This window comes from Rattus norvegicus, chromosome 5, assembly GCF_036323735.1.
Source record: "Rattus norvegicus strain BN/NHsdMcwi chromosome 5, GRCr8, whole genome shotgun sequence".
NCBI lineage: Eukaryota > Metazoa > Chordata > Mammalia > Rodentia > Muridae > Rattus > Rattus norvegicus.
The window spans coordinates 139,872,561-140,016,739 of NC_086023.1; the positions used below are offsets into that span (position 1 = coordinate 139,872,561).

The 144,179-nt window shown below is 43.8% G+C and overlaps 4 protein-coding genes and 2 long non-coding RNA genes across 8 annotated transcripts in view; 2 read left to right on the forward strand and 4 right to left on the reverse strand.

Moving 5' to 3' along the window:
• The first annotated feature begins 20,237 nt into the window (after positions 1–20,237).
• On the forward strand, positions 20,238–37,571 carry Col9a2 (collagen type IX alpha 2 chain). 2 transcript variants are annotated; one of them, NM_001108675.1, is made up of 32 exons: positions 20,238–20,699; positions 21,877–21,951; positions 23,180–23,215; positions 23,301–23,363; positions 24,520–24,573; positions 24,736–24,771; positions 24,869–24,892; positions 25,163–25,216; positions 25,540–25,593; positions 25,696–25,743; positions 25,869–25,925; positions 26,011–26,064; positions 26,348–26,401; positions 26,988–27,041; positions 27,136–27,189; positions 27,298–27,351; positions 31,725–31,778; positions 32,161–32,214; positions 32,441–32,494; positions 33,261–33,305; positions 33,688–33,741; positions 33,988–34,041; positions 34,235–34,288; positions 34,367–34,438; positions 34,580–34,615; positions 34,741–34,785; positions 34,879–34,911; positions 35,040–35,186; positions 35,431–35,485; positions 35,758–35,946; positions 36,238–36,315; positions 36,599–37,295. In NM_001108675.1, exons 1-32 carry the CDS (start codon positions 20,628–20,630, stop codon positions 36,796–36,798), a joined length of 2,067 nt encoding a protein of 688 aa, NP_001102145.1. In that variant the 5' UTR covers positions 20,238–20,627; the 3' UTR covers positions 36,799–37,295. The 2 variants fall into 2 exon arrangements, with proteins under 2 accessions (NP_001102145.1, XP_038966234.1); XM_039110306.2 differs by lacking the exons at positions 20,238–20,699; positions 21,877–21,951; positions 23,180–23,215; ... (4 more) ...; positions 25,163–25,216; positions 25,540–25,593 and having other exon boundaries at positions 25,716–25,743; positions 26,348–26,384; positions 36,599–37,571.
• LOC108351024 (uncharacterized) lies at positions 30,928–35,043 on the reverse strand. The gene is made up of 3 exons (XR_001838054.3): positions 34,677–35,043; positions 33,969–34,115; positions 30,928–33,522 (listed from the first exon to the last, which is right to left on the reverse strand). It is a non-coding gene; the product is annotated as an uncharacterized LOC108351024 (long non-coding RNA).
• A 2,263-nt stretch (positions 37,572–39,834) lies between the features above and the next one.
• Positions 39,835–72,972, reverse strand: Zmpste24 (zinc metallopeptidase STE24). 2 transcript variants are annotated; one of them, NM_001107974.1, is made up of 10 exons: positions 72,529–72,972; positions 70,342–70,488; positions 63,748–63,834; positions 58,796–58,912; positions 58,310–58,462; positions 56,563–56,704; positions 51,497–51,681; positions 46,705–46,809; positions 44,815–44,958; positions 41,111–41,782 (listed from the first exon to the last, which is right to left on the reverse strand). In NM_001107974.1, exons 1-10 carry the CDS (start codon positions 72,649–72,651, stop codon positions 41,558–41,560), a joined length of 1,428 nt encoding a protein of 475 aa, NP_001101444.1. In that variant the 5' UTR covers positions 72,652–72,972; the 3' UTR covers positions 41,111–41,557. The 2 variants fall into 2 exon arrangements, with proteins under 2 accessions (XP_017448887.1, NP_001101444.1); XM_017593398.3 differs by lacking the exon at positions 70,342–70,488 and having other exon boundaries at positions 39,835–41,782; positions 72,529–72,942.
• A 4,329-nt stretch (positions 72,973–77,301) lies between these two features.
• On the reverse strand, positions 77,302–81,901 carry Tmco2 (transmembrane and coiled-coil domains 2). The gene is made up of 2 exons (NM_001399055.1): positions 81,284–81,901; positions 77,302–77,704 (listed from the first exon to the last, which is right to left on the reverse strand). The coding sequence occupies exons 1-2, from the start codon at positions 81,527–81,529 to the stop codon at positions 77,387–77,389; spliced, it is 564 nt and encodes a 187-aa protein (NP_001385984.1). The 5' UTR covers positions 81,530–81,901; the 3' UTR covers positions 77,302–77,386.
• Positions 81,902–100,818: 18,917 nt separating this feature from the next.
• Positions 100,819–115,541, forward strand: LOC134486986 (uncharacterized). Its single transcript, XR_010066626.1, has 3 exons — positions 100,819–103,863; positions 105,184–105,257; positions 106,108–115,541. It is a non-coding gene; the product is annotated as an uncharacterized LOC134486986 (long non-coding RNA).
• An 8,680-nt stretch (positions 115,542–124,221) lies between these two features.
• Positions 124,222–144,179, reverse strand: part of Rlf (RLF zinc finger) — a 55,638-nt gene continuing 35,680 nt past the window's right edge. The window contains exons 6-8 of the mRNA NM_001427447.1: positions 137,029–137,165; positions 133,212–133,353; positions 124,222–129,345 (exon numbers count right to left, since the gene is read on the reverse strand). Of these exons, the coding sequence (NP_001414376.1) occupies positions 124,675–129,345; positions 133,212–133,353; positions 137,029–137,165 (4,950 nt within the window). The 3' untranslated portion in view covers positions 124,222–124,674. The remainder of the gene's footprint in view (positions 129,346–133,211; positions 133,354–137,028; positions 137,166–144,179) is intronic.

Below are 144,179 nucleotides of genomic sequence, written 5' to 3' on the forward strand. Positions count from 1 at the left end.
CTTAGTCCTTCATAACTTGTGAGTTTGTCATATTAAATGGGGAAGCAAGTCAACAAGATGAGATCAAGTTAAAGATTATAGGACAGGAAGCGATGTCTGGTACCTGGATGGGCCCAGTGTTGTCAGAGGTTCTCCTTCCAAGTGGAAGAGAGAAGCGGAGGGAGGGTTGTACTACGCCTGAGCCAGTGAGATGATTCAGTGGGTAGCCAAGCCTGATGGCCTGAATTTTGTCCCATGAACCCACACAGTAGGAGGAGAGAAGCAATTCCTAAAAAAAACTGTCCTCTGACCTCAGCACATGGCCTCTTATGTATGCACGTGCATGCGCACACTCCCACACTCCAATAATTAAAAACAACTTTTATTTCACTGTATTTTACATGCATTGATGTGAGAGTGTCAGATCCCCTGAAACTGGAGTTACAGACATGAGCTGCCATACGGGCGCTGGGAATTGAACCCAGACTCTCTGGAAGAGCAGCCAGTGCTCTTAACCACTGAACCATCTCTCCCTAAGAACAATTTTTTAAAACAGATCTTACTAGAGAAGAGTTTCGGAGAGATGTACGATGAAGAAGGGCACCTTGAGTGAAACTTAGGAAGGATGGGAAGTGGATTTGTTGCTAAAATCCTGAGAAAGAACCATAAGCTGATGACAGAGAGATAAAATGGGCCCCGAGAGTCTGACTTAGGAGCAGTTGCGCTGGTGGTGTGGCTCAGTCAATCCAGTGGTATGGTGAAGCCCTGGGTTCTTGTGGTGACTCCGTAGGAACAGGAGGAAGCAGGAGGACCAGCTGACCAAAGGTCCTACACAGGGACCAAGCTGAGATTCTGTCCTGGGGGAGGGGAGCATGCAGTAATATAGGCTAAGGAGGATGAATAGTAGGGGTGGAGAGGAGAAAATGGCTTAGAAAATAGGTGCATGTATTTGCCCTAGCCAATAGGACAAAGGGTGGAGCCACCGGCTGTGTAGGTCACGCCGGAGGAAGAGTGGGTTTGTGGGCAAGAAGATAATTTCATTCTGCACATGGGGAGTTGGTGATACCTGTGGACCATTCCAAAGACAGTTGCATAAGTAGGTCTCGAGCTCTGGGGGGAAAACAACTGATAATTAAAGCCAATGGGGTGGATAAGATAGCCTAGGGAGAGGGACTGAGGGTGCGTCTCAGTTGATAGGGTGCTTGCCTAGCATGCTCAAATCCCTGGGTTCCATAGCTAGCACTCTATAAAACAGGCACATGGTGCATGTCTGTAACCCCAAAACCCAGGAGGCAAGAGCAGGAAGATCAGAAGCTCAAGATCACCCTTAACTACATAGTGAGTTTGAGACCAGCTTAAGATATAGGAGACCCTGTCACAAACAAAACAAACAGGCAAACAGCCAATATATAAGGCCACTGAGGTGGCTCACTGGAGTAAAAGGGCCTGTCTGGTGGACTGAGTTTCATGAGTTCCACATAAAAGTGGAAGGAAAGAACTGATTCTACACTCTATCACCATCACCACCACCACCACCACCACCACCACCATCGTCATCACCATCATCCCCATCACCACCACCACCACCACCATCATCACCCTCACCACCACCATCATCACCATCACCATCATCATCATCACCACCATCATCGCCACCACCACTCCACACCCAAATAATAATGATTGTTTTTTAACTTGGTTCTGGAAGAGCATGGCAAGTAAGAAGAGAAAGGCATGGCAGGCCTTTGAGAAAGAGCCAAGCCAGAGTGTACTAAGGAGAAACTGCTAAGAGGAACAACTAGAGAGCCTGAGGAACCCAGAGAACAGAGTAAGAACAACCACCCTGCAGGTGGTGGCGTTGGCTCAGGACTGGGAAAGAATTAGGCAGGGCAGACAGGGCCAGAGCTGGTGTGGCTGTTCAGAGAAGTCTGGAGAAGTCTGGAGAAACCGGATGAGGTGGTACATGCCTTTAAACTTAGCACCAGGAAGTCAGAGGCAGATGGAGGCTAGCCTGGTCTACACAGTGAAGTCCAAGGCATTCTGAGCTACATAGTGGGACCTTGAGAAAGGGTAGGTGGGAACTGGAAATTGGTGTTTGGGGTGTTTCCTGAGCACAAGAGCATAGCCACACTCTAGGGGAGCAAACCTGCTGAGGACTAGGCTTAGCTGAGAATGGCTTAGCTGCTCCCAGGAGGGTTCTGCTCCTTTTATGTCCTTTTATTTTTCTTTCTTAGAGGTAGGTGTGTCTGACATGTCTGAAATCTCAACGCTCAAGAGGCTGAAGTAGGAGGACTGTTAATTCTAGGCCAGCCTAGACAACAAAGCAAGCCCCTATTTCAATAAATAAATAAATAAATAAATAAATAAATAAATAAATAAATAAATAAAATAAAAGCAAACAGCTGGAGAGATGGCTCAGTAGTTAAGAGCACTTGCTGGTTTTGCAGAGGACCAGAATTTGGGACCCAGCATCTAGGTGGACATCTCACAACCTCATATAACTACAGGCAAGGGATCTGATGCTCTTTCTAGCCTCTGAGGGCACCTGCACTTATATGTACATCATACGCACGCGCACACACACACACACAGACACACACACACACACACACACACACACACACACACACACATGAATGGAGGTCAGAGAATAACCCGTGGGAATTGGTTCTCTCCTTCTGCCATGTGGGTCCCAGAGCTGGAACACAGGTCCTCGATCTTGGCATCAGACGCTTTGTGCTTTTTCTGCTGAGCTATCTCACCAGTCCTGCCCAAACTGTGTTCTCACAGTGTTTATCTCCTTTCCTTAGAGCTCCAGAGAACGGGCTTTTTTATTAGTCATCAGCAGGAGATGCTGTGAGTGATGACCACGAGGTGGTGCCCCAGCACCAGCCAGCTTGATTCGTTCTGGCAATGTCTAGGCTGTCTTACCGCCGATTAAAGATCAGGGAACTGAAACACTCCTGGAGTTTCCTGGGCCTCACATTAAACTTAAGAGTTCAAGGAGTCTTCTCTGAAAGTTTAGAACCAGCTGAATAAAAACTTGTAACGATCTAATGACACTTCTTTCCTCTGTCATTCATTTCTGTACATAGCCCATATTCTCACGCTGTGGTCTCAGTGGAAAAAGGGAGCAAGGCAGGTAGGTCACTGGGACCCATGCTGAGCAGGAAACAATGGTAATCACGCAGGCGTGTGGTCTCGGGAAAGTCCCTTCCGCTAGGCCTGTTTCATTTGATATTAAACAAACAGAAGTCAGGGCTGGAGAGAATGGTTACTCAGTAGATAGAGCACTAGCTGCTCTTGCAGAGAGGACCCTGATTAGGTTTCAAGAATCCATGTAACGGCTCACAACCATCCATAACTTCAGTTCCGCGGGACTGAACATCCCTTTCCGACCTCTGTGTGCACCAAGAACTGCATATGGTCCACATACACACCTGCAAGCAAATCCTCAGACATACAAGATAAAATAAATAAGTCTAGGTGATAATTCCAGCGCTCGGGGGACAGGCCAGCAGACTTCTGTGAGTTTGAGGCCAACCTGGTCTCCAGAGCGATTTCTAGGATAGATAAGGATACACAGAGAAACCCCGTCTTGAAAAACAACAACAACAATCAATTCAAAGAACAAATAAATCTAAAAAGAAAAAAAGCAGGCATAATCAGGAGACCTACCTCACTGAGGAGTAACAACATTCAGACTGAGCATTTAGGACGTGTGGGTCTAAAGGGGACAATCACCATAGCTAAGGCAGGGACTCTGTGCTTGGTTGACACTTGCCCCAGGCAGACCGAAGAGTAAGTCTCAGAGTTTTGTAATCTTCACAATATAAAAATCAATCCTAAAGAGGGGCTGGAGATCAACTGCTTGCCCAACATGAAGGAAGCCCAGGGTCTGATCTCCCCAGCACTGTTGAAACCATGTAATCCCACATTTGGGAAGTGGGGACCAGAGAAAAAGAATTCATAGTCATCCTCAACTAGAAAGAGAGAGAGAGAGAGAAAGAGAGAGAGAATGCAAAAAAGAAAGGAAGAAAGAAAAAGCAAGAAAGAAATAAAGCAAGAAAGCAAGCAAGAAAGGAAGGAAGGCAGGAAGGCAGGCATGTGCACATATAAAGGAAATAACTATAGAAAATGTTTAGAAGAAACAAAACAAAATTCCAGATGAAATGTGTTAGCTTTTACTGGGAAGTCGTGGGGGAGCTAATGTGAACCCACGGCACCCTAATAATCTAAGTATCACCACTGGAGTAAAAAGCTTGTAGTTCCAGAAGGAAGGGGAAGGGGGAGGGGAGGAGAGGAGGAGAACTTAGGTGAATGAAGGGCTACTGAGAGTGAGGCTACAAAGACTCCAGCAAAGCGTTCTAGGGAGTCAATACCTAGGTCTTCACAGTCCCTTTTATGTTCCCCATTTCTTTCTTGCTGGATCTGCAGCCACGCATGACCTCAGTGAAGGACATCTGCTTTGCCCAATGTAATGTGCACCTAGTGTAAGGAGATGGTCAGAAGAGGCTAGTAGATTGCTGGATTGGCAGGTTTCCATTCTCGTCTTGGTTGGGTGAGCTGCATAAGGCTAACCACCCACAGATAGCAATTATAAACTCTGGTTAAAATGGATAGACAGCGACAGTGCCTAATGACGGACAGAGGGCTAGAGAAATGCGGCTAACGATACCTCTTATTCTTGCAGAAGACCGGGGTTCAGATCTGTGGCTAACAATCATCTGTAACTCCAGTTTTAGGGGATCCCCTGTCATTTTCTGGGCTCTGCAGGCTCCTACATGCATATGGTGCATATACACACACCCAGGCGTGCACACAATTAACTAATTAATCAAGCAAATAAAGTGAAGTAAGGCTCAGGAAGGTGACCCAAAGTAGCCATCAACTAGAAAGTGACTCATCTTTAAAATAAGAGCTCCAGGGCCAACGACACGGCTCAGCAGGTAAAGGCATCTGCCACTGGCCTGCCAACCTAGGTTCAAGCTCAGGAACACATATGATGGACGGAGAGCATCCAATCAGTTACCGTAAGTTGTCCCTGACCTCCATATGTTTGCTGTGGAGTACACACACACACACACACACACACACACACACACACACACACACACACCACACACACACACACACACACCACACACACACACACACACACACACACACACACACACACACACACACACACACACAGCCAATAAATAAAGTGGAAAAAAGTTTCTGTGAGCTTGATTGGTGGCTCAGAGGTTAAGAACACAGCTGCTCTTCCAGAACTCTGGAGTCCAATTCCCGGCAACTACTCGGTGACTTATGAGCATCTATGAAGGGATCTGATGCCCTCTTCTGGCATGTAGGTGCAATACTACAAGAGCACTCCTACATTTAAAAAATACTTAAAATAAATTTCAAAAAAATATTTTAGTAAGGGTTCTCTAGAGGAACAGAACCCAGGGGACGAATGAAAACACACACCACACACACACACACACACACACACACACACACACACACACACTCACACATACACACTGTTGTAGTTAAGGGTTTGTTGTTCTGAAGAGATACCATGGCAACTCTTATGAAAGAAACCATTTAATTTGGGCTGGCTTACGGCTTCAAAGGTTCATCCATTATCATCGTGGTGGGAAGCATAGCAGCATCCGGGCAGACATGGTGCTGGAGAAGAAGGAGCTGGGAGCTCTACGTCTTTTTTTTTGGTTCTTTTTTTCGGAGCTGGGGACCGAACCCAGGGCCTTGCGCTTCCTAGGCAAGCGCTCTACCACTGAGCTAAATCCCCAGCCCCGGGAGCTCTACATCCTGATCGACAGGCATCAAAGGGGGACTGTGTTCCACACTGGGCAGAGCTTGAGCATAGGAGACCTCAAAGCCCACGCCCTCAGTGACATCACTTCCTCCTGGTCCACACCTCCTAATAGTGCCACTTTCCAGGGGCCAAGCATTCAGACTCATAAGTCTATGGAGACCATTCCTATTTAAACCACCACACACATATGTGTACCATATATTATGTGTGTATGCAAATATATTGATATCATATATACATATACATATGCTTATATACATATATTCAGAATTTATTAAGTGAGCTTTAAAACAGAAACAACAGCCAAATTGCACCTGGGAACCCAGAAGTAACTTGGTCCTTGATTCTGGGAGCTTCAACAGTCAGACGAGTTCTAGAACAGCTGTCTTTCGTTGGTGGGTGACAACCAGTAGCTGCTCAGACCATGAGGCAGGGTGCCTCAGGAGTTTCAGTCTGGCACCAGTAACCCACAGGGTCCTGAAGATAGGCTATTCTACCATCAAAGCCTGGAAGAATTGGTTCTACTGTTAGCAAAGGAAGCAGCAGAAGCATCAGCAACAAGAGGGAGGCCAAGCAAGAGGAGAGTAGGGGAACAGTTTTCTCATACGCCCTTTTTAAAATCTGGGCAGCTACTGGAAGATGCCACCCCCAAATGGGGCGGGCCTTCCCACATCGACAATCGCAATCGGGACAATTCTTCAGGTGAGGCTCCCTATTCGGGTGATTCTAATTGGCCGCAGGTTGACATTAACACCATCAGGGAGTTGTGGCATCCCTGTAATGCCAGCCCTTGGGAGATGGAGGCAGACGGATCAGGGGTTCAGGCCCATCAATGGGTCTCAGTGACTTTTCTATGGCTGTAACAAAACACATGGCCAGGGCAACGTATAGAAGGAAGTGTTTAATTGGACTTACAGCTTCAGAGGGTTAGAGTCCATGACAGAGAGCACACTGGGAATGGGGTGAGTCTTTTGAACCTTCAGAGCCTGCCCCCAGGCGATATCTCTTCCAACAAGGCCACGTCTTCTCAAACAGTTGTACCACTGGGAACCAAGTATTCAAACAGACGAGCCTACGGAGGCTATTCTCATTCAAACCACCACTCTAGGCGGATAGTGAGTTTGAGGCCTTCCTGAGTTACCTGAGATCCTGCCTCCAGCCCCAGGGGATCCAGCGCCCTCTTCTGGCCTCACTGAGTAAATATGCTGGTTGGTTCCTCCCTACAGGCAACCCAAGCTGACACAGACTGAGGAATCTCAGTTGAGAAAATACCTGTAGGCAAGTCTGTGGGCATTGCCTTGATTATATATATACATACATACATACATACAGACATACATACAGACAGACATACATACATACACACACATACACACATACATCATATACACGCATGCACGCACATACACATGCACGCGCACACATACACATATACATGCACACACACATGCACACACATATACACACATGCACACACATACACACACACACACACATGCACACACACACAAAAGCAAGCTGGGTAAGCAGTGTTCCTTTATGGTCTCTACTTCAGTTCCTGCCTGCAGCCCCTGCCCAGGCTTCCCTTGATGATGAACTGCAAACTAGAAGCTGAAATAAACCCTTCCCTTCCCAAGTTGCCTTTGGTCACTTTATCATAGCAACAACAGAAAGCAAACCAGAACACCAGCTAAGCAAATACTTACATCCTGCTAACCTAGTGTTCAATTTCTAGTGGAACTGTATTTCAAAAACTAAGGTGCTTCTGATAAATTGAAGCTGCTTTCACCACCAGAGGAATTAAGTGACGGCAATAACAGGACAAGAGCTCAAACTTGGACTGACATTATGTCACGCTTTTGGATGTACAGAAAGACAAGTACCAGAGATAGCAGATAGTTCGAGAAATGAGACATATTATTCTTTACTTTCTAAGTTTTTTTTGAAAGTCACTGGCCTCTTAGGTGACATGACAAAAATGGTGACAAAGAACAGAGACTTCAGTCCCCATTGGCACAAGAGCAAATCGTCTAGAATTCCAGAGCTCAGAGCTGAGGCCATGGCTCAGACAGCAGGTGCTTGCCTAACATTCATGAACCCCTGGGTTCACTCCCCAGCACTGCATCTACTGGGCATGGTGGTGCACACCTACAGTCTCAACACCAAGGATGGGAAGACAAAAGGAGCAGAAGTTTTAAGTCATCTTTGGGTAAATTGCAAAGTCTGAGGTCAGCCTGGAACATGTGAGACTGTCTTTAAAGAAAAAAAAAAAATTCCAGAATCCAGTTTGGAAGCCACAAGGTCACAGGCAGGTACAAAATGCTTGCAGCTTACCTCCAGCTGAACTGGAATGTCTAGAAGCCAGAGCTAGAGCTCTGGGGCTAGAGGGACAGTTCTGATACAAAAAGTCGCTCTGGCAGCGGCGTGGAGTTCAATTCCCAAGTACCCGGCCAGGCAGCGCTAACTCCAGAGGATCCGATGCCCTTCTTCTATCCTGCATACATGGGTACCTCTCCCCCATGTACCATTAAAAAAGAACAAATCGTTTCTTTTAAAGACTAGACCTAATGTATTATTGGACCCTAACTCTAAGAATAAAAAGATCTTATGATTCGTCTGAAAATAAAGTAACTCATTTATATTTATCAGGGGAAAACCTGTGGACTCTTTAAACTCAAATATGGACCTCATGTAACAAATTTAAGATAAACCCAGTGATAATATGTGCTTAAAAAACAAAACAAAACGGTTTTTTTTTTCTGGCTGCGCCCGGAACTGAACTGAACCAATCGATCCCACAGCTCCCTGCACCCAAATCCTGTGGGGAAGAGAGCTGAACTCTCAGGAGAAACCGTCACTTCTGCCCACTTTCGTGGCCCAAGAGGAAACTGCACAGTAAGTCTGGATGCCGGAACAGTAAGTCAACTGCAGGAACCCGCTGGTTTCTGCCTGTGCCGGAAACTGAACTGAACCGGTCCCACAGCTCCCTGCACCCAAATCCTGTTGGGGAGAGAGCTAGACCCTCAGAAGTGCGGACACTCCTGAGAACTCAGAGGAGACAACTACTTTTTGCCCACATTCCTGACTCAAGAGGAAATTGCCTACTGCCATCTGTACCCTCTGGGCACAGGGACCTAGGAACAGTCAGGGGCAGGACCCTTCTTCGCGTTTCTGCCTGAGCCAAGTGCTGAAAGCTAGCTGCCAGTGTTGATATTCTGTCTAAGCTCCACCCCCACAGCTACTTGGGAACAGCCAAGTATGCTCCGCCCCACAGTTGCCTGGCAACAGCCAGCCTTGCTTGACTATAAAGGGGGCTGCTTGTCCTGTCCTCTCCCTCTTGCTCTTGCTCTTCCTGCTCTTCTCTTCCCTGTTCTTTCTCTCTTCCCTGTCCCTTCTCACTGCCTTCCATGTGCTCATGTCCAGCCTTTCCTCTCCTCTCCTCTTCTTCTCTAATTAAACCTGTCCACGTAGAACCATGTTGGTTTGGTGTGCTTTATTCAGGGACAGGCCAAGCTTTAAACCCTAATATGGGTCCTAACATTGGTCCTAACATCCAGGAGCGCCTACATAAGACCAACTCTTCTGCTCCATGCAACCTGCCTGGAGGCTTCCGGTCACACAAACCTACGAGCAGCTCTCTGTTCCCAGATCTGGCTGAAAGAAAACAGGTCTACAGGAGTGCTGACACAGAGGCCTACAGGAGGGTCAAGCCACTTTCACAGACAGCAAGACCACCTAACACCAGAGACAACCTGATGGTGAGAGGCAAGGGCAGGAAGCTAAGCAACAGAAACCAAGACTACTTGGCATCATCAGAGCCCAGTTCTCCCACCAAAGAATCCAAACACACCAGAAAAGCAAGATTTAGATTTAAAATCACATTTTATGATGATGATGGAGGACTTTAAGAAGGACATAAATATCTCCCTTTAAAAAATGCAGGACAACACAAGTAAACAAGTAGAAGCCCTTAAAGAGGAAATACAAAAATCCCTTAAAGAATTACAGGAAAACACAGTCAAACAGATGAAGGAATTGAAGAAAACCATCCAGGATTTAAAAAAGGAAAGAGAAACAATAAAGGAAGCACAAAGGGAGACAACACTGGAGATAGAAAACCTAGGGAAGAGATCAAGAGTCATAGATGCAAGCATCACCAACAGAATACAAGAAATTGAAGAGAGAATCTCAGGGGCAGAAGATACCATAGAAAACATCAACAACTGTCAAAGATAATGTAAAATGCAAAAAGCTCCTAATCCAAAACATACAGGAAATCCAGGAAACAATGAGAAGATCAAACCTAAGGATAATAGGTATAGAAGAGAGTCAAGACTCCCAACTCAAAGGGCCAGTAAATATCTTCAAAATCATAGAAGAAAACTTCCCTCACCTAAAGAAAGAGATGCCCATAAACATACAAGAAGCCTACAGAACTCCAAATAGATTGGACCAGAAAAGAAACTCCTCCCATCACATAATAGTCAAAGCATCAAATGGACAAAATAAAGAAATAATATTAAAAGCAGTAAGGGAAAAAGGTCAAGTAACATAAATGCAGACCTATCAGAATCACACCAGACTTCTCACCAGAGACTATGAAAGCCAGAAAATCCTGGGCAGATGTCTTACAGACCCTAAGAGAACACAAAAGCCAGCCCAGGCTACTGTATCCAGCAAAACTCTCAATTAACATCGATGGAGAAACCAAGAAATTCCATGACAAAACCAAATTTACACAATATCTTTCTACAAATCCAGCCCGACAAAGGATAATAAACAGAAAACTCTAACACAAGGAGGGAAGCTGCACCCTAGAAAAAGCAAGAAAGTAATCTCCTTGCAATGAAACCAAAAGAAGATAGCCACACAAACATAATTCCACCTCTAACAACAAAAATAAAAGGAAGCAACAGTCACTTTTCCTTAATATCTCTTAACATCAATGGACTCAATTCCCCCAATAAAAAGACGCAGATTAACAAACTGGATACATAAAGAGGACTCAGCACTTTACTGCATACAGGAAACACACCTCAGAGACAAAGACAGACATTACCTCTGAGTAAAAGGCTGGAAAACAACTTCCCAAGCAAATGGTCCAAAGAAAGGAGCTGAAGTAGCCATTATAATATCGAATAAACTTAACTTTCAACCAAAAGTTATCAAAAAAATAAGGAAGGGCACTTCATTATTCATCAAAAGAAAAATCCACCAAGATGAACTCTCAATCCTAAATATCTATGCTCCAAATACAAGGGCACCTACATTTATAAAAGAAACCTTACTAAAGCTCAAAGCACACACTGCACCTCACACAATAATAGTAGGAGATTTCAACACCCCACTCTTATCAATGGACAGATCATGGAAACAGAAATTAAACAGAGACATAGAGAAACTAACAGAAGTTATGAACCAAATCGACTTAACAGATATTTATAGAACACTTCATCCTAAAACAAAAGAATATACCTTCTTCTCAGCACCTCATGGTACCTTCTCCCACATTGACCACATAATTGGTCACAAAACAGGCCTCAACAGGTACAGGAAGATAGAAATAATCCCAAGCATCCTATTAGGTCACCACGGACTAAGGCTGGTCTTCAACAACAATAATGGATGAACGCCCACATATACATGGAAGTTGAACAATGCTCTACTCAATGATAACCTGGTCAAGGAAGAAATAAAGAAAGAAATTAAAGACTTCTTAGAATTTAATGAAAATGAAGGTACAACAGTCCCAAACTTATGGGACACAATGAATGCTGTGCTAAGAGGAAAACTCACAGCTCTGAGTGCCTGCAGAAAGAAACAGGAGAGAGCAAACATTAGCAACTTGACAGCACACTTAAAAGCTCTAGAACAAAAAGAAACAAATAAACCCAAGAGGAGTAGAAGGCAGGAAATAATCAAACTCAGGGCTGAAATCAACTAAGTAGAAACAAAAAGGACTATACAAAGAATCAACAGAACCAGGAACTGGGTCTTTGAGAAAATTAACAAGATAGATAAACCCTTAGCCACACTAAGCAGAGGTCACAGAGAGTGTGTCCAAATGAACAAAATCAGAAATGAAAAGGGAGACATAACAACAGAATCAGAGGAAATTAAAAAAAAATCATCAGATCCTACTCCAAAAGCCTATACTCAACAAAACTGGAAAATCTGGAGGAAATGGACAATTTTCTAGACAGATACCAGGTACCAAAGTTAAATCAGGATCAGATAAACCATCTAAACAACCCCATAACTCCTAAAGAAATAGAAGCAGTTACTAAAAGTCTCCCAACCAAAAAGAACCCAGAACCAAATGGGTTTAGTACAGAATTCTATTAGACATTCATAGAAGACCTCATACCAATACTGTCCAAATTATTCCACAAAATAAAAACAGACAGAGCACAGCCCAATTCCTTCTATGAAGGCACAATTACCCTAATACTTAAACCACACAACGACCCAACAAAGAAAGAGAACTTCAGACCAATTTATCTTAAGAAAATCGACCCAAAAATACTCAATAAAATTCTTGCAAACCCAAGAACACATCAAAACGATCATCCATCATGATCAAGTAGGCTTCATCCCAGGGATGCAGGGATGGTTCGATATACAGAAATCCATCAGTGTAATCCACTATGTAATCAAACTCAAAGAAAAAAAAAAACACATAACCATTTCATTAGATTCTGAGAAAGCATTTGACAAAATTCAACACCCCTTCATGATAAAAGTCCTGGAAAGATCGGGAATTAAAGGTCCATATCTAAACATAGTAAAAGCAATATACAGCAAACCAGTAGCTAACATCAAACTAAATGGAGGGAAACTTGAAGCAATCCCACTAAAATCAGGGACTAGACAAGGCTGCCCACTCTCTCCCTACTTATTCAAGATAGTTCTCAAAGTCCTAGCCAGAGCAATCAGACAACAAAAGGAGATCAAGGGGATATAGATTGGAAAAGAAGTCAAAATATCACTATTTGCAGATGGTATGATAGTATATTTAAGTGACCCCAAAAATTCCACCAGAGAATTACTAAGCCTGATAAACAACTTCAGCAAAGTGGCTGGGTACAAAATTAACTCAAACAAATCAGTAGCCTTCCTCTATTCAAAGGATAAACAGGCTGAGAATGAAATTAGGGAAATGACACCCTTCACAATAGTCCTAAATAACATGAAATACCTCCGTGTGGCTTTAACCAAGCAAGTGAAAGATCTGTATGACAAGAACTTCAAGTCTCTGAAGAAAGAAATTGAAGAAGATCTCAGACAACGGAAAGACTTCCCATGTTCCTGGATTGGCAGGATTAATATAGTAAAAACGGTCATTTTGCCAAAAGCAATCTACAGATTCAATGCAATCCCCATCAAGATTCCAACTCAATTCTGCATAGAGTTAGAAAGAGCAATTTGCAAATTCATTTGGAATTACAAAAAGCCCAGGATAGTGAAAACTATCCTCAACAATAAAAGAATTTCTGGGGTAAATCACCATCCCTTACTTCAAGCAGCATTACAGAGCCAGTAGTGTACTGTATGGTATTGGTACAGAGACAGGCAGGTAGATCAGTGGAACAGAACTGAAGACCCAGAAACGAACCCACACACCTATGGTCACTTGGTCTTTGACAAAGGAGCTAGAATCATCCAATGGAAAAAAGACAGCATTTTCAACAAATGGTGCTGGTTCAACTGGAGGTCAGCATGCAGAAGAATGCAGATCGATTCATTCTTATCACCCTGTACAAAGCTTAAGTCCAAGTGGATCAAAGACCTCCACATCAAACTAGATACACTCAAACTAATAGAAGAAAAAGTGGGGAAGAGCCTTGATCACATGGGCACTGGGGAAAATTTTCCTTAACAAAATACCGATGACTTATGCTCTAAGATCAAGAATTGACAAATGGGACCTCATAAAACTGCAAAGCTTCTGTAAGGCAAAGGACACTGTGGTTAGGACAAAACGGCAACCAACAGATTGGGAAAAGATCTTTACCATCGTACAACTGATAGAGGGCTAATATCCAAAATATACAAAGAACTCAAGAAGTTAGACTCCAGAGAGCCAAATAACCCTATTGAAAATGGGGTTCAGAGCTAAACAAAGAATTCACAGCTGAGGAATATCGAATGGCTGAGAAGCACCTAAAGAAATGCTCAACATCTTTAGTCATCAGGGAAATGCAAATCAAAACAACCCTGAGATTTCACCTTACACCAGTCAGAATGGCTAAGATCAAAAACTCAGGTGATAGCAGATGCTGGCAAGGATGTGGAGAAAGAGGAACATTCCTCCACTGTTAGTGGGATTGCACACTGGTGCAACCACTCTGGAAATCAGTCTGGAGGTTCCTCAGAAAATTGGACATTGCACTACCTGACAACCCAGGTATATCTCTCCTGGGCATATACCCGGAAGATGCCCCAACATATAACAAAGACACATGCTCCACTATGTTCATAGCAGCCTTATTTGTAATAGCCAGAAGCTAGAAAGTACCCAGTGCCCTTCAACAGAGGAATGGATACAGAAAATGTGGTACATCTACACAGTGGAATATTACTCAGCTTTCAAAAACAATGACTTTATGAAATTCATAGGCAAATGGATGGAACTGGAAAATATCATCCTGAGTGAGGTAACCCAATCACAGAAAAACACACATGATATGCACTCACTGATAGTGACTATTAGCCCAAATGCTTGAATTACCCAAGATGCAATCCACAGACCACATGAAGCTCAAGAAGGATGACCAAAATGTGGATGCTTCACTTCTTCTCAAAATGGGGAACAAAAGTATTCATAGGAGGGTTATGGAGGCAAGGTTTGGAGGATATTGAAGGAACAGCCATTCAGAGCCTGTCTCACATGTGGCCCATACATATACAGCCACCAAAACTAGATAAGATGGATGAAACTAAGAAGTGCATGCTGACAGGAAATGGACATAGATATCTCCTGAGAGACCTAGGCAGAGCATGTCAAATACAGAGGTGAAAGCCAGCAGCCAACCATTGAACTGAGATTGGAATTCCTGTTGGAGGAGTTAGAGAAAGGATTGAAAGAGCTGAAGGGGCTCGCAACCCCATAAAAACAACAATGCCAACCAACCAGAGCTCCCAGGGACTAAACCACAACCCCAAAACTACACATGGACCGACCCATGGCTCCAGCTGCATATGTAGCAGAGGATGGCCTTGTTGGGCACCAATGGGTCCTGCCAAGGTTGGAACCCCTGTGTAGGACAATGTCGAGGGGGAGACGGGAAGGCGGTGTGGATGGGGAGGGGAACACCCTTATACAAGAAGGGGAGGGGAATGGGATAGGGGGCTTATGTCCAGGAAACCGGGAAAGGGAATAACATTTGAAATATAAATAAAAAAATATCCAATAAAAGAAAAAATGGAGATGCAAAGTAATGAATAAAAGAGAGAGACAAATCTAGAGGGGTCAAGGACAACACAAGGAGACCTATAGAGTCAACTAACCTAGTCCATGGAAGCTCAGAGACTGACCCACCAACCAAAGAGCATGCAGACGCTGAACTTAGGCCCCATACACATTTGTAGCAGACATTCAGCTTGGTCTCCATGTGGGTCCCCTAACAATTGGAACGGAATCTGTCTCTGCTTGGCATTAGATCTCCTTCCCCTACTTGGGCTGCCTGGTTGGGTCTCAGTGGGAGAGGATGTGCTTAGTCCTGCTGAGACTGGATGCCTCGGGGTGGGGTGGTACCCAAGGGGGGGGCTTCAGTTTCTCTGAGGAGAAGGGGAGGGGGTTAATGGGGGAGGGATTTGTCAGGGTGACACCGGGAGGAGAAGAGGGACAGGAACTGCAATCAGGATGTAAAGTGAATAGATAAATTAATGAAATAAAAAGAAAAACAAAACAAAAACCATGTAATGGATTCCCAGTGTGGTTGCGTGAACCTATAGTCCCAGCATGAACCTATAGTTCTGGAGGTAGAAAGGAGAGGAACAGAGGTTGAAGTTCATCCTCTACTGCCAAGTTGAGGGCCAGCCTGGGCTACATGAGATCCTGTCGGGAAGAAAAGGAAGCAAAAAGAAAAGGAAAGCAAGGAAATTAGCTCATACCTTTAAACCCAGCACTTGGAAGGCAGAGGCAGGCAAATCTGTGAATTTAAAGCTATCCTGGTCTACAGAGTGAATTCCTGGACAGCCAGAGAAAACTTGTCTCGAAAAACAAACAAACAAACAAACAAACAAACAAACAAACAAACAGAACAACAAAAGACCTGGTTTGGAGTTTTCAGCTCCCAAATATCAGTTAAAGTCATCTGTTTTAAGGGTTAGCTCATTGTGGTAGCACGGCAGCATGCGGCAGCATGCAGGCAGCATGCAGAGAAGTAACTGAGAGTCTGGATCCGTGGGCATCAGGAAGAGAGAGAGCCACCAGGCCTGGCGTGGTCCCTGCAAACTGCAAAGTTCACCCCTTGTGACACTTCCTCCAACAAGGCCACACCTCCTGGTCCCTTCTCAAGTACTGTCACTCTCTGAGGACTAAGCTTTCAAAGTTATAAGCCTATGGGGGCCATTCTTCTTCAAACCATCGCACATATAAAAAGCAAAATTGTGTCAAACGATGCTCATTTCAACAGTAAATGAGGGGTCAAGGACAACACAAGGAGACCTATAGAGTCAACTAACCTAGTCCATGGAAGCTCAGAGACTGACCCACCAACCAAAGCTGGAGCAGTACAGAGATTAGCTTGGTGCCTGCGGGAGGATGGCATGCAAACTTCTGAAGTGTTACTTTTTATGTATCAATCATTGTTTTAAGAACCAGCTTTGGGGGAGTTGGGGATTTAGCTCAGTGGTAGAGCGCTTGCCTAGAAAGTGCAAGGCCCTGGGTTCGGTCCCCAGCTCTGAAAAAAAGAACCAAAAAAAAAAAAAAAAGAACCAGCTTTGGGGTTGGGGATTTAGCTCAGTGGTAGAGAGCTTGCCTAGCAAGTGCAAGGCCCTGGGTTTGGTCCTCAGCTCCAAAAAAAAAAAAAAAAAAAAAAAAAAAGAAAAGAAAAGAGAAAAGAAAAAAAAGAACCCTCTTTAATGATAAATGAAATTTATAATTCACTTGAGAGGCTGAGGCAGGGGGGTTGAAAATTGGATGTCAATCTAGGCAGCAGGGGGAACCCTGTCTCAGAAAAAAAAAATCTGGGCCAGCAAGATGGCTCATCTGATAAAGTCACCAGTTCAATGACTGCAGGATTCATATGATAAAAAGAGAGAACCAATTTTTAAAAGTGGCCTCTGACTTCCCTAGGCATGCTTTGTAAACCATGCATCCATGTACATGTGTGTGTGTACACACACACCCCCCCATACACACACTAAAACTCTTAATTTGTAGTTCAGAGGTAGAATATTTATCTAGCATATGTGGTTCCCTGGGTTTAATCCAGTACCACCATCACCCAAATCATTATTATCATCATCATCATCATCACCACCACCACCACCATCATCATCACCACCACCCCATCATCATCACCACCACCACCCCATCATCTTCTTCTTCATCATCTTCATCATCATCATCATCATCATCATCATCACCATCACCACCTCCACCACCATCACCACCACCATCATCATCATCATCATCATCATCATCTATGGATAACTGTGAGTTGTGGAGCATAAGAGTTGTGTGCTAAATAGTTTAATGTCAACTTGAGACAAGCTAAAGTTAACTGAAAGGATGGAACCTCAGGTGAGGAAATACCTCTCTAAGATCGGGCCATAAGGCATTTTTTTAATTAGTGATGGATGGGGAGAGGCCAGCCTACTGTGGGTGGGGCCATCCCTGGTCTGGTGGTTTTGGCTTCTATAAGAAACAGGCTGAGTAAGCCATGAGGAGCAAGCCAGAAAGCAGCACTCCTCCATGGTCTCTGCATCAGCTCCTGCCTCCAGGTTCCTGCCTTGCTTGAGTTCCTGTCTTGACTTCCTTCAGTAACGGACTATGATGTAGAAGTGTCAGTTGAGAAAACCCTTTTCTCCCCAAGATGTGTTTTGATCATGGTTTCTCATCACAGCAATGGAAACTGTAACTAAGACAAACTGCAAATCAAATTCCATCTCTGTTCAAATAGGAAACAACCCTGTAGCTACAACTTAAACTTGAAGTGACAAAAAGAAACCCTGCACTAAATCTGGCAAAATGCAAAAGGGACGCCTGTCCTTTTTCTCTTTTCTCTCTGGCCCTCATAGGAGACATTTCCACATCCCATGGCTTTGCTGTATCAAATCTGCTGTATCCGTCCTCTTGGGATGAGTACCTGACTGATCCCACAGGCTTCTACAGCCTGGCTTAAGTTTGAAGGAAAATTCCTATGGTGGGCAGCGCATCAGAAGGAATTCCAGTTCTGGGGTTTTTATATCCTGGAGATAATATTAACAATCTTCCTCCTCCTCTTTTTCTTCTTCCTCCATTTCGAAATAAGGTCTCCTATGTAGCCCTGGCTGGCCTGAAACTCACACGGATTCCTCTGCTTCTGCCTGGAGAGTGCTGGGATTCAAAGTGTGAACAGCCTCAACCTTTTGGGGGCTGGGGTGGGCTGGGAGTGGTGGTTAGTTACGATCTCAGGTTTCCTAGACTTGACCTTAACTTTGTTGCATAGTCAAGGCTGGCCTTGAACTATCTTTTAAAAAACGTTTTAATTAATTTCTTTTGTGTGACACAGTTTAAAATTATTTTTTCATTTTCTGTGCATGCACTATGCCTGCGCACCGCTTGGGTGCCTGCTGCCCTTAGAGGTCAGAAGAGGGCATCGAACCCTGGAAGTGGAGTTAGAAGTGATTATATGCTGATGCGTGGGTGCTCGGTCCTGTGCAGAGCATCTGGCGTTCTTAACCACTGAGCCATCTCTCCAGCTTCACGACATAATAAATAAATAAATAAATAAATAAATAAATAAATAAATAAATAAATAAATAAATAAATGTTGGGGTTACTTTTACATGTGTTTATTCATTTTGTGTAGGGGCATGTGTCTATATGTCCCACTGTGTGTGAGCTGGTACCTATGGAAGCCAGAAGAGAGCATTGGATTCTGTGGAACAAGAGGTACAGGTCTATCTGATGTGGGTGTCTGGGTCCAAATCCCAGACGTCTACAAAAGTAACAAGTGCTTTTCACTGTGGAGCCATCTCTCCAGGCCCCCTCCTTAGTCAGGTCACTTGATTTGCTTGCGGTCAGCTTCTCATACTGGATACCAGTTGGATACAGAGAGCAAAGGACACTGAGGGTCAGAGCTGGTGCAACATTAAGCCACTGCTGTCATCGGCTCCTTCAATCCTGAAGCAAATTCTTTAAGATAGGAACCGTGTTGTTCCCAGTGACACAGGAAGAGACTAAGACTTCATATGTGTAGTCAGAGGTGCCTGTGGTCAGACCTGTAGTCAGTGGCAGCATGAGATAGAGTCACAGCCCTTAGCCAGTGAGTGGAAGAGAAGGAGAGGAGACAGAGGTGACGAGACAGGTAGGTTTGGGAAGTTACTGAATAAAGTGCTGTCGTTTCCATGAACATGGGGATCAGTAGAAATGGGGTGAGTGAAAAGTCCCAGTCTGGAAGACAGCAGCATGCAAAGTGCTGCTGAGGAGAAGGATAGGGAGTCGTGTGTCACTTGGCTGGTAATGGACCTCATCCATGCAGACGGTTCCGCACAGCGAGATAGTCCAGGTACAGTTTAGTTTGTGTAACTATGCATTGTGGTGTTTGATAGTCTTAAGGGACACCTTTCACAGAACATGTACTCCTCCTTACCGTGCAGTTGTAGGAATCTGGAGAGATGGCTCAGTGCTTAAGAACACTTGTTGTTCTTGCAAAAAGACCCAGGTTCTGTTGCCAGCACCCACATGGGAGCTTACACCCTTCAGTAATTCCAGTTCCAGGGTGTCTGGTCCCCCGTGGGACATGGTCATACATGAGGGCACAACACTCACATACATACATAAAAACTGAGTTTTAAAGGATGTATTTGTACAAGGTCAAGTGGGGTGCCTGGTGGGTGCTTGGGAGAGACAGGGTGAAGGACAGCTTTGCCAAGGGCAGGACCGAACGCTAACAGCCCCTCCTGCCTCAAGGATGGAGGATGTTTGTATCTCACTGGTGATCCAGAGGATCAACGTCCTAGGTCAATGGAAGCAAGGGGGCGAGAGGAAAGGAAGTTTAGAGGCCACAGACAGCTCTCCTGGAATTCATGGTGGAGGACGAGAGAAGAAGCAGCTGGAGAATTCCCGAGGTGGTGACTTCAAGAAAGATGTTGGTGTGTTTTAATATGGCAGGGACCTGATTGTCTGTGGAGAGGACTGAGTTGCTTAACAAGACCGAGTTGGGTGGTGTCCTGTCCAGGTCTCCAGAACCCGAGACGGTTGAGGCTCTGAAGGATAAAGGACCCAGACAAGCCTGCCCCAGACCTGAGGAAAAGATGAGGCTGAGGACCAGGAGGAGAGTTGGATCCTGGAGGGCAAGGGGGAAAGGGTCTTTGGATGGCTTTCTGCTCTCCACAGAGAAAGTGGTCCCGCACCCCGAGATGCTTCTGGGGCTTCCTAGCTGGGGCTTCTAGTCAAGTTCAGAATGCAGACCCATGGTGGGCACAGAAGATCCGCCCCTGGCCGGGCGGAGCTGGACACTTCCTCCCCACAGTGCTCTCAGGTGACAGGCCTGCAGGTCCCCGCCCCGGCCCGCCCCGCCGCGTATTCAGGAGATCCAGTCTGAGGCTCTGAAAGCAACCCCCGCCGTTGGTGCGTGGATCCCCGCTCCAGAACCCGCTGCTCGCCATGACCGCCTTGCCAGCGCCCCGCAGCCTCCTCCTTTTCCTCCAGGTGCTGTGGCTCGCCCTGGCTCAGATCGTAAGTCCTGTCATCTCTCTGGCACTGCAGTCCCGGGTGCAGAACTTGGGTTTAGGATCCAGGAGTCTTTAGGACCTGTTCTAGTCCGACCCTAGCCCGAGGGGCACTTGAGGACAGAGCCTCTGGGGTGGCGCATACCGGGCACGCAGCGCGCAGTGAAGGCAGATTGATTAGCCCCGGAGCCAGAGGGACCTTGCCTCGGGATGCTTGGCCTTGCCTGGGACAGGCAGCGTCGAGCAGGAGATGGCGCGGGGTCCTGGCAGCGGGAGAGCCCAGGTGGTGGCAGAAACAATGGTGGCTATTCAGTCGACAGCGGAGCCTCCGCCCCCGAAGTCTCCTAAGGGGCCCGAGCTCCAGTCAGACTTTTCTGTCGCCGTCTCCTCTGACCATGGGCTTCTGCTTCACTTCGCAGGGACAGCTGGGGCCTGGGAAAGAGATGCCCCGAGTAGGACCTAATGGGGACGCTGGGCCTGGTGCGATCCGGTCCGCGTGCTAAACAGTGCTAGCGTGGGGGTACAGTTCGCCTGTGGGGCGCCAGCCTGGCATTTCTTAACCTGGGGAGGGCACCTGGCGCCAGCATCTGGCACGCACAGAAGTCTTTCTGAGTCGGGGCTGGTCCGCTAAGAGAGACACCTTACGAAAGACAGGGTGGGAAGAGTCCCAGCTTTCCTTCTTTACACCTTTCTTCTCTGAGGGCACTTTACCCGCATCAGGGGCGAGGGAGAGGTGCCAGTTCACCGCTATACCTGTTGTTGGTTAGAAAACAGTAATAGAGCGGCCATCGTTGGCTAGGCACCATCTTGCGCATCATCTGTGATTTGAGCAAACGATATCTTCATTTATTTCCCACTATGACAGTGCAAAGAGAGTGCGGTCCAGGGGAAGAAGTCAGCCAACCTAGGGTGACAGATTCATCATTCACTTCCAGTGACCATGAGCATTTAGTCTTTTTGGGTGTTTGTGCACCCTCTGCCTGTCACCCCTAATAGTACCTACCCCCTTGAGTTCTGAGTAGTTCCTAAAGCAACGAGCATAATGGCCCACAGCAGCTGCTCTGCAAACTCCCCGTGAAGCACGTCTCCTTGGGGAGATGCTGCCCTAGTCACCTTCGCTCTCTTGAGGAGCCCAGTTCTGTCTGTGTACTGTCTGATTGCTGCACTCGTGTATGTGTTTTCAGAGAGGTCCACCAGGGGAGCCGGGTCTTCCAGGGCCACCAGGGCCACCAGGAGTGCCTGGTTCGGATGGCATCGACGTGAGTATCTAACTTGAGACTTGACAGGAAGGAGGGCTATCCACAAAGGAGAACTTTGTGAGCGGAGGGTGGGTTATGCCTGGGAGTTTAGCGCCTCCTGTTGCCAGGAGGCGGTGCCTGCAGAGACCACAAGGGGTGTTTGTTCGGAGAAAACCCCAAACCAGCCTTGAAATGCGGGAGTCTGTCATAGCCACCCAGCAACAAGGGCCTGCTGTTCTGCTGTTGGCCTCAGCTCACAGCGTGTCCCTATCCCCCCCCCCCCCCTTCCTCCTCTTCGCGCTCTCCCCTGACACACTATGTGCTGCTTTAAGGTAGCTGGAGAGCCTCGTGTAGACTGCTGAGTAGCTTGGGACCATACTCTGGTCTCTCCCTTTTGCTTTTAGCTCCCCGGTTTAGAATCAGCTGGGCTTGTCCTCTGCTCTCCCAGCGTGCTGAGGGTTAACTACCTCATTCTGGAGGCTCCCCCAGGAGGTCGGCTAGATGTTTACGGTTTGGACAGACTTCTATTCAGTCTGGTGCCCCCACCCCCCAAACGCTGGGCGCTGGGCCCCAGCCAGCCTCTTGCTGCTGCTTCAGGCTCCGGAATGCCCGGGGGCCTCTCTGGGGCTAAATCTGACTCCAGAGCCCTGCCCATCTCCCACCAAGGGTCCTTTGTCACACGGAAAAGAGACCTTTCTTTTCTCCAGACCCCATGCTGGCCCCCTTGATCCTTGCCTCTGTCCTGAGTCTCTAATTTTCCTGACTGAAAGCCACCACCACTCTCCCCTTTAGATTTCTTGAAAAGCCTTTTTTTCTCCTCCCGGTTAACCAGAAACCCAGACACTTCACAGCTAGTACCCCACCCACACCAGCATGCCTAGAATCTACTTGATTAAATGCCCCCCTCAGCTGGCTGGAATGGTGTTGATACATTTCTATTTTGCTTTGTTTTCATTTAGTTTAATTTAATGTAGATAAGGTCTCTTTATGTAACCCTGGCTGTCCTGAAATTAATGTTAAACTAGGCTGACTTTGAACTTACAGACCTATACATACCCCTAGAGGCTTCTTGAGTTCTGGAACTGAAGGCCTGTGTACAGCTGAATTTTGTTTTGAGCAAAGGGAGCTGGTTTCTAAAAAGTGCACATTTCAGCACAAAAGACAGAGGAGAAAGCTCTCTGGGACCACCCAGCCAGGTTTGTCCACAATCTCTTGGGGGAAGCATGTCTCACTGGCTTGTGTCTTGCAGGGTGACAAGGGGCCTCCAGGTAAAGTTGGTCCTCCGGTGAGTGCTTTTATTTCCTTTGCCCTTTGACAGTTCCCCTATTTTCTCTCCTCTGACTAATATCTGTTCTGCCTCTAATTTGAAGGGATCCAAAGGAGAGCCTGGCAAACCGGGGCCAGATGGTCCAGATGGGAAGCCTGGCATTGATGTGAGTACCCGAGGCTGGGGCGAGCCTGATTCTGGCTTGGTCACATGTGTTCTGGTCGGAAGGGTAGCAAGATGCCGGCTCTACGGCCAGTCAGGCCTCCTCACTTGATACAACAGTGAACTCACTCCTGTCTCATATCTACCCTGTCTGGAGGCCTTGGCTCTCTGACTGCCAGGAGCCAGAGAGGGGCTTTGCTTTCTGTGAGGACCAGAATTGTCTGCAGGTGTGGGGACTTAGTCTCATACTTCTGGTCTCTAGGAATTATACTGTCTGAATCACACCCCCCCATACATTGTCACCCCCATCCCCATTGCTTTGCTTCTCCATCCATCCCCTCTGCAGATCTGGCACAGCGTGGAGAAGGAACGCCACTACAGAGTTCTCAGGGACCGCAAAGCCACAAATTCCTGAGGACAGTTTTGGGGAGGTGGGGATGGTTAATTGGTGGAGTACTTCTCACCCACACCCACAGAGATGACAGAGCACAGTGCCTCAGACTCTGCCCCGAGTGGTGGGTGTGTTCATCCATTCGCAAGTGAGGAAACTGAAGGCTTTCAGAAGTTACCAAGGGCAGACACAGAGCACACAGAGCACCTAGACTGTGGGGACTGAGGCTGAGCCCACAGGTTTTTTTGAGTCTTGCTTTCTCACCTCTCAAAGGAGCGTAATTAATTACCTTGAGACTGAAGCTCCGTGGCAGCGTGGTAGCATCACAATTGGGCATGGTAGTACACGTCTGTAACTCTGGAGGCGGGGAAGAGTGGGAAGTTCAAGGTCACCCTCGGTACTCATCGAATCGGAAGCTACTATCTCAACAACACTCAAAGCGGATAACTGCAAGACATGGTGGCACATGCCTCCAATCCCAGGACAGATCTCTTTGAGTTTGAGGCCAGCCTGGTCTACAGAGCAAGATCCAAGGCTAGCCTAGGCTAGGCATAGTGAGACTCTATCTTAAAAAAAAAGGGTGGGGGGAGAATAATTGTTTCGCTTGCCTCCCTGGATTCCTAAGGAAACCCTAGAAAGAGAAAGGGGAAGGTATGGCCCCCAGGCCTCCATCAGGTAGGGAAGCCTAAGAAATTCCCTAGACTTGCCCTGCTCTCTGAGTTAAGGGTAGGTTGCACCTCAATAATCCTACCATCTCGTTCTTCCCCAGGGTTTAATGGGAGCCAAGGGAGAGCCTGGCCCCATGGGAACCCCTGGAATCAAGGTAAGCGCTTACTGAAGACAAATTAAGCTAAGGCCTGAGCTTGGAGGAGATGCAGTAGAGAGAAGTATGGATTCCGGAAGGCTCCAGCCTCTGACTCACTCTCTCTCTCTCTCTCTCTCTCTCTCTCTCTCTCTCTCTCTCTCTCTCTCATTGCTCCTGCAGGGCCAGCCTGGGCTCCCAGGGCCCCCTGGCCTGCCGGTGAGTACCACCTACAAGGGTGTGGAGAGGCCCTCTAGGGGTTGGGAGGACCTGCAGAGCTGAGCTGTGAATCTGATTTCCTTTTCCTCTGTCACAGGGCCCTGGTTTTGCTGGACCTCCGGTAAGTTCTGAGGGCGTAGGGCAGGGCACTCAGACTCTGGGGACAGAGGGGAGTCCTTATCATGGGAAATGACCAGCATGCTGTGTTGGTGTCAAGAGTGGACCAGTGTAAGTCTGGGATAGTCTGGTCCTTACAACCCCATAAACTCTGTCTGCTGGGAGTTGTTTAACTATACACATTGGAGAGGAGTCTTTTGGTGCCTGTCCCTACCTTCCCATCTAAGATGGCTGAGGTGAGGGCATCTGGGGCAGCCATCTCTCTGTCCCACAGGGACCACCTGGACCTGTTGGCCTCCCTGGTGAGATTGGAACCCCAGGCCCCAAGGTGAGCCCCAGTCACTCTCTAACCCTCTGCCTCTTGCCCTGCATACCTAAGCTGGCCATCTGGGTCAGGCTTTCCAGGAGTTTCTGGCCCACCAGGCTTGGGGCAGAACCTCTCCTGCTGAACCTGGGACTGTAGCAAGTCTTCCTGGGAGGCTGATGGTTGGTGCTGCCTGCCAGTTTCCTGGATCTCCTCACTGTGGCAGGTTTCTGGAGGTCCCCTAAAGGGTGGTGTGGATGGGACAGTGCTAGGAAGCGAGGGGATGAGAAAGGATAAATTAGGTCCCAGCAGGATGGTGTTGTAATTTGGGCTTTTCTTGCCTCCAGGGGGATCCAGGGCCAGAGGGACCATCAGGGCCCCCAGGACCCCCTGGGAAACCAGTAAGTGTCTTTAACTCTCTTGGATGGCCATGTGTTCCTGAGGAAGTGGTTTGCAGTGGGAATAGATCAGGTTAGGTCTCATCCTTATTTATCTCCTCTCAGGGCCGACCAGGAACCATCCAGGGCCTGGAAGGGAGTGCGGATTTCTTGGTGAGAAATGGGGTCTGGAGAAACTGACAGGGGTTTTAGTGAGAGATGGGAAGGGGTTTGGGAAGCATTGTTCAGCTGGCCCTGACCAGCAAGAAACCTCAGGCCTTATAGTATTTTCTTTCCAGTGTCCAACCAACTGTCCTGCTGGTGTGAAAGGTCCCCAGGGTCTGCAAGGAGTGAAGGTGAAAGGGTGGCCTTTCCCGGGAGTGAGGGTGGCACAGGTACTTGGAGGGAACCTGGGGCTGAAGAATCTCCTCTTCCTTCCAGGGCCATCCAGGCAAACGGGGGATTCTGGGTGATCCTGGTCGCCAGGGGAAGCCGGTGAGTATGAGAGCTAAGAGCCGGGGATGAGGATGAGGATGAAAGGGAGACAATCCTACAGAGATCCGCCCCCTTCTTCATCACTTCCTCCATTCTTAGGGGTTTAAGGATCCCTGAGCTGAGGGGCAGGAGGCCACTGGGTCTCTTGTTGAGTCCCCTCTTCATGTGGTATGGGACTTCATGGTTTATAATGGCCTTGTCTGGTTGTCTGTGTTGGAAAGGTTGCTGATGTCTGTTTGTCATGTATTAGTCTGTTAGTCTGACTGTTCTTCCTTGCTCCTAGGGCCCCAAGGGAGATGTGGGTGCCTCTGGAGAACAAGGTATCCCTGGACCACCGGTACGAAGCACCCCCCACCTCCGTCATGCTCTCTGTCATCCTGGGAGCCCTTTAATGCGACCTTTCACCTGCATTGGCCTCTAGTGTATCAAGACATGTGTCCCGGTGGGGTGCCTGGATGGGTTGAAAGATTGAGGCTGGCTGGGCTGGAGGTTGCTCAGCGGTTAAGAGCCCCGACTGCTCTTCCAGAGGTCCTGAGTTCAATTCCCAGCAACCACATGGTGGCTCACAACCATCTGTAATGGGATCTGATGCCCTCTTCTGGTGTGTCTGAAGACAGCTACAGTGTACTTATATATAATAAATAAATAAATCTTTAAAAAAGAAAAAGATTGAGGCTGGCTGTAGGCATAAGGAGGACAGGAGCAAGGCTGCCCACCAAAAGGCCTGGTTAAGGTCCAGACCTGCCACTGTTTCTTTAAATGCCCGGTTCCTCTCTACATCCGAGCAGCTTTGTACGGTGCAGGAGATAGGGACACTGCCCACATTAAAGGAACATTGTGAGAGGAGTGGGGTCAGGAAAGGCATAAATGAATTGAGCCTCGGAATTGTCTCCACCACCATTTGTTTGTTTTGTTTTTGACAGGGTCCCCAAGGCATCAGGGGCTACCCAGGCATGGCAGGACCCAAGGGAGAGATGGTGAGTCTAGGGGGGCGGAGAAAGAGTTGCTGTGACCAGTACTCTGGGCTCTAAAGTTCATCAGGAATGATCTGTAATCTTTTCCTTTCCCTAGGGTCCTCGTGGATATAAAGGCATGGTGGGCTCCATCGGGGCTGCTGGGCCACCGGTAAGCCTGCTCCGGTCTCCAGGCCCTACACTAGGGATCTATGACTACAAACTGGGTACTGGTCTTCATGGGCTCAAGTGACTTGGACTCTTGTCTTCTTCATGCCAGGGTGAAGAGGGCCCAAGGGGGCCACCAGGCCGAGCGGGTGAGAAGGGGGATGTGGTAAGTTCTCAGGTACCCCTTATCTGAACAGCTCCCCTGAAGAGTACTGGAAAGGGATCATCTTCATTCAAGGCTGGTGTGTGCACACACACACATAGGCATTTATAAATGTGCCTGCCAGTCTAGATGGGGGTGACTTCTGCGTATGGGGGTGCTCTGATAGTCTGTGGTGAGAACTCAGTCTTCTTGCTATGTTCAGACTTCACAAGAAGCCTTGGGATCCAGTCTTGTAGCCACTAGGGTCAGACATTGAAATTCCAGCAAATTAACTATGGAACTAATGGAATTTGGTCTGGACCCAAAGACATCATAACAGTTGCTTAACCAACTAACTTACTTCCTTTCTTTCTTTCTTTCTTTCCTTTTCTTTCTTTCTCTTTCTCTCTCTCTTTCTTTCTCTCTCTCTCTTTCTTTCTTTCTTTCTTTCTTTCTTCCTTCCTTCTTTCTCTCTTTCTCTCTTTCTTTCTTTCTTTCTTTCTTCTTTATTTTTCACAGACCCTTTTTCTGAGCAGGACTTTTATTTGTTTGTTTGTTTTGAGATAGGGTCTCTCTACATAGTCCCAGCTGTCTGTCCTGAAACTCACTCTGTAGACCAGGCTGTCCTTTAACTCACAGAGATCTCTCTGCCTCTGCCTCTGCCTCTGCCTCTGCCTCTCACATGCTGGAATTGAAGGCTTGCATCACCACTCCTGTCTTTCTGAGGAGTTTTAAAATCAGAGAACACAGAGCAAAGGCCGCGTGGCTCGGGAAGCCTGAATAGTTGGCTGGGGATGGGGAGTCATTTTCGTCAGTGTTGCAGCCACCAGCAAGTTGCTTACATTCCAGTAAATAACCCCACTTACATGCATACAAAGCAACCCTAGTTAAAATCAGACCCATCCACATAAAAGGATGGTGGTGACCTGAGTTCAGATCCTGGAATCCACCTGCTAAATAAAGGTGGAAAGAAGGAGAGAACCAATTCCACAAAGTTGTCTTCTGAGCTCCATGTACAGCACTCGCATGTTCCCCAACACACACATACACACACACACAAAATCACACACACACATACACACCACACACACACACCACACACACACACCACACACACCACACACACCACACACACACACCACACACACACACAACACACACACACACAACACACACACACACACACACACACCACACATTATCATCATCACCATCACCACCACCACCATCATCATCATCACCATCACAACTACAACAACAATGATACATACCCACCAAACAAACAAAAAGGCCTGAGACTAAGAGTGGAACTCATTGGGTAGGAGGTGGGTTCAGTAGGAGTGGGAGAGGGATGGGAGTGGGTGATAGGAATTACAAATGACTAAAAAATACATTATATACATGAATGAAATTGCCAGAAAAGTTTTTAATTAAAAATATATGAGCAGGGCATGGTAGTGCACATCATTAATCCCAGAACTTGGAAAGAGAGACAGGTGGATCTTTGAGAGTTCAAGGCCAACCCGGTCTACATAGAGTGTTCCAGGCCACTTTGGGCTACACATTAAGACTTTTATTAAAAAAGTAAGACTTTTTTTTTTATAAAGGAGATAGGGATGGAGAGATGGCTCAGTGGTTAAGAACACTGGTTGCTCTTCCAGAGGACTCGGGTTCAACTCTGAGCACCCACATGGCAGCTCCCAGCTCCAGTTCTAGATCTGATGCCTTTCTCTGGCCTCCTTGGGCATTTACTTTACATGTGGTACAAAACTACCTTTGTGTTTGGAGAGATGGAGGTCATTTATGTCTTTGGAAACTGTGATTTCTGTGGATTGGTGAATGGAAAACCTGAGAAGAGGGGGTTTAACAGAACAGTATCCACATTCCTCTGTCACTGCAGCGTGTTAACCGATATGTCCCAATTGAAGGACAACTTGACAATATATATAAGATTCAAATGTGTATCTTTATCATATTTATCATAACAATCAAATAGATTGAAAATCTATTGTACTTAGCCAGGTGGTGGTGGCCACCCTTCCTTTAATCCCAGGAGTCAGAAGTAGGTAGATCTCTGTGAGTTCGAGGCCAGCCTGGTCTACAGAGTGAGTTCCAGGACAGCCAACACAGAGAAACCCTGTCTCGAAAACCCAAAACCAAACCAAACCAAAAATGTATGTTTGTAGTCTTGACTGTCCTGGAACTTGATATGTAAACCTGACTGGCCTCGAACCCATAGAGAGTCACTTGCCTCTGCCTCCTGAGTGCTGGCATTTAAAGGCATGTGTCATCACGTGTAGCCCAGTGCACTTAAGTTTTAAAATTTATAGGGGTTGGGGATTTAGCTCAGTGGTAGAGCGCTTGCCTAGCAAGCACAAGGCCCTGGGTTCAGTCCCCAGCTCCGGAAAAAAAAAAAAAAAAAGAACCAAAAAAGTTTTAAAATTTATCATTATTATTGTGTGTGTTTAGTGTGTGTGCCTCAGCATGCATATGGGAGCCAGAGGACAACTTAACAGGAGTCAGTTCTCTCTTCCCACCTGTGGATTCTGGGAGCTAAACTCAGGCTATGAGGCCCACATGGCACATACTTCTACCCACTGAGCATCAGCTCTTAAATTTGGGCAAATGACATATGTGAAGGTAATTTTTATGTTACTGGTTATAGCATCGATAGTTTATGTCACTGTGTATCACAAGAAGATATTACTTAATGTGGTAAACCAAGGACTCTTCAATGTTGTGGGTAACCTCTAAGGTTGTTAAGCAGTGTGTGTGTGTGTGTGTGTGTGTGTGTGTGTGTGTGTGTGCATGCATGTGTGTGCGTGCGTGCATGTGTGTGTGTGTGTGTGTGTGTGCGAGAGAGAGAGAGAGAGAGAGAAAGAATTGATGTAGAGCAGAGATTCATGCTATGTTAACAGAATAGGGAAAAAAAAGACTACTGATTTACTTGGGGAATAACCCCATAAGCTGAAAGCTCAGATAACTGTATTTTAGTGCAAATTTAAAAATATATGGAAGAGTAGAGAGACGGCCGGCTACAGAGAATCCTATATGGTTGTCTCATGGGTTCCAGGTTAGACACTTGTCATGACTGACTCCTTTACTGTCCTGTCCCACAACCACACTTCTTTCTCCATCCCATAGTCCTTCACTAGATTACGGCTTCCTTCCTTCCCTCCTTCCTTCTTCCTTTCTTCATTTCTTTTTTTTTTCTTTTTTTTCTTTTTTCTTTTTTTCGGAGCTGGGGACCGAACCCAGGGCCTTGCACTTGCTAGGCAAGTGCTCTACCACTGAGCTAAATCCCCAACCCCTCTTCTTTTCTTTTTTATTTTTAAGATTTATTTTATTTATATGAATACACTGTAGCTGTCTTCAGACAACACCAGAAGAGGGCATCAGATCACATTACAGATGGTTGTGAGCCACCATGTGGTTGCTGGAATTGAACTCAGGACCTCTGGAAGAGCAGTCAGTGCTCTAACCACTGAGCCATCTCTCCAGCCTCCTTTCTTCTTTCCTTCCTTCCTTCCTTCCTTCCTTCCTCCCTTCCTCCCTCCCTCCCTCCCTCCCTCCCTCCTTCCTTCCTTCCTTCCTTCCTTCCTTTTTCTTTGTTTTGGTTTTTTGAGGCAGGGTTTCTCTGTGTATTCCTGGCTGTCCTGGATCTCACTCTGTAGACCAGGCTGGCCTGGAACTCAGAGATCTGCCGGCCTCTGCTTCCCGGCTCTGACATTCTCAGAGATACTTGTCTCAGTTGCCTCCACACACTTCTGAATTTATCTCTAAAAATTAAAGATGTTTCCTCACAGAATCATATTGTTATTGGAACTGGGGAAAGAGGGCTGGTGAGATGGCTCAGAGGGTAAAAGCACCCATCACGAGGACTGATAGTCTGCATGGTGGAACGAGAGAACTGACCCCTTAAAGCTGTCCTCTGACCTCCACAAGCATGCCTGCAGGAATAAACAAATGATCAAAAGGAAAACTATGAGGGGTGCAGTTACTTTAGCATCACCAAGCAGCTAATCCGTCTTTAGCTTATCCTAGTTTCCCCCAAACTATCTTCAGAGCTCTTATTCAAATCAAGATACCCTCCCCCCACCCAATATGAAGCCCACCCACCACTCTTGGTAACTGTTTCTTTACCTGAGTAACCACTGACTGTGAAGGCCTGGGGCTCTCAGGAACCACCGCACTGCCCTCCCTGTCTGGATGCTTAGTGGTGATCTGGACATCCTTCCCTCAGGTGTACATCTTGAGCGAGTCCCATTCAGCCTCCGAGTCTGGCCCATGCCACCGGACTCTGGGACCATTGTCTCAGCTGTGCCTTCCTCTCTCTCTACAGCCTAATGGCTAGGCTCAGCATCCTAAAGGTGACCTCCTCTCTATCTACTTTGCAGGGGAGCCAAGGTGCCCGAGGACCCCAGGGGATAACAGGCCCAAAGGGAACAACTGTAAGTGCTCAGAGTCCAGGCCCTGGCCCTGACCAGTTTGTCTGCATCCCTACATGGAGAGGAAACTGGGGTCTAGACTGAACTCTGTGGTGGGCTGCTAGCTCTGTAACCTGACCGGTTAACAGTCTGAGGGTATCTTCACAGCTGCAAGTAGTGGGGGTTTGTGTGGAGGGACAGTGGGAAGCTTGAGCCATCTGAGTGGTCATCCACACACCAAGGAACAGTGTGGCTTGCCCTTTTTAACCCTGTCTCCTGTGGGCTGGCATTTCCTGAGATGATCAGAGCCCCTCTGCTTGTACAGTGTGGCTATCACAGAGGCTCATATCACAGGGTGGGTGGCTTGACTCATCGTGAGACTCCCTTGACTTCTCTTCCTGAGCAGGGTCCACCAGGCATTGATGGCAAGGATGGGACCCCGGGCATACCTGGCATGAAGGTAAGAGTAGGAAGCACTTGTGGGACTGGGCAGGGTCAGGCCTGCTCCTTCTCAGGCCTTTGAGCCCTGCCACACCAATCCTAGAGGCTTCAGAACCAGCAGTTCTCAGTCTGTTTCCAGCAGGTCTTCTTGCTTCTGGGTCTGCTTCTCTGCCTGCACTTAGGTGGGAGCCATGAGACCTCAGACTGGGGTTCTCATCTGTGTTTCTGGTTGTTTGTGTCTCTAGGGCAGTGCAGGACAGGTGGGACGGCCAGGAAGCCCAGGCCACCAGGGCTTAGCGGTGAGTGTCAGTGGAAGCCACTCAGGCTGCCCACGGGCAAGTTGATCCTCCTGGGCCTCAGAGAGCCAGCCACTCTGCTGTTTCCCTCTGGGAGTGTGAGGGGCTGATGAGGTAAAAATTGCACCCAAGCTCTGGCCCTGTCACTACATCACCTGGTCACTGTCTGTGCAGCTCCTGGCTTGGGGTAGGCAGCCTCAACTTTGGACAGGTATTTTAGTCTTCTCTTTCGTTGTTACACATCCTCCACATTGTCTGAGTGGAGCCTAACCATTTCTCTGCTAATCCCTCCAGGCTCCCCGGTGCCTCTAGGAAATTCACTGTTTAGCCATTCTGCAGTTATTCATTACTTGAGGTACACAGTAACGAGAAAACAGTTGAAAAGGGGGAGCTGTAACCTTTGACTTTAGTAGCTCATCTTGGCATTCAGTGACCCCCACAACACTCCACACTTCAGGAGTGGGGTGCCCACCCTTCTCCTTCCTGAGGGCATGGACCAGTCAAAGCTCGCTTCTCTGTGCGTGTGTAGACTTGAGTTCATGGTGTGCCACTCTTCCCCCATGACGGTGGACACTGATAGACAGGCCATTGTCCAAACCCACTCTTCCAATAGCAAAGTTGGGAAGCCAAGTTCACGGTACCACGGCTGGACCTTTGGTTGTTCGGTTTCCACAAGGGGGAGAAAATCTGGACTGGGCACAGAGGCAACGTGCCAAGCACACCCATCTCCCCATGCCGGGCAGAAACCAACACTGATATTTTTCTTTAGGGTGTGCCAGGTCAGCCTGGAACAAAAGGAGGCCCCGGAGACAAGGTGAGGAGACCCCGTCCCCTTCCGCCAGGAGAATCTGTTCCATTTCAATAAGGGGACCAGGGAGTGAGAAAGGAAGCTTGCCTTAAGGATTGTGAGGCCCAGTGCTTACTTAAGGCTTGACACAAGTCCCTTAGGTCAAACCACCTTCTGCCACCACCTTGCCCTGATCCTGGCTTGATAGAAACAGGATGTGGTCTGGAGTCCAGAGAAACAAATCCTGGAAAAGCAATGGAACCCAGAGGATTTGATCAAGGGCCCACCCTCCCACCCTCTGCCCCACTATTCCCTGGTTATTTAGTTGTGTTGAGGGTTCCTGAATCTACCCGAGGTTAAGGCTGACTAGTGGCTTCTAGTCTGACAAGAGAACTGTGTTTTCCTGCAGGGTGAACCCGGCCAGCAGGGCTTCCCGGGAATCTCTGGTCCCCCTGGGAAAGAAGTAAGTATCCCCACCTTCTACTTTCCCAGGAGGGCTTTGTCCTTGACCTCAGTTTGGGGCCAGGGTGAGGCTGAGGGATGAAGCCCAAGCCTGGGGAGTGTCTTGAGTCTGTCACACTCATTGTCCCCAGCAAGCTCTGTTTTCTAGGCCAACTTCCTTAATTGACACCAATTAGCTGATCCAAGGGTAGGGGTAGGAAGAAGGGTCCCACCAGACCTGCTGCTTACCCTTCCTTTCTCCTCCCAGGGGGAGCCAGGGCCTCGAGGAGAAACTGGTCCACAGGGCATCATGGGAGAGAAGGTAAATGGTCCCTCCCGAAGGATCCTTGCAGCAGCTGGCACTGGGTCCTTTCTGACAAGCCCTCAAATGAACGTCTGTAAAAAAAAAAGAGTAATAAGAAGAGTAGACGGCTCTTGTCCTGCTAAGAGTCTGGCCTAACCTAAGAGGCTGGCCCTGCTGAAAGCCCAGGGGTGACCTCCATTTTCCATTTCAGGGTGACCAGGGTGAGAGAGGGCCAGTGGGGCAGCCAGGCCCTCAAGGACGACAGGTGAGCACAGCTGAGGGGAACGGTGGGCTCGAAACTGGGTTCCTTGTTTGACTTACTCCATTTTTTCCCCCACCTCAGGGCCCCAAGGGAGAGCAGGGATCTCCAGGAATTCCAGGACCCCAAGGCTTGCCAGGCATCAAAGGAGATAAGGTGCTCTAGGAGGCTGGGAAACATCCGGGAAAGGGGCCCCAGGGGTCTGGGCTGCTGTAGGCCGTGGGGTTGGGTTAGACCAGAAGCAGGAGCTCCCTTCCTGCAGAGGACATTTCACTACTCCACGATCTCTTTTTCCAGGGTTCCCCAGGGAAGACCGGGCCCCGAGGTGGAGTGGTGAGTCCCAGCGACCCCAGTCCTGCTTGCAGGCATTGAGTGCCTGTGGCTTCAGACTCACAGATCCTGCGCCCCGCTTCGTCGCCATCATGGTTGGCTCTTGACACAAGGTTCTCTTTCTGTAGGGTGACCCGGGGGTGGCCGGCCTCCCAGGAGAGAAAGGAGAGAAGGTGAGCAGGGCCCCGGAGCGGGACAGGAGTGTGGAGTGTGTGCGTGGCCTGGGTTCCCCCACCACATCCTGACCACTCTTCCTCTGCTTGCAGGGCCTGTCAGGCGAGCCAGGGCTTAAGGGACAGGTGAGCTCCTCCCCTCCCTTCCTCCCAAATGGATGCTTTCCTCTTTCTGGCTCCGCCCTCTCCCTGTCCCCTTTCCCCACAATCCCCTTCCTTCGGAAGCCTTCTCAGTCCACAACGTCCCTTGGCAGCAAGGAGTTCGTGGAGAGCCGGGCTACCCTGGCCCTAGCGGAGATGCTGGTGCCCCAGGAGTGCAGGGCTATCCTGGGCTTCCCGGGCCCCGAGGACTGGTGGGAGATCGAGGCGTGCCAGGACAACCGGGGAGACAGGGTGTGGTGGTGAGTGGACCTCAGGGGTAGGGGATTCTACAGGAAGGGCATCTTGTTGGGGGTGCGGCATATTATTCAAAGCTGGGGAGTTCCGGTGTCCTGGCTTCTCGGAGACTGGCCCCAGATCAAGAGAATGGGTGTGACACGGGCCCAAAAATGCTGAACGAAGATGGAAACCGGAGGGCCCAGGTTGCGGACCTGGTTGGGCTTTGTCAGTCAGAGCTTCTTCCTGAATTGTGTCCTCTGCTCTCAGGGCCGAGCTGCCAGTGACCAGCACATCGTGGATGTGGTGCTGAAGATGATTCAAGGTGAGGGGAGGGCTGCAGAGCCTCCTCACAGCCCACGTCAGTACCCAGTTATCCTTCACCAGCCTCTCCATGAGTTTTGCTTGAGAGCCTGGAGTCACTGGTGTGCATTCCAGCTCTGCCTCCTCAGACACTGTGGTACCTTGGATAGACTTCCATAGAAAGGGGCCTGGGGAAGACGAAGCTCAACGCTGGGCTTTTGTGTCTACATGTATGCGCCAGGACGCTCTGTCTCCTTCAGGGTCGTCTTAGACCCTTCCTCCTCTTCTCTTCAGAGCAACTTGCAGAGGTAGCTGTGAGTGCCAAGCGAGAAGCCCTGGGTGCAACAGGGATGGTGGGCCTTCCAGGACCTCCTGGGCCCCCTGGATATCCAGGCAAACAGGGACCCAATGGGCACCCTGGCCCCCGAGGCATTCCTGGCATTGTGGGAGCTGTGGGTCAGATTGGCAACACTGGACCCAAGGGTGAGTGCTGCACTGGGGCTGGAACTAAAGCTGGGCAAGGGGGGATTGGGCCAAGGGCAGCTTGGTACATAGTAAGTCCAGTTATTTATTGGACACTTTCCTATAATAAACCTTATCTGATACATAACCTCCCAGTTTTTAATCTGGATCTCCCTTTATCTAACCAGCCCTCCGTGGTCATTTCCAACTTTCTCCAATAGTGTACTGGCACAGTAGATGTGTATGAAACAAAATAAACAGCGGGAGAAATATTTGTCAGTTTGGGAAAAAGGCACTCCTTTTTGTCTGCAGGAAAGCGTGGAGAGAAGGGAGATCAAGGAGAAATGGGACGTGGCCATCCCGGGATGCCTGGGCCACCAGGGATCCCAGGTAACAAACACCTTGGTCCTGTCCAGCCACCCTTCTGTCTCAGCTTGGGGATGAGGGATCCATGGACACCTGGGTTTTCTGCGTGGAAGCCTGGCACTCAGCCAAACTGGAGGAACAAGGTGTCTCCAGGAGGGTCTGGCTGGGAGCTGGCAGCTGGGACTCTGAGTTGGGTGGTGTCTGTGTCTTCCTTCCATGAGATTTGTGGTCCAGTTTTCCCTGCCTGCACAGTTTTCTGGTATTCCTTATCCCATTCTTACGCTGTTCTGGCCTCTTCTCCTCACAGGTCTTCCTGGCCGGCCTGGCCAGGCCATCAACGGCAAGGATGGAGACAGAGGGTCCCCAGGGGCCCCAGGAGAGGCTGGGCGGCCTGGGCGGCCGGGCCCAGTGGGGCTCCCAGGCTTTTGTGAGCCTGCTGCCTGCTTGGGAGCCTCAGCCTATACCTCTGCTCGCCTCACGGAGCCTGGGTCTATCAAGGGGCCATGAGCGACCAGCCAGGACAGAGCCTGCTAGCACCCAGGGTCACCTCTGGGTAGACATGCACCCCGGGCCCAGGAGGCTAGGTTTCTCAAGATCTTGTCTGGAAGGGACCCAGGGGTCCTGAAGACAAGTTCAGTGAGGGAGGGGTTGGGGAAGAGAGAACTGCCCCTCCTAAGGGAAGAGGGTGGCTTTTCTTCCCAGAGGACCAGCTAGCTCTTACCCATGCTGTTCAGCACGGGCCATCCTACCCTCAGGGCAGCGGGGCTGAGGCTTCTGGTGGTCCTTGCCCCATTTTTACCCTCTGGACTTATTTTTATTGGGTCTGCTGGGGGAGAATACCCTGAGGTGTCAGTCCTTAGGCCAGCCCCGCTATTGCCTCTCTGTCTCCCATCCGAGTATTTAAACATCCATCTCCCTTGTTTTGGCATCGGTTTCCCAGTCCCTTTTGCCTATACCACTCTGGCCTTTGTGTAAATAAAAGTTCCCAAGTTGGTTACAAAGTGACTTCCTGTGGATGAAGATGGGTCTGCACTGCTTGGGCAAAGTGGCTAAGGGCCAAAGGAGAGGGGAAGTCTGGGCCTCCATTTGGGTACTTCCTAAGTTGTGAGCACTGAGGTCCCTGGCCTGCTTGAGAAACCAGTGTAGTAAGAACCTGAGGGTGGGGTTGGGGATTTAGCTCAGTGGTGGAGCGCTTGCCTAGCAAGCACAAGGTCCTGGGTTCGGTCCTCAGCTCCGAAAAAAAGAAAAGAAAAAAAGAAAAAAAAAAAAAAAAAAAAGAACCTGAGGGTGGAGGCAGGGTTGTGATCCACTGTGTACCTTTGGGCAAACTGCTTACGCATCTGTGTACAGTGGTGACAAGGATTTAGCCATATCTACTCAGTTGCCTGGGCTCTCTCTCCCATTCTCTCCCTCCTTTCCCTCTCTCCACTTTCCTTATTCCTTTCCTACCTTTTTTGACCCAGGTATTCAGGATTTCATGTACTTAGACTGGCCTTGAACTTGCAGAATAGCTGAGAAGACCTTGAACTCCTGAATCTCTGCCTTTTACTGGGATTACAGGTGTCATCACACCCTTTTCATGCTACTGGAGGTCAACCCCAGTGCTTCATGCATTGCATATTAAGTAAGTACTTTTCCAACTGAGCTTCACCCCCAGATCCACACACTCCAACCCCCTGGCCTGTCTCAGTGGCCTGTGTGTTATTTCTGGGGCAGCAGCATGCAGTGGAAGATTGAAAGATCTGGCCTTCCAGGGACTCCTGGGGTTAGGGGTGGGGTATAAATGCTAAGGGACTCAGATCTGGTCTGTATAACCTGGCCCATTATTCTATTGGCCAGCCAGGAGCTTTTGATGATGTCCTAGCCAGGATTAGCACTGCTGTGACAAACATTATGACCAAAGCAACCTGGGAAGCAAAGGCTTGTCTGGCTTGAGCTTCCACATCAGAGTTCATAAATCAGGACAGGAATCAACAGAGCAGGAACATGGAGACAGGAGCTGGTACAGAGGTCAAGGAGGAGTGTTGCTCACTGGCTTGCAAATCCCACTGTTTTCTTAATGGGCTGGGCTTCCCCATTATCAATCACAAATTAGGAAAGTTCCCTACAAAGCTTGCTTACTATGGAAAACATTTTCTCATTTGAGGCTCCCTCCTCTCTGATGACTCTAGCTTGTGTCAAGTTGATATAAACTCGCCAGCATAGATGGCTAATTTTGTTGTTATTTGGTATAGATCTGGGTGTGTGTGGCGCCTAAATGAAGCACTCTGCATTCCGCCCCCTCCTGGAGGCACACAGTACTGCAGCCAGAAATATTAGGTAAAGTACTTTAGCCTTTCGGCCAATCATGTTATACACCCCAGTGTCCACGGAGGGTCCTAGGTGTGTGGCTGTCAAAGAGTCCTTGAATACAGAGGATTCAGGGCCTAGTGAAGGGAAGGAAGAGAGCCGCCCTCGCCCTGAGCTGTGCTCAGGTATCCACAGGGCATGGTGTTGGCAGTAACTCTCAGACAGTGGACCCCATATTTGGTCTGGTGCCTGGAACCTTGGGCCTAGAGATCCCAACTCCTCCTTGATGTCTCTTCATGTGCTGGCCTAGGAGCCCTCTCCTGGTCCTCTCTGTGGCTTAGTGACACAGGACACACTGGGTGATGGTTCACCAATCACTCCCTGTCAAACCTTATTTCTAAGGAAGACATCTGAAAGGGACCAGTGTCTCTGCCTTCTCCTGCTCTGATCTTCCTGTCTCCACCTCCTGAGTATTAGAATTACAGGCCAGCATGTGCCACCATGTTTATGTCATGCTTGGCACTGAAACCAGAGCCTTGCTCATGCTAAACATGCTCTCTTATCAATTGAGGCACAGTGCAAACCCTACATACAATATATTGTCATAACTGCTGTGTTTATCACTGCTACTCTCCCACTATTCCTAATTTAGAAGCTAGACTTTATCAGTAGGATGAATGGAAGATCAAAGTCCTCCTCAACTACCCAGTGTTTGAGGCCAGCCTGGGATACATGAGACCATATCTTATGAAGACATTCCTCTTCAGTAACTTGACAAAGGCTATTAGTATTTCTGTAACAGCCAGAAAGAAAAGCTACCAGGAGCGGGGACACTGTACCTTACTTACTGTTAACTGACACTGAGGATCAGAGGTGAGCTCGGACTCCAGCAGGCAGTTATCTGCTCATTGGTATAGGCAGTCGTGGGCTTCAGAATACACAGGGGTATCGCTCAATTGACCTGGATGACAGAGGAGCCAGAGGGCAGCCAGGACAATAAAAAGCAAGCCCAAGACGATATGAGGTTGTAGCAGTGGAGAAGGAGTAATTCCAAATGTTGCTCCTGAGGGATCTCCACAAAGAACTGGTGAAGCACGTGCTGGAGAGGCAGGAGGCAGCCATGAGTGGTGCTGATGGTGACCCCACTAGGCTCAGGGCTGTTCACAAGTCCGTAGATGGCACTGTTTCTGTAGGTGATCAACACATGTGGGTAATGTATGACGCACAAATCACATCAAACCCAACACCAGGACGTAAATCTGCATTGGCAATTTTTAATGTCTCACTTGTGCAGAACTGAAATGTGTTTTTAAAGGCACAGAAGGAAGGAAAGGCAGTTGTCTGAGCATGAAGTCACGGGAAAGGGTGCTGGAGAGAAACCGTGGGCTGCTCTGCGTAGCTGTAGGAAATGAACAATGCGGTGCCGAATGAGAGCTGGCGCTACTGTGGTCCAAGTGCAGGCATCGCTCACACGTCAGTCGGCAGAGCGCAGATACCACAGTGCACAGTCGATCACTGTGGAGTGAATGCCCAGGAGGTGCTCGATGCCAGTGACCAGGAGCTGCAGGCGCAGTGTGGTCCTCATTCAGGACGTGGACAGACATTCGAAGCAGTCAAGCACATACCTTTTCCTACCAGAAATCACTTTCTCTGCAAGTAAACAACTGTCTGCCTACCGAGAATTATAATTTTAAAAAATGGAGTTGGGTCTAATTATAATTTGTGAATAAAAAAATTACAAAAATAAAAGCAGAGACTTCTGTCCTTGAAAAAAGAGATAGAAAACTAGATTTTCCTGTAATAAGAAAATCATGAATATTTCACCTTTATGTCTTTTCAAACGTCATCTCTTCTTTTTTTTATATTCTGCCATAATTCACATTGGGAGATGTATACACTATGGCAACTTCTGTGGAGTAAAAGGATGTACTATTATTTACTGGGAAAAAATGAATGAGGAAAGGCTAGATTGTTCCTGATAAGGCTGGTGGAAGGAGGATGAAAACTGTGACTGACTGCTACTCCCCTCCTTTGAGACAGCATCTCAGAGTCCTGGCTGGCCTGGAACTCGCTCTGTAGGGCAGGCTTGGCCTCAGCTCACAGGTCCACCTGCCTCTGCCTCAACCGCTGAGATTAAATGTAGGTGTTGCCAGCCTGGTTTAAAATGAAGACCTTCTTCAAAGCAAACCCAAACTCAGTGATTTAAAAGGTTTCTAATTTCAAGCACTATTAACAATTCCTAAGCTGTATGTGGTGGCTCACACCTGCAATCCCAACATTAGGAAGACTGAGGCAGGAGGCATGGGTTCTAGGCCACCTTGTGCTAAAGAATGAGTTTGGGGCCAGCAAGGACTAGAGTGAGACCTTATGTCAATTAAAAAAAAAAAAAAGAAGGAAGAGAGGAAGGAGGGAAGGGATTCCTGATTTGTGGCAAGAAAGGGAACAGTATAGCATGCCTAACAACTCATTTCAGTAGCATTAGCCTTACTAATTTTTACTCTTCTTTCTTATTTAAAACACTGATTGGCCGGTTAAATCATAACAGCGTGACGGTAAAAGCGAAGCCTGTGTAGGCACAAGCACAGTGATCTGGGACCACTTTTTGTTTCTGCCCCGCAGAAAGTGCTTGGAGGCGGTGTTTCCACCTTTAAACGTACGACCTAAAAACCCTCTACGCAGATTCCACATAGTGCAGAAATCAAACAAGTTGTGCATTTCCTTAAATCATTTACAAATTGATGGCAAATCAGATGCTAGATAAAACTATGCTTTAAAAATATTAAGCCTCAAAATTTTATCCAGTGTTTTAAGAAATGGATTATTAAAATCATTTTTGAAATGAGATAGTAAATGTATTTAAATCTGGACCTTTATGTACGTAATCATTTTTCTTAAAAAATTAAAAACATCAAGAGCTGGAACATGCTGCCAGGACAGAAATAACCAGAAGTGTGTCCAGTCATGGGGCCTGAGCGGCTCAGTCTCGTTTTGCATTTTTCAGAGCCTGAAGCCTCTCCAGAAGCGGAGGGTGAGAATAGTGCCATGTTGAGAACAGCCAGTCAGAGACTGGGAAGCCCAGGTTATCTTTGTTTAGCTTGATCAAAGCAGAATATAAGTCTTTAGCCTTCCCAAGTTTCTTGGCAAAAGCGTCGGCTTGAAATTCAAATCTGCGGCTCAGGACTGTTAGGCAGAAAGACAGAACCTGCAGAAGGAAATGGAAGGGTTAGCTGCCTGGTCCCTTTGTCATCACTGAAGTCTTCATGAGCCAGGCTGTGGAGGGAGGCTGGTCAGGACATGAGAAAGGCAAGCCAAATCCAGGAGACAATGACTTAGGGACTCACGGTGGGGGACCATGTCCAACTTAGCTTTCCTCGCCCAAGCACACAGACCAGAAACAGGTACAGAGCTTATCAAAAAGGAGCCTCTGAGATCTGCCATGTGCCCGGAGTTTCTCGTGCTCCTCAGTAACCTCTCCCTTCTGCTGTACAGGTCAGGAGGGTGTTGTTCAGAGGACTGGACAGTCTTCTGGAGGCCCCAGGGCTGGAGGCTGGTGGTGAACACGGGTGACTCTGAAGCCATGCTCGCCACCGTCTCAGTCAGACCTGGCTTACTTTCTGTCTCTGACGGGCTTTGTTTGGTTTTCTGAGACTGGGTTTCATATAACCCGGGCCGGCCTCAAACTCCTCATCCTTTGCCCCCACATTCCACGTGCTAACTAGGACCATAGGAATCCACTGCCTCGTCTGGAGTTCTTTCTCAAATATTCATTTATTTTGTATTTGTATTCTGCCTGGTGCCCAAAGAAGTCTTATTACCATACAGTGAGACCCTGTCTCAAGGAAGGAAAGAAGGGGAAGAGAGAAAGGAAACTCCTACCCCAACCTTCATTCACTGGCTCTAATAACCTTATCTTAATGTTCGGTTTTTAGAACCATAAAAACAACCTTCCCAAACAAATATACAATCGCTCATTGTCGCCCTTGTGCGACAATGTGTGCCTCTTCTAAGTGCCCTAGTCAACTAGTCTTTGATTTTTGCTATAATGCATAAATAAAGTATAAGCTAAACGAGTTACCATTTGTTTGGTTATAAGTTTCCGATATTGTTTAAAGGTTTATTTCTAATATGTGTATGCATGCAGTGTGGATATGGGTTACACAAGTACGGGTGCCGACACACTGGATTCCAGAGCTGCAGTTACAGGCAGTGCCCGATGTGTGTTCTAGGGACTGGACTCCACGGCCTCTGGAAGAACAGCACTGACTCTGAAACACTGAGCTAGCTCTCCAGTTGTTTTTGAAAGGGCAATCCTAGGACAGCAGCTCTCCTATTAGGCTCCTTAAACTCTGACACTGCTTACAAGACATCCAGGCTAAAATAACCAGTGCCACTGAGATAGATCTCCCAGGCAACCCAAAGCTTAATAATCAGTTGTTACTACCTCTGCGGACTATCACATTCCAAACCACTCCATATTTATTCCAGTATTTGTAAAGTGAATTCTACTACTGACTAAGGAGACAAAACAAAAAAATCTCTGAGTAGCCAAAGCATACAGCAAGTATGAACATCACCCTCCCATCGCCCTCCCACCCCTCAGCCGAGTGCTCTCTTCCTGCTTCAGTAGCTCTCCTCTCCTTCAGCTGGAGCTCCCCCTTCCCTGTGGGATAGGGGGCCCGACTTCCTAGGCAAAGGCAGCAAGTTAAAGAAAACTAGTCATGGACCACTGGGGAAGCCACAGTGATATTATTAGCCCCAAGAGGTAAGGAAAACATTAGTTAAATAAACAAAACTTAAAATGCAGGGTGGGTGCTCAAGGATCATTTACTGTGTATGTGCAGTGACCTCACCGCAGATGAGATCTGACTAAAGCATTTTGTATCACGTTTTGTTTTTTAAATTGTTGTTGTTGAGGATGTTGTTTTGAGACAGGGTTTCTCTACATGGCCTGGCCTGTCTTGGAACTCACTCTGTAGACCAGGATGGCCTCAAACTCAGAGACCCACTTGCCTCCCAAGTGCTGGGATTAAAGGGTACTCTACTCCCAGCCCTGTATCATGTTTAAGCAGCAAACTGCATAATGCATTTTATAAATATGTCATCAAAAGTTAAAAAGTTTAATGTTTAGGGGCTGGAGACACGGATGATTGTATGTGCTGCTCTTCCAGGGGACCAGGTTGGATTCCCAGCAGCCGTGTCAGGTGGCTCACAGCTGCCTATACCTCCAGCTTTAGGAGAATTCACCAACTCGAGTCTCCACCGGCACCTGCATTCATATGCACACGCCACACGCAAACATCATACACGTAGTTTAAGATAATAAAAATAAATCTTAAAACCAAAAAACAATAGTTAAATGTGTATAATTTAGAAATAATGAATACAAGTTCTCTGTTAGCTTTAGCTCCGTGGACAACACTTTACAGCTACTTCTCTTACAACGTTTACTCTGTAGCAGTGGTTCTCAACCTGTGGATCGTGGCCCCTTTGGGGATCAAAGCACCCTTCCGCAGAAGTCTCATATCGGATATTCTGCATGTCAGGTACTTATAATTCATAACAGTAGCAAAATTACAGTCACGCAGTAGCAACAAAGTAACTTTATGGCGGGGCCACCACACGTAAAGGAACAGTATTAAAGGGCCGCAGCATTAGGAAGCTTGAGAGCCATTTCTCCAGAACCTGTCTCAAGGATGACTGGAGGTTCCTCAAGGCCACCAATACTGTTTCTTGGCTTCATCTGGAAGCCTTGGCAAGTGCCATGAGATTCTGCTCTGACATAGTCTCAATAGCACATCTTGTCACACGTGCAGGGGCTGCTCCTGAGCGGCTCCTAACCCTAGTAGGTTTGGTTTAGCAGGTCCTGCAGGGAATGCTGAAATTCCTGTGAACAATCCGAGGAACACTGGCACCTACTCAGTTAATTTGTCTTGACCTTTCACACACACATTTTCATGCCCACACTGGTGACCCCATGGCTGAGGACATTCAGCTCTGAGGTACATACAATGACATTTTTATTGCTAAGCTCCAATTCTCTATTTTAATCTCCTAATAGTGTTATGAGCACTTAATTAGACTCAGGTTTCTCTGCTACTTTTATACTGTCCAATCTCAGTGAGGAATTAGAAGATTGTAGAGCTTTATTGATTTATTTTTACACTACCCTAAAGAATCTAGATTTGAAACAGGCAAAAAGCATGTTATATGGTAGTTTTCAAAAGCATACATTACCTCATTGTAAGGTGAGAAAATAAACTGAAAGATGATCAAAAGTCCGATCAGAGTGGGTTGGCTGTCATAAAAACCAAAGGCGGCAAAAAGTTCCCTTCGACCAATTAATACAGCAAACAAGAAAAAACACAGGAAAGAATTCATCTAGAAAAGATGAACAACACTGTATGTTACCATGATGCTAGGCAAGCATGCGGTGCATTTTCTTGAGTAATGATTGACATAAGAGGCCCAGTTCACTGTGGATATTGCCGCCCCTGGATTGTACAAGAAAGTAGGCTAAGCAAACCATGAGGAGCAAACCAGTAAGCAATGTTCCTCTATGCATTAGAGGTTCTCAACTTACTGTTGCAATCCTTTAATATACTTACTTCCTCATGTTGTGCTGACCCCCAACCATATAATTTTGTTGTTGCTACTTCATAACTATAGTTTTGCTACTGTTATAAGTTGTAATGTCAATATCTGATATGCAGGATATCTGATATGTGACCCCCAGAGGTGTCAAGATCCACAGATTGAGATCCATTAAGCTGAGCAGTGGTGGCATACATCTTTAATCCCAGCGCTCAAGAGGCAAAGGCCAATGGACCTGAGTTTGAGGCCAGCCTGGTCTACAAAGTGGGTTAAAATGTCTACTTTTTTATACTTATAATTTGCTTACTTTTGTGTGCGTGTCTGTGTGTTTTGCAGCAGCGTGTAGGCCACAGCAAGCATGTGGGGGTCAGAAGGACAACCTGCGGGGGTCAGTTCTTGCCTTCTACCAGGTGGGTCCCAGGAATCAATCCAATATTGTCAGGCTTGGTGGCCAGCGCCTTTGTATGCTGAACAATCTCGCCGACTTTAGAAAGCATTTTAAGGGGTTGGGGATTTAGCTCAGTGGTAGAGCGCTTGCCTAGGAAGAACAAGGAACAAGGCCCTGGGTTCGGTCCCCAGCTCCGAAAAAAAAGAACCAAAAAAAAAAAAAGAAAGCATTTTAATATACAACTTATCTAGTTTTGCTCCTTTGGCTTTCTCAGCTCATGTATCTGAGCCAGGGGAGTGACAGCAATGATGGAACAGCATGAACACTAACATGTACTCAACACGGTCCCAGGACATGCCAAACTCGGCAGGACTGCTCACCTAAGTCCTAACAGCACTATGCTTTGTTATTCAATGAAGAAGGGAGGCAGAGAGAAATTAAGGAATTGCCTCAGATCACTCAGGGAACCAAAGAGAAGTCAGGTAGCTTGGCCTCAAAGCTGTGATCCTCCTGCCTCAGCTTCCTGAATGCTGTATTATAAGCCTGTAACATCATTCCTGGTTTGAGGTCTGTCTTGAGCCATTACTATATAATATCTCGGGCCTGTTATACTTTTTTTTTTTTTTTTGGGTTCTTTTTTTCGGAGCTGGGGACCGAACCCAGGGCCTTGCGCTTCCTAGGTAAGCGCTCTACCACTGAGCTAAATCCCCAGCCCCTGTTATACTTTTTTTATTTACTTACTAAGCTTTTCTTTTTAAGAGCAATCTCGCTATGTAGCTCGGTTTGGCCTGGAAATTGCTATATAGCTCAGAACAGCCTTCAGCTTCTAAGACTTTTTACTTGTCTTGTCTATGTATATGTGTGAGCACAACAACACATGCCATGGTGCAAGTGTGGAGGTCAGAGGACAGCCTAAGGGAGTTGGTTCTTTCCTTCCATCATGTAAGTCCTGGGGGTCGAACTTAGGCTTGGCAGCAAGCATCTTCAACTCTTCGGCCATCTTCCCAGCCCTATCAACCCGAGGCCTTTCTGCCGGGGTCTCCTGAGCTCTTAAGACTACAGGTGGAAGACCAGGCCAGTCTGAACTACATGAGACCTTGTTTCAAACCAAACAAAACAAAATATAACTGCCATGCCAAACTTACCTGACTAATAATGATATTTTTTACTGTGTGTCCCAACTTCCAGTGCCCCAGTTCATGGCCAAGTACAGCTAGTACCTCCTCATTTTTACATCCTTGTTTCTTATTCTGAATCAAAAAAAAAAAAAAAAAAAAAAAAAGGAAAACTCGTTAACCTTTAATTTATTTATATTTAGCCTTGACCCATCTAGTTAAACAACTGGACTTTAGTATAAATCTTTATCAATAAGGTAAGGGCTAAACAAGTCGTAATGAAACCACTTGGCAGCCACACCCTAAACCCATTAGAAACCTCATCCTCAAAGTTTGTTCGGACATAGAAACTGCTCATGATCAAGTGACAGTTATGCATACATTCATTGGAGACGCTGATAGGAAGCCCAGCACGGTGGGTGTCAGGAGCAGTCACTTGTGTGTGACAAGTGACATCATAAGTGACATCATATCAATGGCTTGACTATTCTAATTATTTATTAATTGGTTTGTTTGTTTGTTTATTTTGTTTTTTGAGACAGTGTTTCTGTGTTTATCTCTGGCTGTCTTGGAACTCACTAGGCTGGCTTTGAACTCAGAGATCCACCTGCCTCTGCCTTTGGAGTGCAGAGATTAAAGGTGTGAACTACCATGACCTGGCGCTTCACTATCTTTATACGTTTCCTGTTTTGCAAACGTCTACAAACATGCACTTCCCACTCAGGACTCAAAAACATGCCAGTACCAGCTATTTAGACTATAGAGCCTCAGGGGCTGGGGACATAGAGTCTGATGGTGGAGCACTTGCCTAATGTGTACAAGGCTGTGGCTCTAATTCCCAGCACCACAAAAAAGCTAGAGTAATAAAAATGGATTCCAATGATAAGATAATACAAGGAACACAGGAGAAACAGAGAAGATGAAAACAGCAACATGGGGTTCAGGACAGTGGGTGGGTGTGGTGGGGGCAAGAAAGCGGAGGGGCAAATGGTAGCAAATTAAGCAGACACAGCTGAATCACAGGGGAGCAGTGGAGAGGAAACGATTTGCATTGCTGGACTTTCAAAAGGCATGGGGAACACACCAAGCACCTCTAAATCTGGAGAGAAAGAGGAAGTAGCTAGAATAAGACCGGAGAGACAGAGAAACGGTATAGGTGTTTATGCCAAGCCTGACAACACATATGCACACAACAAACGCATAAGATAAATTATGAAACACTGGCTCAACAAATAAAGGTGCCTGCTACCAAGGCTGATGACCTGAGCCTGATCCGCAGGACTCCTACAGTCGGAGAGAATCAGCTCCTAAAAGTGATCCTTTGACTGCCATGTGTGAGCCAAGGCCCATGAGCACCGACTCCCACACACCACACACAAAAATAATAACTAAACTTTTATTTTAAGAGAAGAAACTCAACATTCAAGTAAAATTATCTCTGAAATAAGAGGATGGGAAAAAACAAAACAAAACAAAAACAAAAACAAAAAAATGGAGCAGCCCGGGGAATACAGAAGATGCAAATCTTCACAGGGGCCTGTAGTCTAAACCCCTCAGGTTATTCAGGATCAAGGTCAGTACAGTGGACTGGAGAGATGGCTGCTCTTCTGGAGGACTGGGGTTTAGTTCCCAGCACTCACATGGCAGCTCACAATTGTCTGTAACTACTGTTCCAGGGATCTGACACCCTTACACTGCACACATGCAGGCAAAACACCAGTGTCCATAAAATAACAATAGTTTTTAAAAATTCAAAGGCACTAACCCCTTTACCATACTATTTAATCCTTGCACAGTAATTGTCTCAGCTAGGTATTCATAACAGGTACAGGCACCTTACCAGATCATCCCTTTAAAATGAAATAAATGCTCAAATGACAACCATTATTTCCAGAATGTAAAGGAAGAAGCACAAGAAATTTCATGGGCATTTTAGCTTCAACTCAGAACTCTGAGAAGTGAGCATCTTGAAATCATCATTTCTCAAACACAAGAGATCCTGCACCGTTCTGATTCTGCTCCACACCTATCCAAGGCCATCTGGCACCATCTGGGGCGTATTTTGGTTGTAATATGTGAGTGCAAAAAAGAGGTGTCACTGGACTCAAGTGGAGATAGACCATGGAGGCTGCCAACCATCACAACGGATACTATCCAGGCCATAACGCCGAGGCTGAGAAACGCTGCCAGCCTTTCCAATGCCTGAAGGAACCAGAATTCAGACAGCTTAAGTCACTTGCCCAGAGCTATGTAGCTGCTGAGTGGATAGGGATCTGTGCTCATCTCACATGGGACCACACCAAGGGCATATGCAATCCCGCATGTAAATACTAGGATTTTTTCTTTTTCTCTGAAGATTATCATTATTTCTTGCTACCCCCTCATCCATTTATTCTTATATTTTAAGTTTTACTAGTTAGCATTAGCTGACCTCATCCAGCAATGTTTTTAGACTCTCAGGTCCAATTTAAGACAAGTTTTCTCGGGGTTGGGTAGGGTGGCACAGATCTTCAATACCAGCACTTTAAAGGCAGAGAGAGGTGGATCTCTGAATTTGAGGCCAGCCTCATCTATATAGTGAGTTTCTGGGCACCCAGGGCTATGTATAGAAACTCTGTCTTAAAAACAAACAAATGGGGGTTGGGGATTTAGCTCAGTGGTAGAGCGCTTGCCTAGCAAGCGCAAGGCCCTGGGTTCAGTCCCCAGCTCCGAAAAAAAGAAAAAAGAAAAAAAAAAAAAGAAAAAAAAACCCAAACAAATGAAAACACAGGAAAGTTTTCTTGGGCTGGTAAGACAGCTCTATGGGTAAAGGTCTTTGCCAACAAGTCTGGAGACCAGAGTCTAATCCCTGGAACTCAAAAAAGGTGCAAGTAGAGAACGGGTGCCACAGAACTGTTCTCTGATCTCTAGAAATGTGCTGTGGTGTGTACATATGCACTCACACATGCATCCACACAGGTGTGCATATAGACACAAAATAAAAAGAGAAATGCCTTCTCTTATACTCTCATTATCTTGTATCAAAGTGAAGGATGTTTGTCTGTCCATTCCTCCTTTACATTGTAAGTTTATAAAGATTAGACTTCTTGGGCTGGAGAGATGGCTCAGTGGTTGAGAGCACTGGCTGCTCTTCCAGAGGTCCTGAGATCAATTTCCAGCACCCACACGGTGGCTCACAGCCATCTGTGATGGGATCCGATGCCCTCTTCTAGTGTGTCTGAAGAGAGTGACAGTGTACTCACATACATAAAGTAAATAAATAAATCTAAAAAATATTAGCCTCCTCTTCTAACCCCAGTACTCTCCTGAGTGCTGGGATTAGCGGTGTGAGCCATCGTGACTTGTGCCTTGCAAGCCAGGCAAGCACCTCACCAACAGAGCCACATGCCCACCCTTACTTTTGTGTACTTTTGATAGCCCCGGTACTTTCTTTGTAGCCCACCTCGAATCACTTATCTCTGCTTCCTGGGTACGGGGATTAAATTAAAGGCATGCACCACCTTCCCCTAACTACTTTTGTATTTTTAATGCCAAGCAAAGCAGTTCAGTAGAAAGCGTGTATTTCCTAAGTGTTAAAAACAAATAAAACGGGGCTGGGGATTTAGCTCAGTGGTAGAGCGCTTACCTAGGAAGCGCAAGGCCCTGGGTTCGGTCCCCAGCTCCGAAAAAAAGAACCAAAAAAAAAAAAAAAAACAAATAAAACTGATTCAATTACATAATGTACCCAAGGATCCTCATTGACTGAATGACAGGACCGGGTCTCAACTCTGTCCACTGCCAAAGTAAAGCCAGCAAAGCCTATTAACTGGTACGTCTCAGTTACACTAAAAACTAATGTTCACCTCCTTATTTTGTCTGCAGAAATTCTTTGATCATAAACATAAAAGGAATATGGGCCAATGAGATGGTTCATCGGGTAAAGGTCAGGGGTAAGAGGCCCCCAGACCGGAACACAACTGACTCCATAAAACTCAGCACATAGACAGCACCCCTTGCCAAAAATTGAAAACAAAGGCCTGATCCCTCAAAGCCCACAGTTGTGGGAAGTCTCTAAATGTACCAGCACTGCTCTTTTGCTTTTATAGTTCCACTTCTGACTAACTGTTCTTGCTAACTGAAGCATGTGAACTGAGGTGTGGTTTTTGTGCTTAAAAGTTCAGTCTAAGAAAGGCTCCCTTGGGGCTATGGTGATTACACTGAGTAGTTGCTGGCTGCTAACGAAGACTTCTATTGGCTTAAACCTGTGTCTGAGTAGTCTTCCCTGGTGGGTACCGCACAGCTGTCACCAGTCCTGACTAGCTGAGTATACTCCTCAGGATGGACAGCAGTAGGAGAGAACCAACTCCTCCAAGTTGTCCTTCTGATTTCCATTTTTACCATGACATACGTAAACACACACACACACACACACACACACACACACACACACACACACGAGTACACACACGAGTACACACACGAGTACACACACACGAGTATACACACACGAGTACACACACACACGAGTACACACACATGAGTACACACACACGAGTACACACACACACGAGTACACACACACACACACACACGAGAACACACAAAAAGCTATCACATAATGTTTTTAAAAATAAGATCTTTCAGTTTTAATATGTACATCTTAGGAAAACTTGTAAGGTCATTAGCATGTGGTAATGGTCGTCATTTCTCACAAGTAGCAGAACTTTAAGAGTTGTAGCTTTGTACTTGGTGGTCTCTGTGAAGTCTACTTACAGCATTATGATCTATCAAAGAAACTATGAGTAAACACTAAGTCAGAGGCTCTGAGGAAGAAGGAACTCACTTTCACTTTAGACTTTACTTCTTCACTGTCCCCTTCGCCTTCATTGCGGGGCTCCAGGCCAGGCTCCTCCTGGTTGTCTTTGTTTGGTACAGAGTACTCTTCTAGTAGAGTGTCAAACAAAACTATTCTCTTGTTCTTGAAGAAGCCATAAAAGTAAGCATTGCTGTGGGAGGAGCGCTTAGATCCTATGGAAAACAGTCCAAAGCAGGGAACAGGGTTAAAACACCAGGGGTCCTCTGGAACTAGTGGGAAGGCCATTAGCATTGAAAAGACTGTATTAATATAAATCTTTAGCACCAGAGGGGTGGCTGTCACCTGCTCCACTTATGCTCCCTGGTGTGTAAAATAAGCCAAAATATCCAACAGTGTGAAATGATTAAACCGTGGCAAAGCTATTCTTCACTATACTTTGGTGAGATTTTTCTCTTGCTAAATCCCCTGGGTACATATATAAATATATATATATTTTCTGACTACTTAATCAGAAATATATGAAAAAATATTATATATAAAAATATATATTTATATACATACCCATGCGATTTAGCAAGAGAAAATCTCACCAAAGTATAGTGAAGAATACAAAATGCCACACATACATAAGGTTATCATATTATTAAAAGATGTGCATGTAGACAGACAGGCATAAACCCAGGTCTATGAGAAAAATACCAAAGTAAGGAGATGTGGTTCATGAGGACCCAGAAGTATGAACTTTGTTTGTCTCTGTTCCCAGTTTTCTTTTTTAAAAAAAAGAAGACACCTATTATCAGAAGGAGCTGTTAAGACCAGAAGACAACATGCGTAAACTTTCGAGAGAAGCTGAGAGCTCCTGAACTGTGGTCGATATTACTTTCTATTTTATGTGCTTCTCCAATGCCCAAATGTGCTTCACTGAACGGTGTGAGAATTACAGCAGCCACACGGTGACTCAACCAACTCCAACTCCAGTTCCAATGGATCCAGGGATCCATGCCCGCTTCTGACCTCCGAGAGCATCCAGCACACATGTGGTACACAAACATCTACTTGAACAAAGCATTCATATACATAAAATAAAAATAAATAAATCTAAAAAGTAACACAACCCATAAAAATCTTTTAAAAGAAAACAAACTCACAAGTTGGGATTCCCTCTTTCACCCAACCAAGGCCACCTTAGTTCCTCCTAATCTTCAGACAGACCTTGGTCTGCTTGGACTTCTCCTTCCTGTTCCTGAATTGTGAGCATATGGACAAAGCTTCAAAATCCCCATCTAAGATCTCTGGACTCCCTCTTTAAGCATCTCCGTTAGGACCTCTTTTAGGCAATATGAATATGCCTGCTTCTCCATGTAGTCAGTGCTGTGAACACGAACAAGCCCAGCTCACACTCATTTGTAAGCTGCCACTCAGAGTGTCGATAGGGGATTCCATATGCTCTGTTGCCGTCATGCAGTCCCTTCCCACAGACCTGGGAAGCAGTCCCGTATGTGATACAAAATCAGTTACTGTATGAGGGGTTTCCAACAATGTGCAGCTATAGGAGAAGCCCTGGGATAGAGCTCAACTTCTTTGTATTTTATAGGGAATTTAAAAATTTAATTAATGTGTGGGTGTATGTGTGTGTTGGGGGAGGGGAGGTCAGAGCCCTTGGAGATGCAGATACAGGTGTTTGTGGGACTTCCTATCCACTAGGGAGCTGCTCAGATCAAAACTCGACTCCTCATGATTTCAAGGCAAGCACTCTTAACTGCTGATCCAACTCTCCAGGCTAGATTATTTATTGTTGTGTGTGTGTATACATGCACCATGGCTCATGTGGAGATCAGAGGACAACCTGCAGGAATTGATTCTCTTCCTACCACATAGTTCTCGGTTAGGCACAGTCCTCAGACATGGTGGTGGCAAGTGCCTCTATTCACTGGACCATTATTTTGTTGTTTTATGAGAGTTAGACGTCTTCATGAATGTGTATGAGTGTGTGCATACACATGTGTGAGTGCCTGTAGAGGCCAAAAGAAGGCAAAGGATCCTTGGGGGACCAGAGTTACAGGTGGTTGTGAGCCCCAGTGTGGGTGCTGGGAACCCAACTCTGGGCCTCTGGAAGAGCAGCAAATGTCCTTAGCTGCTGAGCCCTCTCTCCAGCCCCTAGATGCTGATGTCTTTGTGCCTCGTCTCCTGTTCTGAATCTCCTTTCAGAGCTCAGTTAGATCTAATGAGACTACTTCTCATTTGGGAAATTAAAAGCCAGGTATTTGCTTCCTCAGGAACTCCTGGCAATTAGCCCCATGCTCCAGCTTAAGTTGCTGAGATGTAGCCTTGGGAATTCTGAATAGTCAGAGTCACACAAAGAAGCAAAGCAGTCAAGAATTCATTCTGCAACTGCCAGTGGCAGGGATGTTAGGGATGTTTACTAGAAACAACACAAAACAAACACCTCCTCCCAAAACAAACAAAATAAAATACTTACTTAAATTACTTTTCGATTTAGTTATATGTATGTGCGTGCACCATGTGTGTGTCTGGTGCCTACAAAGCCAGAAGAGGGTGACAGATTCCCCAAAGCTAGAGCTGTAGTTGTTAGTCACCACATGGATGTTGGGAATTGGATTTAGGTCCTTTGAAAGAGCAACAAATGCTTTTAACCACTAAATCATCTCTCTAGCTCTGACTAGTTTTTAAAAATGTATTTGTGGGGGCTGGGGATTTAGCTCAGTGGTAGAGCGCTTACCTAGGAAGTGCAAGGCCCCGGGTTCGGTCCCCAGCTCCGAAAAAAAGAACCAAAAAAAAAAAAAAATGTATTTGTATGTTTGTGTGTATAGGTGCATATATGAACACCCATGTATATGTGTACATGTGAAGGCCACAGAACAATCAAGGTGTTATCCTCAAAATGCCATCCACTTCCTTTGAGATAGAGCTTCTTATTAGCTGGAGCTCATCAACTAAGCTAGCTTGGTTGGCCAGTGTGCCCCAAGAGTCTCTAAAATACCACTGGGCACCACTACACAGGCATCTTTACATGGATTCTGGAGATTAAACTCAGGCCCTTAAGCGGGAAGGGCAGCCGTTTATCAATGAGGTGAAGTGTATAAGCCATGAATACAGGATTCTGCAGTGGCAACAATATAACCTTCCATCCACACTGGCTCTACCCTATGATTCTGACCTCATAGCTATCCATCTAACAGTCCATTTGCTAAGGTTGGTAAAGAGCTTTCTGGAGATTTTCTAGTTATCAATAAGAAATTCCTCTGCTTCAATCGCTAGCTCTCGCAGAGCTCTGACTAAGATGGGTGTTTAAAGTTAACTGTGTCGATACAAACACAGACATGAGAACTCTTAGTTCCTTATGAATCCACTCTTCTTCCAACTCTGTTCCCTCTCAACAGGCTGCCATTTATGTCTGTTTGTCCACATCAAATCCAGGCGGCTAGTTATCCTTAATGTCTCTTCCTCGTTTCCCTATATGTAATCTATTAGCAAATGGCATCAACGCTGTTTCTCTTCATCAACTATTGCTCAAGTCTAAAACAAAACAAATAAAACAAACCACCACCACCACAGCCCCACCCCATCTAACCTGCACTACCCAAACAGCCTCCTGGACGCTCTCACTGCTCCCATTCTTGCCTTGCCCTAAAATGCATTCTCCAGGACAGTCTCCTGGCTGTGTGTGGTGGCTCATTTCTGTAATTCCAGCACGAGGGAAGCAGAGGGAGTAAAGTCAAGAGTTCGCGGTCAGCCTCAATTGTAGAGTAATTCTGAGGTCAGCTTTGGCTACTTGTGACTGCCTCAAACATCAACAAAACCCAGCTCTTGCCCCTAACTTACAGAGGCCTGACGGACTGCTATATTCTTGGAGCTGCGCATTCTGGTTACAGCCATCTTTGCTCTCCTTTCACTTTGCTACCACTTCTCATTGGCGGCAGCTTAGTTTGTAGTAGGCACCAGCAAACTACGGCTTCCAATGAAACCAAAGGTGCTGCTTGCTCGCATGTTCTTGCTGGAACACAGCCAGGCTCACATGCTTATGCCCTGTCTGTGGCTGCTTCTGCCATAAAGAACTGAACATCTGAAGGAGACGGTGTGGGCCACAAAGCTCTGAACAGTGAACAGCCTGCTTTTTACAGAGAACCACCATTCAGAGGAAGCACTGTGGAGAGGTAAAGGGAAGAAGTGATTTGTTTAAGATCCCATAGGTAGTAAGCTGCTGAGACAGAATCTTTTCTATTTATTCTAAACAGAAATTCTGACATATACCCAATTGTGATTCTCTTAATTTGACAGGCTTCCATGAAACTTAAATGGTCTTATGAAAACTAATAGGGGATGAGATAGGGGCTTATGGATGGGAAACCAGGAAAAAAAATAACACCTGAAATGTAAAAAAATATATCCAATAAAAAATAAATAAATAAAAAAGAAAGAAAACTAATCGGTGGCTTAACTCTCCAAGGCAAACAGAAAAAGTCTGATAATGTGAGGTGTCTAGGACTCCACAGGTTAGAGTCCTCTGGGACACAGATGTTCTGCTAGGGGAACAAAGCCAGGAACACTGGTTTTGTTTTACAGTCTTTAAACTAGTGCTTATAGCCAACCACTCAAGAGTCCAATTCAATTACCCAAAGGAGCCAGGCAGACAGGAGGGTGAGTTTTGGTCTACTACACAGCCCAGGATGAGATGGCATAATGGCTTTGACCAAAGATTAAGAACAGTACTGAATGGTTAACCAAACAGTTGTAAACAAAAACTGGATTTGGCATCAGGCTACTGGTTTCTATACTAAGAAATGCCATAAGTTCCTATAAATCTTTGTTTCTTTATTTTTATTTCATTTGTAAATCTACAGTACAGGCAATTGGAAGCCACTATGCAGATGTTGTAAAGCCAACCTGGCCCCTCCAGAAGAACACCCATGGGTCTGAACTGCTGAGCCATCTCTCCAGTGCAGATTCTATAAATCTGAAAAGCCAACTGTAAAATTGTATCCTGGTTTTTAGTAACAAACTTTAAACAATAAAGACTGACTGACTTAAGAGCTGAGCACTTAGGTCAGGCTGTCACCTCCAGGTAGCCTTACCTTCAACGACATACACCTTAGTCAGGGGGAAGTCAATACTCTTCGCCATCACTTCGATTTCCTGCTTAAGTTTCCCCTCCGGTAGAGGTGTGAACTTGTCAAACAAAGGGGCAATATAATCAGCATAAATTGTGACAAGAACCTGAGAAATAAGTAACAGGAAAACTGCTTATTAATAAGGACTTAATTTTATAATTATGATCATCCAACAAAAACCTGGGACATTATCTGCTTTGTAAATTAAATCAAAATTCCAGTGTGATAACAGAGCAAGCAAGTCAACTGAATTCTAGAAGATAATGCTACTAACAGTGACTACGAATGCCGGGCCTAATCAGTACCCTTTCTTGGGGATTGCTGGCACTACAAGCCAATCATAATACACACTCTTGTTCATACTGGTTGAAATGGCACTTCTGGAGTACTTTCTTGGTCTTTGCTCTTAATTACAGGTATTTAAAGACAAGTAGCTCATTTTCTGATCTTGATCCCACCAGTGAGAGATATAGCAACACCACACAAGTCAGACGGACATAACCCTCACCCCCAATGGAGCTGAAGAACTGACAGATGGTACTTTCTATGGTCTGTTAACATAGTGCTTGACTGTATGATTGTCTGTGAGAGAAGGCAGTTTAGAATATGAGAAACAGAGAAGGAAAAGGATGTAAGGAAGGAAAATGCCAGTGAGAGGAGGAAGGAGGGAGGGAAGAGGAAGGGGAAAGAAAAGAAACAGGGAAGAGTGGCAAGCAGATAAAAGGAGAAAGCAGAACAGAGAAGGGGCAGAGAAGAAGAAGCATGGTGGCGGATGCCTGTATCAGCACTCAGCAAGCTGAGGCAAGAGGATTGCCAGGAATTTGAGGCCAGCTTAGGCTACATAGTAGCTTTGTAGTTGGACAGAACTGAAGAGCAGGATGTTTCTTTAAAAAAAAAAATTAATTAACAAATTAAATAAAGGAGGAAAGGGATACAGATACAGAGAAAGGAAACAGGAAGGGAGGACAGGAGAAAGCGGGGTAAGAAAAGCATTTGCTTTTTAAAAACAGGGTCTCTAACCCTGAATGCCCTCCATATAAAGATGAGGATGGTTTTGAACTTCTGATCCTCCTGTCTTCACCTCCCAAGAGCACTACCATACCTGCGTAATGAAGTACTGAGGACTGAGCTAAGACCTTGTGCGTGCTAGACAAGCAGTCTGTCAACAGACCTGCATCCTTAGCTCTATGCTTTCATTTCTTATCTCTCATAAATCTACTAATTCAAAACATTAAGGCTTTTTAGGCACTGGGAGTGGGAGGATACATCAATCAAAAAAGCCATCCATTTTGGTTAAACTTACAAGTATAGTCTCAGTTGCCTAGCAGCCAGATCACTGAAAGTGACTAGCAACTAGCTTCTGGCAAGCATTAAGAGTCAGAATAAAGAGAAGAAAACCCATGGTCAGTCAGTTCTCCTATTTTATATCCTAAAGCTGGAACTGAGAGGAAAATGTTTGTGGGCAGGTGGCTGCACTGACACCTTCTCTTAGGAACCATTACACGGTGACGAAGACTAAATCCTAGTAATATCAAGGAGCCTTTGCAAAAGAAAGTGAAATCATCAGAGACTACAAGACCATGGGTTTGAAAGGGAGTAGGAGAATGGGGAGAACTGGAGGAGAGGGAGGGGGAAGATGCACATACAGTGCTAATATATGAAAGTCTAAATGAATAAAGTGAACAAGAAAGAAAACAAAGGATTTACTTACCAGAGAAACAACTAATGTGAACAGCCAGGCATAGATAAAAAAGTAGTCACCTCCGATTTTAATAATGTAAAGCAGAAGGGAAGACACAGGCAATAAAATACACTGAGTCACAATAAATTTTTTGATTGCATCTTTCATAAAAAACTCCAAAGTCTGAAAAAGAAAATATTACCACTATTAACTGAGCAACACGTTTAAGAGCAGCGTTAAGTGCTTTAAAAATACTTAAAGAACACAAGGTAGGCAGCCTAGGTCAATAAGCAAAAGTCTTGCATTTCATAGTTCAGAACAGAATGTAACTACTATTAGCGGGCAAGCGGTAAGGGTTTCTTTCTATCAGGACCTTAAACTAAGGTCTTTACCACATCTATGGTTTGTCCTCAGTTGAGTCATGCTGTAAGATAGCAGACCTTATCTAAAATCCTGCTAGCATGGGACTAAAGCACAGAAAACCTTCATACTACACACCCTGGTATTCTGTTATACCTGGTGATTGAAGCCATGCTTTTCTTCTATCACGAAAGTATTGTACAGACTCCATGGCAAGCCAGTCAGTGCACTGAAGAGTGTAGCCAACAGCAGGAACACCAACGACTGAATGATCTAAGCACACACAAGAAACAAAGGGAACCATCAGGTGAACTGAAGCACAAACCAGCAAGTACACACTGAATGCTTGTTCTGACCCAAGCAGTGAGCTTGACTCTGTGGGGAACAGGTTGTAGCAGCAGCAAGCAGTCTGCCCTTGGAAAACTTAGAAGAAGAGGCAAGACTTGAAAGCTACCTTTAAGTCATAGGGACAGATGGTTGGTAGGATTCAGAAAATAGAGAAAGCAACATATGCTAGATGGATTCAAGGAAGACTTATTCTTGAGTTTCTTGTGTATTGTTAAGGCAGGGTCTCACCATGTACCTCTGGCTGGCTTGAAACTCACCTATGAAGACCAGAGCTACATGGTGAGACCGTGCCTCTGCCTTCTCAATGTTAGGAATAAAGGCATGTGACATCATGCCTAGTTGAATTCAAGAAACATTGAATGAGTTGGTACAACTTCAAGGCCACTGAGATGGGGAAGAGAAATGACATTTAAATGTGTTTGTTTGTTGTTCAAGACAGGTTTTTCTATGTGCCTCCCTGGCTGTCCTGGAAATCATTTTGTAGACCAGGTTGGCCTTGAACTCTCAGAGGTCGGCCTGCCTCTGCCTCCCTCTGCTAGGATTAAAGGCGTGCACCACTATGCCTCTGGAGAAATAGCACTTAAAAGAAGGAGAAATTTCAAGTGTTTTGTAAAAGTACAGAGGGAAGAAAGAGGCCCTAAAAGGCATGTATGAGCTAGCACCTGGGAAAAGAACAGAGTTGAGAAAACCATTCCGGCTGAGAAAGCCAGTGTGGCAGGAAGCTCACTCCTGAAGAAACCTGCCGAGTATTAGACAGCCACAGCTCTCCTTGGTCAGTAAGCAACCCAAAGGGAAACATCCTAGGATCCGGGGGATGAGAAAAAACATTGCTTCAAGAAGGTGGCAAGATCCAGGCTGTGTCTCTCTGTCAGTGCCCAGGGTTCCCAGGACACACAGCATTGAGTCCTGCACTCAGACCGACCATCTCTGCATGACATGGAGGACCCTGGAGGACTCTAACATAGAGGTCCATACTTGCTGAGAAAGAGCAGGCTTTATCTTGCTGCTCAAGACTAGGGCACTAGTTGTGAGTCCTCCCTGGACATCTGGGATAACGGAAGTCCTGCCCGAGAGCATGCTGCCTACACACAGAGCAGCTCCGACTCTCCACTCCTTCCACTGCTTTTTGTCTCCTTTTCTTTTTTTTTTTTGGGGGGGGGGGCAGGGTCTAACTATGTACCTGGATTCACAATTCTCCTGCCTCAGCCTACCCACTGCTGGGATAAAGGGTATAAACTCACATGCTGTACACTATTATGCATGGCTTAATTTTTAAATAAAGTATTTTAACTACACAAGATGTTTCTGTGCATTGTTGAATTTCCTTATGATCAATTTCTCATGAGGGAAACCCACTTTCGGTGTTTTGACATGATTCAGATTTTAAAAACATAAATGCAGAACATATGCACGAGTATAGTATGCACAAAGACACATACCAGGGCCAGGCATGATGGCGCATGCCTTTACTTCCAGCATTTAAGAGGCAGGGGCAGTGGATCTGCGAAGTTAAGGCCACAGAAATGTGTGAATTTGGTCTACACAGCAAGTTCCAAGGCAGCCAGGGTTACACCGTGAGACCTGTTCAAAAGAATAAAGATACACATGTCTGTATACAAGAATTAGGTCAATATAAATGTCCATCTCCAGGACAGCAGTAATATCATCTACATACTTGGACTCAGTTACTGTTGCTTCAAAACCTGACTTTTTCACTGAATAAGATAGATGAAATAATTTTTTTTTTAAATTAGGAGGCAGAGGCAGGTGGATCTCTGTGAGTTCCAGGCCAGCCTGGTCTACAGAGAGTTTCAGGATAGCCAGGGATACCCAAAGAAACCCTGTCTAGAGAACTCCCCACACACAAAAAAGTAAGAAGCTATTTTATGTGTTTTGGTGTTTCCGCCTGTATGTACGTACACATACTATGTGTGTCGGTGTCTCAAGAGGCTAGGAAAGGGTGTTGGATCCCTGGAGTTTCAGTTGTTTGCTCCCATGTGGGTGCTGGAAATCTGAGTGGGTGGAGGACTAGGTGTATTTCTGTAGACCAGACTAGCCTAGAACTCATAAATCTCCAGCTACAGAACCTGGCATTGTAAAGTAAGTCTAATAAACAATCTTAAAAAAATGTGGTTGTCTTGATCTTTAAAAGTTTTGGTCAATACCCAAAACTCCATTACTAATCAGTAGAAGAAAATAATAAAACAAATTTGTTTTAACACCTTGTTATTTTAAAACACAGGACAGGGGTTGGGGAGATGGTTCAGAGGTTAAGAGCACTGGCTGCTCTTCTAGAGGGTCGGGGTTCAATTCCCAGTATCCACACAGCAGCTCACAATTGTCTGTAATTCCAGTTTCAGGGGATCTGATATGACATGCTCACACAGGTACATATGCAGGGAAAACCTAACAAATCATTTAAAAAATAAAACACTGAGGAACATTAAGGACTAATCGCTCTCTCTTTTATTTTCTCCTTGCAATGATTTGAAGGGAATTTAAACAATGCTCAGCTTCTCCTCATGCATTGTTGCACGGACAGTTCTCTCTGGAGAGATGTCACACAGCTCAAGTTAGAGCATCTTTTAATGTTTTATCCTTTGAACTTCAATGTGAAATATCCCTAAAGGTCCTTATGTGTGTGTGAGCTTTCTAGTGTCACTAGTTCTGGGATATCTCCATCCTTTTATCACATCCATGGCTTTCACTTGAGACGATCAAGTTGTGGTCATACAGTCCTGTTGTTGTATGTCCTAGTGGCTGACAGGAGCAGCACTGGCATCCCGTGGCCAGTGTCCTGTCCTGTCTGTGTTGCAGTTCATTAGGCTGGGTCTGAGCCTCACTTTCTGTCACCATTTCCCACTTCTTTGCTGTACTTTCACTTTTGCTAGCCAACTCTGCCTTCAATCATTTCAGTTCCCTTCCATCTAGATCTGTGTCTGTCTGTCTGGTTGTCCATCTGTCTCTCTCTCTCCCTCCCTCCCTCTCTCTCCTCGTTGTTGTCCAGTATTGTCTTGAATGCATGGGCTCAGGCAATTCCCCAGCCTCAGTCTCCCATATAACTACCAGTGTATGATCAGTACACTGGCCAGCTAACAGGAAGTCTATATATAATTACCACTTATATCCTGATCAGTACACTGGCCAGCTAACAGGGAGTCTATCCACATAACACACTCAGGTAACTGAAAGTTGAGCCAGTGTTGGGGGCTGGTGTTAACACCACACTGTGGTAACTTACATATGTAAATACCAGAACTACACAAAGTGAGGACTCCAATATCTGCAGCCATCAAAGAGCCAGGGCCTAGCTGAATAAACCAATAGGAAAACAGCCCTAAGTTATTATTAAATGCAAAATTCACACCTCAGAACATTATATAAAGTATCTCAATTAGCTACAGACCCCCAGCTCAGGAGCTAATGGTAGCTGATGGGTGTTGAAAGTCACTTTTCTTTGTCAGGGCTTGAGGGGAGAGCAGCCATTAGCTGCCTATGCTCCAGCAGATGTCCCTACACACATATGCACATGGGCCGCACTGATGTACTCGGTGGGAGATGTGCTTCTTCCTGGCACATGCAGAAGTTATGCTTACAACAAAGTGTAAGTATTGCTCCGAGCCTGCAGGTGACGCACATGAGGAGATGCCCGCCACCAAGTCTAACTAGCTGAGTTCAAGCCCTAGAGCCCATATGGTAGAAGGAGGACTCCTACAAGTTGTCCTGTAACCTTGACACACACACACACACACACACACACACACACACACACACACACACACACACACACACAGTCTTGCTGTTTTAGAAAACAGTGTATGAAAAGGTACAGGTTGAACACAGTTAAAGCCAAGAGCAACCCACCCACGCAGGAGGCCCATGATTTCCAATAAAGAATCAGGAAGGAGGTAAAATAAATGACTTGGTAGCTTCCAGGAGAAAGTCAGGAAGACAGGCTGCAGCACGCATTGCAGATGGAGAATTCACCTAACACTTTGCCCTGAAGATATACTTTCTGTCTTAATTTAAAGTGTCTGTTTGATGTACATGCCACAAAAGTATCTGCTAAGTTCCTAAAACAGGAGTTCCTACCATTGCACAGGGTTGTTCCTAACACGCAGCAGTGCAATCCAGACTACATTTCCCAGCTCCCTTCTATGTGTGGATAAGATCGAATGACTGTTTCCCCATGTAATGTGAATAGAAGAGCATAACTCTAGCATTGCAGAAGTTAAAAAGAGGGCATGATCGTCCCAGTGTCACTAGATGATGAACATGTAAAATGAAAAAAAATAATAACCTTACTCCCTGCCTTAGCACATAGAACAAAGTCACCTGCTAACTAAAATACTCACATTAGCTATTATGTGATTGGAAAATGAACTGTAAAAAAACTAAAAGGTCCCCACAGGCTCATGTATTTGGATGTTGGTACTGTTTGTGGAACTGTTTGGTAAGATCAGGAGCTGTGAACTTTTTGTGTCACTGTCTCTTGCTCCTGGGTCAGAGGTGAGCTCTCAGCTACTGCCCCAGCATCGCGCCTGCCTGCTGCCATGTTCCCTAACATGATGGTCATAGAGTTTTGTCACGGCAGTAGAAGAGTAACCAAAATGTATTATGGTTTATGCTAATCCATGCTCAGACAAGGAGTGAGGAGACCGAGAGGCAAACCTACTAATGGTAGGAGCCAAAAAGGCAACTTCAGTGTAAAGCTTACCAAGCAAAATAGACTGAACGATCCAGGGGAAGGAGTCACATACCTCATATTCTGGTCCGAAGCCAGCAGAACTACAGAACCGTCCAGAAAGTCTCCAGAGGTAAGGGATTCCTCCAAAGAGAAGAATAAACTGTAAAACAAAGCAGATCGTGGTCTCATTCAAACAATCTTAGCAACTATCCTCTGAAAGAGTGTGTTCCAGATGCCAATGGAGGAGTTAGTGGAGGGACTGAAGGAGCTGAAGGGGTACAGTATCAACCAACCAGACCCCCCAGAGCTCCCAGGGACTAAACCACCAACCAAAGAGTGCACATGGAGGGACCTATGGCTCTAGCTGCATACGTAGCAGAGGATGACCTTATCTGGCATCAATGGGAGGGGAGGCCCTTGGTCCTCTGAAGGCTCAATGCCCCAGTGTAAGGGGATGCCAGGGGGTTGAGGCAGGAGTGGGTAGGTGGGTAGGGGAGCACCCTCATAGAATCAGGGGGAGGAGGGATGAATAGGGGGTTTGCAGAGGGAAAACTGGGAAAGGGGGTAACATATGAAATGTAAATAAATAAAATATCCAATTTTTAAAAAAGAGTACATTATAAGGAAAAACTAAGTAAATTACAGGAAGGGGGGCATGACTCATTCAGAATAAAATATACATTCAGAAGAATACAAACCATTGAGACACTAAGTTTACACCACTGTTGCCTAAACACCGTATATGGGTAAACTGTATAGTACGTAAATTATGTTCCAAAAAACCTGTTTAAAAGGCAAACCGAGGAGTCTCACGTGTGGAAGTAGAAAGAAAAAAATCAATATAGGTCCAGAGAGAAAGCTGAGGGTAAAGGCATTTGCCTGCTAAGCCTTTTGGAACCATGTAAAGGATGAGAAGAGTGGTTCTGATCTCCACATGCACAGAGGCACACGTGCATGCCTTTCCCACCCCCCCCCCACACATACACACACACACCACCACCACCACCACCACAACAACAAATTAATTAATCTTTAAAAAGATTTAAAAATCATTCTTTTAGTGGAAAATAAAACAGTAGTCCCTAGAGACTGAAGAGGATAGATAGGAGAAATCAATCTAGAAGTGTGTTAAATAATGGATATCAAAACAGTCAGTCAGTCGGGTTTAATGCAGGCATCTGTAACAAATCTGTACTTTAGAGTACAACAATTTATGAAGTATTTTAAGAGAACCACAGGTCTGAGGGTTTCTGGCATAAAAATGTTTAAGGAAATGGAAATTCTAATTACCCTGGTCTGATTGTCATACATGGTATACATTTTCTAAGTTACGCTGTACTCATAAATGTGCATAAATATTACGTGCCTATTAAAACTAAAAACCAGTAATGAGGATAGGCAAAATTAACTAAGGAGTACAAGTCATATAGAGAACAGACTCTGGTCTTTGTATAGTTGAATTTGAAAACAAGTAGAAGAGAGGTTTTCAATGTTTGTATCACACACACACACACACACACCTATTTTTATGGTAATATGCTCATTATCCTGATATGATCATTATTATTACAATGTATCAAAAACACCAATGAACCCTAGAAATAGGAATCATATATGTTAATCATAATGGCTTAAAAAAGTAAGTAAAAACATGCCAAGAGACCAAAATGAAAACTTATTAACCACCTAAGATTACAAGGGTTAAATGGCTTGTTCCACATCTCACAGGTAATGAACAACAGACAGAATTTGAACCAGGCAATATGGCTTTATAAGTTGCTTTTCCAAGAAAAGAAAGTGTCCTTTTCAGTCAGGAAAAGTATTAGCTTGCTGCTGTTTGTTTGAGATGCCATCTAATTATTTGCCCAGGCAGTATGTGAACTCATGGTTTTAAATGGCCTTCTTGCCTCCTACCTATGGAGCATGGCATGCACAAACCATGCCTGGTTAAAATATTGTTACTATTGATAGGAAGTGGTGAGCCATGTCCATTCACCAGGCTGTGACACAGAATAAGAGACTGAATCCTAAGGCAGGAATCAGGGCTTCAGGAGTAGGCCCCTACCGTTCTTTGCCTTGGGCAAATACATAAACAGACATTCACTAAGTCACATTCTAAGAACATTAGAGACCATGAAGTAGCTCAAATCATGAAAACGGTGTATGTTTGCAGCCTGTAATCCCATCTACCCAGGAGGCTGACAAAAGATTGCATGTGCTACACAGTGAGTTCAAGCCAGCCCAAGAAACAGTGAGACCTCTCTGCAGTGTTGGAGAAACAGCAACTGGCTGCTAGACACATATCTTAGTAGTGGAGTGATTGCTTAGCATGCTGTGAGGCCCTGAATTCCATCCCCAGTTGTAAGGAAGCAAGGAAGGAGAGTCATTCATTCATTCATTCATTCATTCATTCAGTCAACTCTGAGGCTAGGGGTGTGGCTTACTGGTGGAGTGTTTGCATGTATGAAGCCCTGGATTCAGTCACTGGCACCACTTTAAAGAAACTCCAATGACTGCCATAGGTACTACTAAAAATGAGGCTGCAGAGATCACTTTGTCAAGAACCAATGTAGTTTTCTCCAAATAGGAAGTCAGGAACTCAAGATCAACCATCCTCCTTGGTTAGAAGCTCATAGCTATGAATTCAAACATGGCTCCTCCTGGACAGGATTTATTTTGTTTGTTTATGTATTTATTTTCGTTGGGGATTAAGTACAGGGCCTTGGATCTCTAGCTCTAAGCTGTATCTACAATCCAGTCTGAAGGGCTTGGAAACAATCATATTTTATGGATTTATATCCCTCCATTTTTACATATGTATTGATGAAATACAGAGATCTACTTTTAAGTCTGCATATGAAGGATAGCAGACTGTCTCATTCACAACTTGCTTTTTTAACTACTTTTTCTGTTTGTCATGAGACAGGGTCTTACTATGCAGCTATACTGTCTTAGAACTTGCTTTGTAGACCAGGCTAGCCTCAAACTCACAAGGATCCACCTGCTTCTGCCTCTCAAGTGCTAGGATTAAAGGTGTGCACAACAACATCTGGCTTAAACTCTACTCATAAAGCTCTTTCCATGGTGACCTTGAACCTTGCTTGGCACTGCCAGCTGCTCTCTACATGGTTCTTGTCACATTACATTTCCAGTATACTTCATTAGAGGTTTTCTCCAACTTGGACACATTTCATACTACTCATCTTTTACATTTTTGTCATTTTTTGAAACAGGGTCTTATGCAGCCAAAACTGGCTTAGTACTCACTATGTAGCCTTGGCTGATCTTGAACTCAGAATGATCCCCCTCCACCAGTCTCTCCAGAGCTGTGATTATAGGTGTGCATCCCCACACCTAGTTATCATTTGGAGTTTTATGAGCTGCACTGGTTTGCACAGGTCTCAAGTATGGCTTCTGAACAGAACCAGAGCAGCAGCAGCGGAGGCTATGTCAGGAGTACACATTTTCTGGTCACAGCACAAAGGCTGCAAGCCAGGACCCAACAGCCTGCAGGTGAATCTGGCACTCACTTACAGGTGATTGTTTAAATAATCTAACTGTGAACTCTAGGTGCAAGCACGTCTACTTTGCTACAGTTAACTCCACTGTGGCCATAAGGAACTCTGCTCCTAAAAGACATGCTCTGGCACTAGTACCTGGCACATGCTACAGTTGTTGAACTAACTGACCTAGGATGGCATTATTTTCATCTTCTTCCCAATACTAACAAATGCTCTAGAATTAAGGACTTATACTTGTCTCAAACAGTCAGACAGAGAAGAGACTGAACAAGATACCAGAGTCAACCTCTGACCTCTACCCATGCTCACACACCCATGCAAATGCACTACAAACCTTATAGACACCACCTGAGCTTTGCTACTCCACCCTTTTCCATTCCCAACCATACCAATTCTTGATGATGTTCTGCTATAGTATTGATGTATATTGCCCAGGTCTCCATCTCAGACCCAAGTGATCCTCCTGCCTCAACTCTTAAATAGTTAGTATTACTGGGCACAGTGCCATACTGTTAGCCATTCCATTTCTTGGAAGAGCTTTAATGGACACCTGTGAGATATCAGGTAAAGTTGCTCTCAGAGAGTCTGGATATTTTTCTCCCTGTTTGTCATTTTTATGACAATTAGTTATACAAGGCCTGCTTAGTTTCTCTTAGAGGCAAAGAAACAAGGCAAAATGGTGTGTGTGTGTGTGTGTGTGTGTGTGTGTGTGGTAAGTTAATGTCTGTAGGAGGAACCTAGCCAAGCAGGGCCCAGTTGTAAAGCTGGTGTGTGCACTGCTCATATTTCCTCCCCAAGCCAACCTAGAATCTGACGGCCTGGCTGGAGAAAACTGATGCTGGTGCTGGATCAGGCAAGGGCGGGAGCAAATTCGAAAGAGACATCCATCCCCAGGGGCATGAGAGTCAAGGCCTTGGAACTGGAAGCCTTCTGGACTGAGGCAGCAGCAGTTCTCTCCTGAGCACATGTGGGAGTCTGATTTATGGATGGGGGTTTTGTTTCTGGCCTGGAAACTCAAGGTGAAATGGGGGAGAGTTCCCTCCTCCTCCCACCCAGGCTCTTCTGTTTCAATTCCTCTTGCCACTACAGCTAGTCTAAAATCTCCTTCCCAGGAGGAAGTTATCACCTTCCACAACAAACACTGTTAGGAACAGGCAGGCAAGTATAAACTTATCCATAACTGCCCCTCCTCCGGCCCTCTCAGCCACATCAGACTCCTGGGCTGATGAGGAAGGGGAGCAGAGGGCTGCGGATGTGGCTCCAGCAAAACCACCTCACCTTTCAAAGGCATCTGAATGCCTGGTGCTGGCTGCAAGCCCTGCCCCCACCCCCAGTCTCCATGATGTGAACTTTGTGCCATGGATGTTATTACCCTGCCTCCCCAACACTTACAGCCTCTTGTGGTTGGGTTCCCACAACCCCCTGCTGCATAGCTACCTCCCTTGGCCCATAGGACCTGACTGGAGGCTTATCCTGTCAACCTTGGCCATGATTCAGCCAACCACTCTTGGGTCTCTACACCCCTGGCTGACCTTGCTTTAATCAGAAAGATGGTCAATGAATTGGGGCGTGCCTCTCTCTACTTAGAACAGTGGGCTATGCACTTACAAACCTATTACGATTGGTATGATCTCCTTAAAGTGGTCCTGAGCCATGCCATGTTCCTAAATTGGCAGTAAGCCTATTAGGATCTGGCTGAGAGTCAGGCACGATTAAATCTTGAATATAATCTTAACATCATCCTAGGCATGCTGACTGGCCACAGGGCATACATTAACCCAGTTACTCAAGCTACTATCTGCCATCATGCCTACTTCAACCAGGTGGCCGATCTGTCTTTCAAGGCCCTTAAAGCACGCAGTCCCAGAGATCTCTGACTACTTCCATAACCTTGTACAACAATCTGGCATGTTCTTTATGGACTTTCTCATGAGGACTACTGAGGCAGTGGAGAGAAGGGTTGGTCTGTGACCCGCTTGAGACATGCTTGTTAAACACTTGGCTTAGGAGGGTTTTAATGCCCTAACCAGCAATTTGGTTTGCTGCAGTTCATAATGATGACTTTCATAAATGGATGGTAGCCATAACCACCAAAGACCTTGACTCTAGGTCAGGCCCTGGAGTAGTCTTGACTGTCTCTCTCGATGCCCTGTTGGGTAACATAAAAGTTCAGAATAGTCCCATACATGTCCTTATGAAGTCCCTTCAAGGAGCCCTTGAGAATAGGGCACATCGTGGTTCATTTCTCACATCAGATCCCAGCTGCCAGGAAGGAATCCTGGCTAAGGACAATGAGATGACCGACTTAATGATGATGACTGGTGACCAGGGGCTCTTGGAACAGGAGAGAGCACTGCATCAACAATTTCATCTTTCCTCACAAAACTTACCTAAGCTCTTGCTAGATTATCCATGAAACAATGCAAACATCTTGCAAGATCTTATGCCACCTGTGCCCTGCTTTCGTCATTTGGGCCCCTCCATAGGGGAGATGTCAATCCCTGAGATGTCAACTCCCCAGTGCTATTTGGCAGATGGATGTGACTCACTATCCGTCTTTTGGTAATTTTAAATATGTACATGTTATCATAGATACTTGCTGCTCCTCTGTATATGCTGTGACCTTAATGGGAGAAAAAGCCTCACATGCCATCAAGGCTGTGAAATCTGCTAATCACCCAGAAAGCAGGTGATTTGAATTTGAGAGGCCTCTCTTTAGGCTCCCTCCTTACACCCTGATATGCCCTCCAAGATGGCTGTCCTTTGAGACCCGGTAGTCAATGATGGATAAGAACCTGCTTAGCAAGTCAACCTAAGACAGGCATGGTCAACTATACTGAAGGCCCCCTGAGATAGGGTCAACAAGGCCAGAGCGAAGAACTCTGACTCTCACTAGGTTATCAAAAATAAAAACTAAAGGGTGGAAATGTAGAAGGAACCTAGCCAAGCAGGCCCCGATGAAATGCTGGTGCACACACACACCACTGATACGTCCTCTTCAATCCAACCTGGACTCTGCTGGCACGGCTAGAGACCACTGACGCTGGACTGTTAATGCATATCTGCAGGCCAGATGTGCAAAAAGGACAAAACCAGGCACTACAAAGTTTTAAACAATATGAGTCTCCAAAAAATAAATTACTCACAGTGCCTTCCACCTCTGAATAGAGTCCTGACCAGAAGCTGAATGTACTTTTATCCAGTTGATACAGTCGTGATTTCTCAAATGTGTCCGAATCCATGATCTGTTCTAACTCTGGTGGTACATGAGTCGTTGTTTTGTATATCCTTCTCTGAAATATTTTGAAGAAAAACACTTTAGTGAGTATTTTTCGTTACACAGTAGTAATTTGCGTCAAACACTAAACAGTCTGTAGCATTAATTTGTCATGTAAGCTTGTAGAATCTGTCACATACATATACATCTTGCATTTCGTCAAGGACACTGACCACTGAAACAACTGACACAGGAAATGAAAAGCGGACAAAAACAATTCCAAGGCCAGCTGACTAGGTGGAATGGCCATCTGGCTTGTCAACGCACTTTCAGTTTGCCTGTGTGAACCGAAGTTGTGACATCATGAGGGGGCCATTCTTCCTGATCATGAGGTATGTTTTACAATATAGAAGGTAATGCAAGAAAAAAGAGAAGTATGCTCACAACACACATTAAGTGCCTTTAATGCTTTGTTATTTACTTAATACATTTAGTAATTTGTTAATGAATCATCATTAAACTTGGTCCTAAAGGTCAAATTAAGTAAGAGTTAGGGAGTAACAGAAACATCAAATCTTTACAACAAATTTTCTCATTATGTCAAATTCTAAAGGGCAATTTCAGCCCCTAGGACATAACACAGGGAGCAGATACCAAAGGTATAGTAGACCTTCTACAATAGTTTTACAACAAATACTTTTCCCGTTGTATGTTAACAACAACAAAAAGCTAAGGCATTAAAGAATAACCCTACAATAATGCAACAATGCTAGGTGGTCGAGGTGCACGGCTTTAATCCCAGCACTCAGGAGGCAGAGGGAGATGGATCTCTGTGAGTTCAAGGCCAGGCTGGTCTACAGTGAGTTTCAGGACAGTCAGGGCTACACAAAGAGAAACTCTGTCTTGGAAAAAAAAAAAAGATGCAACTCTGTTTATTAGTAAACTATGTCAGACATGTACTCAGTAACTCACCCTGCTGTTTTGATACTACATGTTTGCTTCAAGCAAGGGTACTTATGCAATTCTGAACTAAGGAAGCTTTGAGTACCTAGCTACAGTAATTTTTAACAGGTTGAACATACTAAAGACTGAGGTACATATAGCCTGATACTGACAGAAGTTTTAAATTAAAACTTGCAGTCCAGAGAGTCATGAAGGGCTGCTAGGAAATGTGGTTCAGTGGAAGAGCACTTGCCTGGCAAAGAAAGTCATAAACAGTGTAAATTAAAAGAAAACTGCAGAAGAAAAGGGCTGCAACGCTCAAGAAACAGATCCAGCAGTTAAAGGGGAAGTTTCTCAAGGACAACATAGACGATTGTTGTCCAAACTTAGGCCCAAAAATCCTAAGACGCTGTAGAGAAGGCATAGACCTGCTCGAGTTTGACGGAAGGGCTGTCGTTTACTTTCATTAGACACCAACAGGCTTGGGACCCATTATAACGTTGCAGACAACCTGTTTTGTTGTTACACAGTCCATCTCACTTAAACGTTCACATTTCTAATTAAACTGTTAATTATGGCTATCTCCAGGGAACTGTTAGCTTTTCTACTGCACTATTTAACGTTTTAAACAAAAACAAAGGAGATATTGTAATGAAATACACACACACACACACTCTTACTTTGGGGCCCCAAACAACATTTGCTGTTAGGATTTTCAAAAGGCGTGCGAGCCTTGGAACGGTTGAAAAGTTTCTCCAGAAAAATGGTTTCCTAATCCTGAGGTTGAGCATGGTAACATCAATGTCATTATTCTAAAATTTTAGCACCTCCGCTTAGAAAGCGTATATCAACGACAGAAGGGGTCAAGCCCCGGTTCAAGGATTCTAAGATGCTGTAGAGCAAGCATGGACAGGCTCAAGTTTTGACGGAAGGGCAGCTCTTCCCTTCCAATAGACGCTAACAGGCTTGGGTCCCATTACAACGTTGCAAACAACTTCCAAAACCCACTCAAAGCCATAGTCACCATTGGGAAAAGTTAGGAAGCTCACTGGGGGTTACGGTGTGTAGACTGGTGCTACAGCCGGGCAAAGATTAAGGGGCTTGGGTCGAGGCTCAGGCTGGCCTAAGGCTGTCCAGAGGCTGAGGTCAGCCCCCACCACAGCCCCATGCTTACCTGCCGCTGTGCTAGGAAGGTCTCCCAAAGATACACGGTCCAGGAAAAGAGCAACACCGCCCCGAAGATTCGCTTCTCCGCAGGGAAGTCCCACATAGCGTCCACCGATGCCCACATCCCCATGGTCACCCAATCTGACCCGCTCCTTCGGCTAGCACCGGTGCCACACCGACACGCGTCCCTCAGAAAGTGCCAGTGGTGTCACCACGATACGGGTCCTTTCCGAAGGCTTCTTCAGACGCCCATCCCCTTAGCTTTGCCAGCAGTGTCACAAAGACACTCTTCCCCCTCCGGCTTCTCAAGGACCTATATATTCTGCTAGAATAAGACTTGCCCCACCTTTCCCATTTCCGGCCCGAAGACTGAGCGGCGGTGCACCTGAAACATCACTCCGGATTCTGCGCGCGGGACTCAAACTCAAAGGTTCCGGGACTTCTTCCTGGGTGACTGTGATCTCCGCCTCTCCCTTGCTTTGGCGGGTTCCCAAGAGAGGGCAGTGGACCGCGGTGCTTAACCCGGCCGGGTAAACCGGCTTATAGAAATATTTAGCGAGAACTGACAGGGTGGACCCCATTCCCACCTAGAAGTAGCTGGGAAGGATGAGACTCTAAAACTTACCGTTTCTTGTATTAACCTTCTTCTAAAGGTTAGATGTGCATCTCCAGGATAACTAGCCAAACGAGGCATTTGGGTTTGTTTGGCTTGTCTTGGAAAGTTCTGACTTCGGGAATATTAGAGGTGAAAATGACGCTAGTGAGTAGGATTTTTATTTACACATTTCATCTTATCCTCCCCATGTAAAGTCAGAGGAGGCATTTACCTGTGTGTCCTGGGACTGCATTTCTTTTTTATTTTATTTTATTTTTATTCTTTTTTTCAGAGCTGGGGACCGAACCCAGGGCCTTGCGCTTGCTAGGCAAGTGCTCTACCACTGAGCTAAATCCCCAACCCTATGGGACTGCATTTCTAACCTCAAATAGGCAGGCTTGGTGGCCACTGCCTTTAAACCAAACAAGACCTTATTTCACACACACACACACACACACACACACACACACACACACACACACACACACACACCACACACACACACCATCTCAAATAGGCAGGCTTGGTGGCCACTGCCTTTAAACCAAACAAGACCTTATTTCACACACACACACACACACACACACACACACACACACACACACACACACACCATCACAGCTCAGTACCGGTTTTTATCTTGAAATTCACATTGACTTTACTTGAAAAGTGAAGTCAGAATTTTTCTGACCAAAAAGTAAATATGATTTACTTAATAGTTTCTACAAAGTGATGTTGCCAATTTATATAATAATTATTTATAGTGAATTTTGATAATCCTGTAGTTCCAACTAAAATATGTAGCTCCAATTTAAAATATGGTGAGATGATACTAAAGATGTTGAGATTAAGGTTTCGAATTTCTCGACTGTGACTAAATTCATCTGCATGAGTGTAATCAGTAGAAGTCACTTGAACAAGTGAATTACTTCAACATAATAGGATCCCAAATCCTTTGGCAACCGAATGTTCTTTGGGGATTTTTTTGCTTTCAGCAAAATCAGTGGTGTACCTGATAGAACTGTCCGCTGAACGTTGAGTTTGGGCAAATAACATGAAAACAGGATCACAGGCAAGCAGAGTCGTATCTCTTAACAAGCACCATCTCCTTAGCCAGAGTGGTCTGAGTGGGAGGAGGCTTCGTCCCTGTCCTTTGTTTGGATGTCTGGTACCCGCATCCATCCTGGAGTGGAGTCCTGTGGAAAAACACAAGCATATCCTAGTCCCTGTGTCAGCAAAGGGGCAGGTGATAGCCATCATGACATTAGGGGATCTCTCCACTATACCAATGGAAGAGTAGTATTCCTGGGTAGGAAAGCCCAATGTGTATAGTCAGGACTTAATCCCTGATCATCAAAGGTGAGGAGTTTAGGTGAAAAAAGGTCACCTCCAGGGCCAGGTGAGGGTCACGTTTGGACTCAAGGGAGTTAAACTGAGTCAGCAATTCCTTTAGAGTCCAATTGGACCCTTCTACTATTGCCTGGCTTTGACGGTTATAGGGAATCCTAAAAGTATGATTAATACTCCATGAGGCAGAAAACTCATTGAATTGTTGAGAGGCATAGGCAGGGTCATTATCTGTCTTCAAAGTCTGAGGCATACCCACAACCAACACAGCAGATTTCACAGCCTTGACGGCATGTGAGGCTTTTTCTCCCATCAAGGCCACAGCATATACAGAGGAGCAGCAAGTATCTATGATAACATGTGCATATTTAAAATTACCAAAATATGGATAGTGAGTCACGTCCATCTGCCAAATAGCACTGGGGCGTTGACATCTCAGGGATTGACATCTCCCCTAATTGAGGGGCCCCAATGACGCAAGCAGGGCACAGGTGGCACAATATCTTGCAAGATGTTTGTGTTCTTTCATGGATGCTCCAGCAAGAGCTTGTGTAAGTTTTGTGAGGAAAGGTGAAATTGTTGATGCAATGCTCTCTCCTGTTTCAAGAGCCCTTCCTTGGTCGCCAGTCATCATCATTAAGTCAATCACTCACTGCCCTTAGCCAAGATTCCTGGAAGTCTGGAGTGGAATCTGATGTGAGAAATGAACCACAATGTGCCCTATTCTCAAGGGCTCCTTGAAGGGACTTTATAAGGACATGTATGGGACTATTCTGGACTTTTATGTAGAAGAATGATAGTGTTCGAATAACTTGTATTGCATATTGGCTGTCTGAAAATACAACAGACTCAGACAGAGTTTGAAGATCTTCAGAAGCCTCAACAACTCCCCTAATTGGACTGATCCAGGGTTTGGAAGGACGTGAGTAATATCCTTCAAGCCTGCCCTCTGTAGTAAAATCCCTCTCTCTGTTTATTGGCATCAGAAAAGGCCACAGAGGCCTTAGGGATTGGGCTACAACTGGGTAGGGCTTAATTTCAATAGGTAAATGGGAAAGGGCCACCAGGTGGTTATCTGGGGATCAGTGGTTATCAGGAGTGCTTGTCATTTCTTGAAAACTAAGGGAATCTGCCCATAAAGATGGGGAGTGTTTAAGAGAAAAGGGCAGTATTGTTTTATTAGGTTCCTTATAAGTTCTTCTTGCCAAGCCCCCCCATGGCAATTTAAAGGAGATTTCATATTTGAGGGTTACCTTATGTAGATCTGAGTGTGCCTGGAGCAGCCACATGAGGGGACCATTTGCCACAGGGGCCCTGGGGACCCCCTTCCATAGTCCACATAATTATTGCCAACGAAGGCCTCAAAGGGTTATGTCTATTAAGGCTTGTGCCAGACAAGCAGGTCGTTATCTTCTGCAGGAGTCTCTTAGCATTGTGGGTAAGGGTAATCTTAGTAGAAGGGCTATCAGGGCTCCCCAATAGGGAGAAGAGATTTCTCGTGTCTTGATTGGGGATCGGGAGAAATGGCTTTAACCAATTAATAGTCCCATACAGTTGTTGAAGCTCCGGGGAGGAGTAGGTAGGTCTCTTTCCGAGAAATAAAGACCAGGGATCTAATCTACGTAGAAATAGAGAATCCCAGAAAGGCATACAGGAGGACTGACTGAAGTTTTTCAGGGGTCAACCCACAGATTAAGCTCTCCTAAGGGGGTTGGGGATTTAGCTCAGTGGTAGAGCGCTTGCCTAGCAAGCACAAGGCCCTGGGTTCCGTCCCCAGCTCCGAAAAAAAGAAAAGAAAAGAAAAAAAAAACTTCATAAGCTCTCCTAAGTCTATTAGGAGCAGTGAGGTAGCAGATGATTAAAATATCTTTAGGGACTGCCTGTAGTGCCTCAGCCACATGCAGCTGGCAGATGGTGGGTCTCGTTTTCATTCCCTGTGGGAGGACTGCCCATTGGTGTCTCTTAGCTTGTTTTTGCATATCAGGTTCTACAGTGTAAAGTCAAAGCGGCATCTGTCCTGTGGTGCCAGGTGGGGTTGGAGAAAAGTCCTCAACCCTTCACTAGTCTGTGATAGGAGGCTGGGAGGGCACCAGGATGAGGCAGTCCCACCTGAGTAGTCCCCATTTCTTCCATTTGTTCATTGGTAGCCCTCAGATCTTGTGTCTATATTTTCCTGACTTTTTTTTTTATGACAAAGATGAGGGTGTTATGTCTACTGGTCGAGGGTTCTAAGTGACAGAGTATAAGTTATTCCTCAACCAGTTCTTTGAGTATGGATAATTTGGGTTCAGTGATTGGTCACTGATCCACCCAGATATTGGCATCTGACAGCCAGGCCAGCAGTATGAAAGGAGGCCCTGGGTGGATAGTGTCCCATAGAATTGGGGGGTGATCCCCTTTTTGGTGGCCTGTTAGTCTCAGTTGTTCATGTTCCATAATGTCATCAAAGAAGGCCCAACTGTCCATTTTAAGGACAACACCCATATCCTCTAATATGTCCCTGCCCCAAAGTGCCCCAAAGCATCAGCAGCAACAGAATCCACCTAGGTACAGTCATCATGGGTGAATGTGGAGACGTGGGAAGAATTTAAGGAGGCTTAGGGCAGTTCCCTCTTATTGATGGGGCTGAGAGGCGCCCCTTTTAGGGTTTAAATTATACCCGAGTTTATCAGATTTCTGAGACCGGCAGTCTCATACCCAGTGAAATCCTTTATTACCACCAAGCCACAAAACCTGTCCTTGGAGACGTTTCCAGCCATCATTACCCCACATTACCCACTGCACACAAAGTAGATAGATGCTAGGGCCTGCTGAAGGGGGAACCAGATCTTTGCAGAGTGATTTCAATATAGTTCTCTATTTTATTGATACACCACTGCACACACGAGGGAAGCAGTGCTTTTCTGGAAAAGATTGAAGTTCATCACATTTCAGATGTGGAAGTGAACCCTGATGTGGGCAAGGGACTCTGGCAGTCAGAGCAGCTGCAGTAGGGTTCGGAGGAGCAGTCCCGCTTCGCAGCGGGTTTCTGGGCGACGATCATCCCCTCCAGGTCTCTCACTTTGTTTTCCACCATCTGAAGCTTTTTCAAAATTTTCTCTTGCAGACCCAACGACAGGAAGATATTACTATTGTCTTGAATCTGGCGACCACTTCCGTCTGGGTTGGCTAGCAAAGCCTGAAAAAAATCTGAGCCCTTCTTGTAAAGTTGGTAGAGTGTGATCACAAACACCACTATTTTCTAAAACGAAACAAGATGAGCGTCACTTGGTCATGTGTGTGAAATGTCACAGCTACAGAGCCAAAACAGAATAAAGATCTCCTAGTACACCAATCCCTCATCCACAAGCTTTCGACTCGACAGAACAGCTTCGCACCTACTTTTAACTGTTTAAAAAATATTTCAGAGAGATACCTTATTATTTTATGGGTATGAGTTTTGCTTCCGTGTGTGTAAATCTACCATTTATGTGCCTGGCTGGCACCCAAGGAGGCTAAAAGAGAGGTTACAGATGGTTGTGAACTGCCGTGTGGGTGCTTAGAATCAGACCTGGGGTTCTCTGGGAGCGTAGCCAATACTCTTATCTTTGCTAAGCCACCTCTCCAGCCTTCCTACTTTTAATCTTTTGATCACCATCAGCTTACAAACTGAAATGTTAGGTCAGGGATCTAATTTGTATTTAGTTACTAAAAAGTTATAAGGGACCAGAGAAATGTCTCATCACTTAAGAGCACTGGCTGCTGTTCCAGAGGTCCCCGAGTTCAGTTTCTAACAACTACATGGTAACTTCACGACCATTCATAGTGAGTTCTGATGCCCTCTTCTGGCATGCAGCTGGACATGCTCATATAAAAAAAAATAAATCTGGGCTGGGGATTTAGCTCAGTGGTAGAGCGCTTACCTAGGAAGCACAAGGCCCTGGGTTCGGTTCCCAGCTCCGAAAAAAAAGAACCAAAAAAAAATCTTTAAAAAAAAAGAAACAAAACAATTAAGAAGCATAATATTAGATTCATTTGCTCAAAGTATGTTACCATGTGGTGGGTTCTGTTTTAGAAGTTAGCTTGCCAGCTTACGAGCTATTCATGCAGGAGAACCCAGGACTCGACACACCTGTGTAGACATTTTCCAGTGTGGACTATGTCAATGTTCAAGACTACAGATTGAAACTGACAAAGCCAAGACTGGGGTCCAGGAATTCTCCCAAGCATAGAGGTCTAAAAAAGTAAGATTTACTGATTGTACTGAATAGTTTCTTGTCAACTCGACATAAGTCATCTGAGAAGAGAGAATCTCAATTGAGAAAATGCCTCCCTAAGATGGGGCTGTAGTTAAGCCCGTACGTCATTTTCTTAGTTGATAATTGATGGGATAGGGCCCTGTCCTGTTACGGGTGGGACCACTCCTGGGCTGGTAGTCCTGGCTTCTATAAGAAAGGCTGAGCAAGTCATGGGAGCAAGCCAGTAAGTGGCAACCCTCCATGGCCTCTGCATCAACTCCTGCCTGGGGGTTCCTGCCCTGCTTGAGCTCCTGACTTCCTTCCATGATGAACAATGAATGATACAGAAGTGTAAGGCAAATACACTCTTTCCTCCCAGGTTGGCTTGGTCATGGTGTTTCATCACAGCAATTAAGACATTGGTCATAAAAACATTGCTGTACTATGTTGCAACAGACTCCTGGAAGGATAAGAATAAAACCATAACTTTTCTCCCTTTGTAGCAACCAACACTGCTTACTGAGTATAGGTAGGTTAAGGCACACATTCTATTCCTTTTAAGCCTCGTAGCAATCCTATAAAGCAGCACTTTCAGCAAGCCCATTTTACAGATAAGAAAACTTGGGTAGGGGTTAAATGAGTGATCTCAGTTCAGAGCAGATCGTCCACCAAAGATGTATGTACACCAAGCAGTCTGCCCCGAGTGCACAATGTTACTCTGCGTATTGCTCCTTTTCTTTGGGTGTCTCCCTCTTTCTTTAAAGACAAGTTCTCATGTATCCCAGGCTGACCCTCCAACTTGCTGTGTAGCCAAGGATGACCTTGAATTTCCAATCATCCTACCCCCCACCTTCCGAACAATGGAATTATAGTCATTCATCACCACACCTGATTTCTGTTTTTGTGATTTTTGCCTAAAGTGGTCCAAGCAGCCAATCATCTGATTGCACTAAACCAGAAAGGTTGTGTTCTTAATTTATACTCTTATTAGACAACTGAAATATGTCTGTGTGTTTGTGCACACATAATCTTGTATCCATAACTTATGCTTATTTTTGGATTCTATTATATGAGATTCTGAACAAAAATTAAATTTGAAATCCTAAAAGTGAGGTTCAAACTCCGGCCTTCCAGCTCTAACAAAATCATATGAATTTGGGCAGGAACCAAGTTACCCCACTTCCAAAGTGGACATGATAACTCCTGGCCTGCCTATTATGTAGGGTTTTCTCAAGTTAAACTTCAGATTCAACCATGATTCCCTAAATGGAAAAAGAAGAGAAAACTATAAAGTGATCCAGTAATAGTGTCTCTGTATACTCTTAAAAACAACCCTTTAAGAAAGTCCTCAGGATTGTCTGTAAGTCCAAAATTTGGTAGGCAGAGTGATGAAGAAAAGAAGTTCAAAGTCAGCCTTCATTATCTAGTGAATCTGAGGTCAGCTAAGCTACAGAAGTCTTTCATGACAAAACAGAACAAAAGCCTCCCTTAAGTTCGATCTTAAATTTCCACAGAGCCTCCATGCACTTCCCACTGGGCCTCCATGCACCCAAAATTCCACCTCACTCCTCATGTGAAAAGTAAACTCCATCTCATGGAGTTATTAAGACTTGCCATAACCCTGAAGACCATATTATAAATGAGTTCTTGTTATCATTGAGGGTTAAGCAGAATTATTGAAATTCCAAATGTTCCTTAAAATCCCAGGATATTAAACTTCTATTTCCCCTAATGAGCCCTTGTATGTTTCTGGGGCCTTATCTTGTTAAAGCATAATAATGAAAAGACCTGGAATGACTTAACTCACACAACTGCTTATCAGTTAAACAGCAGAAACATTAACATCATTGGCAGTAATAAAACACACACATATGTGTACGTGCGCGTGCACGCACACACACACACACACACACACACACACACACACACACACACACACACACAAAGAACCTGGTTGTCCTACACTGCTCATCCTATGAACAGTATAGGACATGGTAGGCTCTCGGAGACAAATGATCAATTAAGTTGTGGCTCAGGTAACTTTCTCAAGTGATGAACTTGTTCAAACAATTTTTGGGGGGGGACAGGGTTTCACTCTAGCCATACTGGAACTCATTCTGTAGATCAGGCTGGCCACGAACTCAAGGATCCACCTGCCTCTACCTCCCAAGAACTGGGATTAAAGCATGAGCCACTACCACCTGGCCAAATCTATTTTATATTAGAGACAAGCCAAACGCTGTTGTGAGAAAAAGTATTTTTGCTCACAGCCTTATTGGTGGAGGTTTTCAAGGATAGTGTGGTTTCAATCAACTCAAGAGACAGAGACAGTGGCTCACCCCAAACTGCTTTCATGGACTTTTAAAACGGAGTAGAAGCAATATGAAAGACAGGTAAGCCAAATTAAGGTTTAAGTCAGGAATGGTGGTGTTTGTTGATGTCTTAGCCCCTTGGTGGTGAGAGTTCGGGGTGAGGGCTTAATGAAGCAGGAGGATCATAAATTTGAAGTCAGCCTCGTTCTACGAGACACCACCCTGCCTTAGAACAACAAATCCCAACAAATACCCTGCAAGATACTTAAAATTTCCCTATGAGTATACAACCTGAATTGACCGAATGCTTCGTTTCCATAAGGCAAACAATCCGATTGCCAATAAAGTCAAAAAGGAAATCCCAAGGATGATTTGCACAGCTGGAGCGAGATTATCTAGTATCCCCAAGTTTGTCGGCTGAGGCACACTAGTAGTCTCTCCCACAAAAGTTGCTTGTAACCAATTCCATATTGAGCTGCGAGCAAGAGCGTTTAAGAGGTTGTCCCAGGAGGAAGTTGTAATCAGAGATGTTGGCATTGTAAGATAGCAGCTCCAGGAACTACATGTGCAGAGACTTCAGGAATCAGACATAAATCAGGGAAAGTGGCCGGGGAGTCCAGGCGTTCTGGAGCCATTGTGAGCTGTGCTTTGTGATGTCACCATTCCTAAGGCTCGGCCTCTTCGCACTCACCAGGGGCTCTGCCCACTCAAGAGCAAGCAGGCACAGGCCCGCGTTTTCAGCCCATTCATCCTGTTTCCTCTGATCTCTGGCCACAGCGGTCTCCCATCATGGCGCCTCCTATAAGGATGGGAGTGCTTAGCGTCTGTCTTGTTTGATGTAGCAGCCGACGTCACTAGAAATGAGGACAGTTGGGCCAGGAACGTAGCTCAGTTAGTAGTGTTCTCGCCTACTACAGACGAAGCCCGAGGGTTGACCCCAATCACTACAAAAACAGGCCATGGTCGCTGTGCTGGTTAGGTTTCTGTTGCTGTCATATAACCAAAAGCAATTTATCGCGTAAAGGGTTTTATCACCTAGCGGGTTATAGCCCGTGATCGTAATCGAGGGAAGTCACGGCAGGAGCTTGGAAGGAACTGAAGCAGAGGCCATGAAGGAATACCGCTTGCTGGCTCCCCGCTCACGGCATGCTCAGCCTGATTTTCTTTTTTCTTTTCTTTCCCTTCCCTTCCCTTCCCTTCCCTTCCCTTCCCTTCCCTTCCCTTCCCTTCCCTTCCCTTCCCTTCCCTTCCCCTTCCCCCTTTCCCTTCCCCTTCCCCTTCCCCCTTTCCCTTCCCCCTTTCCCTTTCCTTCTCCCCCTTTCCCTTCCCTTTTCCCTTCCCCTTCCCTTTTCCCTTCCCCTTTCCCTTTTCCCTTCCCTTTTCCTTTCCCTTCCCTTTTCCTTTCCCTTCCCTTTTCCTTTTCCCTTCCCTTCCCTTTTCCCTTCCCTTCCCTTTTCCCTTCCCTTTTCCCTTCCCTTTTCCCTTCCCTTTTCCCTTCCCTTTTCCCTTCCCTTTTCCCTTCCCTTCCCTTCCCTTCCTTTTCCTTTTCCTTTTCCTTTTCCTTTCCTGTGTTATGGGTATTTTGCCTGCACGTATGTCTGTGCGCCATGTAACTACATAGGCCAGTAGAGGGCATTGGATGCTCCGGGACTGCAGTAACAGACATATAAGCCACCACGTAAGTGCTAGGAATCCAACATGAGTCCTTCAAACAGGTAGCTAGTGTTCTTAATGGCTGAGCTGTCTATCTCGGTCTTCAAGCCTGCTCGCTGCTACAATTCGGGACCATTTGTTGAGGGGTGGCATTTCTTGATGTGAGCTGGCCCCTCCCACATCACTCATCAATCAAAAATGTCCCTAGGCTTACCTACAGGTCCACCTGATGGAGGTATTTTCTTAGTTGACATTTATTTCTTCTACCCAAAACCAGAATAATCCCAGTGCTAATGAAGGTATAAGCAGGAGGATCTGAACTTCAAAGTCATCCTAGTACATGAAATTCACAAGGCCAGACAGGGCTACATGAGACCCAACCTCAAAACAACAAAAGGTGGCTAGTGTTGCAGAAGAACTTGTCTTTACAGTTTTCTTTAAGTACCTACATGAGTACCTCGGAGTGTCCACATAGAATCTTTTCAGTACTTCTCCACAGAGGAGCAGTTACTTTCTTCCACCCGAGAAAGTCCAAGTTCATTAAGGTTGATGGGAACTTGGAGATAAGATTTAGAAAGGGCTCTTGTTGGGGAGCACAGAGGACCTTGTAGTCACAGAGCAGCACCACTCGTTTGCTTGCTTGCTTGATTTTTGTTTAAATGGTTTTTTGTTTTGATTTTCCGTAATAGGGGGGATAAATCAGTATCAATGGTCCCTTTATGGGAGGGAAAAATGTCGAAACAAGCTTAACGTCTAGTACAGAAACAACCATAGCCAGGGCATAAGGCATTCAGCCTATGCTGTTTCAATTTCCAGAGGTTATTGGTCATTCAATATATGAAGGATGTCCTCTTCCCCAGACCATCTCATTAATGCTTAGATAAGTGCTTAATTTATTTAGACTAATTAAATACTTAATTAGACTAAAAGAGAAAATTTCAGAATTTTGAACGCTTTTTTTTTTTTAATGGACAGGTCTACTTTGTGTGGCCCTGCCTGTGCAGGAACTAGACCAGGCTGGCCATGAACCCACAGGGATCCTCCTGCCTCTGCCTCTGCCTCTGCCTCTGCCTCTGCCTCTGCCTCTGCCTCTGCCTCTGCCTCTGCCTCTGCCTCTGCCTCTGCCTCTGCCTCTGCCTCTGCCTCTGCCTCTGCCTCTGCCTCTGCCTCTGCCTCTGCCTCTGCCTCTGCCTCTGCCTCTGCCTCTGCCTCTGCCTCTGCCTCTGCCTCTGCCTCCCGAATGCTGGGACTAAAGGCATGTCTGATCATGCCCAGCCTTTTGGGTGTGCTTTTATCTGTTTATCACTACTGGGGATTTGGCTCCTATCTTAAGTTGCTTTCTGGAAACTCTTGGTTAAATTCTATGAAAATATAGTGCCTGAAAGACAGCAGGTTATTAGCTTATTAAGTAATATGGCTGCTAAGGCGGTAGCTCTTAGAAATGATCTCTTACTGACAAAGAGCCTACAAAAATTATTTTTTCCACTAAATAAAATTCAGATAAATTAATTACTCCACACGGCTAGAGTTGGAAGGTCATGTTAACATATCATGTGGGATTTTTTTAAAAAAAGATCCTCTTTTTAAAATTTTGTAAGGCTATTCTGTGGGTATTGCCTAAACTTACATCTTAAAAACTTATAGAGATTGATTTTAATATTTTTATAGATGCCTCTTGAAAAGGACAAAGAACATGTTTACAAATTCCCTGTGCTCCACAAAAAAACTGAGTTGAACAGCACAAAAATTTAAACTCCTTGTAATCAGTCAGCTTTTATTAGATATTTCTCAGCCATTTGCTATTTTAACTGACTGCTGATTAAAGTTTGCATGATAATTTATTGGATGGACTAAGAAGAATCAGAGTCTTATAGTCATAATGGATAGTTTTTGAATCCCTAGTTTCTACATTCTCACCCAAAATGAGCATCCTATAGAAGACTGAGGCTCAACATTAACTGACATCATTCGTAAATTAGCATCTGAAGGATGAGACACACCAAGAATGGGAATCGACCTAGCATGAGAGGAAACTGATGTTACAGCGGATTGCAAATGTCGGAAGGATATAGTGGAACATTTGGAATGAGGTACTTGAGAACGGGGACTAGTTAACAGGAAGTTGACATGAGTAGTTTGGAGATAGAAATGTGGAGGAGACAAAAGTGCAAAAGAAGCTGTTAGGGTCCAAGAATAACTGAAGGAAGACCCCAGACTCAAATAGTGTGCAAAAGTAAAGAGTGCTTATTGTGCAGGAATTGCCAGCGTGCAGTGGTCAGTCATTCATCAAAATGGTGACCCCAGTCAAAGGCATGCAAGCCTTTTATAGGAAATTGGGGAATTTTAGCAAAGACTAGGTAATCTAAAACTTCATTACTGGGTGCTGGGGAAGTTACACGGGTCGGTTTCTGATTGACTGCTATGTTAGTTTCATTATATTTGGTGAGGCCTTGAGGAAATTCCAGGAACCGACTCAGCTCTGAGCTCATTTTTACTTGGTCAGAGCCATCTTTGATCAACAGCCCATTGTGGGTAGCTCCCTCTGAGGAGCCCAACCAAACTTTCCCATTCCCCAGGTTCTTCTTTGTTAGGGGATGTCTCAAGGCTTAATGCACTCCTGCAGCTCAGCTTCCTTGCTTTAAAAATGACAGATAGATGGATCTAATCTTACTGAAACATGACAGTAATGCCGTATGCTGGCACCTTTACCTCTAGAAAACACTAGCAGGAAAAATCTTCATAGGAGGGAAGCCAGGAACAGATGTGGATATTATTGATAAAAGGCAGTACCTATAAAACCTCTTCATTCTAATGAACCTGTTAATCCCGCTGGGCAAGAAGACAACCCCTACCACAATCAGCACTAAATTTGAAGCAAGTTTGATTTTATTGGGGTGCACCCAAAAGCTGGCTAGCGACTGCCTCCTAAATCAGATTAAAGAGAGCATCAAGGAATCCATTTCTTGGACCCCTTTTAAGAGGAAAAATCACAAGTAGTTGCAAAGCAGGTTTCAGAAGAGAGACAATGGGGCAAGAAGGCAATTCAGGAAAAATAAACACTGTGTGGTCTACATGTGACTAGGGAGGGTAAGAGGGGCTCATGGTCAAGAAGGGTATTGTTAAAAATAAGTCAAGGTCATGTGTTGTGGCAGGTCCAGCTCCAAGAAGCAGACTTAAAACAGCAACTCGGGTCTTAGTAATGGAAACCTTAACAATACAGCATAATGACCCCTGCTTAAAATAGAGTCAGGCAGGTTCCTCAAACTCTCTGCTCATTCCTATACCTTTTTTTTAGATTAAGGAGGCAACAACATGTCTCCAAGATATTTTTGAATTAGTATAAATTTTATTATAATGATAAATTCCTAGGTTATAAAGGTATACTTATGTTAACAAAAATTAACTTAGTGGTATGTGTCTAAAACTGTAAAAACCAAATCTTATAAAAATTATTAACCTGAGACAAGCCTGGGAAACCAGAAGAGACTGCTCTCTGTACATACATCTCGGACGCCAGAGGAAAACACCAAAGGCCATCTGGAACCCTGGTGCACTGAAGCTCCCGGAAGGGGCGGCACAGGTCTTCCTGGTTGCAGCCGCCGCAGAGAGCCCTTGGGCAGCACCCCGCGAGCAAACTTGAGCCTCGGGACCACAGGTAAGACCAACTTGTCTGCTGCAAGAAAGCTGCCTGGTGAACTCAAGACACAGGCCCACAGGAACAGCTGAAGACCTGTAGAGAGGTCTTCACACTCTGTCCCCATAACTGACTGAAAGAGAGGAAAACAGGTCTACAGCACTCCTGACACACAGGCTTATAGGACAGTCTAGCCACTGTCAGAAATAGCAGAACAAAGTAACACTAGAGATAATCTGATGGCGAGAGGCAAGCGCAGGAACCCAAGCAACAGAAACCAAGACTACATGGCATCATCGGAGCCCAATTCTCCCACCAAAACAAACATGGATAATCCAAAAACACCAGAAAAGCAAGATCTAGTTTCAAAATAATATTTGATCATGATGCTGGAGGACTTCAAGAAAGACATGAACACACTTAGGGAAACACAGGAAAACATTAATAAACAAGTAGAAGCCTACAGAGAGGAATCGCAAAAATCCCTGAAAGAATTCCAGGAAAACACAATCAAACAGTTGAAGGAATTAAAAATGGAAATAGAAGCAATCAAGAAAGAACACATGGAAACAACCCTGGATATAGAAAACCAAAAGAAGAGACAAGGAGCTGTAGATACAAGCTTCACCAACAGAATTCAAGAGATGGAAGAGAGAATCTCAGGAGCAGAAGATTCCATAGAAATCATTGACTCAACTGTCAAAGATAATGTAAAGTGGAAAAAGCTACTGGTCCAAAACATACAGGAAATCCAGGACTCAATGAGAAGATCAAACCTAAGGATAATAGGTATAGAAGAGAGTGAAGACTCCCAGCTCAAAGGACCAGTAAATATCTTCAACAAAATCATAGAAGAAAACTTCCCTAACCTAAAAAAAGAGATACCCATAGGCATACAAGAAGCCTACAGAACTCCAAATAGATTGGACCAGAAAAGAAACACCTCCCGTCACATAATAGTCAAAACACCAAATGCACAAAATAAAGAAAGAATATTAAAAGCAGTAAGGGAAAAAGGTCAAGTAACATATAAAGGGAGACCTATCAGAATCACACCAGACTTCTCGCCAGAAACTATGAAGGCCAGAAGATCCTGGACTGATGTCATACAGACCCTAAGAGAACACAAATGCCAGCCCACGTTACTGTATCCAGCAAAACTCTCAATTAACATTGATGGAGAAACCAAGATATTCCATGACAAAACCAAATTTACACAATATCTTTCTACAAATCCAGCACTACAAAGGATAATAAATGGTAAAGCCCAACATAAGAAGGCAAGCTATACCCTAGAAGAAGCAAGAAACTAATCGTCTTGGCAACAAAACAAAGAGAATGAAAGCACACAAACATAACCTCACATCCAAATATGAATATAAAGGGAAACAATAATCACTATTCCTTAATATCTCTCAATATCAATGGCCTCAACTCCCCAATAAAAAGACATAGATTAACAAACTGGATACGCAACGAGGACCCTGCATTCTGCTGCCTACAGGAAACACACCTCAGAGACAAAGACAGACACTACCTCAGAGTGAAAGGCTGGAAAACAACTTTCCAAGCAAATGGTCAGAAGAAGCAAGCTGGAGTAGCCATTCTAATATCAAATAAAATCAAATTTCAATTAAAAGTCATCAAAAAAAAGATAAGGAAGGACACTTCATATTCATCAAAGGAAAAATCCACCAAGATGAACTCTCAATCCTAAATACCTATGCCCCAAATACAAGGGCACCTACATACGTAAAAGAAACCTTACTAAAGCTCAAAACACACATTGCACCTCACACAATAATAGTGGGAGATTTCAACACCCCACTCTCATCAATGGACAGATCATGGAATCAGAAATTAAACAGTGATGTCGACAGACTAAGAGAAGTCATGAGCCAAATGGACTTAACGGATATTTATAGAACATTCTATCCTAAAGCAAAAGGATATACCTTCTTCTCAGCTCCTCATGGTACTTTCTCCAAAATTGACCATATAGTTGGTCAAAAAACGGGCCTCAACAGGTACAGAAAGATAGAAATAATCCCATGCGTGCTATCGGACCACCACGGCCTAAAACTGGTCTTCAATAACAATCAAGGAAGAATGCCCACATATACTTGGAAATTGAACAATGCTCTACTCAATGATAACCTGGTCAAGGAAGAAATAAAGAAATTAAAAACTTTTTAGAATTTAATGAAAATGAAGGTACAACATACCCAAACTTATGGGACACAATGAAAGCTGTGCTAAGAGGAAAACTCATAGCGCTGAGTGCCTGCAGAAAGAAACAGGAAAGAGCATATGTCAGCAGCTTGACAGCACACCTAAAAGCTCTAGAACAAAAAGAAGCAAATACACGCAGGAGGAGTAGAAGGCAGGAAATAATCAAACTCAGAGCTGAAATCAACCAAGTAGAAACAAAAAGGACCATAGAAAGAATCAACAGAACCAAAAGTTGGTTCTTTGAGAAACTCAACAAGATAGATAAACCCTTAGCCAGACTAACGAGAGGACACAGAGAGTGCATCCAAATTAACAAAATCAGAAATGAAAAGGGAGACATAACAACAGATTCAGAGGAAATTCAAAAAATCATCAGATCTTACTACAAAAACTTATATTCAACAAAACTTGAAAATCTTCAGGAAATGGACAATTTCCTAGACAGATACCAGGTACCGGTTAAATCAGGAACAGATAAACCAGTTAAACAACCCCATAACTCCTAAGGAAATAGAAGCAGTCATTAAAGGTCTCCCAACCAAAAAGAGCCCAGGTCCAGACGGGTTTAGTGCAGAATTCTATCAAACCTTCATAGAAGACCTCATACCAATATTATCCAAACTATTCCACAAAATTGAAACAGATGGATCACTACCGAATTCCTTCTACGAAGCCACAATTACTCTTATACCTAAACCACCCAAAGACACAACAAAGAAAGAGAACTTCAGACCAATTTCCCTTATGAATATCGACGCAAAAATACTCAACAAAATTCTGGCAAACCGAATCCAAGAGCACATCAAAACAATCATCCACCATGATCAAGTAGGCTTCATCCCAGGCATGCAGGGATGGTTTAATATACGGAAAACCATCAACGTGATCCATTATATAAACAAACTGAAAGAACAAAACCACATGATCATTTCATTAGATGCTGAGAAAGCATTTGACAAAATTCAACACCCCTTCATGATAAAAGTCCTGGAAAGAATAGGAATTCAAGGCCCATACCTGAACATGGTAAAAGCCATATACAGCAAACCAGTTGCTAACATTAAACTAAATGGAGAGAAACTTGAAGCAATCCCACTAAAATCAGGGACTAGACAAGGCTGCCCACTCTCTCCCTACTTATTCAATATAGTTCTTGAAGTTCTAGCCAGAGCAATCAGACAACAAAAGGATGTCAAGGGGATACAGATTGGAAAAGAAGAAGTCAAAATATCACTATTTGCAGATGATATGATAGTATATTTAAGTGATCCCAAAAGTTCCACCAGAGAACTACTAAAGCTGATAAACAACTTCAGCAAAGTGGCTGGGTATAAAATTAACTCAAATAAATCAGTTGCCTTCCTCTATACAAAAGAGAAACAAGCCGAGAAAGAAATTAGGGAAATGACACCCTTCATAATAGACCCAAATAATATAAAGTACCTCGGAGTGACTTTAACAAAGCAAGTAAAAGATCTGTACAATAAGAACTTCAAGACACTGAAGAAGGAAATTGAAGAAGACCTCAGAAGATGGAAAGATCTCCCATGCTCATGGATTGGCAGGATTAATATAGTAAAAATGGCCATTTTACCAAAAGCAATCTACAGATTTAATGCAATCCCCATCAAAATACCAATCCAATTCTTCAAAGAGTTAGACAGAACAATTTGCAAATTCATCTGGAATAACAAAAAAACCCAGGATAGCTAAAGCTATCCTCAACAATGAAAGGACTTCAGGGGGAATCACTATCCCTGAACTCAAGCAGTATTACAGAGCAATAGTGATAAAAACTGCATGGTATTGGTACAGAGACAGACAGATAGACCAATGGAATAGAATTGAAGACCCAGAAATGAACCCACACACCTATGGTCACTTGATTTTTGACAAAGGAGCCAAAACCATCCAATGGAAAAAAGAGCATTTTCAGCAAATGGTGCTGGTTCAACTGGAGGTCAACATGTAGAAGAATGCAGATCGATCCATGCTTATCACCCTGTACAAAGCTTAAGTCCAAGTGGATCAAGGACCTCCACATCAAACCAGACACACTCAAACTAATAGAAGAAAAACTAGGGAAGCATCTGGAACACATGGGCACTGGAAAAAATTTCCTGAACAAAACACCAATGGCTTACGCTCTAAGATCAAGAATTGACAAATGGGATCTCATAAAACTGCAAAGCTTCTGTAAGGCAAAGGACACTGTGGTTAGGACAAAACGGCAACCAACAGATTGGGAAAAGATCTTTACCAATCCTACAACAGATAGAGGCCTTATATCCAAAATATACAAAGAACTCAAGAAGTTAGACCACAGGGAAACAAATAACCCTATTAAAAAATGGGGCTCAGAGCTAAACAAAGAATTCACAGCTGAGGAATGCCGAATGGCGGAGAAACACCTAAAGAAATGTTCAACATCTTTAGTCATAAGGGAAATGCGAATCAAAACAACCCTGAGATTTTACCTCACACAAGTGAGAATGGCTAAGATCAAAAACTCAGGGGACAACAGATGCTGGCAAGGATGTGGAGAAAGAGGAACACTCCTCCATTGTTGGTGGGATTGCAAACTGGTACAACCATTCTGGAAATCAGTCTGGAGGATCCTCAGAAAATTGGACATTGAACTGCCTGAGGATCCAGCTATACCTCTCTTGGGCATATACCCAAAAGATGCCCCAACATATAAAAAAGACACGTGCTCCACTATGTTCATTGCAGCCTTATTTATAATAGCCAGAAGCTGGAAAGAACCCAGATGCCCTTCAACAGAGGAATGGATACAGAAAATGTGGTACATCTACACAATGGAATATTACTCAGCTATCAAAAACAACGACTTTATGAAATTCGTAGGCAAATGGCTGGAACTGGAAAATATCATCCTGAGTGAGCTAACCCAAACACAGAAAGACATACATGGTATGCACTCACTGATAAGTGGCTATTAGCCCAAATGCTTGAATTACCCTAAATGCCTAGAACAAATGAAACTCAAGACAGATGATCAAAATGTGAATGGTTCACTCCTTCTTTAAAAGGGGAACAAGAATACCCTTGGCAGGGAAGAGAGAGGCAAAGATTAAAACAGAGACTGAAGGAACACATTCAGAGTCTGCCCCACATGTGGCCCATGCATATACAGCCATCCAATTAGACAAGATGGATGAAGCAAAGAAGTGCAGACCGACAGGAGCCGGATGTAGATCGCTCCTGAGAGACACAGCCAGAATACAGCAAATACAGAGGCGAATACCAGCAGCAAACCACTGAACTGAGAATAGGTCCCCTATTGAAGGAATCAGAGAAAGAACTGGAAGAGCTTGAAGGGGCTCGAGACCCCATATGTACAACAATGCCAAGCAACCAGAGCTTCCAGGGACTAAGCCACTACCTAAAGACTATACATGGACTGACCCTGGACTCTGACCTCATAGGTAGCAATGAATATCCTAGTAAGAGCACCAGTGGAAGGGGAAGCCCTGGGTCCTGCTAAGACTGAACCCCCAGTGAACTAGACTGTTGGGGGGAGGGGGACAATGGGGGGAGGGTGGGGAGGGGAACACCGATAAGAAAGGGGAGGGGGGAGGGGGATGTTTGCCCGGAAACTGGGAAAGGGAATAACACTCGAAATGTATATAAGAAATACTCAAGTTAATAATAAAAAAAAAAAGAAATAAAGAAAAAAATTGGGTAGCGGAGTGGAGAGTGAAGGAGTTAATTCTTAACTAGTAGCATTAGTATGGACTCACTAGCTCTCATAACTCTAAATAACAAGGGTGTGTATGTCGTGACAATGCTGAGGAAGAAGATGGACTGTATTAAGCTAAGGCTAAGGTACACGGAGATACCAAGGAGAATAACCCACTTCAAAAATAGTTTTCATTTGAGTTTGACTTCAGTGGTTCTCAGAATCAGTCCCTGGGGACCAGCCATAGCCTAACTTAAGAACTGGGTAGATGCGTCTACTTTCAGATCCCAATCAAACCCTGGAATTGTCTGTGGGGCTGTGGCTCACCCACTGTGCATTAACTATTCCATTGCACACTTGGTATTTGGCCTCTAGTGCTCAGCTCATGGCTTCTCAATCTGGCTCTAACAATCAATCATTTGGTAAACGTTCATAGGTTCGACTGGTCACCACTTAAATGAGAGTGTTTGGGAAGACACTGGGGTTTGTATAGGCTCCTCGGTGACTAAGCAAGCAGACAGGACAGGTTAAAGAAGACTGTGACTCAGTCCTCTTTACACTTTATAGTCACCCAGGCTGATTTTTAAAACACAGTAGTGTCAGGAACCGCTTCTCCCTTACTCCCACTGAATGAGAACTTCTGGGCATGGGATCGTGGAGTTGGTATCTTTGGGAACACTGCCCCTTGGAATTCTCTTATGCATTTGGATTGAGGTCTTATTAATTTGTTTGTTTATTTTTCAGTGGAAGCCTTCTGAATGGACTATCTGATCTTTCGGCTCTTTTATTTTTTGACACAATTCTTTACTAAAAATTAGGTAACAAAATATGACCAACTTCCTACTCAGCATGTTTTAAGTTAAGTTTACCACCCCCCCCCACCTAACACTTAGTTTTTACAGTGTGCTGTTAAGATTGGTAAACTTAATGTAAGCCTGTTGTTTCCAGAGGTGAAGTTAAAGAATGGGCCAGATTAGCATAAGCCAACCATGGAGGAAGTTCCAAAAGCAGAACTGGCTTGATGGTAGGGCTTCTTTCTTGCTGGCGAAGCCCTGTCTACATTCTCAGGAGAGTAAGCTTGTCTATGACTCCTTCTGAGGCTAATCCTTTGGGTACAAAGCAGATAATGGAAAAATAAGACACACACTATGAGCCCATATTTCTGTTAGGCAAAGCAGACTGAAGACAGTATTGACTCTGTCTCTCATCATAAACTGACACGTGACAAGTTTAATTCCATTTTAATTCTCAGACACAAGTAGTGTTGCTCTGGGAATGCATCAGATAAGTAAATGAGAGAGCTTTAGCCAAGCCTGTGTTCCCAAAGTCAAAAGTTACCAAGCTGGATTTGGCTCCTCGTTCAATGCCCAACCCGTAATCCTTAAAAAAAATGGAGTTTTATAATATGGTTCAAAAGTCTTTATAGCTACATTTAATCTCTAGACATTTCAAAACAAGACACTACCTTCATCACGGCATTTTATAATTTAGGCAGTGGGCAGAGAGCAGCAGCAATCAAGAGAGAAAAATGTGTGAATTTTTATTAATAGAATAATTTTACAACATTGAAATAACTAATATTGTTGACTGAGACAAGTTGCCAGTATGCAAGGAGTCCAAAATATCAAAATTCTAGAACATGTGTCAAGCCAAAATACTTAGTTGGCTAAATGACACACACAGAAAGGGGCGGGGGGAAGGTTATGAACTTATTGAGGTTAATTACAGAACAGTTGCTTACGAACAAAGCAATGAGAACAAGGATGGCTGGGATGTGACATGTATTAAAAGATGGACCAGACAGAGGGGAGGCATCCTTCAAGTACAGTTTACGATTTAAGAGAATATTATCCTTGAATTCTTTAAGTGTCAGGATCAACTTTATATTTGAGCACCATTTTCAAACCTCTTACTTCTGCAACTATTTCTTGAATACCTTGCTAAGAGTCTCATTGAATAGTCTATGAGTACTCTCTACAAATATTCAGATTAATAAACCTATGCATCGCAGCCTTAGTATTTATCATTGTGTTCTGTGACAACATTACATGAAAATAACATGTCAGATAAATGATAAACAATTTCTGAAAAAAAATTATTAACCTGTAAACTGTTAAAAATAATTAAGACATGCAAATTAATGATCAATTACCCTATAAATGATCAAACTCTTTAATGTGATCAGAACTAACTTTGTAGTCATACTAAGTACAAAAAAGGACAAGCTTTGGCCTTCTATATGTGTTTCCAAGGTTAAGTCTAAAGCAAATAACTAAAAGCAAACTTTGTTTAAAATGAGGTATACTTAATAAATGTTGCCTGATCAAGTTATACATCCATCCAATGTGCTAGCAACATTAGCAAAATAAGAAATTTTATTATGTCTTTTGTTACTAAAACTTCATTTTTAAATATTTATTTTTGTACAACAACAAATTTTAAAATAACAACTTGACCCACAACACCCAAAGGGAGCCAGACTCCCACCTCCTCTAACATGTCCAGGATCAGAGGTGAGGAGACCATAACAACTTCCCCAACACCGGCAGTAACTGGGTCCCTTAGAATCCAGGGACACAGGAACCCCCACCCAGTCAGTAGCACAGGTTCCTTGCAGTCTGAACCAGTGACCTGAGCAGACCTTGGGCGATGGCGCCACACCCAGTCCTACAAAACCCAGAGGAAGCCCAACTCTTAGGTGCTCTAACACGTCCTAGAATCAGAAGTACTCTCAAACACCCAGGATCATATGATCACAGGATCACAGAGGAAGCTTTACTCCCAGGAGATTAGACACAACCAGGATCTCAGGATCACAGGATCCAAGAATTATAGGATCACAGAGACAGCTGGACTCTGAGGAGTTCTGATACAACCAGGATCACAGGAGAGACAGGATATAGTCAGGAACAGTAAGGGCAGGTAACACTAGAGAAAACCAGGTGGCAAGAGACAAGCGCAAGAACATAAGCAACAGAAGCCAAGGTTACTTGGCATCATCAGAACCCAGTTCTACTACTACAGTAAGTCCTGGATATCCCATCACACCAGAAAAGCAAGATTTGGATTTAAAATCACACGAGATAGAGGACTTTAGGAAGGACATAAGTCACTCCTTTAAAGAAATACAGGAGAACACAGGTAAACAGGTAGAAGCCCTTAAAAAGGAAACACAAAAATCCGTTAAAGAATTACAGGAAAACACAACCAAACAGGTGAAGGAATTGAACAAAACCATCCAGGATCTTAAAAAAATGGAAATAGAAACAATAAAAAAAAATCACAAAGGGAGACAACCTTGGAGATAGAAAACTAGAAAAGAGATCAGGAGTCATATATGCAAGCATCACCCACAGAATAAAGAGATCGGAGAGAGAATCTCAGGGGCAGAAGATACCATAGAAAACATTGACACAACAGTCAAAGAAAATGTAAAATGCAAAAAACTCCTAACCTAAATTATCCTGGAAATCCAAGACACAAGAGGAGACCAAACCTAAGGATAATAAGTATAGAAGAGAGTGAAAATTCCCAACTTAAAGCGCCGGTAAATATCTTCAATAAAATTATAGAAGAAAATTTCCCTAACCTAAAGAAAGAGATGCCCATAAACATACAAGAAGCCTCCAGAACTCCAGATAGACTGGACCAGAAAAGAAACTACTCCCATAATAGTCAAAACACCAAGTCCACAAAGAAAGAATTCTAAAAGCAGTAAGGTGAAAAGGTCAAGTAACATATAGAGGCAGACCTATCAGAATTACATAAGACTTCTCACCAGAGACTATGAAAGTCAGAAGATCCTGGGCAGATGTCATACAGACCCTAAGAGAACACAAATGCCAGCCCAGGCTACTATACACAGAAAAACTCTCAATTACGTAGATAGAGAAACCAAGATATTCCATGACAAAACCAAATTTACACAAGATCTTCACACAAATTCAGCCCTACAAAGGATAATAGATACAAAACTCCAACACAAGGAGAGAAACCACACCCTAGAAAAAGCAAGAAAGTAATCTTTCAACAAACCCAAAAGAAGAGGGACACACAAACACAATTTCACCTCTAACAACAAAAATAACAGAAAGCAACAATCACTTTGACTTTCAACCAAAAGTTATCAAAAAAGATAAGGACACTTTATACTCTTCAAAGGAAAAATATATCAAGATGAACTTTCAATTCTGAACATCTATGCTCCTTAATGCAAGGGCACCTACGTTCATAAAAGAAACCGTACTAAAACTCAAACCACACATTGAGCCTCACACAATAATAGTGGGAGACTTCAACAACCCACTCTCATCAATGGACAGATCAGGGAAACAGAAACTAAACAGAGACACAGTGAAATTAACAGAAGTTATGAACCAAATGGATTAAATAGATGTCTATAGAACATTTCAACCTAAAACAAAAGAATATACCTTCTCAGCACCTCATGATAACTTCTCCAAATTTGACCATATAATTGGTGGCAAAATAGGCCTCAGCCCAGGCTACTATACCCAGCAAAACTCTCAATTGACATAGATGGAAATATAAGAAGATTGAAATAATTCTTTGCATCTTATCAGATCACCATGGACTAAGGCTGGTTTTCAATAACAACAAAAATGACAGAAAGTCCACATACACGTGGAAGCTGAACAAGGCTCTCCTCAATGATCAAGGTAGAAATAAAGAAATTCAAGACTTTTTAGAATTTAATGAAAATGAAGGTACAATATATCCAAACTTATGGGACACAATGAAAGCTGTGCTAAGAGGAAAACTCATAGCTCTGAGAACCTCAAAAAAGAAACTGGAAAGAGCAACACTAGCATCTTGACAGCACATTTGAAAGCTCTGGAACAAAAAGAAGCAAATACACCCGAGAAGTAGACACCAAGAAATAATTAGGGGTTGGGGATTTAGCTCAGTGGTAGAGCGCTTGCCTAGGAAGCGCAAGGCCCTGGGTTCGGTCCCCAGCTCCAAAAAAAAAAAAAAAAAAAAGAAAAGAAAAAAAATAATCAAACTCAGGGCTGAAATCAACCAAGTAGAAACAAAAAACTATACAGTCAACAAAGCCAGGAGCTGGTTCTTTAAGAAAGTCAGCAAAATAGATAAACCCCTAGCCAGACTAACCAGAGGGCACAGAGAGAGTATCCAAATTAGCAAAATCAGAAATGAAAAGGGAGACATAACAACAGAAAATGAGGAAATTCAAAAAATTATCAGATCCTACTACAAAAGCCTATACTCAGCAAAACTGGAAATTCTGGAGGAAATGAACAATTTTCTAGAGAGATACCAGGTTCCAAAGTTAAGTCAGGATCAGATAAACCATCTAAACAGCCCCTAAAGAAATAGAAGCAGCCATTAAAAGTCTCCCAAACAAAAAACTGCCCAGGAACAGATGGGTTTAGTGCAGAATTCTCTCAGACCTTCAAAGAAGACCTAATACCAATACTCTTCAAGCTTTTCCACAAAATAGAAACAGAGGGAACACTACCCAATTTGTTCTATGATGCCACAATTATGCCTATACCTAAACCACACAAATACCCAACAAAGAATGAGAACTTCAGACCAATTTACCTTAAGAAAATCGATCCAAAAATACTCAATAAAATTCTTGCAAACCCAAGAACACATCAAAACGATCATCCATCATGATGGAGTAGGCTCCATCCCAGGGATGGAGGGATGTTTGAATATATGTAAAGCCATCAATGTAATTCACTATATAAACAAACTCAAAGAAAGAAACCACATGATCATCTCTAGATTCTGAGAAAGCATTTGACAAAACTCAACACCCCTTCATGATAAAAGTCCTGGAAAGATCAGGAATTCAAGGCCCATACTTAAACATAATAAAAGCAATATACAGCAAACCAGTAGCCAACACCAAACTAAATGGAGAGAAACTTGAAGCAATCCCACTAAAATCAGCGACTAGTCAAGACTGCCCACTCTCTCCCTACCTATTCAATATAGTACTTTACATCCTAGCCAGAGTAATTAGACAACAAAAGGAGGTCAAAGGGATACAAATTGGAAGGGAAGAATTCAAAATATCACTATTTGTAGATGATATGATAATATACTTAAGTGACCCCCAAAATTCCACCAGAGAACTACTAAACTTCATAAACAACTTAAGCAAAGTGGCTGGATATAAGATTAACTCAAACAAACCAGTAGCCTTCCTCTACTCAAAGGATAAGCAGGCTGAGAAAGAAATCAGGGAAACACCATTCACAGTAGTCACAAATAATATAAAATGCCTTGATGTGATCTAACCAAGCCAGTGAAAGATGTGTATGACAAAAACTTCAAGTCTCTGAAGAAAGAGATTGAAGATGATCTCAGAAGATGGATAGATCTCCCAGTCTCATGGATTGGCAGCATTAATATAGTAAAGAGGTCATTTTGCTGAAAGCGATCTACAGATTCAATGCAATCCCCATCAAAATTCCATCTCAATTCTTCACAGAGTTAGAAAGAATAATGTGCAAATTCATCTGGAATAACAAAAAACCCAGGACAGCAAAAACTATTCTCTCTTTTTTTTTTTTTTTTTCGGAGCTGGGGACCGAACCCAGGGCCTTGCGCTTGGTAGGCAAGCGCTCTACCACTGATCTAAATCCCCAACCCCGCAAAAACTATTCTCAACAATAAAAGAACTTCCAGGGGAATCACCATCCCTGACCTCAAGCAGTATTACAGAGCAATAGTGATAAAAACTGCATGGTATTGGTACAGAGACAGACAGATAGACAAGTGGAAAAGAATTGAAGACACAGAAATGAACCCACACACCTCTGGTCACTTAATACTTGACAAAGTAGTTAAAAAGTTAAAAACCATCCAGTGGAAAGATAGCATTTTTCAACAAATGATGCTAGTTCAACTGGAGGTCAGCATGTAGAAGAATGCAAATAGACCCATTCTTATCACCATGTACAAAGCTCAAGTCCAAGTGGATCAAGGACCTCCACCTAAAACCAGATGCACTGAAACTAATAGAAGAGAAAGTAGGGAAGAGCCTCGAACACATGAGCACTGGGGAAAATTTCCTGAACACAGCACCAATGGCTTATGCTCTAAAATCAACAATGGACAAATGGGACCTCATAAAATTGCAAAGCTTCTGTAAGGCAAAGAACACTGTCAATAAGACAAAATGGCAACCAACAGATTTGGAAAACATCTTTACCAATCCTACATTCAAAGGGCTAATATCCAACTCAAGAAGTTAGACTCCAGAGAAGCAAATAACTCTACTAAAAAATGGTGTACAGAGCTAAACAAAGAATTCTCAACTGAAGAATATCGAATGGCTGAGATGCACCTAAAGAAATATTCAACATCCTTAGTTATCAGGGAAATGCAAACCAAAACAACCCTGAGATTCCACCTCACATCAGTCAGAATGGCTGAGATCAAAAACTCAGGCGACAGTAGATGCTGGCGAGGATGTGGAGAAAGAGGAACACTTCTCCATTGTTGGTGTGATTGCAGACTGGTACAACCATTCTGGAAATCAGTCTGGAGGTTCCTCAGAAAATTGGACATTGAACTACCTGAGGACCCAGCTAGACCACTCCTGGGCATATACCCAAAAGTTGCTCCAACATACAACAAGGACACATGCTCCACTATGTTCATAGCAGCCTTCTTTATAATAGCCAGAAGCTGGAAAGAACCCAGATGCCCTTCAACAGAGGAATGGATACAGAAAATGTGGTACATCTACACAATGGAGTATTACTCAACTATCAAAAACAACGACTTCATGAAATTCATAGGCAAATGGATGGAACTGGAAAATATCATCCTGAGTGAGGTAACTCAATCACAGAAAAACACACATGATATGTAGTTGCTGATAAGTGGATATTAGCCCAAAAGTTCGGAATACCCAAGATACAATTTACAGAGCACATGAAGTTCAAGAAGAAAGACAAATGTGTGAATGCTTCAGTCATTATTAGAAGGGGGAACAAAATAGTCACAGGAGAAAATACAGAGACCAAGTGTGGAGCAGAGACTGAAGGAAAGGCCATCCAGAGACTGCCACACGTGGAGATCCATCCCACATGTAGTCACCAAATGCAGTCACTATTTGGGATGCCAAGAGGTGCATGCTGACAGGAACCTGATATAGCTGTCTCCTGAGAGGCTCTGCTAGAGCCTGACAAACCCAGAGGCAGATGCTTGCAGCCAACCATTGGACTGAGAATGCGGTCCTCGATCTAGTAGTTGGAGAAAGGACTGAGGTAGCTGAGGTGGTTTGCAACTCCATAGGAAGAACAACAATATCAACCAACCAGACACCTCAGAGCTCCCACGGACTAAACCACCAACCAGAGAATACCATGTGGAGCGACCCATGGCTCCTCTTGCATATGTAGCAGAGGATGGGCCTTCTTAGGCATCAGTGGGAGTCCTTGGTCCTGTGAAGGCTCAATGCCCCAGTGTAGGGGCATGCCAGGGCAGGCAGGCTGGACGGAGGGAATAAGTCCGTGGGCGCGTGGGGGAGCACCGTCATGGAAGCGGGGGGGGGATGGGATGTGGGGTTTCTGGGGGGAACTAGGAAAGGGTATTATATTTGCAATGTAAATAAAAAATCCAATAAAAAAATAACAACTTGAACAGATTTGGGATGGATTTAAAAGAATGGGAATTAATTGGAATTGAGGAAGTTTTTAAAATATATTTTTTAAGCTTTTAAGATTTTTATATGAGTGCTGTATCTGTACTCACACCTGCATGCCAGAGAAGGGCATCAGATCACATCACAGATGGTTATGAGCCACCACGTGGTTGCTGGGAATTGAACTCAGGACCTCTGGAAGAGCAGTTAGTGCTCTTAACCACTGAGCCATCTTCTGCCCCCTTAAAAAACGTATTTCTTTTGGATATGATGATGGCAAAACAATGCAAAAATAATTTTATGTTTCTTTTTTTTGTTTTTTTTTAAGATTTATTTATTTATTTTATGTATGTGAGTACACTGTAGCTGTCTTCAGACACACCAGAAGAAGGCATCAGATCCCATTACAGATGGTTGTGAGCCACTATGTGGTTGCTGGGATTTGAACTCAGGACCTCTGGAAGAGCAGTCAGAGCTCTTAACCACTGAGCCATCTCTCCAGCCCCTAATTCTATGTTTCTTAAATTTCCTCAGCAGCCAAAAAGAATTAAACCAAAAAGACAATCAATATGCATTAGATTTATTTTAAAGTCTGAGCTAAAATTATTTTTGGGACAACTTGAGAATCTGTTACATCAAACTGCCTACAAAATATACTAAAATCCAAAGCCTTCTAAGAAGTTCTTCCTCCAGGACGGTCATGCTTTGGCATGGTTTGCAATTGTTTCCTTTACAGTATCAGCTGAATTGATACATTCGTACTTGCATGAAACAATCCAATTCTTTTGTACTTCAGAATTTTCTGTGATTATTTCTTAGATACCTCTAAATAGTCTATTAACTAGGTGTTTTGTTTTTTAAATCTTCTTATCTTAGTTAGGGTTTTACTGCTGTGAACAGACACCAACACCAAGGCAACTCTTTTTTTTTTTTTTTTAAGATTTATTCATTTATTATATATAAGTACACTGTAGCTGTCTTCAGATACACCAGAAGAGGGCATCGGATCTCTTTACAGATGGTTGTGAACCACCATGTGGTTGCTGGGAATTGAACTCATGACCTCCGGAAGAGCAGTCGGGTGCTCTTAACCACTGAGCCATCTCTCCAGCCCCCCAAGGCAACTCTTATAAGTACAGCATTTAATTAGGGCTGGCTTACAGGTTTAGATGTTCAATCCATTGTCATCAAGGCAGGATGTGGCATTGTCCAGGCTGATGTGGAGCTGGAGGAAGTAAGAGTTCCACCTTTTATACTGAAGGTTTCTAGAAGACGACCGACTTTCAGGCAGCCAGGATGAGGTTCTTAACCCCACAGCCCCAGTGACACACTTCCTCCAGCCAGGCCACATCTATTCCAATGAGGCCACACCTCCTACTAGTACCATTCCCTGGGCCAAGCATATTCATTCAAACCACCACATGTCTTAAACTCATAATTAAAATTGGTCTAAATTTTATAGATACCAAATCTGAAAAGCCTTACGTTTAAATCATTAAGAGTTAATGACCATTGTTAGTTAAAGCGATGTTATCTGTTTTTCATTTTATGCTCTGCCTTGGTCTGATAAAAGGTCAGACTCTGGCAAGGGAGAAAGTTAAAGGTTGCTCCGGAGAGCTTGTCCTTTATTAAAGGCACTGCTTTATACAGCTTAGAGACAAGTCTTATACAGCATTCAAAGCTTCTAGTGCATAACTAGTAGTGAATGGACATTGGTGTGACATTGGGGTCTCAGACACTCTGTTATTAGGAACATAGAGATCTAAGCTGAAAGTGCATTACAGGCACACACAATACCTCCCTAACTAGTCAGACACACAAAGTAACCAGGCATAGCATGGGGCCCGGGAGACTCCAGTGTAACACCATTGTATCATAACTGAAACTTAAGTTTGTCACATAGTTCTTTATATATTTCCTTTCTAGGACCCATGACAACTAAAATACGATAATAGTCCATCCTCCTTATGCATGCAAATAAATGATTTGAGAAATTTTAGTATTAATCAAGTTACTAAAATCTGTTACTACACACAGGATTAAGTTACTGTGGAATGACACAACCACATACTTAATTGGCAAATTAAAAAAAATAAATGAAAGAATGAATGACTAAATAAATGGGGATATTTACGTTACCTATATCCTCACATTCTATTTAGCTATGCTAACTTCAATTTTTTTTTCATTTTAAAGGATAATGCTTTTTCTGCTGCCCACAAACATTTGCCCTAAGAGAGACACATTTTAAAGTAAACGCTAAGTGAAAAGAAAGAGCCCAAGGGCTGTTCTAACATCTGGGTGAGTTTACCTGTGGGAGTTTAGTCTTGCTGTCTGTCTATTGTAGTGCTAAGTGTAGGCACCACACCGGAGTCTGCACACAAACTCAATTAATCCTGCCCCTAAGTTATTTTTGATTGGTAAAGAAAGATCCCAACAGCTAACAGCTGGGCAGAGGAGGCCTAGGTGGGTGTTGAGAGCTTTGGGTGCTGCTTCTAGGAATTTGACATTTGTCACTGGTCTTGGACAAGGAAGTAGGGTCAGATAAGAATATTAGAAACAGTGACCAGGGGGCTTTGTTTACTGCTGTGCTGAACGCCTACCTTGTGTGATTGCTTTGTTTCCGACTTTACTTAATTACTATCTTGTGCGATCTTGTTTACCACTTCGCTCGATTACTTTGTTTTCAATCTAAGAACTGACCATGGTTTTTTGTTTGTTTGTTTTTTGTTTTTGTTTTTTTTTGGATATATTTAGAATGATATAAAAGCAGACTGGGAAAGAATAAAGACTTCATTCAGCCTCAGCACAGGCTGTAGTCCTGTCATAATTCTGTCTAATTGGTTTTCTTCCTTTTTAATCCTTACTTCCTCCCTTGAGACCCAGGTGACTGACTCAGCTGGCTTGGTCAGGTGGGGGTTTAGGGTTCCCGAGCTTGCGGCTGGAGGAGAACTATGAGGAAGAATGTAGAGGAAGAAGGAGAAACTGCCATGGGTTAGGTGAGCCATAAAAGTGGGTCCTGGGGGGTTGGAGAGATGGCTCAGTGGTTAAGAGCACCGACTGCTCCTCCAGAGGTCCTGAGTTCAAATCCCAGCAACCACATGGTGGCTCACAACCATCTATAATGAAATCTGATGCCCTCTTCTGGTGTGTCTGAAGACAGCTACAGTGTACTTACATATAATAAATAAATAAATCTTTAAAAAAAAAAAGTGGGTCCTGGAGGCTGGCTGATGGAGTTAGAAGCAGCCCAGATGAAACACAGCAAGTAGTAAGTAATAATTCGAGGTTATTGATAGAAAAGTAGATTCCAATAGCATAGAGAGTAGATATGTGCCAGCTATAGTGCTGATTATGGCTTATTGTAAATATAAAAGTTGTGTGAAGTAGAAACTTCTAGTTCTTTGGAAAGTTAGTTACGTCAAATGATGGTTTGCTGGGGCACACAGGTGAAAGGCTGTCTTGCTAAAGCAAACATGTGAAAGACCGTTTTCCTGAAGCAGACACAGGCGGAAGGATGTTTGCATATAGCAGACACCTGAAACGATGCTTGATGAAGGAGTATAACTATGACCCCACAGACAGCGGGAGAGGAGCACTGAGCATTGGTTTGGTTTGCTAGGCCTCACTGTTTTTCACTAACAACACTCACATATTGGTTCGCCTTACATAGCATTGTTGAGCTCAGCTTGTGGTAATGCAGCCATTGAGAGACGCTTGCCCAAGAGCTGCTAGTGAGGTTCCTGCAGTAGTTTGCCACCTCCACAGCCTCACCTTAGGCCAGTTGGCGAGCCTGGGCGATTTCTTCAGGATTGAACTACAGTTGCCTGGTGTCTGCTTGCTGAAAGGGCTGGATTGTAGTTGCTGATTTGTGCCTGGTGTCTGCCTGCCTAGAGCACTGGTCTGCAGCTGCTGAGTTGTAATTGGTGTCTGCTACAGGACTGAATGGCTGCCCAAGAAGATCAAGCTCGTTCCCAAAGAACTATTGCTGAATAGGTCTATTCCCTCACATCCTAATAACTTTTCTCTTCTGATACCTCTGCTGGGTGTTGGGCTACAGGAGAGGTTGAACCCTTATTAAAAGTAGGTTGCAGGGGTTGGGGATTTAGCTCAGTGGTAGAGCCGCTTGCCTAGGAAGCGCAAGGTCCTGGGTTCGGTCCCCAGCCCCGGAAAAAAAAGAAAAAAAGAAAGTAGGTTGCAAAAATTTATACCTACAGTTGTGTGTATCTTTTATCCTGGAATTAAATGGTCAAAGGCTGGTTAGAAACTCTGGGTCAGGATTAAATCATTTCTACAGCATTATGCCTATTGTTTTTCAGAAAATTAAGTGCCAGATGGCTCCTGGTCTGATGCATTCTACCAGGACATCCAGAGACCATTGGACAAATGAAAGGTATAAAACATCCGGCCAGGACATCCAGAGAACACTAGATGAATGAAACTTCTGAAGGCAGATGACAAATCCATTGAGATGGCCCAAGAGGGAGAATCATCTGATAAAACTTAGGGAGACATTAGGACTTTAACTCATTAAGCCAAGACTTTGAGGAAACAACAAGGACTAACTTAAAAAAAATACTGTTATATTTAATGACTGTAGCTTGCTAATTCTTTTTAATGCCAAATCCAAATGCCTTTTAATAGGGGGATTAAAGATACACCTATAATAGTATGACACACCTATGATAGACATTATGACACACCTGTGATAGGAGAGATAGTGATTTGTTTTGTCATGATAAGGGTTATTATAAATGTTTATGTGGAATAGGCTGTATTACATCCATTTTGCTCACAACAAAAACATTGGCAGAAATTATAGAGATGGATAAATTGAGAATGGTTTTTGCCTGTCTTCAGTCCTGTTAGATATTCTTACAATTCTCTTATGCTTGCCTGTAGTAATTAGACTAGCTATAGAGGCAAAGCAGTCAACCTTGGCCTCTATTGCAGCAACTATTTTTTTTTAATAAAATTAGAAGGGTGGGGGAGATCTTGGAGGCACAGAGGTCCTGGTACAAAGTGTTATGGAAAATCAGGAATGTTGAACACACAGGGGCCTCTTCTCAATGGAGAAGATAAAATACCCATTTTACTGCCCAGAAGACTGGTCATGACCCCGTGACCTTTTGCTATCTGTAGAGGCAGGCCTCACCTAAACTTCCCAGAATGGTTATTTCAGATTCTTCCCTCCCTAGACCATTACTTACTGTACTGACTGGTTTTGTGTGTCAACTTGACAGAAGCTGAAGTTATCACAGAGAAAAGAGCCTCAGTTGAGGAAATGCCTTCATGAGACCCAGCTGTAAGTCATTTTCTCAAATAGTGATCAAGGCGGGAGGACACAGCCCATTGTGGGTGGTACCGTCCCTGGGTTGGTGGTCCTGCGTTCTATAAGAGAGCAAGCTGAGCAAGCCAGGGGAAGCAAGCCAGTAAGAAACATCCCTCCGTGGCCTCTGCATCAGTTCCTGCTTCCTGCCCTGCGTGAGTTCCAGTCCTGACTTCCTTTGGTGATGAACAGAAATGTGAAAGTGTAAGCTGAATAAACCCTTTCCTCCCCAACCTGCTTCTTGGTCCTGATGTTTGTGCAGGAATAGAAACCCTGACTAAGACACCCACCCTTAGGGTGGATGTCACAAGTACATTACAGCCTGCTGACTTCTATGCTATCAGTCAGAGAACACAGACATGTACTCCCTTCTAGGCCTTTTAGCTATAGAACCCACCCTGACGGTCACATGTACTTCATAAAGGCGTTTCTATGTAGTCACATCTTAAGCTTTACTGTGCACCTGTGATTGGACTGACTGTCTCCTGGAAACCTTTCCCCAAATTGTACTGTGTTTTGAATATGCTGACAATGAACTCCCTAGCGTTAGACTTCCTAAAGTCTGACCCAGCTTGACAAAGTCGATCTGCCCTGGGTTTCCATTCTTACCTTTTTGTCAAGTTTGCTTCCCTGTCTGGTGCCTGTAGGAACCCCTTAGGTTTTTTGATAAATGTAGAAAATGGTTATATCTAAGTCATTTGTAGAGTGTCTTTTTTTTTTTTTTGGTTCACCTTTAAAAAGTTTTTTATTACTGTATATTAATCATTCATGATGAGGGCCTCCACTTCCCGTCCCTTGCCCATAAGCTTTTTCGCATGTTTGTGCCGCGTTTGCTTATGTGTTTACAGAAGGGCACTCCCCATCCTTCATGAGGATTGCATTAAGAACAAACAGTACGGTTTTCTACAGCGTCTTATGAGAGTAGCATGCTGCACAGTAACCTACATAACAAGGATCAGCCATTCCCTGCCTAGCATCTGTCTAAACAGTGAGGTCCCCAGAGGGGCTTCATGAATTGAGGTAGTTCACATACAAAGAGAATAAAGTGTGAGGTCAGATTAGAGGGACAGTAAGAGTGTTTGCTTGGGTGGCACTGAAGTGATCAGGGTAGGACACACCCCATCCAAGGACGACTTGCAAACTTGCAAGGTGCTCACACTTTGGAAAACAAGACAAGCAAGAATCCAAGAGTCAACAACGGGAGGAAGGAGAGCACAAGAAAGAAGGGCCAGCTGGGGCTGGAGAGATGGCTCAGAGCATAAGAGCACTGGCTGCTCTTCCCAGTCCTGCTTTCCATTCCCAGTGCGTGCGTGAAGACTTGCAACCATTTGTAACTTCCAAAGGCTCTGACTCCCTGGCCCCCATGGGGCGCTGCACATACATGGCACACAAAGCACTCTCTCTATAAAATCTAAAAAATTAAGTGGTTACTATTTTCACTTAGTAAGGTTAACCTATTTCAGAAGCAGGGTGACTTATGATAATATTATTGGTAAAGTATTGTCTGACAGGAAGCGTAGAGCCACAGACATGGTAGGTTCTGAATCCTCCATTTTAGTTGATAGAGATAAAGAGCAGGGACAGAGAGATGAGAATAAAGGAAGTCCTTGTCTCTGCCCAGGGCCAGAGGCGACATTAAGTGTCTTGAGTTGCCAAGGGCTCCTGAGGGAATTGGGTCTGTGATGGTGCTGCAGGTGGAGTGTCTATTTCAGAGCAAAATGACCGAAGGGTTTGTAACCGACTCAGAGACCTTGGCACACCTAACTGCATGTGGAAGCACCATTCAGGCCATATAATGTAGCACATAGGCAGCGCCACCTGCCAAAATAAAGACTAAGACCTACTCCATCAAAGTCCACAGTTCTGGGAAGACTCTAAATATACTAACCTGGTTTTTTGGGGGTTTTGTTTTTTGTTTTGTTTTTTTTTTTCTTTATGCTTCTGTAGTTCCGCTTCTGACTATCTGGCTAACTGTGCTTGTTAACTGAAGCATGTCAACCCAGACTGTGTTTTTGTGCTTAAAAGCTCACCCTGAGAAAGTCTTGGGACTGCACTAAGATCCTGAATACCCAATATAGTTACCACTGGCCAATAAAGACCTACTGTTTGCTTAAACCTATGTCTGAGCAGTTTTCTCTGGTGGATACCTCACAACAGGATTTAAAAGAGACTAATGGGTTGACTCACAGTCTACAAGTGACTGACCACAGCCAAGGTCTACTCTAGCAAGGAATAACCCAGATAAGACCTGAGATACGACTCTAACAGGTCAACCATGGGTCTGACATCATTGAAGAATGGTAGCCCAGGGGCTAGAGAGATGACTCAGCAGGTCAAAGCACCTGCTGTAAAGATTTGGTGACTTGAACAGGACCTTAAAGACTATTTTGGGTACTTTTGGAGAAGTTCTTATGGTATAGGTCAAGAAAGATCTTCAAACCAATCCATCAAAGGGCTTTGACATTGTTCCTCTTATGGGCCGTGAATCACGGTAGAAGTCATGTTACAGTGATGTGTGACTGCTGCACATGGTATGATTTTAAACTTCTGAATTCTAAGCCCACGTGAACCTTTGTGAGGTGCACATGTATTTGTTGGGTGTTGTACAGGAGACCACTGCACAGAGAAGCAGTGGGTGTCTTCCTTCCTCTCCAGCCCAGGGCTTTTGTTACCCTTGCAGGTGATAAGGCCATGCAGATAATCAGTGAGCATATATGCCCCTGAGCTGAAACACAGCAACAATCAGAAGAAAGGAGGTCTGATGGTAACCCAGGCGGCTTTGGGAATCAAGGTGGCTTTGGTAGACGTAGACAGGGGTGGGGTGGGAAGGTTGGAGTTGGTTTGGGAAATAACAGGGGTAGTGATATGGGTGGGGAGATGAAGTTTGGCCTCATCGTGAATACAGCAGTGATGCGTGATGTTGGGGGTGTGTGATGGGCACGTTGGACAGACAGGAAGCAGTCAGGCCCATCCGGTAATAACCATAGTCAGGGCAGCATGCAGAGGGAGTCAAATCAGCCTGTGGTTCTGGAACTCGCTCCTATTGTGGTTCTAGTGCTTGTCTTGGCTGGGGGCTGGTGTCAAATGCAGTGTCAGGCGGTGCCTTTGACTCTGAGGAGGGTTTGGTTCAAGTGTAGACTCTAAATCCTCTGGCTGGGGAATGGAGACAGTGGGTTATGGTTGGTTGATATGAATGGTGGGAATTCAAAATTTTCTAAATTCACAGAAAGTTCCTTGTAAATACATACGTAGTAATTTTTTTTATTGGTTTGCTTAGTGTGGAGTATATGTAGCAGGTTTGTGACATTTTCTTTGGAAAGAAGAAGAGATGGAAAATCTTGCATTGTGACATAGGGGTTAACACACAGAGTGGCTGAAAGTGAGCTGCTGGTGTGTGCTAGACGTAAACTAACACTTCAGCCCATCTTGGGGTTTGTAGAAATGTTTTGCCCTTGTATTTAAGGGATTCCTTAGTATGTCCAACGTAGAAACTATTGGTTAGAACTGTACTGTTTTCTTATTTAATTTGAATCCCAGGAGATCATGGGGCCTTTGTGTTTTGTTCCTGTGGTTTTGTTTTTAACACTGGTCTTCCCTCATGCATAAAGTACTATCTGAAGCCGTCCTCCAGTCTCTGCAGCTCATCTTGTTTCAAATGTCAACTTTGCCGACAGCAGGCTGTAGATATTCTTCCCTTGGACCATGCTCCTGTATCTGTGTTTTATCATCCAACGATGCATCACCCTGGCTGCTCCACTGTCACCCGCTACTCTGTAGTTCACAGAGTCTTATCAACACTGGGACTGCAAGGCTGTGACACAGAACCTGAATCACTTAACTGAAACCCTGTTGGATTGATGGTGGTGTAGAGGCACGCAAGGCTTGTAGGGTGAGAAAAGGAGAGAGTGTGGCTGCAACTTGGTGTCACTGGATCCTATAGCTTTGGTGAGACTGTCCGCAGAGAGCAATGGTGGGAAATGACTTGAAGTCAAAGGTCAGATCACATATGTGGGGACTTGGAATTCTGTTCTTGGAAAACCTACCTCACTTGAATGTGTTAAGTGAAAAGACACATGTGCTGCTGCAGGCTGTGCCCTGTGCTTGAGTGCCTTGTGTGAGTTGTCATTGTTGGAAATTCTTGGTTCTTTTTGAACACTCAGAGAACTCATCCCACAGATGTAGGTGATGGGGGTTAATAGTGACATTTATGTAAATACATGGCCTTATAAATCCAGAAGCATTCAGTACTTTAATCAACTCTTTTGGCTCTTGGACAAGTTGGACCTTTCAGTGGTGAAGATGTGGTTATTCCTGTGTGGCATTTCAGCCTGGCTGTACAGTACCAGGCTCGCAGCCACCAACCTGACTGTTCAGTCACTTTCCATATCCCACTATAGGACTGGTGCAAGCAATAGGTGCTTTTCAGTAGCTCCGTCCAGCAAAACCCTCACCCAGACATAGAGCACAGGCCATGGAGCATCATAGTGCTTGACCCTGGTACTTACCCAACCTTCTCCTCTCCTCTCTTCCCCGCCATGACTTATTTTTCCAAATTTTTGTCCACATTCCAGATAAAGTTTCCATACTGCGGAGTGACGGCATGTGGTAGGATTGTCCTTTTTTGTCTGGATAACCTCTGATTCAGGTCTCCGTTTCAACATACCCTTCACATTGTAACACTGTGTCCAGGTCTCAGTTTCAACATACCCTTCACATTGTAACACTGTGTTCAGGTCTCCCTTTCAACATACCCTTCACATTCTAACACTGTGTCCAGGTCTCAGTTTCACCATACCCTTCACATTGTAACACTGTGTTCAGGTCTCCCTTTCAACATACCCTTCACATTGTAACACTGTGTCCAGGTCTCAGTTTCAACATACCCTTCACATTGTAACACTGTGTTCAGGTCTCCCTTTCAACATACCCTTCACATTGTAACACTGTGTTCAGGTCTCAGTTTCAACATACCCTTCACATTGTAACACTGTGTTCAGGTCTCAGTTTCAACATACCCTTCACATTGTAACACTGTGTCCAGGTCTCCCTTTCAACATACCCTTCACATTGTAACACTGTGTCCAGGTCTCCCTTTCAACATACCCTTCACATTGTAACACTGTGTCCAGGTCTCCGTTTCAACATACCCTTCACATTGTAACACTGTGTTCAGGTCTCAGTTTCAACATACCCGTCACATTGTAACACTGTGTTCAGGTCTCCGTTTCAACATACCCTTCACATTGTAACACTCTGATTTCCATCTGTGCTGTTCTGTCTCACAGCAGTCGCCCTACCAGGCTCCATTAGCAGGATGTCAGAAAGTAACGCCATTTCATTTAACACATCCCACCCAGAGGCTGACAGATCGCATATGCATAGTAAACATATGGCATCTTATTTTTTTTAATTTTTTACATTTATTTTCTTTTTCGAGACAAATTTTTCTGAGAAGCCCTGGCTGACTGTAGACAAGGCTGGTCTCAAACTTTGAGCCCTGTCTTCCTCTGCCTCCTGAGTTCTGGGATTAAAGGCATGGCTGACACCACCACCTGGCATGGAGGAAATGGCTCAGTCTTTAAAAGTTAGGCTCACAATCCCAAATACTGGATAACTTTCTCAGAGCTTTGTTTCTTTTTTCTAGGTTAAATTTGGTTTTGGTTTGTTGGAAATAAGGTCATTGTATATCCTGGGCCTGCCCTGAAAATTGCTATGCAGACTAGGCTAGCTGTAAACATACAGAGACATGCTTGCTTCTGCTCCCAAGTGTGGAGATTGATGGACACTGCCACCATGACTGGCTCAGACTAAATCACTCACACACACACACACACACACACACACACACACACACACACACACACACACACACACTATTCTTTTCCGTGCTAAGGACTGAACCCAACATCTTGAACTTGCTTAGCAAGAGCTCTATCACTGAGCTATACCCTTAGCCCCATTTATAGATTTTAACCTCTTCTACTCATCCTGCTTAGCTAATAGGAAGGGGCTCAGACCTCCAAGTACAGTCTATCACACCTGGGGTTCAGACCAGGCAGGCTGAGTAGAGTAGGCTATACTTTCTACAACAGTTATACATAGAAGGTACAGAACAGTTGTATGCCAAGAAGCACCGTAGGCCACTTAGAGGTGTGAAACTGGAGAGAAGCAACTTTTCTGACTTTAGTGTGCAAGCAAGTCTGACTTTTTCATATGTTATGTTACTCACAGAAACAACAAACAACACTTCCCAGTCTCTACTATCATCAGCAGTGGATTGACAGCTGGAGTTGGAGTTGCAGGACTTACTGACCATTCCCACACCCTCAGCTTTTTTTCTGCTATTCACTTTCACAGCACGACTCTCGGATAACTGGTAGAGAAGCAGTATCTCGCACCCTTCATATGCCACCTACCATCTCCCATGTGCCAGTCCTCCTGTTCAATGTACTCTGTTGGCTCTCTAGTGAGATCAGAAACTGAGCTCACTCTTGTCAGGTAACACATTTTATCTTTTAAATAATATTTATGTGTATGTTAGTCTGCATGAGTTATGTGCACCATGTGCATGCAGGAGCCCACAGAGGCCAAAAGAGGGCATAAGATCCCCTGGAACTGGAGTTACAGGCAACTGCAAGCCACCATGTGGGTCCTGGGAACAGAGCTCTGGTCCTTTGCAAGATTATTCAGGATTCTTAATTGTTGAGCCATCTCTTCCTATCTCGGGTTCTCTGTCAAATAAGGGTGATAATAGGAGAACTGGAGGTCAGTTCTGTTTTCGTATGTAAAATAAGTCCCGGTCTGAAACCCAACAAATAACACTTCATGGGGCTGTGAACATTCAATAGTATAGTTTTATAAGTGCTATAACTTCTCACAGCACTTTTCACTGTGTATTCCTGGTGATTCTAGAACCTATCTTGCCTACAAATCATCTGACCTCACTAAATGCTGATTTTGGTCTAGCCAGTTGACAGCTATGTCTGAAATTCTGCATTTTTATCAAGTTCATTTCTGACACTCTAGCCTACTGCCTGAGTAAGGACATTCCAAGATATAGTGGCTTTCACCATTCTTAGGTAAAGCTCCACGGTGGCCCTGACAGATTTACTTTGGCATTTTATTTTTTTGTCTCCCAAAGCATTTTAAAATCTGTTTAGTTTCTGAGACAGGGTGTCATAGCCTAGACTGGTCTTGAACTTACTATATAGCTGAAGATGACTGTGAACTTCTAATCCCCTCTCCACCTCCCACAGTGCTGAAATACAGATATATGCCACCATGTTTATTGCATATATCTTTAAAAATTTGCCGAGTGTATTGGTCATGCTTGTAATTCTAGTCCTTGGCAGGTTATGTAGGATTGTGAGCTCCAGGCCAGCCTAGGCTACATGGTTAGACCATGTCTAAGGAAAAAAGGGAGGAGGATATAGCTCAATGGTAGAGTGTTCTTAACATGAACAAAGTCCTGGGAACAACTTCCAGCCCTCATCAACATACATACAAAGCTTACATTTATTACTTGGTGAGTGATTATGTCACTCAGTGACTGTCTTTGAGGCATAGTTAAGGAGTAGACAATCCAGGACCTGAGGGAAGGTAGGTTGGGGATGAATCACTTCTAGGAAACTAATAAAAATCTTTTCCTCCTCATAGCTCTCCACCTTTCCCTACATGTTCTAGTGAGAATTGGGGAAACACTGAAGAAAGCCCTAGGTAAGAAGACAAGCATAGATGTATCAGGTCGTTATTGGTCTTAGTTGAAAATAAGTTCTGAAATAGTCAATATTTTCATCTCTGGGTAAAGGCTGGGACAAATTTCAAATAAGATATTAAGTTGGAATTACAAAAAGCTTCAAAACAACTCAGTGTTCTGAGTTATTATGTAATCACTCATTTTGGCTTACAAAGAAAATACTCTTTATCTTTCAAGATTCCAATGATATCATTCATAGATCTAGGGAAAAATCCTACTAGGAGACATATGCTCATGTTTTTTCTATATAATGTTCTAAATAAAGATCCCAATATTGTCACAGCAATCCTGAGCAGGAGCCATGTTGAGATGTCACAAATCCTTGTTTCAAACAACACTACAGTTGTGGTAACTAACGGTGTGGCACTGGAATGAAGACTATAAAGACCAACAGAATGGTGTTGTGGTAATTTCTTACCACAATAGGTCAGTATAAAAAACATACAACCCGGGTTGGGGATTTAGCTCAGTGGTAGAGCGCTTGCCTAGCAAGCGCAAGGCCCTGGGTTTGGTCCCCAGCTCTGAAAAAAAGAAAAAAGAAAAAGAAAAAAAAACCACACACACACAACCCAGTTATTATATTTGTAAGATATATGTCTATATTGGGCAGATCTATGGCTGTCCTAATCTATCCCCAGCTATGAGACCCCATTTCACTTGCGGCTCCTCCAGGCTATATGGTTCTGTTCCACCTTCCATCTCTTCTATCTCTATCCTTCTTCCTCCCCCTTTCCCTATTCTTCCTCCACTCTCTAAAACTTCTAGCCCCACCTTTCCCTTCCACTGCTCATTCACAGGCTCCAGTCATTATTTGACCAGTTAGAATGGGGAGAAGGTTCACATGAAATCACCTGAGTATGTGATCCACTCCTCATCCAGGCAGCCCCTCTTGAGGAAGCAGAATTAACATCAGAATACAAACAGCACCATGGCAACCCACATTTCCCCCCTTTTGCACAATTACAAGGCTCTCTTCTTTCAGATATAAATTGAGCACAACCACTACAGTTATGTAAATTATAAAGTATAAGATACATTTAACACCCAGTCCATCATAGTTGTCAATTTAGATAAAGCACTCTACCATCTATCCTAACTTAAAACACTTACAATTCTATACCTGAGTTATGTTCTGGTTTTAGCTTGTATTATCATCTGAAAACCATCCTCTCAAATGTATATCATCTCCCTCAATGTTAACTTGAGTTGACTATGAGACTATAACTAGTCTTTAACCCCATCAGAAATCTGAGAATGACTTAACTATTACCTGAAAATATAGGAAGCACAAAACATAGCTTCTAAAATTTAACCAATTTGTAGAGATGGCTGACAACCTGGACACTTCCTCAAAATGTTGGGAGTATTAGTCTTTAGCCTACTGGCCTGGGATCATCTGGTAGACCTCTGTAAAGCAGAATCTTGAAGGACTGCTTCCCTGTCTTGGTAGAGTTATCAGTTGACTGTTCCACATAGTGTATCCTTTTCCTGGACAGTGTTTCGTCGGTAGATGAACTGAGGCAATTCTTGACTAGTGGCTGTCTTGCCACATCTGGAGTAACTCCACTGATCCTCAATTTCTACTTTGAACCAAGAATGGGTGCTGTCAGGAACATACAGATCTCTAGTCAAATGATCTTTAATAATGAAATGGTTGTATTCTTTGGCCTTCTGACACTTTTGCAGACTATCATCTACGTAAAGCATACCTGAACTGTCACACCTTAACTATTCTTAGTCATTTCTATTTGAGTAAATTAAAAACATTATTATAATTAAATCAGAATATAATATAACCATGCAATAACTATCTGGCCCTTAACTTGTGTTACTTAATCATCTTCAACAGTTTGTAGTGGCAGTTATCAGAAGGACTAGGTCTAACTTAGATGAGTTGCACAGGCATGATGCCTATCAAAGAATAACAATATTAATTTTGTATTAATATAAGAAATTCACACCAATGAAAACCCTTAAATTCCATACCAATGAGAAATTATAACTTCAATTTGCATTAATTAGAAAGATTTCTGCCAATGTAAAATATGGCTATACAATGTTTTAAGAGTAAATTTAATAACATCTCTATTTGTTTATTCCTCTAATGTTTATACTTTATCTCCCTTTTCTCTCCCACCCCCTTTTCCTTTACCTAAGAAGGAAGGATAGAGAAGAGGAAGGAAAGGTAGAAATCCCTGAGTCTAAGCTCTCTAATTTCCTCCATGTTCAAAGCTACAACATTTGTAAATTATCTCTTAAAACATATGTAGATATGATAACATATCTATAGTTCATAAAGTAACCAGAACCATCCACCCCAACCCAAGGAATTGGGATTATGATCTTCTTTTGCTTGCTTCTAGTTGAATTGGGGCAAAGAATTCCCTTCTGGGGGCCCAAAGGGAAAGAGGAAAATTGGCTTTGTCAAGGGAGAGCTGGCTGGCATCATTGCCTTCCAGTCACTGTATGAAGAGAAAGTTCATGGCTTAGCTGACATTCTGACTGTGACAGTCTGAAAGGCTGCATGGGTGTGCTAGCTGTTCTGGAAATGTTCTGGAAGCAAGTCTCTAGAGGAAACAGCTTTGATGTAGTTGAGGTAGAATCAAACAAGAAGCTGGAATAGAAGGTTCCAGAATCTCAGCACCCCAGAGTGTGAATCTTGTCAGGGCTATCTCCTTCCTCTTTCATTTTGTAATATACAAACCTTAAAAACATTCACTCCAGTGTGCAGGGTGCATATATCAGTTAACGAAGATCAATAAAGAAAGACAACTGCCTTTCTTCATAGGCTAGTTTGATTATGTGATCAAACTACGATATAAATTTCCATTCATGCCATCTTAAAGGATGGTATGTAATAATAAGTCATGAGAGTTTTGTACCCAATAAGTATTATCGACTCTATATAGACATTTAAGTCTCAGCCAGTTCTAGAGTTGTCTTTGTATGCAGAGACATATGCATCATCATATATACATCACGTATCTTGTTGACCTTGTTTCCTTCTTATCTGTAGCTAAGGTCTTCAGGGGGTCACCAATTGTCACGTCTGATTTTTATCAACTTGGAAAGAACCCATAGCTTTTCTTTTCCTGTGAAAAGATAGCCCCTCCCCCAGCATAACACATTTCCCATTTTCCATTCTGATGTCATAACATCCTTAAAATAAACAGGCTGGTTTAGTTTAGCAGTTTTTTTCCACAATACAATGTCTTTCAGCAGCCGTAGATTTTGTTTGTTAGCATTTAAAAAAAATTTAAGGTTAATAAAGCACTATGTAATCTATCTCTGGGGTTTTTTGTTGCTCTTTTTTGCCTGTTAAGTATCCCTTTCAGAGTTGGATTAGATCTCTCCACAATTGTTTGTCCTGTAGGATTATATATCTGTAACATGTTTTATACAATATGTAAAAAAAACTGCTTCATCTTATTAAATACATATGTCTGACCCTTGTCCATTTAATTTGTACGGATATTTCCATAATGGTCATAACTTCTAACAAATGAGTAATTACAGAATCAGCCTTCTCTGACGATAAGGCAGTTGCCCATTGAAATCCTGAGTATATGTCTATACTATGGTACACATGAGTTTACCATACTCTGTAAAATTGAACACATCCATTTGCCAAATATCAATTCTTTGGGTACCTTTAGGGTTACTTCCTGTAGGTAATGAAGTTTAGTTATATAATGAGCAAGTAGGCTATTGTTTCATAATTTCCTTGGCTTGTTGCCAAGTGATAATTATTTGTTTAAAACTTTGCTATTAATATGGTGGGGGTTTTTTTAAATGGAATTTTGAACTTCTAGTACACTTCCTGTCAATAGTTGGTTGATTCTATTATTACCTGTGCCAGAGGGCCTGGCAGACCTGTATGGGATCTTATCTGTTATATACAGTGGATGACTCCTATTTCTGATTTAATTTGCTGTATGTAGTTGAGTAAATAATGAACTCAGTTTAGAACCATCCTGAATAGGTTCAGCAGTCTCTGTCTAAAACAACCCTTTGTATATATTGAGTCAGTTGTTATATTGAGGCTCTTGAAAATCTGACCATGAGTATTGCATATAATTTAATTTTTAAACTGACTTATAGGGACTCTTAGCCATATTATTTATTTGTTCTGATTTATATCTTGTCTTTTTTGATTTATTAGCACTAGGGTAAAATGTAGGGGCTCCAGAAATCATAATTTTTTATTATATGAGGGAGAATCCAATTATTTTTTCCAATTATTTATTTTATATGAGTTCACTAGCTGTCTTCAAACACATCAGAAGAGGGCATCAGATCCCATCACAGATGGAGATGGTTGTGAGTCACCATGTGGTTGCTGGGAATTGACCTCTGGAAGAGCAGTCAGTGCTCTTAACCACTGAGCCATCTCTCCAGCCCACCCTCCAGTTATATTTTTAATGAACTGAAGTTGCTTGCTTTTAGAGTATCTGTTGTTAATCTCTCCCACAAAATTACTCTATTTTTTTTTTGTCAGTGTTCATCTAGTGCCCGTAATGAGGCAATCTCTGCATTAGTAAAAGATAGCATAATTTTAGCTGGATCTATTCCAGCTAATTGTTGAAGTCACATTTTTCCTTTTAGAATCAATTTAGAGACCTTCTCTATGTAGGTTTTTAATTTTTACTGTTTATGCGCTAAAAATATCCATTTTAACATATAATCTTCCCTCTGCATGTGAATTCCGGTAGGGAAGTGAGTAGAAGGCAAGATAACTAAGATGTGGGCCATCTTTGGATCAATCTAGATGTGCACTCTGCAAATTCCTTTCTACCAGAGCTAACTCCTCAGCCTCAGCCAACCATTTCCTCTGACTACTTAAATCTTTATCACCTTGTAAGGTTTGAAATAAATTATTTAGCTCTTGAGTATCCAAGCCAGTCACAGGCCACAGCCAGTTAGTATTTCCCAGTAACTTCTAAAAATCATTAAGAGTCCTTAAGTGGGAGGAGACTAGAAGAGAAAGGAACAGACAGGAGAGAGGAGAGGGGGAGAAGCCATGGCAGGTGATGTTAAGATTCTGCTCTGTGTATTTACAGGTTGTTATTAATGTTCCTAAGGGATGGATGGTACCGGGCTTTGTATGTTTAAGTGGGCAATTATATCTTACCAATTGGGTAAAAAAAAAAGAGTCCTTAAGTGGCATAGTCTAATTTGTACCTTTTGTGGCCTTTTTTAAGACTTAAACAGAAACAATCCCATGCAGCTGTCTGATGAAGAAAAGAGTTGAAGAAAAGGTAGCTTTTTAAACAAATGGTGCTGGGAAAACAGGATATCAACATGTAGGAGACTAATTCTCAAAGTACACAAAATCAATTCAAAATGCACAAAGGAACTTAATGTGAGCATTAAACACTATGAAAGAAAAACATTAAGATACAGGCATAGGACACAACCTTCTGAACAGGACTCAAACATAGCTCAAGAAATAACAAAAGCTGGTATGGTGGCACACAGTCTTTAATCAGAGCACTTGGGAGGGTGGAGGCAGGAGGGAGAGTTCTGGGCAAGCCTTAGCTATATGTACCAAAATCCTGTCTCAAAATACCAAACAGGAAAGAAAGAAAAATAGTAGGAAGTCAACATATGTAATTGTATCAAGTTAAATTGTTTTTTATCAAAGTGAAGCAATAACTTATGGAACTGGGGCAGGGCCTATGAGCTTCATCCAACGAGGAGATTAATAACCAGCATATGTAAAGAACTCAAAAAACTAAACACCAAAAGGTAATCCAACCAATAAAATGGCAGTTGAATGTAACAGTTCTCCAAAGTACAAAAGAACAATAATTACATGAAAAAAAGTTCAACATTTTTAGTCACTTGCAAAATGCAAATCTACATGGAGATTCCACCCCATCTCAGTTAGAAAGGCTATTATCAATAATAATAATAATAATAATAATAATAATAATAATAATAATAAAACAAAACAACAACAAATGCTGAAGAGGCTGGGTAAGAGGAACCCTTATACACTGCTGGTGGGAATCTAAGTTAGCTCAGCCACTATGGAAACCAATGTTCTGATGTTTCAAAATCAAACCAAACTAATAAGAGAAGCTGCAGTGACATACTTTTGTGATAGCATTCACTTTTAATCCCAGCAAGCAAGAGGCAGAGGCATGGGATCTCTCCGATTTCCAGGACAGCCTGGTTTAGGAGTTTCAGACCAGCTAAAGCTACATAGTCTCAAACAAAAGAAACAAATAGCCAGGCATGGCAGTACAGTATGTAATCCCAGCACTTGGTGTTTCCAGTTTTGAGGACAGCTTGGGCTACATAAGTAGACTCCTTTTCAAAACCCTAAAACCACAAAGAGTGAGGTGCTACTGACAGTTGATACCTACAAGGGAAAAGAGGAATATTAGAGAAGGGATGGCTATAAGGGGGGGCAGGGAGGGCTACAAGAGGAAGAAGGATCGTTTTTCTTTAGGGATGTGGTTACTAGTAGGGTGCCTATGTTCTACTGAATGACCCCATACCCATCTGCATAAGGTTAGTACTAATTGGAGGGGAAAAAAAAAAAAAGAGGACATGAAAACAGGAAGAGGATGCGTAGGGGAATTTGGGGGAAGTTATAGAAGGGAATAGAGGGCGGCTATGATCAAAGTATACTATATTACATTCTCAAAGAATTAAAAATATCATATACATGAACAAGCAGAAAGCATATCCAATGTGTGAATGTGTGTATGTGTGTTCATCCACGGACTCTCTCTCTCTCTCTCTCTCTCTCTCTCTCTCTCTCTCTCTCTCTGTGTGTGTGTGTGTGTGTGTGTGTGTGTGTGTGTGTGTGTGTGTGTGATTCTTTACCCCCCCCCCCCTTTTCTTTTTTCCCTCTCCCTGGCCTCCAAAAAGTTCAGAGTTCAAATAGTGCCTCTTCCTGGTCACAGGGACTACTGGCTCCAGTGAATCTAGGGTTAGTCTTACAGAAAAAACTCGAGTGATCAGTCACTGGTTCTAAGGCCCCCAAGAAAGGGAGCACCTTGATGGCCCCAATCAATTGTCAATTGTCTCAGTTTACCCTGAATGTCAAAGCTGGACTTTGATATTAAACTATGGAATCAAGCTAAAGATCCACCGATGGATGAATGGATAAAAAAATATGTGGCATAGATACAAAATGGTATATAGTTTGAAAACATCCATTTGTAGCAAGGTGGACTGAATTGGAGATTATTAAGTGAAATATGCCAGATTCAAATTAATAAAACACATTTTCCCTCATATGTAGAATCTGAATTTTAAAGGGCATTAGCTTGGCTAAGGGTGGTAGCACATGCCATTAATCTTAGCACTTGAGAAGCAGAGGCCAGCTTGGTCTACACAGCAAGTTCTAGGCCAGCCAAGGTTCCTCAGTGAAACCTTGTCAAAAGGAGAAAGGAAAAAAGGGACAAAACCAAAAACCAGCTGTAAACTAGGCGTGTGCAATCCTAGTACATTTAGGATGTGGAAGAATATTAGGAGTTCAAAGTCATTCTCAACTACTTAAGGATTTAGGGACTTTAGAGGCCAGTCTGGGACACATGAAACCACTCTCCTGATCTTTTCCCCAAAACAGAAAGTCATGATGGCATATGACTGTAATCCTTGCAGTTGGGAGGCTAAGGATGGAAGATGTCAAACGCCAACCTAGGCTTCACTCTGAGGTCTTGTTTTAAAACAAAACAAATATAGGTTCATTATTTTGTGAATATACATATGCTATCCAAAAAGATGAGCTGAAGCGAACTCTGACACCTGCAACCTGTGATCTTAGCTGGACCAAGCGCTTGGGTTTGTACTTGAGCTGTCAAATAGGCTCTGAAACAGTTTGATTCTACTTTTTTGAGGTATCTGTAATAGAAATATTTTTAAGCAAAATAGCAACTTTCTCTCCTAGACTAAACACCCTTAATATGAAGATTTTTTTTTTTTCATTTTATGAGGCAGAGTCATGTCACAAAGCCCTGGAGTTTTTAAATGACGCATTCATCTTTACTTTACGTGCATTTGTTTTGCCTGCATGTGTATTTGTGTGAAGGTGTCAGATCCTCTAAGACTGACACTTATAGACAAGTGTAAGCTGTCACGTGGGTACTGCAAATTGAACCCAGGTCTTTTGGGAGAGCAGCCAGTGCTCTTAACTGTTGAACCACCTCTCCAGTCATGAACCCTGATATTTTCAAAACACACACACACACACACACACACACACACACACACACCCCAAGATGGCCTCAAATTTGTGGCAGTTTTCTAAGTGCTGGAATTACAGGTGTGACAGGGTTGAGAACATCAATTCTTCCACTCAGATCATAGGCCTCCCAAGATGATCACTCATGCTTCCTTACTGAGGAAGCTGAAGGCTACAGCTGGACTCCCAAGGTAGCAGTAGGGGTATCAGTCTAATTCTTCTTTCAGCCTAAGCTTCAGAGTGACAGTACTGTACTTGTAAAGAACTTAGTTCAAAGCTGGGCATAATGTATACCTATAACTACAGCTTTAGGAAGACTGAGGTAGGATTTAAGTTTGAGGAATCCTAGGCTACCCAGTGTGTGCCTTAAAACTAAAAGCCCTCATCAACAGCCTTGAGAATTTGTTATCTATTGGAACCTGTACCAAGAAAGGACCTGAGCTTGTGGAGAGTGCTTTAGACTATCAGGCTGAGATGTTGCAGAAAGATATCCAAAAACAGTTGACTTCATAATGGGGGGGGGGGGGTGAGAAATAAGCCTAGGAAAGAAAAGGGGATATAGGTATTATTTCATTACTAGATAAAGTGGCTGGAAATGTCCCAAGGACAGTGACACTAGTGTATTTTAAGAACATAATACTGATCTTGGCATAATGGGATGTACCTGTAATCAGTTTTAAGAAGGCTGAGGCATGAACACTTGTTTGAAGATAGCTTGGGTTACACAGTGCTTGTCTCAAAACTAAAATCCCAAATGGCTGGGAATGTGGCTTAGATGGTATAGCACTTGCCAAGCATGCAGGAAGCAGCGCTGCATAAACTGGGTGAGGGATAACTCTCTATCAGCATTCAGCAGGGGTCAGTTCCAGGCTCATCAACTTAGTGAGCTGACCTGAAGATGGTGTGGTATGTTATCCTAGCATTCAGGAGCACAGGGCAGAGAGAGTTTGAACCTGCAGAATAGAGACTAAAGCAAGAGTCCCCACAAACAAAACCCCATGCTGCCTTGCCAGATGTCCCTCACTCAACACAAACCCAGACTCACCATAAAACGGTCTTCTCCCCAAACACCTATTCCTTTTGTATTTCAACCTTAGTTGGCTACGTTTTTCTTTTCTTCTTTTCTTTTTTTTTAAGAGCCTGGGGGAAGATTTCACCCAGGTTTTTTTTTTTTTCCCCTTCCGGAGCTGGGGATCGAACCCAGGGCCTTGCGCCTGCTAGGCAAACACTCTACCGCTGAGCTAAATCCCCAACCCCGCTACGTTTTTCTTGAATGCTTTTCTTGCTCTGAGTTACAACAGTTCTGTCTCCTTTCCTACCTTCACAAGGACTAAAAAATATGTTTATATAGCATGAGAAATGTTACAGTCAGTTTGTCTGGTCTGGCAAGCCCCTTTACCCACTGACCATCTCAGTCCCTCCATGTATCTTGGCTTCATCTATCCTGTGCAACTGCCAGCACAGACCATTGCCAAGTTTGCCTCAACTATTTAAACTTATTTTTGTTTTGCCAGCACACATGTACGGGCGCCATGTGTCTGTCTGGTGACAGCAGAAGCCAGAAAAGGCTGTCAGAGCCCAGGACATTACCAACAGTTATCAATAGCCTGTTGGATGCTTACAGGCCCTCTGTAAGATCAACAAGAGCTTTAACTGCCGAGCTCCCGATTACCTGTCTCCTAGCCACTCAGATACTCAGGTCCTTCAGAGGCTCTCAGCTATGTATCAAGTGCAAACTCCACCTCTGCAGAAACTGCCAGCACATCACATGTAACTCCCTGGGAACCTCCTTCTGAATCCGCTATTGTCCTTTATGTTCAGCCTGGAACACCCTCTCCTGTCTTCACGGTCAACTCCTGGAACCTATCCTGAATCTTAAGGCAAGTAACTCAAATCTCAGGATTTTCTAACCACAAAAAATTGTAAGACAGGGTCATCAAAAAAAAAAAAATCATATGAATGGTTCAGTTAGCAGAAAATCACTGGAGTAAAATATGAGACACACTCCAGAAAATACGAGTGTAGCTGCAGTGTGCACATGGCACGAAAACTCATTATGAGTAAACAAGAACTGGGTGAAAAATTGTAATTTATTGAAACTCAACTCAAAAAATATAAGATGCTGTAGTGTACAATATATTACACAAAGCACCCTTGGGTGCACATTCAAGTCAAGTAAGAACTTCCTACCCTTTCCCTAGCCCTCCCACCCTGGGACTTTAATATATGTTCCATATACAATCATGCACACTTAATTGGAAAAGGAAGCCCCAGTATATTTTGATGTATTAATTAGCACCAAACAAGAGTACAGTTCCATTTTTTAATAAACAAACAAACAAACAAACAAAAAAAAATCCCAACCAATAAACCAACTGGAGAGCTACTGGACGCCGCCAATACTGCTGACACAGATACTGTACATTCATGTAAATACACAGCCTATTCTACCCTAAGCAAGTGTGGCTGCTTCCCAGCCTTTGTTCACGTTAGCAAGTGTCCCCATACTGCAGTGCTGGAGCGATTCAGGAACTTCCAACACAAAGCTCATCTGTCTTCTTAGTTGGAAACAAGTCTAAAATGGGTGTAGAGAACTTAGATCTTTCAAGGACAACCACGGGCCGAAGATAATGAAGCTGTTTTAAGGCAAGCTCCCCACAGTCTGTTAATGCTTTGTCCAGCACAACCCTCAGATTCTCCAAGGAAGGAACTGCTGTTGCTTCAGCTACTACTAATGGTGGGATTGCAGTCAGGTTCTCAGGAACTGCAGGGTCACTGGAGGAATGAGGTATGTCAACTTGAGGGTCGCTGTCATTCACTATGGTATCTGCCACAACATTCCCTGTCAAGTCATTACCGGGCTGAGAAGAGTTATTCAATGTTAAATGCTCTGAAGGCTCCCAGTCATCAAAATCATCATCCTTCTCCTCACTTTCCTGAATAAATTTCAGAAAGGAAGACTCAAATCCCATAGGCTTGTAAGTCTTCAGATCAAATGATCTGGGCTGAGAATGCTTTCTAATGTTCTCTTTTGGGACCTGGGTTGCATTCTTTACAGTGTTTTCTTGCCCTGAACTATGCTGCCCAGGTTCTTCTTTGATCCTTGGTAATGGCAGCTGGAAGTCTGTGAAATAAGTTCCACTTTCTGTCCCACTGGGATTAGCTACGGGGCTTTCTATTTTACAGGGAGGCGACTGAACTATATTACACTGTTCCAAAGAAGTGGTTTCTGAAGAATGGTTGCATTTCAGAGTTCCCCTGTAGAGCAGACTGTGTGTGTCAAAAACTGGGTTTCTTTCTGAACACCCTTTCTGACCACCATCTTGTTCAGCTGGGCAAGTGGAATCAGTGTTTGGGAGGGGCACACTACTGTCTCCTGGGGATTGGCTCTCTGTGCGCACTGACTCACAGCTAGCATTTTCCTCTTTCTTTACACAGGGCTCTACTTCTGAAGGGGGCTCGTCTTTAATTTTGGTACCATACTTAACACAAACCACAAGGTTCTCCAACTGCTGCTCTAAATAGGCACTATTCATCTGATGGGTACGTTTGTAATGCCTCACAATGCTGCTTTCCAGCTTCACCACAGACAAGCACCCCTGAACCATGCATGGGTACTGCGTGTGCTCAGAATGTTCAACGCACATATGGATAGCTTCTGCTCTTGTTTTAAAGCTAATTGGAGCTTTTTTATCTTTGAGTAAGCCACACTTTTTAGCTTTAGTGTTAAATGGCCTTTTGGCAGCCTGCTGTTCCTGCCCCTGTGTCTGTGTCTGCCCCTGCCCCTGCGTCAGTCCCTGCGCCTGAGTTGTCTGACACACTTTTTCACTCCTTAGAAGCCGCTCATTTGCTACTTTCTGGCTGCTGAACAGGTTGTCATAATAGTCCTTATGTCGGTAGTAGACATGCTGGAAGTAATTACTTCGATGGCTGAAAATCTGGCCACAGCCATTAAGAGTACAATGGATTTCATAATCCGAATGGATTTCTCCTTCAATATTATGCTGTTCCAACAGGTGGTGTTTCAACTTACTGAATGAATAAAAAACAGCAGGGCACTGTGGTTGGTTACAAGAGAACCTTGCTGCAGACTCTGTCTCAGAAAGCACTTTAGACTCTTCAATGTGGTCTAGGTTATGAGAGTCACTGCAGTGCTTAGCCAAGGCCTTGGAGCACAGGAAGCGCTTGTTACAGTCCTTATACTTGCAAGCAAATAGCTTTTTACATTTTACAAGTTCCCTTTTGGTTCTTGCTTTGTCCTTCTCTAAGCATAACTGCTCTTTGTTGTACTGATGCACAGTTCTGTAATGGCGAATCAGGCCTTTTAGATTGGTAAATGAAGAGTTGCAAGTTTTGTGGATACAATGGAATGGTTTGTGGTACTTATTCAAAATGTAGCACAGATTTCCTTTAGCAACAGTCCGCCTGCTTCCTCTCCCCTCTTTCCCTTCCCCCTCTTCTCTATGGCTACCTGTTGGTGATGAGATCCCACACATCTTACTTTCTGTCTCCTCACAAGAGGACTCCAGGTCTGTTTCCGAGCTGCACTCATCTTTTTTAGAGTGACACTGAGTGGTCTCTGAACTGCTGTTGGGACCAAGTTCTGCAGAGCAGTCACCTGTCAGCCTGTCTACTGAACACGGCCCTTCATGGTCACATTTTTCACTGTCTAACAGTCTGTGAGTTGCCCTGTCACTGCCAATTTGATGTTTGTTTTTATAATGAATCCTAAGGTGTGTTTTTCTTGTAAATGACCTTTGGCAGATGTGACACCGGAATGGGGAATACCGGTGCTGAAACATGGTTAACTGAAGGACCTTCTCTTTTGAATAGTTATGCTTTTTAAGATAATGCATCAGCAAAGCCTCTCTGGTCACAAATTCATATTTGCATCCTTGAAGCTCACAGAAGAAAGGCTTTGCTGCCAATTGTGCAAGGTACTGACTTGGCATATTTTCATCCTGATTCTGAAGATTAAGGTCTGAAATGGAAGATGGGACTGACTGAAGAGACTTAGCACCACTAGATGGGCACCCCTGCAATGACCCTGAGAAAGAGCCATGTGCTATTGAGTTCTTCAAGCTTAAATGTTTCAAACGTAACAGAAGTTCCAACATTGTATCCTCTGTACATGGCCTTTTAGAAGCACAAATGGAAGGTTCTGGGGAATAGCCTTGATGTTCTCGTTTGCATTTAGCGTGGATACTGTGATCTGGACCTTCATCCAGGGAGTCACTGTTTGTATCAGAGCTGGGTTTGGGTTCTGCATCAAACTTGTCAGCTTCATTATGTTTGTCATCCAAGCAGGTAAAGAGGTCTTTTGTCTTTATCTTTCTGGGCTTGCAGTGGTACGGATGCACCTTCCGCAGATGTTTCTGCATCCCTCTTGCATTTTTGTAGGTGGAGCCACAGCCGTCAAAACCACATGTGAATTTAGTCCCATCAAAACAAACAGCCACATTGGAGCACTTCTCTTTTAAACTGGAGGGAACAAAGACTTTCTCATCAGACAGTAATAGGTCCTGCATGGTTTCAGAGTGGTCTAGTGAGTCAATTAACTCCTCAGTTATTGAAGTGGAAGAGCTGGGACTTAACTGATCACTAGAATTGCTATCACTGTTGTCCTTCAGAGTTTCTGTGGTGTCTATGTGAGCACTAGCTGACCCTGGACAGAAAAGAAGATCTTCAGGAGAATGGGACTTATCAGTTTGCTCAAGTAGATGGGACTGGTCCACACAATCTTGCTTCTCACCTGCTACAGGTTCCTCAAGTTTCACTGATTTCTTTAATTCTCCATCTGGATTTTCAACATTATGCATGGAAAGGTGATTCTGGTATTCAATTTTAGAATAATAGAACTTTTTACAGCCAAGGACATTGCATGTGTACGACGCATCCCTGAAGTGTTGTGCTTCATGGTGGTAAAGCTGACCCAAGTCACTGAACACAATATTGCAGCCATTCAACTCACATTTGTAACGGAGGTCATCATGCTTCTGCTTGTGGTTAAGCAGTTCATTCACTGACCCAAACCTTGCATAGCAATCTATAGAGACACACATATAAGGTTGAGGACCACAATGTACCTGCTCATGCTCTCGCAGGTGAAAAGCTGACATGAAATGCCTTCGGCAATAAGTACACTTCTCTCTTCTATTTTTCATATCCAAGTAGTGCTTGGCATTTTCATCATTATTTTGGTGCTCAGCTTTAAGATGTACGCTTAAGTATTTAAACTGTTTGAACACACGGGAACAGTCTGTACCGGGACACGGGTACAGGTCTCTGTCTTGCAGGCGGCGGTCTTCTAACTTGCTAAATGTGACATATTCATGAGACTCTCCTCTGGCTTGTTCACTCAATGATGGATTTTGTTCCAGACTTCCAGTAGGACTCTTGGGATAAATACCACTTTGAGAGCTTTTCAACAGTAATTTCTTTCTAGAACGGTGACTTCTGCTTGGTGGCATTTTAACATGTTCCATTACGTGAGGAACAAATAGCTCTTTTCTCTTGAATTTTTTAATACAAACTGGACAGGTATAGACTCCATCTTCCATGTGCATCTTGGAATGATGCAGAATCCTGGCCTCTATGCATTCCCGCTTACACAGCAAACAGAAAAACTTATACTGAAGCCACCTCTGGTATCTTTCAGAGGAACCAATGGGCTTTTTGTCTCTTTTCTCCTTATTCTGATCTGCTAGACTTCTTCTATATTGTTTATCTTCTTTACCTTCGTCATAGTCACTGAGAAATGACTCTAAGACATCTGTATCATTAATAGACATTTCGTAGCCACTTAGGTCATCATCAGAATCTGAGGCTTCTTGTCCCAGTAGTTGGTGGCAGTGTCGCTTCAAAGTTTTCCAGTCCCAAAATTCAGGATCAAATGGCCAGTGGGCCTTTAAAGCCAGTAAGAGCTCACATCGCAGGGAATTTGGAACTGGTGCATTTTCTTCATCGAATTTTTGATCTGGCTGCAAATACAGTTCTTCCAGCATATTGAACCCATCCAAACTGGGTTCAATTAAGAATTCTGTAAGCTGACAGGCTCGTCTGACTTCCAAATCTTCTGGTAAAAGACAGGAAATTGTTTTACAAACTGAAGCTTTCATTTCCTCATCTTCACTTGATCTGAGTTGAAGAGCTCTGACACATAATAAAATTGACACCCCAATGCCAGCATCTTGTGCCTGTAAGCAGAGGAAGGAAAAGTCAGTCTTCCTACACATAAGGCAGAGAGAGGTTGTATGATCTCTGAGTCTGAGGTCAGCCTGGTCTCTAGATCAAGTTCTAGGACAGCCAGGGCTGCACAGAGAAACCCCGACTCTACTAGCACTGCCCCCTAACTTATCAAACTTTCAGAGTTCTTAGCACATGTGTATAATTCTAGCAGTTGGGAAGTCGAGACAAGAGGATTACTAGTGACCAGTCAGGGCTAGAGAGAGTTGGGGGCTAGCCTGAACTATATTAGTAAAACCATGTTTCCAAAAAAAACAAAAAACCAGGGCCAGTGAGATAGCTCAGTAGATAAAGGCTATTTATTATAGATAAAGGCTAATTATGTTACATTTTTGTAACTGTAATATTCTCCAGTATGCTTTTCTGTTTATTGTGTAAGCAGGAATACACAGAGGCCTAGATTCTTCACCAAAGATGCACAAGAAAGATGAAATACATACCTGTCCAGTTTGCACCGATAAATTCAAGGAAACAGAACTATCTGTTCCACGAGTAATGGCGCACGTTAAAATGCCACCAAGCAGAAGAGTTAACTCTCAAACAACTTTTAATAACTTAACAAACAAAATACCACCAAATAAATAATCCTTTGGGTTCTTTAAATGTCATCTTAAATCATTTTTTCCTCTTCAGGCAAACGGATATAGACCTTGAACAAAGCCCCCGCCCCCAAATACTGGGCTCACAGGCATGTATCACCACATTCAGCATCACATTTAGATCCTTCTTGTCTCAACATGCAAAGGGCTGAATTAGACTGTAATTAGGAACAACAACTATATTTACAGTTTCTACAATTACACAGCACTATATATTGTTCTAGTTGTTTTGGGACAGGGTCTTGGTATGTGGTGTGCCACTAGGCACTGTTGATGGTATTATATACTGAAGTAGTTCTTACCCTTCAATGAAATAACCCATAAGCCAAATGTAATATAGAAACATAAATAAATGCACATGAATCTAAAGGATTATGGGACAAGAACTCAAATCATTAAAAGATGAGAATGGTGTTATGCTGGGTAAAATAGATAAGAGTTTAAACTCAGGTATTAAGAGACACCTGTAGGGCTGGAGAGATGACTCCGTGGTTAGGAGCACTGACTGCTCTTCCAGAGGTCCTGAGTTCAAATCCCAGAAACCACATGGCGGCTCACAACCATCTGTAATGAAATCTGATGCCCTCTTCTGGTGCGTCTGAAGACAGCTACAGTGTACTTATAATAAACAAACAAACAAATCTTAAAAGAAAGAAATATTTGTGACCCCAGCACTGAAAGGCCCAGGCAGGAAGATCTAAGCAATCACACCAAGCAAGCAGAGAAAGACGCAACACAGTACAGAAGTGCTCTACAAGTGGATTTAAGAAACTCCTTGTATAAAAAGCATCTGGTTTTCAAAGTCTCAATACTAGTAACTGACTCTTCTCCAATTTCTCCTGAAATAACTGTTTTGTACATTAGTCAAAGGTGTGAGATAAACTCTCTAAAATAATTTCCTGGAAAGTAGTTAAAACTCACAAAAAGGTATAATCACAAAACCCAAAGATTATACATGTCTTTTATGGAGAGGCTGCAGTGAGATGCGACTTTAATACAAGTTCTCAACCCCTCCAGGCCTCATAGTCTTTCCTTCTTTCTAGTTTTTCTTTTCTTCTCTCTCTCTCTCTCTCTTTCTCTCTCTCTCTCTTCCTTCCTTCCTTCCTTCCTTTTTTTGATACAAGATTTCTTTGTACCATTGGCTGTCCTGGTAATGTAGATCAGGCTGGCCTCAAACTCATAGAGATCTGCCTGCCTCCTGAGTGATAGAATTTAAGGCTTCGCTGTTGTTTGGGGCTGGGGAATGAACATGCTTGCCATGATTACTATTCATGCAGGACTCAGGTGACAGACAGCCTTGGGCCATATGGAAGCACAAGCATCCTGATCACCGTCTTGTAAGCCCTGGCCCAGCTCACTGTAACCCCGCCCTTGGCTAGTTGAGCACAATGTGCTATAGCAACTAACTTTGGACTTGAAATTTTTGATTCCTGCATTTGCCTCACAAGTGCTGGAGTTATAGACAGGCATGTGTTGTTAATTTTTAAATAGTTATAAAGCTATCCATAACAATGAGACATATCCTAGCCTCTCTTGCAGCTGATGACCCACAAGATGTGCTAATACCTAGATTAGGAAAGTGTACCACGGTGTAGTCTATCCTACCTCTTCTTTCCTGCTCTTGAAGCTACGTGTGCTTTCTACATGTGGATTCTAATCAACCTGGTATGTGTCCATCTTAATTTATACTACATTTCTATATGGAATAAAAAAAGAAAAAGAAATTTCTGTGTACACCTCCATGGATCCAAGGTAAGAAATTGCAATGTGAACGAAAATGTACACCTTCCTAACACTTGACTTTTCTTCTGTCCTTCAGGTGGACATCATGTGAGGACTAGGCAAGGATATTCTCCATACCCACATCTGAGAAAGTTCTGGTGGTGTTGAATTCCTCAGCCTGTCCAAAAACAACTCCACCCTCACCAACATCCACCAGAAAAACAAACCAACCAAACCAAACCAAACCAACAACCCCCTACCCCCCTTCTGTAATATCCAGCAGCTTTCCCATTATTCTGTGTTCTTAAAAATCTGTAGAATTCTAAAATAACCCCGAGTATATAGATATCACTGGTGGCTCGTGTATATAATTTCTGTTTTAGGAAAACCAAACAGCAAAATTGCTTTAAGTTTAAAGTACTATGGACTACATAGCAAGATCTTGTCTTAAAACAAAATAAAACAAAACCAAAACAAACACAAAAAGCCAAAGCCAATCACACCCACCTAAACAGGGATGAAGAGATGGCAATGGTTAAGAGCACTGGCTGCTCTTTGAGGACTCGCTTTGATTCCCAGCATCCACATGGTGGCTCAGAACCACTTGAACATGCCAGTTCCAGGGGATCTAACACCCAGTTCTGGCATTTGTGGGCACAAGGTATGCACATGATGCAAATATGGTATAAAACACCTATAATCATAAACTAGTAATATTTTTCTAAACCCTGTTTAAAAAAAAAAAAGAGACCTCTTCTTGATTGGCATTCAGCTTTACAGAATTTCTTCCCCTCAAGTGTAGACTGAGTGAATAATTATGTTAGTATGCATGTGATATCAAAAGGGACTTTGCAAATGAAGATCTCCAATCAGTTGACCCCACACTAACTATACTACCCAGATTGGCTCTTTAAACCTAGGTCTAGGTAGGACTAGTAAGATGGCTCAGTAGGTAAGAATACACGCTGTCACGACTGACCACCTAAGGTGATTCTAATCTCTACATAAGATGTGGTGTGTACTCACACAGACAGACAAGGAAATGGTTTTTTTTTAAGAGACATGAATCTAGCTTTAGAAGTCTAGGTCTGAAGCAGGAGAGATGGGTGACTCAGTGGTTAAAATTATACACTGCTCAGTTTTTCAGAGGACATGGCAAGTCCCATGATCCCCATTTTTCATCCCAGAATGACAGTGAGAGACGGGGAGAGGAAGTCAGCTCAAAGTTAGTTTCAACCCAAGAAGCGAGGCATGGTAGTAGACACATGGAAACCAGCACTGAGGCAGGCAGGAGGACCTGGCATCTGACTGCATCCTGGACCACGTAAGACAGTATCTCCAAGCAAAACAAAACAAAAGCAATCAATCAGGCCACCCGAGCCTGTGGCCCTGAGAGGTCGGTGTGCACATCAGTGAGGCAGGCCTACTCCACAGTTTTGGATCCAGCAAGCATTCGCTGGAAAGTTGACATAATATGGAAAGCATAAAGTACTCACTTCAGTCTGTATGACTCTAATCAGGCAGAATAGATGCTGCTGTGTTTTAGCTATGACACCAAACTGCCGACAGCGCTCCAAAAATGTCTCCAAAGATGGGTCGGTTCTTCTTTGCAGTTTACTCCAAAAGAGAGTCAGCTCCCTGTGAGACACAATGGTTGTATTAAATCTTACCTGTGTTTGCTGTCCCATTGACCACTCTCTTTTTCGAGTCAATGAAAGTAAGCTGACAATACATACATACAACACAAACCAGATGAAAAGCTGCCTATGTCCTCCACTGCCTCCCCTAAACAGGCAACACCAGCAAGATCCATCCGGAAAGTTCTCATTTCCCTCCTTCTCTGTGTAAAGCTAAAAGCCAACTACTTCCTTCCTGATGACACTGAACTTGAGCTACAGGTCTCTCTATCTTAAACACACAAAAGTACCCAGCATAACAAACTAATCTTACTTGTACTTTGATTAAGCCTTTCTTAAATTTATTGTTACGTGTGATGATTATTTCTTTTTTTTTTTTTTTTTTTTTTTTGGTTCTTTTTTTCGGAGCTGGGGACCGAACCCAGGGCCTTGCGCTTCCTAGGTAAGCGCTCTACCACTGAGCTAAATCCCCAGCCCCTGATGATTATTTCTGATTCCAATATTTAGACCCACCTGACAAAAAGGAGGAAAGAGTTTTTGTTGGTCTCTTTTTAAAATTAGATTCTATTTCACTTTGAAAGAAGCTTTTTAACAAAGTGTTAAGTGACTAAGATTTTTCTTTCTTTGATTTTTGCAAGGGTAAAATAGAAATCCCAATTAATCCCTTCCTTTTCCAGGACACAGCATTGAACCTAGAGACAGCTACAGGTTCCTGTGACTAGTGGCTGAGTGAAAAGGGGGAGAAAAGACCACTGTAAAAGAAAAGTTGTGTCAGGAACACTAAAGAATTGTGGGAGGAGGCTGGGGAGATGGTTTACTGTGTAGAATGCCGCTGTTCAAGAATGAGGATGTGGACTTGGATCCCCAGCACACATGGAAAAGGCTGGTTACGGCGGACACTGGAATCCCACCCAGTCCTGGGATGCTTGAAACAGGAGGATCCCTGATGCTTGTTGGCCAGCCCAGCCAGCCTAATTGGAAAGTTCTGGGTTTACTGAGAGGAAGCAAGGGAAAAAGGTGGAAGACAACTGTTCTCTGCCCTCCAAACACATGTATTCATGAACACACACGAATGGGAAAAGGTCTGAAGCTAGGTGTGAGTATGGCGCCTCATATCTGTACTTGGAAGGCAGAGGGAAGAGAAGTGCCTTACACTTGGGACCAGCTTGGGCTACAGAATACGATCCTATCCCAAATAACCAATGGGAGAAACAAACAGGAAATAAAGTACAATAAACATGTGGGTGTGGTTTTGAAAATACTTAGAATCTTGGGTCATGAGGACCTGACTTGATTTCCCTGAACTCCTGTGAAGACAGATAGAGAAGTATGAGTCTGTAGTCCTGGTGCTTCTGTTCCAAGATGCCAAGAGACAGAATTTCTAGAGTTCCCAGGCCAGCTAGTCTGGCATATGTAATAGCAAAAAACAAGGAGACCCTGTCTTGATTGAGTGGAAGATGAGAACCCGTGCCCAAGACTGCCCTTTAATCTCTGCAGATCTGACACAGCCAGTACTGTGTCTGCAGAAGCATCCCCCCCATCTCTTCCCACAGAATCTATATTGTTCCACACGGTTTCACTAACTTTTGGAGTGAAAGTTTACCCAGGCATAATGGTGAGCAACAGAGGCAGCAGGATCTCTGTGAATTTGAGGCCAGTCTGGACTACCTGATGAGTTGGAAAATAGCCAGGGCTATGTTGAGAGATTCTGTCTCCATTTAAAAACAAACAAACAAACAAACAAAAAACCCAAAAAAACCAAAAACAAAAAACAAAACAAACAAACAAACAAAACCCCAAAGCCCAAAGTCTAGGTACAACTAGCAGATGTTTTAGTTCCTGAAAACAAAATACATTTAACCAAGAAAAACTTAGGTTTGTTCTTTATCTACTTGCTGAACTTAGAACTTCTAATCTCCAGATTCCTGGGGTGGTGGTGGGGTTGATTTACTTGATTTAATAATAAAACATTTGGGCGGGGGTAGAAAAAAAACAAAACAACAAAAAAATCTCACTGCTATTAACAATTTGTTATATTCATATTATCTCACTCTGGCAAATGTCTACAATGATTAAGACCTGGGGCCCGTATTCCACCGTCTCCTAGCTCAGAGGACACACACGTGTGCTGTTATGGACTCAGCGACAGATTACACCTGCTTCTTAGTCTGTGTTACATGGCTGTGGCCCACAGCAACTTTTCTTCCATGTGTGAAGCCCTAGGCTCAAAGTTTGGGAGTAGAACCAGGAGAACCGAGTGTTGAACGTCAGCTTGGGCTGTGGGAGACCCTGACTTAAAACGAAAAACTTGGGGGTTGGGGATTTGGCTCAGTGGTAGAGCGCTTGCCTAGCAAGCACAAGGCCCTGGGTTCGGTCCCCAGCTCCGAAAAAAAGAAAAGGGAAAAAACAAACCCCAACAACAAAAAAACAAAAACGAAAAACTTGTTTGTTTTCTGGAGGAAAAGCACTCAAGTTAAGAAGCAAAGCTTTGGGGGGCTGGAGAAATGGCTCAGAGGTTAAGAGCACTGACTGCTCTTCCAGAGGTCCTGAGTTCAATTCCCAGCAACCACATGGTGGCTCACAGCCATCTGTAATGGGCCCCTCTTCTGGTGTGTCAAACACACTAGCTACAGTGTATTCATCTAAATAAAAACATCTTTAAAAAAAAAAAAGAAGCAAAACTTTGGGCTTGTGCTTTATAACTTCAACTTGAGACAAACGTTTCTCAATCACTGATTATTCTACTGCTTCATATTGTAATGAATGACAGGGTGAGGAAATTTACAGCATACAAACACTTCTATATAAATGGTAGACAAAAAGGTGGAAAGTGACCACCTGTACTCAGGACTGTCTTCTAATCTCCACAAGTACGACATGGCTATGCCTCTGCACCCATGAGTCACACTATATAGTCAAACGATTCAAACAGATAAAGCAGGCCAGAGGGAGACCACTCAAGGCCCAAGTACATGAAAGGCTTTTACTAAATTTTCTAGAAAAACAAAAACAAAAACAACTAAGCAATCCTCAAGGCTGGCACCTCTCTCAGCTGCTCCAATGCAGTGTTTTCATCACTAATGATATGTTCACTGACGAGTGTTTCCTGCCTATCAAGTTAATCTAATAGATCCAATACATTTACAATTAAGAGTCATTGGATATATTTGTTTCTATTTTTTAGTAACTAAGCATTCTACAGGCATACACAAACAAAATTAAATAAAAAAAATAACACAATGTCTTTTACATGGTACCAAAGTTGCAAATCAAATAGGCACTCAAAGGATTTCCTTTTGCAATGCAAATTTTAGCTGGACTCCTAGGTAATCTGATTTTTTTTCATTAATGGGTTCCTAAATAAGAGCAAGTTACTGCCATAAGATATTAATAAATGTTCAGGGGAAATAATCTTCCTATTTGTTCCATACTGACATAATGCTAATGCTGCCTCAAGGAAGAAGACATCCTGGGAGTCATGAGATAACCACCTACAGGCCAAGCAAGAGAAACATCTTACCTTTCTTTTTTTACATTATACCAATGGCATTTTTATTTAAATGACTTTATTAGTAATCAAGATTTTATTTATATGTTAAGACTTACATCTGATACAGACCCTAAGTCCCATGCTATATACCGACAAACGAAGTATATACAAAGTAAGTGTACTTACCAAGAACAATACACACTGGCCGTCTGCAGCTGCTGGGTAAGGTAAGTCGTGCAAAGAACAAACGCCGTGTTGTCCTGACCCTCAGACTCCAGATTACATATGATGTCTAGTACTTCCTTGCAGTCCACCTTTGCAATCTGTCAAAAAACGAGATAACTAAGGTAAAAATTTAACATTTTCTGTAAAGCCTATTATGTAAAAGGGAAACTTCTGGAATACCTTCTATCTTTTGTAATTTCTTTGACAAGAATTAGAGGGATGGTGACTACTTCACTGACTAATGTCTGAGTGTACAGCATGAAGGCTTCATTTATCAAACTATTAAGATGAGAAAGGTATGGGCATTTTGTAAAGAAGCTCCATTTTGTTCTTTATTACAGTATTCACAAACACTACTACCATGAGCTCAATATTTCCATCACTGGTTATTTCCATCAAAAATTATATCCCTTTTTTCTCTTCCTTAAACTCCTCAGTGCTTAAGTAGTGAACACAGAGGCTTAATATGTTCATCCACCACTCTACAACTGAGCTTCATCCACCCATCCCTCATTCTTTTTTTTTTTTTTTTGGTTCTTTTTTTTTTTTTTTCGGAGCTGGGGATCGAACCCAGGGCCTTGCGCTTCCTAGGCAAGCGCTTTACCACTGAGCTAAATCCCCAACCCCCATCCCTCATTCTTAAGTAGAAATAAAAATGTTTACTAAGCGCACTGAAAAGGGAAGAAGAATGGACAGTAACAGTACCGCCTACCACCTGAGGAATGCCCTACCACATCCTGTCTCCTCTCCTCCTCTTATGAAACTGCTTACCCTAACTTTAAAGACACTCAAGGGGTGACCTACTCATTTCCTTCCTTCTTCCTGTATCTGAATGAGTCCCCTCAAACATTGCAAACTTTTATTTCCTAGGATTCTGAAACTAGCTAATCTCCCCCTCTCCTGCTGTAAAACGTGCGTGTCATCACTCAAGTGAAAGTTACGGGACAATTCCTGAGATCCCTCCTGCCACCGTGTTGGATCCAGGATCAGAATCAGAATCAGATTGTCAGGTGTGCTTATGTGCGTCTCTACCTGCTGAGCCATCTTGCTGGTCCTCTGAAAAAGCTAGTCGTTTTCATTCCTGGCTTCAATTTTTCTCTTTCTTTCAGGTTTCTTTTTTTTTTTTTTAGATCAGGTTTCACTATGTGTAGCTTTGGCTGTCTTGGAACTCATTTTGTAGATCAGGCTGGTCATGAATTTACAGAGAACCACTGCTTCTATATCCAGCTTGGCTCCAAGAACTCTTCCAGCTCAGACTTTGTCCTAAATCTCACATGGCCAACAAGCCTCTCTTCCTTTTCAAGGCTGGGATTATAGGAGTGTGCCACTATTTTTGTGATGGTGGCTTATTTTATTTTTAAATGTTTTCTGGGTATTGAACTCTGGTTTTCACTCTTGTATAGCAAGCACTTTATTGACTCAGTTATATTACAATGCTCTTTTTAAATATTTATTTATTTATCTCTGATACAGGGTCTACTGTGTGGTGCAGGCTGTCCTGGGATTCACTATATACTCAGGCTAACTTGAACTCACAGCAATTCTAACCCTCAGTTCCCCAATGCTGGGATTAAACATGGGCCACCTGCTGGATTCTTGAAAATTATGTTTGACTCTGCAGTGACCCCTCCAGCCCAATGAGATAGCAACCAAAGTATCAACACTAATCCATGAAAGTAAGACTAGAAGTAAAGTCCAAGCCTGGAGGTGGTGGGGAGTGGAGCTGGGATGGCAGAGGCAGGTGGATCTCTGTGAGTTCAAGACCAGCCTGGGCTACACAGAGAAACCTTGTTTCAAAAAGACCAACCCAAAAAACAAAACAAAAGGCCCAAACTCATTTCAAAGCCTAGGAAATGCCTCTTCACAACTGTTTAGGGCTGTAGTTACAACCCTGTGGTAGTGTGATCCTTTAGCAGACATGAAGCCCTGGGTTAAAAACTGTTTTAGAAGAATTCTACTTTAGGAGTAAAATACTTAAATATTTAAGTCAAATTCTTCACAACTTTCCTACCTTAGTGGAAAAAAATACAAGTATTAAGATGATAATTTTAGAGCCAGGAGTGGTGGCTCATGCCTTTAAGCTGATCAGGTGGCTCTCTATTGTTTAACAAAATCTCAATCTAAAGATACACCCTAGAATTTCTATGCTCCTGTTTACTCTTCTACTTCCAAACTGAATCCCCACTGGGTCCTGTTTAAATGCATTTGCTCTGTTTATCATTTATACTTAGTGCTGCCTCAATTCCCAGCAGAGTTAGACTGGTGAGTAAATTAGATCCTGTTTATATTTTCTTGTCTCTATCTAGAGAAGAAATAAGTATTTGCTATTGTGCTTACCAACTACAAGAGTCAGGAAATATGTAGTTCATTCACATTCAGACCAAACAGTTCCTGCTCTTAAGTACCCCACTACTGTAGCACAAAAGCAGCCAGAGACAGGAAAGAGCCAAGAATGATTGCGTACCCAAAGACTCAAAAACCTATTCATATACAAAAAGTGGAATGAGACAGTGGACTTCTACACACATTGTCCTCCTCACATTTATGTACCATGCAACAACATGCTTGGGTACATGTGTGCAAGTGCATGTACACACTCATAAATAAATAAATGTAATCTAGTAAATCTTAGTTAGGGACCAGAAAGATAGCTCAGTGGTTAAGAGCACTAGCTGCTCTTCCAGAAGACCCAAGTTAGATTCCCAGAGCCCAGATGGTGGCTCACAAGCATCAGGAACTTACACTCTCATCTGACCTCCACAGGAATTGGCATGCATGTGGGGCACATACATGCAGTTAGACACAGCTCTCATACACATTTTAAAAAACTCAACCCCCAAGTCTAAAACACATTTTAATTAGTTCCAATGACTTATCATTCAATTCTATACAAACTGTTCCAACACAGAACGCCAAATTCCAAGGTATTCTGTTTTTTAGATTCCCCAGTTCCTAATTTGTCTAACTATGCACTGGCAATGAATTCTGGCTTTCACATGACCCAGTCAATTAATCTTAATTGTATGTGTTTGGCAAAATGGTCCCCAGCAGAGGTTTCCCATGACATGCACCCATTACTAGGACACCCACAGGTGCTGACACAAAGAACTCTTATTCCCAGCTGTCCCTCAGGTTAATTCAACTCTTCTCCTAAAAGCTGAAATAGAGTGAAAACTGTGCTATGTTAAAATACACGCCGAATAAAAACACCAATTAATGAACATGTAGCAAGCCACCAGTAGTCTTCCAAAATAAGAGTTCTTTATAATTCTATTGCTGACTAGATGAAACCAGTGCTTCTTTTAACATAATTCTGTGTGCTAAATGTTTTTGTCCTGATAAATCTAACAAATTAATTCAAATTAAAAGAAATATTTAAAATTACACTAACATTTATGAAGTTCAATTCTCAACACTGAAGAGGGGAAGTGATGAGACACTGCTCATCACTTTCTACCCAATGGAAATCAATGGCACAGAGGAAAGACAGCCAAGGAGCCAGCTGAACTGCCTTTAGCCTGACTTCAGACTATCATTAGCATGAAGGCTTTGGGAACATTTCCATGTTGGCATCACTGGTAGAGTATAGAAGGCTGTTTTCATGAAGACTGCAATTTAGTGGTGGTAACACTGATAATTTTTAGTATCATAAGAGTTGGTAAACTTCTGGCAAAGGGGACAGAAGAAAATACTCTCAGCCTTTACCAAAGAGTTCTGCTTTCTTAAGTACCCCACTACTGTAGCACAAAAGTAGCCAGAGACAGTTACGAGCCAAGAGTGGTAGAAACAGGCACAGGTGGGCATGCTGGCGTATGCTTATAGAAGCCTCACTACTTGGGAGGCTGAGGAGTGAACCAAGAGTTTGAGGCTAATCTAGACTGTATGAATGTTCACTATTACCTGAGATAAACCAACAGAAAACAGGTACAGCCGCATGTCATAGAGGGTAGTAAGTTAATGTTATCCAGATTATGTAACTGGATACATTACAGTGCTGGCCCAAAGATGAGACTGACAATGCAGACAGGTTGTAGAGCGGCAGCGGACTCATTTCCCATAGTGGTTCCCTGCAAACTCAGCAACCTCCTCACAAATGAAGCAAGTAAGAAACTTAATGAGCAACTCTGTTTACTTACTTAGTTGTTTGACTGACTTAGCATAGCAGCACAAGGCAAGTACTATTATCAGAGTTATAACTTAACCCCTTAATTTGTTATTAATAAACCAAGAAAGATCATGACTAAAACAAAGCTGACTGCTACATGTATCATCTTGAACACATGTACAGTCCAAGGTTCAACTGCAGCACCATTAGACAACAAGCACCCATAAGCTGACTTGTCTCCTCATGATTCCTGGCTCCTCCACTCACTCCTCTGGGGGTTTCTCTATGAAGGCTACATTATAGGCGTGCACTACCATGTATTATTATCCTAAGTATCTGAAGTCATATACTATTCTTATTGTCCCTATTTCTGCCCTGTCAGTGAAGGCTGTTGTTTCTCACAATCTCTTGCCCTAAACCTAATACACTACTTTTTTTAAAAAATTTATTTTTATTGGATATTGTATGTATTTACATTTCAAATGTTATCCCCTTTCTCCCTTCTTCCATTCCCCTTGCTTCTATGAGGATGCTCCCACTCCCACCTTAACACCCTTGCATTCCCGTACATTGGGGAAATGAGCCTTCATAGGACCAAGGGCTTCTCCTCGCATTGATGCTGGACAAGGCCATCCTCTGCTACATATGTGGTTGTTGCCATGGGTCCCTTGGTTAGTGGTTTAGTCCCTGGGAGCTCTGAGGGTCTGGTTGGTTGATACTGTTGTTCTTTCTATGGGGTTACACTATTCTTTAAATCAGATTTAATTCAGATTTCTAATGGAATGCAGAAGGACTCTCAGTTATCCTCTAGGACAGCAGAGTGAAAAAGACAGATCTGTTACACAAGTGAAGAGGAGGAACTAATTTTCTGCCTCCAACAGCAGAAGAGACGTACATACACAGAGTCAAAGAGGTAAGCAGACATTCAGGAACTAAAAGAACATCTGTTCCAAGTACCTCAGTCTCTGCAGAATGACAAGGAGAAGTCATCAACAACAGGTTTCAGAGAGAGAGAGATTTCCTACGGTGGTGGGTGGTAAGTGGGCTAAAGAAATGCATATATACATCTGATTTAAAGATGAATTAGTTGGTAAGCTTTTCTCAACCTGTCAGCCCAGTGGATGCAAGTAAATACCACAGAGTAGATAAAGAGTTGAGGCAGTCAGTAAGAGATTCAATTAAGGACAAGAATAACAGAGGACCTGAGGAGAATATGCCTTACAATGGTAACTGAGTAGAGAGAGTTGTGAGATTGTGGTGAGGATGAGGCAGGGTGGTAAAGGCACAGGAACAATGGATCCTTACTGGTGCTAGTAAAGTCCATACAGTAAAGAGAAAGAAACAAAAACAGAGCAGGATACAGGGGAAAATTTCAACTTAGAAACTACTATGTAGTAGAGATCTTAGAGGTGCCTACATTTAGTTATAAATTTCAGCTGGCAGTGGGCTCGCAGAGAAGACACCTGCAAACAATCCTAGTGACCAGAGCTTCCCAGAAACCAGGTAAAAGAGAATTAACATCAAAACTTATCCTCTGGCATCTACGTGAATGTCATGACATGCATGCTTACAAAAACACATCACACACGTATACACCTGTGTGCACACACGCACAATTATAAAAAGATGCTTCAGTGTAGAAGTAAGGATTCATGGTTGGTTGAATGTGGAATGGCAGCTGAGATGAGAAGTAACTAACGGAGTGAAGCCTGAGCGTTCCTGGTCTTCTGTGTGATTTATTACACATCTGGGGAGAATTGTCCACACTTTCTAAGGACAATGAGACAATTGATAAAACAGATTTTAAAGACTCAATCATTTTATTAACATTATATGCACTCCTTGACCACAAGGTGGGAGAGAGGAAGGGACAGGAGAGGGAAAGAGGATGGGGGTGGGGGAGAGGGGAATGTGATCTGGTATTGGGTGGGGGGAAAAGGACTGAAGCCCTGAGGGCCAGCAGAAAGAATGGAAATAGTGGGCCTCAGGCGGTAGGAAGTTGGGAGGACCCTCCAGATTGTACCAGAGACCTGGGAAGTGAGAGACTCTCAGACTCAAAGGGGGGAGGGAGGGAGGCTAAATGGAAAGCCTAAGAGTGGGGAGAGGGAACTTATTGAACCCACTTCCAGCAGAAAGACAGGGCATCAAATGAGGGATGGGGTTGCTATCCCACAGCCAAAGCTCTGTCCTACAATTCTTCCTGTCTGAAATGCAGGGATGGAAATGGAGAAGAGCCTGAGGAAGATGGTCCAGCAACAGGCCCAAAGTGGGATCCAGCTCAAGTGGAGGCCCCAAAAACTGACACCATTACTGAGGCTATGGGGTGTTCACTAAAAGGGCCCTACCAAAAGACCCAACAAGCAGCTAATGCAAATATGTGCACCCAACCAATGAACAGAAGCTGCTGACCCCTCTGGTTGAATTAGGGAAAAAAGCTAGAGGAAGCTAAGCAGGAGGGCAACCCAGTAGGAGGACCAGCTGTCTCAATAAATCTGGACTCCTGAGATCTCTCAGACACTGGATCCAGGCAGCATACACCAGCTGAGATGAGGCCTCCAACACACATACAGCAGAGGACTCCCAGGTCTGGGTTCAGTCAGAGAAGATGCACCCAACTCTCAAGAGACTAGAGGGCCCAGGAAGTTTAGAGGTCTGGTGGGGTGGGTGGGGACATCCTTGTGGAGACTGGGATGGGGAGTGGGGTGGGAGGAAGAGTGCAGGGAGGAGGTACGGGATGTGGAACTCTCAGGGGGTAGACTGGGAGGGGAATAAAGTCTGGAGTGTAAAAATAAATAAATAAAAAGTTTAAAAAAAAATACCCCCCAGTTTTCCAAAAGATCAAGTGAAGTAACATTATTCTGCATTACTCTTCATAAAATTTTAATCCTCTAAAATAAAATGACCAGACATATATGATGTTAATTTATCACTTAAATATAGATAATATTCACTTTTGTGTTAACTATAGATATCTATATAATATATAATGTACAATAATGACTGATAT

Coding starts and splice junctions, on each gene's coding strand:
- Col9a2 (NM_001108675.1), top strand. CDS start 20,628: ATGACCGCCTTGCCAGCGCCCCGCAGCCTCCTCCTTTTCCTCCAGGTG. Junction 24,772..24,868: donor CAGGGCCCCCTGGCCTGCCG/GTGAGTACCACC, acceptor CCTCTGTCACAG/GGCCCTGGTTTTGCTGGACC. Junction 33,742..33,987: donor CTGGTCCCCCTGGGAAAGAA/GTAAGTATCCCC, acceptor TTCTCCTCCCAG/GGGGAGCCAGGGCCTCGAGG.
- Zmpste24 (NM_001107974.1), bottom strand. CDS start 72,651: ATGGGGATGTGGGCATCGGTGGACGCTATGTGGGACTTCCCTGCGGAG. Junction 58,913..63,747: donor GCTTCGGACCAGAATATGAG/GTATGTGACTCC, acceptor GTGTGTGCTTAG/ATCATTCAGTCGTTGGTGTT. Junction 44,959..46,704: donor AAAATATCATTATTAGTCAG/GTAAGTTTGGCA, acceptor CATCTTTTCTAG/ATGAATTCTTTCCTGTGTTT.
- Tmco2 (NM_001399055.1), bottom strand. CDS start 81,529: ATGCCAACATCTCTGATTACAACTTCCTCCTGGGACAACCTCTTAAAC. Junction 77,705..81,283: donor GAAGCATTCGGTCAATTCAG/GTTGTATACTCA, acceptor GTTTCGTTTTAG/AAAATAGTGGTGTTTGTGAT.